Below are 108965 nucleotides of genomic sequence, written 5' to 3' on the forward strand. Positions count from 1 at the left end.
AACGCTTCAGACCAAATGGGATTCGGAGCCATTCATGGAGTCCCCATGGACTGATGAAGGCCGTAAGGTGTCTTGAGTTTGGGTCAATAAACCCCTGGTGGTAGGCCTTACTCTGATCCATCATACTGAACCATTTATTGCCTCCCAAATTGTCTAAAATGTCTTGTACCCGCGGTATGGGATGTCTGTCGGAAATTGTTTTCTTGTTGATGCCACGAAAATCAATACATAGCCGAAGATCACCGTCTTTTTTGCGGACACAAACGAGAGAGGACGAATATGGAGAATGGGAAGGCTGTATCCAACCTCTGTTCAGTAAATCTTCTATGTAGGCTTTAACCTCCGCGTAAAGCGGTTTGGGTATTTGTGAATAGTTCCTTTGTACAGGCTCTTCATCTGTCAAATTTATTTTCATTTGAATGTTTGGTACACAACCAATGTCTGAGTCATCTTTACAGAAAGAATCTATTTCTTCCGCCAGCATTTGAGTGGCCATAGCGCGTTGATTTGCATCCAAGCCACTCAAGTCAATATCAGCCATAGAACCCTTTAATGTACATACTTCAACTTGGTTTGAATAATTAGTTCCTCGCTGGATTTGTTGTTCTTTGCGATCAACTTCCGGTGTCTCTTTAAGATCAATATTCCATGACGTCACCGACCGCACGAGATTCAACGTACCGAGCACAGTTCTCCCCTTTAAGACAATATCATGCTTTGTGTTGTTGGTCACCTCTACGCCGACCCTACTCGCCGTGCTCTTTCAAAGCGTTACTAGGGTCTCAGTAATCTCTAGTCCAGACGGTACTCTTCCGTTCACTTCAGGTTCAAATAGAGCTGGTGAATCAACATTCAAAAATCCTGTATTTGCCCGACACGTCACTAGTACTGTGTCCGATTTAAGAATTAAAACATCCTTCTTGACAGTTTTTAAACAACACAGTTCTTCTGATTCGTTCGCCGATTGTACAAAATCAACTAACGCCAAAACGTTCTCACTAGCCCCCCCGTTGAAACTAGAAGTTAAAACAGAGTTCAACGTGCCTATAAGTCTATTATTGTCTGGACAATTTTTCACAGTTTCCTCAATAACATTATACCCGATTATAGGTAGTTCAAGCGGTTGCGACGAGACCAGAAACGGAACAGTTATTTGGTGATGTTGACAGAGTCAGAGAGCTTGAATTCTATTTCGACCCATCCCTCGAAGGGAAGTTTTGTACCATTCGCTGCCTTCAAACCCAATGACTGCTCTCCCATTAACTCTGCAATGTTCCTAATTTCCGCAGAGGGAAAGTGCTTACACACATATTCTTTCGAGACCAGAGACACTTGAGCGCCCAACTTCATTTGTCGCTCGCTCTCTACGGGCACAATCTTATTTAGAACTGCCATCAATTCTTCGTCAGTCGCTTCAGTTTTGTGCAAAACCGGTCGAACTTTGTTGCGGATTACTTCCTCTCGCAGTCCGGTCTCGACTGTGTGGACAAATAAACATTGAACTAGTTGAGTGTCGTATTTCATATCATCCTCCTCGGCTTTTGACGCAAAGATTATTCTCTCTCTCAAGGACAGGGCCCTTAGGAGAAAATCCTGGGGTGTCTCTTTTGTGCTTTGGACTAGAGTTGTTAACTCCTGAAAGAGTTCAGTCGCAGATTTCTCCTGATAGTGTACTCTTACTATCTGTCTGAGTTTTTATAGCTCTAATTACACCGTCGATTATTTCGGCTTCTGAGTACCCCTTGTCCACTCCGCCGTCTATCTGCCGCATCAAACCTACAAATGTGAGCCTGTCCTTCTCTTTCTCGCCTCCGATTGACCCAGAAATCTTAAATTCCTTCCGAAATGGCATCGAAGCCGGGAGTTTAGGGGCCGTATCTTTCGCAATCGAGGAATTTCCTGTGGCGTTTTCAATAGTAGCATCGGCCTTCACCTTAGACTCTGCCTCTTGGTAAAGTTTGTCGTAATTTGCTCAGCATCTCAAGCATCTTAGACTGTAGGACCTCGAGCTCTTCTCTCGCTTTTCCTACTTCATTCGGCTCGTTTGCATCTTTTTCCTTGCCACAAACAAAATCCCACGCGTTCTTTACAAATCGCTCTCGTCAATCAACTTTTCAAATTCCCATCGAAGCTTTCTCAAAGCCTGTAGGCGACCCTTATCCGCTTGCGCCATGATATCCACCTTTAGGAACTCGGAACATTCTACCCGCATATCTCTGCTTCTATTTCCAGGACAAGATCATCCACAGTTCCTGTTGCCAGCGCCATCACTCACAATGCAGCCCCTTTTGCCGCCGCTTTCCTCTCAAAAGCTCTCAAGACAAGTTGAATAGTTCGACTCTTTTACTTACAGTTGCTGTTCGCTTTCATTCCCCCAGTCGTCGACCCTTGTAAAGTTTAACAGTTCCGGCTCCATACAACCAAATTGGCTTCTCTTGAACCGATCGCGTCGGGGTCAGCAAAATGTTACACACGGCGACTGGTACAAATGACAGGACACGATGTAGCCCCAAGGACAACCAATATATTTAGACTTTCAATCAACGATATCTGACTCCATACAATAACTGACTTCAATCAATCCACTGGTTACAATCCCAGGATAGCAATCCGAACGCGATGCGCTTTACAATCCGTCTTTCTCAATCACTACTCTCCGTTAATCCCTTACCACGCGTACTATATAATCAACTATCACGTGACAACAACTGGTGTCAAATTACGCTTGTCACACATTCGCTCTTAATTATCAATCACATCCGCAAAGAAACTTTCAATAAACACACTGCTTTTAATATTTTGAAATATTTTTCACGTTTTCCGTTAAAAATCATCGGAGATTATTACGTAATCGACCGGAAGTAAACTGGTGACAATGCGGCTTTAAATGTAAATAATATCGCACTCTCGAGCGCCAGGCGTTCCTCGTGGATTCAGGAACCCTGAAGGGCACATTTGCTATTATTTCAGGGCCTTGTTTTACCCTGTTACCAGAGCGATCATTATTTTTCTTATTCAATATGATCATCTGTATAATTAAAAATAAAATATTTCCGACATAGGAGTAAAAATTTTTGTTTTTAATTACGGCATTTCCTATTTGTTCTAAGGGAAAATGTGCTTATGAAAAAAATTGTCGATAGAATTTTTTTAAACATTAGTTTTTGTCAGTATTTGAGTTATCAAAAGCAGGGACGCAGTTCTAATTGGATTGAATCATTATAAGAACTCAATGAAAAGCCTGAAACTCGTGAAATTGCTTGAAAATTATTACAGAGTTCCTGAAGTCTTAGCTTAACTTGTCCTGTTGTTATTTGTTGATTTTGAAGCCTAGAAGTTGGTCAAAAAGATCTCCCTCTTAGAGGGAGATCTTCTTAGAGGGAGATCTCTTAGAGGGAGATCTCTTCGACCAATTTTTAGACTTCCAAATCGACAAAAAACAACAGGACAAGTAATTCATAAGATACTCGGTTAGAAAATTTCTAGCAAATTTTAGCTTGATGCAAGCACCCACTGTTTACGGGGTCAACTTGTAAAAAAAGAGCGGTTTTTAAACGATTGTGTCTTTGCCCGTGGTGAAATTTTAAGATTTTTTTCTGATATCATATGAAAACTTAGCTTTTCCAGCCGACTTAGGCTCAGTGAGGCTCAGAGACTGCTAGCGTGGCAGTGTTCTGATTAATTGCAAATTTGAGCCCGGGGTGGGAGGAGCTTTCCCTTTTATAGCGGAACCTCGTGTTTAAAAACTGTTCGCTAGGTCATTTTCTTATTAGGCATTACATGCCATATTTGGGAGTCCGCTTCATTCATTTTTTCGCTTTTTTATCGCTCAGAATGTGCGCAGGCGCCGGTCACCTATTTCAGAGCTCCGTTAATTATTCTATTTGAGCTTCTTTGCAGCCGGAGGGAGACCCAGACTCGTACCCAGTCGTTATTTGCTGTTGCGCGGACATCCACAGGAATCCTGAAGCGAAGACGGAAAAAAAATAACGGCTGGCAGATTACAGATCCAAAATGGCGGACGAAATCGGCGAGCAAAAATGTTACGAATTTTCACAGACGAAGAAGGACCTATCCATACTGCATTTCTTGCCTGTAAAATTCCATGTGCACATGACAACTGCAGAAATAGCCTAAATACTTTCCTGGAGTTTGGAATTCGGCGTAAGATCATGTGCGAATAGTGCCTTCCCTAGCTTCTTCTAGGGAACATAAAGACAGTATGTGCATAAGTGTATATTTTTGATAAATACAATCCAACCAGAGTAGTATGAGTTCAAATGAGTGCCAGAACATTCAGACCATCCAAATTCATTTCATGGAATGATGTATCGAGCTCACCAGTGTCGTCCGCCGTCTTGGATTTTACGAAACGAAAATATCATCTAATTGGACAGGGAACCACCGAAAATAAAACTAAATGGTTTACAACGAGTCTGTGTAGGTAGGCCCTTGGACTTGTGCACAAAAAAAGTAAAAAAAAAAACGGTCAAAAAAACGCTGCTTGCAAGATATTTGAAAAACTTGCAATATATTTCCTGAGTTCTGCCAGACGTCAAGCGAATTCCGGCCCCAAACCGCATCCTAACCGTCATGCATCGCGCGGCGTCTGGGTCTGGGTCTCTGACTGAGGAAGACCACTAAGAAATCAAAAACCCAAAATCTAAACAAGTGACGACTATAGAGAAATTTACAAGAGCCAAAACTCTACCAAGACCGGAAATCGAGAAAAAAACCATCATCAGGGAAAGTGCACAGGGTAGAAAGCACCCAAAATATGAGGCTCGAGAAGCAACGACAAACAATAACTTTTTAACGAAGGACCCGCTTAGCTCTACGCCACCATCAACAAACCACAGGGAGCCCACACAACATTTATCTAACAGTAGCTTTGAACTATATTTATGCATATCAATAATGCCACTAAGTCTTCAATACAGCTCCTTCAAAATACACATATCTTACCCTTCATTGCGTTTATTTTAGAAGTGCAAACACGAATACACGCATTTAAGAGTAAGACATATGTAATTGGAATACCCTGCTAGCAGTGGTTTCCTCTTACTCATAGGCCAGCTCGCCAATAGCCTAAGAGTAAGAGGAACCTACTATTCACGCTGAATACATTAGAGCAGAGTGTATAAGATTACTGAATATGAATAAATTATCGAATTGCTCAACTGCAGTGAGGTGAACGGTAAATGCTTGGTCTGCTCTAAATTTATATCTTTGTTGTACCGTTTCGATTAATTTTGTTTTAACTCGTCTACCATTATCATTTTCTTGTTTCTATGAATACTGTTTCATTTAGATGGCTGAAGTCTAATATCTAGTAGCGACAGCTTGATGTTGTTCCGGGCGAGGATCCGGTAGCCCATGTGCTAGGACAGGAGAAGAAACAAGACCACCCGCAAGGCGGCCAAAGGCATAGGTCGTAAGAATAACCGAAGGATTTGGGGGTGATATAAGTTAGTTTCTCTTCTCTTCGTTCTGCGTGTTTTAGAAATTTTCAAACACGGTTATCTTATGGACTCAGTCGCCGTGTGTACTTAATCGTGCCTCCTTCGATATTAATTTTCTCCTGTAAACGTTTTATATGACTAGTGTATTACGAGCATCAATATTTCTTTCTTTTTGTGTCTGAGGGCTAGTTTAGTTTTCGTATTATACTTTATTATTAGACTAGTTGCACGGTAACCATGGACGACAGCTCGTGTTGCAAGCCTTTGTGAACACATCAATGTGGAGACAAGAATTTTGCTACGTAAATCTATGTATTGTATGGCAGGGACGGGAGTTCGTCACGTAAGCCTATGTACAGGCGGGGACGAGAGTTCGTCACGCGAGTCTATGCACATGCGGGGACACGAGTTCGTCACGCGAGTCTATGCACATGCGGGGACGAGAGTTCGTCACGCGAGTTTATGTACAGGCGGGGACGAGAGTTCGTCACGCGAGTTTATGTACAGGCGGGGACGAGAGTTCGTCACGCGAGTCTATGTACAGGCGGGGACGAGAGTTCGTCACGCGAGTCTGTGTACAGGCGGGGACGAGTGTTTGCACGCGAGTCTATGTACAGGCGGGGACGAGTGTTTGCACGCAAGGCTATATATAATGATGCAGAGGCAAGAGTTTATGTATAGTGTGATCGGAACAAAAGTTTGACACGCGAGTCTTTATAGTACGGCGGAACGAGAGTTTGTAATGTGAATTACGTGTAACGAGTTGAGGATTCATAACTATTAAAGCGGAACGGGGGATCGTCGGAAAATTTAATTATTTTATATGCATCAAAGCCGGCGCAAGAGTTTGTCATGGGAATTTATGAACAAGTGTGTGTCAAGCAGACTCTTTGTATGAAGCATGTAACCGACCAACATGGAGATGGGACAGGACAGGAGCAGAACTTTTAAAATGCAAACTATTTCATGTACGGAAAAATGAGAATCCGTACTGAGCTCCTTCTCAGCTGCGATGGAAGCCATAGGGATCCCATGTTTGTGCGAAAGTAATATCATTATGTGCAACTCGACGCTGACCAGTTGATTGCTTTTTTGACGAATTAAGAGCCGGTAAGGCCAAGGGCGGCAAAGTGTCATAAATAGTTTTAATGAGCAGATTACACCCAAGGCAAAAAGGATAACACTAAATGAGTGGAATTGATAATACATGGCATGTTATCAACATAATTAAGCATGAGCTCAAGCCTTATTATCTTGTTTTAGTCTATGTCTATGTACTTGTGTACTACCTCCAGGTCACAGAGGGGGGCGACAGTTTTGAAACAGGCTACCTTAACAGCCCCTCAGTTGTACTGGGTCAAAACTGTCATCCTCTGTGGGTCCGTACGGGGTTTCACAGGTAGTGAGGTATTGTTCTTTCTTTGTTTATTCCGCTTTAGAAGAGGTTGTAGTTTTTGAAGAAGGATACTGTTTTTGATATGGCAGTATATTCCGGGAAATTTAAGGCGAATAAGACTAGTTGGGTGAATGTCAAGGAAACCCTGTACCGACCCGCAGGGGGGTGACAGGAAACGACCAGTTGGCTGACCTGGCGACACGAGTAGAATAAAGGGGAAGTGATGGGTGATGTCAATAAATTGAATTTTCGAGACTATGGCAGCTTTGTTGTAGGGCAACTCAAAAGGAGATCCTAAGAACGAGATTGCTCACTGGTTGTTTTGAAGGAATTTGATACTTCTCTACCCCGGCGCGAGGAGACACTCGTTTTGGGATAAGAAGATGCGCGCAGACGTATCTCTCCTGCTCGCGGAGTTGAGCATTATATGGAGGTTGCTCTTGCAAATGTCAATAAAGGACCTATCCAAGAGTGGCAGGATATTAACTCAAACTTTTTTTGTATGCGTTCCCTGAAGGCAATTCTGGAAAACGTCTTCCCGAGTAACGACGACCCGATCGGGTAATTTAGGTTTGGGGAGAAAAGATTAGAATATTAAAGAGGTTGGATGAGTATGATAAAGTGTTGTCATGAATGCGCGCAATGCACTTTCTGGCGTCGATGGATTCCTTGTTAAAGATATTAAGGTTTGGGAAGTAGGGAACCCATCGACATGTGTTAAGTCAGTGGGAGTGCACATAGTGCACGGTTGCTGGGAGCCAAATTTATCCCCAATCTTAATACGATGCGTCAATGGATGCAGTGTAGAATAGATTACTGCTCGCAGGGTAAATTTGGAAGGGACATTTTTGAAGACTTCCTGACCTAATTGATACGCGTGGATAAAATTCAAATCATGTTAGATAAAAATCATTCATTGATACTGATTATATGTAATGTACTTGGTAGTGAAAGTAGTTTTCCTGAGTCCTTGTTAACCGACACACCCAGGTGTTATGTAAAATAGGTCAAACAGGTCATACAGGAAAGACAGGTTGTGCAATTCTAGATAAACTGCAAAACAACAGGGCCCTTAAACCAATTGGAGCTGCTTAAGACTGTTGCTTTTCAAAGTAAAAACGCAGATTCAAGTTCAAATTCATCAACGATTTTTATATAGCAAATTACATATTGTAGAATTACATTAGTTCTGGATGAGAATGCACTATACATTTATCAAATCTTGCGCGTTGCTGACTCATTCTCATCTGTACGCAGGCGTTTCTACCGCTGACCTCCGTTTAAGTGTGTGTGGGCGTCGAGGTGATTTGAAGCAGAGGCGGCTGAATTCCAAGAACCGGCCTTAGGAACCTAGACAAACAAAAACGGTAAAAGATATGCATTCCTTGCAAGAATAAATACAAAAAAACACCAAATAGTCATGTACGTGAACCAGAAGAATAAATACAATACACCAAAAACTGGTATTTTCGTCTTAATTAAGAATTCTTCAGGGCAAGAAATATAGGATCTTTGATCCCAGGGGTTATGTACCTTCTCTTTCAATGCGGATTTCTCTAAATAATTGGACTTGACGTCGGTCTCCATTCTCATCTTCTTGCCGACTTTACTCGCTGGTGAAAAAGACAGACCATGCTAGATTCCATGGTATAACAAGAAAGAATACAGAAATGCTGTAGAAAAACTAGATGGTCTGCGTGGGCGTGCTGTAGACAAGGTATAAATCAACACAAGGTTGACAAGGTATGTTGAACGCCTCCCTGAAACAGGGTAGTGGCGCCATGGTCATGGTCAAAACCCTTTGCGCGCATTGACGGCCAAAGACACATTTTATAGGGATAACCTTCAGCTCAACTCCTAAGCGTAGCATGCATAAGTTAATGAGAAAATTCTTCAAATTAGTGCGAAAAAATGTCACCCAGAGATAGATCAACCGTCCAGCTTTCAAAGGTAAAGAACATTGAACAAAAAATGTGTAAACTTCAATTTGTCTTGCTTACTATGTATAAAGTCGGGTTCGGCTCGCTTTCTGCTCGGCAAGCCGCTCAAATACGAGGCTGGGACGTCTGTAATAATAAAAGGCAATAAAGGGAGTAAACATTTTCGAAGGGGTCACCTAAGCCTCCCTCCCCATCCCTCCCCGAAATCTTAAGCTTGCTGTCGGCAACCCATCATGCGATTAGCCTTAAAAGTGGCCAATCACGCTGCCATTTTACGCTCCCGCGTAACCGAGTAACTCAAAGAATCCATTTCCATCGGCTTATTCAAGCAAGTAGCTGAGATACGTTTAAACAAATATCATTAATAAAGTATCAGACTGCAATGTATATAGTTTTAGAGTTTTCTTGCAAGTGGACCGTTGTTTTTTTCAATTGTAGACCAATAACAAAAGAGTGGTTGATCGACATTCTTTAAAATATCCTTCATAAAGGAGGCTTAACATTTTTTTTTTTCAGTCAAAGACAATGGAGAGAAAAAAGGAGAAAAAGAAAAAAAGCTGACGCCAATTACTTCCTTCTAAACTAACAGGGTGTGGGTAAGACAGGTTTTAGCCTCTAGACCCAAGGGCAATCGAAGCCGGTGAGCGCTTCTAGCAAATTATAGTGGACTGTGAAGGAAAAAAAAAAACATGATTCTATAGTTATTGTTATTTGTAAATAAAAAAATGCACAAACTTTAAAAAAAATTGTATGAATGACCTTCGCCTGTGATCTCTTTGTAGGCTTCAAACAAGCGCTTCTTGTCTTGTGGGTCCCGTATGTAATTAGAGAATCCTAGAAAAGATATAATCAATTCGAGTCTAGTACAATACACACTGGTTGATAACACTAGATGACATCATAGTTACCATGATAGTTAGAGCTGCATTGGACATTAGAGACCCTTACGCAACGACGATACGGCAACGCGAACAACAACGGCAGAAAACAAGTGAGAATTCAACAACCAGACGTGAAATGTACATACTCTGTCTGACACATTTCAGTCGTTTTTCTACAAACGACAACGTGAAAACTCCAAGTTTCACGGTCTAGTGAGAACGGGAACGTGTGCGCTGAAAACTAGACTATCCTTGTTCGCTATGTTAGAATTAAGGTTCTAGGCTCGTTCTCTCTGGTGTCGCTATCGTTGTTGCGTAAGGTCCCTACTATCGCCGGGATTTCAAGATGTGTCAACGGCGACGGTAGGACGGCGTGAACGACAAAAACACTTTCGCATTTGCAAGATCCCTCATTAGTTTCATGAAGCGTCAACATCGTCCAGGCGCTGTTTTCACGGCCTTCAACCCGCAACAATCTGTATTCACTCTATAAATAACAAGGCCCTTCTTTTCATATTGTTTGAAATTATGAAGGCTAGTCGATTCTAACAATGCTTTGTTCGAAATCAGCGTGAAGAAGCATTTAATGTGCTCGTCCTGGTCATCGCAATACTTACTAAAGCCCTCTTGTACAAGTCGCAACGCATATATGGTAAAGCTCACCTAGAAACAGAGGGTAGAGCGACCGATTTTGAGTGAACAGAAGGGTGAGACCACTGATTAGCTGGTCGAGATCGTTGCACTGAAACGACAAAAAGACCACACTTTTAGAATATAATGATATGGTTGTAGAGATCGCTTAGTGATAATAAAGATCTTTGGGACGATGATCAAGTCATAAACTGGTATGATAATGGAAGGCGATACAGGGATGATAGTGATGGTGACGTGGTAACGGTGACGATAATGGTGATGCCGTCAAAAAATACCTGCTTGTAGTTAGCAAGAACCCGAGAGAACGCCTTGTAATTCTCTCCGCTTAGCGACTGCTTCACCTGGAACAAACAAAGACTTCTGATTGCAGTAATCCACAGGGCCAAAAAATCACCTTGAATCACCTTAGTCGAAATAGTAACCTACCTTAACTATGTACATTTTCGCTGCCTCCAGTTTCTGGGCTTTTGAATTCTCCTATTTAAAAAATAACGATAAGGGTCAATTAAAAATGAAGAAAAGAATGAAAGACAGGCAAACAGTTAACATGCAATGCAGGCGTTTGACCGGTGTTTTTATAACGAAAAACCGGCCTTGATGGATTCGTAGCCGCCATTTTTGCTCAAAATGCAAGATGGCGGCTAAAAAAAACCGAGTAAAAGCCTGCATGGAAGGCTAGCAAACAGTGGGCTTCTTCGGCTTTTCACCTCTGCACTTTCACTCTTTGTTTTGACAATCTGCAAAAAATGGCAAAAAGTGTAATCCATTATGAATTCGAAGTATGTTAAACGGCATTTAAAAAGCACTTTCGCAATTGCCAATGTCGACGTCGTAAACAAGAGTGTAGAATATAGATAAAAGGGGAGAGGGTTAACTCACTTTGAAGACTTTCTTTGGTTTGTGCGAGGTGTTCGTTGTGCCCTTTGTCCTCATAATGGCATCAGAAAGAGAAGGCGAAGAGTGCTGGTTAAAAGAAATAGAAAATAGTGACAAGGCACCATGACTGAGGACAAGTCGACATGCGGTTTACCTTGCGGAGGGGCGAGTCGTTAGATGTTGACTCCATTGAACCCTACAAAAGACAGGCCATCAGTGAAGAAGGAGAAGGAGAAGGAGAAGGAGAAGAAGGAGAAGATGAGAAGAGAAAAATAGTCTGAACATAACGTACCTCTGACGATTTCAACGACTCTAGTAGGTTTCCCTGCGGTCGAGGTGGCGGGGCAGATAAGGTTGGAGTTCGGAGAGTTGGGGTCTCGTACTCTACCGTCATACGCGCCTGACCACTTGCGGAAGATGCTAAAAAGTGTGTATCACAGTTTTAATTGATGCGGGTCATCAAAGCAATTTACGCCTAATCGCTAATATACAACTACATATGGAAGAAAAGATAAATACCGCTCCCCTCCCCAGACACCCGTAATGTCTACTCCCTGGAAGTGGTGCCTGGAAATTGGTAGGAAAAGCCCCTAACCCCTAGAATTTCCAATTGGATAGGAGATGACGATGGTAAGTAGGATAATACTGATGACGACAATGATGATAACCAGGTCGTCATGGAGAATTAAGAAGAAATGATGAAGACAATTATGGTAGAGAAAATTCAATGTCATAACACTGTAAATATTTTTAACTGGGGGGTATTTTTATCGTTTTGATATATTTTATTGGTAATTGATGTTGGTAATTTCGGTTGTGCGTAACCGAATCAAGTATCTCCTGATGCGCAAGGACACACAACATACCTTGAGATCGAACAGCCCTAGCAGGGGGAGATAACCGATGACTTGGTTTCTTGGGCTTCTCTCTAAACATTGCGGGTACGAAAACGTCTATTCGGGACTCCTCGGGCTCAGTCGTACGCACTGCTGAAGTCGGACTGGGATCGGATTTCTCGAGATCTCTCGGCTGTCTTACCTTCATGGCTGATTTGTCAACCTTCAGTTCCACAAAAAGTTGCAAGTCAATTCGTTTTTTTCTTAGTTCAGTGCAGTTTGAAAATACCTTATATATATAAGGTACATATACACCTAGACAATATGCCATTCCAGCTATAAGCATGCGCGCGCAATCGACATGGAACCGTCCTCAACTACCGTCATGCAGCATGCGCTTCGTTTGGTGCAAGCTCAAAAAAAGGGCGCTGCATTCTGGTAGTTAAGGTAGGTTTCTACGGTAATGCACGCGCAAGCTTATAACTGGAATAGCCTATTTGCAGCAGCAGTTACCCACCAAAAATACTATATATAAACATATATTTACCTACTAAAATCCTATCTTATTGCGCGGTGTCAATTGAGCGACATTTTTCCTTCCAGTGAATTCTGTTGTTATTCAGCCGTTGTCTCTGCGGCTTACAAAGCAGGTAAGAATATCCGAAAAAGCCACGAATGAATACCGAGTTGTTGGGAGGTTGTCGCACCTTACCGCTAGGCCCATTGTCACAAGTCTGGTCGCGACTATAGCCTCTAGCACACAGGGTACAGAGAGAATATCATCGCAAAAGAAAACATAGCTTTCCTGAACAAATCCATACAATAAAACGATTCTATAAACATGGCCTTTACCATGATGTCGGCTTTCCTGAAAAACTGAATCAGTTCCCTCTGCACATGACCAAACTCCTTGAAAATCTTGACCTGTGGTTTCACCCATGACGGCAGTTCTCTCAGAGCATCCGGGTAAGTAAACCTGACGTCACACAACAAAATGGCGCCAAAATCTTGTCTATGACGTATCACCCTTCCAACAGCTTGATTGACTGCACGGGAAGCTTGCTGTCTGTACCACTCTCGGCCAGTCAAGCCCTACACGATAACACCATATCTCAGCATATACTTAGGCTAAGTTCAAATTTCGTATTATCCATGAGCCGTATCCAATGCAAACTAATGTAAATGAACCAGGTGCATTGATTTATTTTCATTTACATGCATTTGCATTGAATACGGCTCGTGGAAAATACGACGTTTGTGCATAGCCTTAATGACCCAGCGTGTTCGTGGGCGCTCAAAGCCAACCCGTAAGCCTCGGAATTTTATTACAACGAAAAATACGGACGCGGAGGAATTTGGGGGCAAATGGGACTATTGTCGTCCCACTCCTACTCCTCCGCCTCCAAAATGGTGGCCAAGATCGCGAGCTGCAGGTTTTCTTGCCGAATAAAATTCTACGCCTTCAGATAGGCTACAGCCCTCAAAGACTTCGCGGTAGATGAGCCATTGCAAAACAGCCCCAGAGCTAAGGCATGCAATCCTTGGATCCATGAGCATAGGTCTTAGTACTAAGAGGACATGGAGTGTCCTTTTAGAAATACAGAAACAGAAAAACACGGGCGGCCTAGTGCGTAGCGTGCCCCCAGTTCATTTCTAGACTCGAGTTTGTGTCACAAGTGAGTTGAAGTTATTTCTACTGTGTTTCCAGTCGAATAAGGAGGTCCCGTCTCTTCAAGGTGCACTACACTAACTTGAATCGAAGGGACGTTAAGAACCGCTAGGGACGCATTGAACAGTGACAATGTTCACTAACAATACACACAAGGGGGCACATGGTGTGGAGCCTAGCTCTTTTGTGCCTTCCGCACCAGTATAACTGGTGGAAGTTGGTACAATACATCAGATTCTGATTCTCAAAAACATGACAGATGTCCACTCTGAGATCTTCGCATTTTTTGTTCCATGACAAAAAACACGTGTCAAACGTCGTTTAAAAAGATGTTCATCTGAACTCAAAGTGTGTACAAAGACCTAATGTTCAAGTGTGTACGTGAAAACGATAGGGGGGGAAGCAGGTCGGTCTTTTTGCTAAATGAAACACACAAACCTTGATAGCACTTTTATCTTTTCTGCTCATTTCGTCTAGAAAACTCATTTTGAGCTTGACCTGGAGACGAAACACATGAATAAAAAATTATCCTATTAAAATAAATAGCAAAATTGGTACAAGGCAATGGAGCCTTCGCAGCCGGCTTGTTTTGTAGTTGAGAAGATTATGAAATGGCATTCCGCCAACTGATAGATGTTTGTCTTTGTTCCTGTCCGTCAATCCGTCAGTCTATCTGTCTACGTATTTGTCTGTGCGCCCGTCAGTCTATCTTGTCTGTCCGTCGGTCCGTCTGACCGTGTGTCCATCCGCCCGCCTGACTGCCACACTAACTTTTGCATCCATCATTGGAGGGAATGGTAAACCCGTGATGACTACAGCACGCCCGTTGATGTCCGAGAAGTCGAGACCCTCGCTGACCTGTGCAGTAAACAGAAGATAACGATCCGATATGATGTTAAGGTGTTCCGACATAACACTGTGGCCACGCGTTATGGAGTAATTCGTAAGAGGCTCAAGCCCCGTATAGAGAGCGTCAAAATCATTCAGAACTACTGGAGACGTCACGCTCGGTTGATCATCATTTAAGTTTTCCCTTTCGCAAAGGTTCTTATTGCAAAATCATCTGCGAGAAGCCCCAGGCAATTGATGTGTGATCGGGTCTCTTCCTGCGACCACTGCTCCCTCCCCCTGTTGAGACCCCCATACAATATGCGCCCCAACCATTTCTGGACGCATCTGTCTCTATTACCAAGCATCCAGGTTGACCACAAGACAAAAGAAGTATTGGCGAACTATTCACAGCACCTCTAAACATAGTGTGCGAATGTTGGAACTGTTTACACAGGGGTTTAAATGAGATGTTGTGCTGTGATTAAAAAGACCACTACTTCACTACTGCTATTCTAGAAGAATTAGAAAACAATACCTTGACAGCAACACGCAAGTTGTGAAAACGCAACCATACTCCTAGAATATACACTAAGGCTTGTCTTACCTTTCCGCGGCAAACAGCAAAGAAAGTTGCGCCATTCAGTGAAGGGTCGTTTATTTTCGCATAAAAATCCTCCATGGTCTGTTAAGGACATAAACGAACGCTATTCCAACATAATTATGCCTTCATAAATATTAGGGTAGGTGACTATTACTAAGCAGACTATATTAGAATTCCATCCATTGGCCGCGCAGCATATATCAGTTGAGGGGGCTTAGAAGATGAAAAAGGAGCTGAATTACAAAAAATGTATGAAATAGTCTGTTATGTAGGGAGGAGGGGGGCTGGGGCTAAACCCCTATCTGCACGTCCAATGTAATCGGGTTAAATCGAGAAGAAATTGGGTAGGATTTGGCACAGTGCGTTACGCTCATTAGGAAACACAGAGGAGGTGAGTTTGGGTAAGTCTACAAGTGGAAGAAAAAACCTTTTTAGCTATACTGGCTATTGGCTAAAGAACTTATACCCTAAGTGCATTGTTAATCAGGCATACCGTTAAATCACAGAAAGACCCGGAGCGGGGTGTTTGACTGTTATTGGAATATCACAGGCTTCACTACAGGGGTGCATGTCGGAAGTGTGCAACAGTAAATCTATGGCTGACCTGTACGAAGTCACCTTTTCCTCTTGGCTCCGCGAACATTGGCTTGTACTGAGAGAGACGTGCCCAGATCCCTGTGTTCTGAAAAAGGGAGAAGTTTAGCTTGCCGCGAAAAGTTGTGCATAAAGCAGTTTGTATACAGAACGCAATCTAGCGTTCGTGGAAGTCAAAGAGGGAAATAAGAATGCCTTCTGACCAGTGCAAAGCAAAAGAAAAAATCGAGTTAGGGTAGAGTAGAAACTATATGTAGACGAAACCACGCTACTTGTAGATGAAACGACGCTACTTGTAGATGAAACGACGCTACTTGTGGACGAAAGGACGATACTTGTGGACGAAACGACGCTACTTGTGGACGAAAGGACGATACTTGTAGACAAAACGACTATACTTGTGGACGAACAGGGTGTGGGCGAACCGGCTTGTGGACGAAACGACACAGCCATTACAGTTAAAAATAAAACAAGTAGCTGTGTCTGGTTCAGCCTCTTTCTACACCACAGGTAATAGAAGAAACACAGAATTCATGTGAATTCACCCTGGTTTTAGAGTCTGTAACGTTACTTGCTTGGGTGTAGGAAAAATTTACGTCTATCAACACACTAGGCCCTTGCTTGCTCACCTGCCAATGTTCCAGGCACTTGTTCATCACGGGGTAGGATGGGAAGAAAACTAGTAGTCCGTTGGGTATGGTGCGCGCAAAGTTAGCTAAACACAATAAGTAGTTCATAATTAGCAACACCCGTACAGTCAACTCTCAAGTAATGACACGGGTATACCAAGCTCAAATTATACATGACTTCAAAGATTTTTAAAAAATGAGCTCCCTGTGGTAATGGGCACTTGTAGGATGTTCATATGAAAAACAGAAAATAAAAAACCTCCTCCTTGTGGCTGTTCTGGCTTTGCATCGCGATCAATAAGATACGATTGCATGTAGGATTAAAACTCACTAAACTACGAACAACTTTTACTGTCCTCTTACGGCAACTCTTACTTACCTATGGTATTCCCAAGGCCCGTCATGTACCCTGGGGTAGACCTATGGAAAACAAAAGTAATCCTTTCGCTATAATATGCCCAACTTGACAGTTTTTTTAAAGGATACCTTAAACGTACTGATTGGCATGAGCTTTACTAGCCAACCAGCGTGGCAAAGGAATGCGCCAGTACGGCATCAGAACATGACAGGATCTTCCTAGTCGTGAACGTCATCAGAACATGGCAGAATCTTCCTAGTCTTGTCCATGGTAATAAGGGACAGAGATTCGCGTGAGCAAATCGAAAAGAAGCTCACAGTCACACTCTGAATGTAAACACAAATTAACTTAAATTTACTGTTTCCAAAACCATAAAAAATTAATATCTTCATCACAAGAAAGAAATTTCTAAAGACCTGAATTACGTTTCTCCTCACCCAAGTTCATTATTCTTCAGTTTACTTCCAGTTCAAGCAACTGGCGCTTGTTTTGTTTGTTTTTTTTTTTTTGCTTCAAATAAAGCCGATGATTGAAATCTTACCGGAATTCATAAGAAGAGTTTAAGGTTGCACCATCAGGAGCTTTGGTTACCACGGCAACCATCATCTGATGCTTCTCGATGACGTGTGGGTTCTCAAGGCGGATGGGGAACGGTCTTTTAAGCATATAAAAACAGTAAAAAATTACAAACATTAAATCACAATGTATGGTGTGATTTAAAGAGACATCCATACAACATAAGAAACTTTCTCAGAGAGCCCTACCTCTCCCCCTTATTTCCAGTGCTCAATTTTTTAAAATGCAAAGAGACATTAGTTCTGTGACAATTTGAGCAATTGGGTACTCACATCTGCATTTCTGCTGTGAAGGAGTTTAGAGGAGACAAGGTGCCACTGGTCAGGATTACTGAGGACACGCCCTGTGACATCAGATCCTTCATGGCGTGACCAGGGCTGAAGCACCAGTAGCTCAACGTGCGACCTAATAAGGACAAAGAATGCGTGACAAATTCTACAGAGCGTGACTAAGGCTGAAGTACCAGTAGCTCAATGTGCGACCTAATAAGGACAAAGGATGCGTGACAAATTCTACAGAGCGTGACCAGGGCTGAAGCACCGGTAGCTCAATGTGTGACCTAATAAGGACAAAGATTGTGAGACAAATTCTACAGAGCGTGACCAGGGCTAAAGCACCAATAGCTCAACGTGCGACCTAATAAGGACAAAGATCGTGAGACGAATTCTACAGAGCGTGACCAGGGCTGAAGCACCAGTAGCCCAAAGTGCGACCTAATAAGGACAAAGAATGTGTGACAAATTCTACAGAGCGTGACCAGGGCTGAAGCAACAATAGTCCAACGTGCAACCTAATAAAGACAAAGGAATGTTTCAGAAATCCTTAATAATAAGGATACAGAATGCATGAAAGGCCCAATATAATATGATCAGGAATGTTACGACAAATCTCGACCAGAGTGAAGTTAGTTCCTTATTCGCAGTTCCTTTTTCGTCTGTTTCCTTATTCGCTCAGTTCCCTTTTCAAATCCGGGGGGGTACTTAAATGATACCTTTTAATTCGAGTTGAAACAGTATTTAGGCATAACAGTTTATTCAGAACAAGTCCAACAGCATTTTCGTCGGGTAAATTTCGATGCTTTAACGTGCTCGCTGCTAAGAGGAGCTGTGAACATGAGACTCTATCTGCTACAAAAGGTCAAATTACGAAATGCGTGCAATCGCTTTCACAAATGAATCTAGCAAAAGAGAGGAAATCTACCTCTCATCTAATAAATGTATTTGTATCTTGGGCTTTATTTCCAAACGCATTAATATATTTAGAGGGGAAATATTCACGCTTTACTTGACTACGTACGTATGTCGTGTGAATTTGACCTTGCTAACAAAACCACAATTTGACAGATAGCGCTTGTTGTCAATTAACACCTTGGCTACTACATAAGGCTCTGACAAAACAAATAGATTAGTGCAGTGACACGAATAGGGGACTGCTCCTTATTCAAGTTAGTTTTCGCGGATAAGGAAATGGAATCTCCCAACGTCCGATTTCGTTTTACCACTTTATCCGAATAAGGAATAGACTATGAAGAGGATTGTCAGTGTTTGCTTATCATTTCTCAATAAAGGAAAGGAAATTTCATAACTCCCGATTCGCTTTTACGACTCCTTTCTAAAGAGTTCTCGAAAAAGGAAATGGTATTTCATAACTCCCTATCTCGTTTTAACTACTTATCCGAATAAGGAATAGACTAAAAAGAGGGTCGTTAGTGTTTTTTAAACATTTCTCGAAAAAGGAAATGGTATTTCATAACGCCTGATTTCGTTTTACATACTTATCCGAATAAGGAATAGACTAAAGAGAGGGTTCTTTAGTATTTTCTAAACATTTCTCGAAAAATGAAATGGTATTTCATAACGCCTGATTTCGTTTTAACTACTTATCCGAATAAGGAATAGACTAAAGAGAGGGTTCTTTAGTATTTTCTAAACATTTCTCGAAAAATGAAATGGTATTTCATAACGCCTGATTTCGTTTTAACTACTTATCCGAATAAGGAATAGACTAAAGAGAGGGTTCTTTAGTATTTTCTTAACATTTCTCGAATAAGGAAATGGTATTTCATAACGCCTGATTTCGTTTTACCTACTTATCCGAATAAGCAATAGACTAAAGAGAGGGTTCTTTAGTATTTTTTTAACATTTCTCGAAAAAGGAAATGGTATTTCATAACGCCTGATTTCTTTTTAAAAATCTATTCGAATAAGGAATCTACTTTAAAGAGGATTGTTAGTATTTTCTCACAATTTGTTTAGAGGAGTATATTCGCGCTTTACTTGACTACGTACGTATGTCGTGTGAATTTGACCTTGCTAACAAAACCACAATTTGACAGATAGCGCTTGTTGTCAATTAACACCTTGGCTACTACATAAGGCTCTGACAAAACAAATAGATTAGTGCAGTGACACGAATAGGCAACTGCTCCTTATTCAAGTTAGTTTTCGCGGATAAGGAAATGGAATCTCCCAACGTCCCATTTCGTTTTACGACTTTATCCGAATAAGGAATAGACTATGAGGACACATGAGGACACATTCCATTCCATCTCTACAGTCAATTGAAATTTTGAATCTAGGAGAAACATCTCCATTCGAAATGTGTACTGCGTCAACTGCGTTGTTTACCAGCACCCTGGCGTCGGAAAGTAGCTTTTCTGCAACGTTTCGATTGATATGGACGTTAATACCCATTTTGCGCGCTTAACGACATAGCTTCCCTGTCTCTTAGCCTTCCATTGCTAGCAAGCTAGCTACAAGGGGACAACGTTCAAATGATGGACTTGAATATTACAATGACACCATGAGGTAATGACGTGGGAACCATCCTTATCGAACATTTATATATGAGTGTCAGGGTGTAACCTAAACTGTGAAACTGGTACTGTTGTAAAACGCATTGGTACAATGAGGAGTATAAATCTTCATCCACAGGCTGCATAGCTGTCTTAATCCAGTGGCCTTCTATTGGGGTGGGGTATCTGAGTTGCGCTTTTCAGCCTTATATTTATTTTCATATTTATTTTTATATTTATGTTATCTGTTTAATGTTCTTCGGGCCTAGCCCTAACCCACACACGAAGCGTTAAAATTCAAGGCAGGGGAGCCGCTAGAGTATCTAGTTACAAGGCCGATACACCTAAACAACAAACTATTTACCATAAGTAGTGTTTATTTACTTGTTGAGAAAGAAAGAACAGGGAGCCTTCCTATCACCGGCTTTGCTACATCTTCTGATATAACCAGAGACCATTCAAATTAAAAGCATAGAATATGTATAAATTACCTTACTGACAGCGTTAACAAGAGCACGATGATAAAGATAAGCTGGACTACATGTCCTTGCGGCTTGGACATAGGACAATTTACTTGCTTGTATCGTGTATCATTTGCCAAAGTTCGTTAGAAAGTGTTGATCTTGGGCAACACACTGTACAGTGTTTTTATTGCAATAACATAGAATTAAACAAGACTTCAAATAATGGTCCAAACTCTGTATTTTAATATATTTATAAATACATTTATAGCACACACTAGAGCTGGGCCAGAACCGTAGCATGCCATATAAGATTGCGGATTGCGGGGGGGGGGGGGGGGGGTTGGCACAAAATTGCGGGTGGGGGGTGCACAATACAAGAAATATTAGGAAACCCAAACAAGCCGATGTTGAAAAAAAAAACACGCTAACAATCTTCTTTTTACTCCATTCCTTTTTCGGTAAAAAAAAAAAAGTAGTAAAAACGAAATCAGGCGTTATGTAATGCCATTTCCTTTTTCAAGAGATGTTGAAAAAACACTGACAATCTTCTTTTTGAGTTTATTCCTTATTCGGCATAGGTAAGTTAAAACGAGATCGGGAGTTATGAAATACCATTTCCTTTTTCGAGAACTCTTTCCAAAGGCGTCGTTTAAGCGAAATCAGGCGTTATGAAATTCCATTTCCTTTATTGAGAAATGATGAGCAAACACTGACAATCCAGTTTTTAGTCTATTCCTTATTGGGATAGGTAGTTGTTGCGTTAGGTTCCCGTGAGGATTTCGCCACAAACCGTATAACAATCCAACGATGTGTAAAGATATATTTATTCGATCTAGAATGAATGAAAGTTATTTGATTTACATTGATTGCATGGAATCAAAGCTTATTTACAGTTATTCAAACTCACAAATTAACTTACTTCAATGGCGTATCCTATCGTGTTTTCTGATTCTCAAACTCCTGGTTGGCTGTAGGTTTTGTAATCGTACTGGTTAGCTGTATTTCAGAGTTCCGATCTCGGTTACTGTTGATCTGACTGATTTACAATGGATTATAATCACGTGGTTGAAATCGATATTAACGAAACTGTCACTTGTCACTTATGTAATAGATTTATGCCGAAACAGTAGTTAAAACGAAATCAGGCGTTATGAAATACCATTTCCTTATACGAGAAATGTTTAGAAAGTACTAAAGAACCCTCTCTTTAGACTATTGCTTATTCGGATAAGTAGGTAAAACGAAATCAGGCGTTATGAAATACCATTTCCTTATTCGAGAAATGTTAAGAAAATACTAAAAAACCCTCTCTTTAGTCTATTGCTTATTCGGATAAGTAGGTAAAACGAAATCAGGCGTTATGAAATACCATTTCCTTTTTCGAGAAATGTTTAGAAAGTACTAAAGAACCCTCTCTTTAGTCTATTGCTTATTCGGATAAGTAGGAAAAACGAAATCAGGCGTTATGAAATACCATTTCCTTATTCGAGAAATGTTAAGAAAATACTAAAGAACCCTCTCTTTAGTCTATTGCTTATTCGGATAAGTAGGTAAAACGAAATCAGGCGTTATGAAATACCATTTCCTTATTCGAGAAATGTTAAGAAAATACTAAAGAACCCTCTCTTTAGTCTATTGCTTATTCGGATAAGTAGGTAAAACGAAATCAGGCGTTATGAAATACCATTTCCTTATTCGAGAAATTTTAAGAAAATACTAAAGAACCCTCTCTTTAGTCTATTCCTTATTCGGATAAGTAGTTAAAACGAAATCAGGCGTTATGAAATACCATTTCCTTTTTCGAGAAATGTTTAAAAAACACTAACGACCCTCTTTTTAGTCTATTCCTTATTCGGATAAGTAGTTAAAACGAGATCGGGAGTTATAAAATACCATTTCCTTTTTCGAGAACTCTTTAGAAAGGAGTCTTAAAAGCGAATCGGGAGTTATGAAATTTCATGTCCTTTATTGAGAAATGATGAGCAAACACTGACAACCCTCTTCATAGTCTATTCCTTATTCGGATAAAGTCGTAAAACGAAATCGGACGTTGGGAGATTCCATTTCCTTATTCGCGAAAACTAACTTGAATAAGGAGCAGTCCCCTATTCGTGTCACTGCACTAATCTATTTGTTTTGTCAGAGCCATATCTAGTAGCCAAGGTGTTAATTGACAACAACACTATCTGTCAAATTGTGGTTTTGTTAGCAAGGTCAAATTCACACGACATACGTACGTAGTCAAGTAAAGCGTGAATATTTCCCCTCTAAATATATTAATGCGTTTGGAAATAAAGCCCAAGATACAAATACATTTATTAGATGAGAGGTAGATTTCCTCTCTTTTGCTAGATTCATTTGTGAAAGCGATTGCACGCATTTCGTAATTTGACCTTTTGTAGCAGATAGAGTCTCATGTTCACAGCTCCTCTTAGCAGCGAGCACGTTAAAGCATCGAAATTTACCCGACGAAAATGCTGTTGGACTTGTTCTGAATAAACTGTTATGCCTAAATACTGTTTCAACTCGAATTAAAAGGTATCATTTAAGTACCCCCCCCCGGATTTGAAAAGGGAACTGAGCGAATAAGGAAACAGACGAAAAAGGAACTGCGAATAAGGAACTAACTTTACTCTGGTCAAATCTCGCATAATAATATTATATGCATGACATGGAATAGAACGTTACGTATTTCATGGCATACAACTTGGTTTGAGGCTACAGCACTGTAGGAGAAAAATCGGAGGAAGGCGTGGAACAACAGATAAGCAGCAAAGGGCACTTACACTAAGATAACATAAAGGAACTGGATCATGATCATTGTTCTCATAAAAAAAGAATAAAAATATAACGAAGACGTACCTTTTTTGGAAAGTTTTGAACCAGAAGTCCAGATGTCAAGGCCTTTTTGCTTCTTCTTGGAATCTGGCTCAACTTGGACATGGACCTATCCAAAAACAAAGGTATTGTAGGGGGGAACAAATTTATTTACATTTTGTTGTGGATAGGGAATAGTACATTACCTGTATACTTGGGATAAAACGAGCACAGTAAGAGTAACGTTCATATGCCTGTTTACACTAGCAACTTTTGTCCTGCAACTCATGTTGCGGTTCTTTGTGTTTATCTATCGCACAGCATGTGTGAAGAGCCTTTAAATTTGTGGGTATTTCACAGCGACAGATTGCAAACATATCGCAGGAAACTTGAGCGTCTCTACATGAAATTTGATCAAAATTTTTGGAGCAGAATAAGCAAAACAAAATGACACGACCTTTAACGTTATGTTTTCGAAGCAACACAGCACAGCTTGTGATGCCTGAAGAGATGTAGTGTAACTGGTCGAATAATAGAAAATTAATGAGGTCTGCTGCAGATATTACCAGCACAATGATCCAATCTTACCGAAAGGAACAGAAATACCTAACGATAAATGAACAACTAGCAAACACCCTAGGGTGAACTGCTTTAGATAAGCTGACAATGTTGTAGCAAGGATCGAAATATAAAGCAGCGGAAGTGGGAGGGGGTGGGGGGGTGGTATATGATACAGCACTGGAGGTATACAGTCCAGCCCTAGCTGGCCATTTCCTTATATTCTTTTAGTATTATTTTTTGCAGGAGTGGGACGCATATGCTTTACCCACTGCTGCAGCCCTATAAAGCATCTTTTTCCAAACTTCTTCCTCGCCTTAGGCAAATAGGAGCTATTTCTAGGACAATAAACTTCTTCGTCGTTTACCTTAAAGGAGTTGCCTGACTTGGGCCCCTTGTCAGTTTTGTTGAATACAATTTGCAGGGCGTCAGTGAACTTTTGAAGAGCAAAGTGCTTTCCCCGCAAACCTTTGGTATCTGAAATAAAATTTATCAAAAGACTTCAGCAAAACAAATTGACAGTAAAACCATATAAATAGACATACAACCGGGCACCGGGGTGGGCTTTTGGAGCGGATTTTGAATATTTCAGAGTATTCATTGAGCCTTATTGGATCTGGACTTGGGAACTGTCCTACATAGATAATGAATCCTTATTTAGATGGTGCTGTGTATTGGGGCAGACGTCACCTACCATTTGCTAGTAAAGTGTTGATCTTTTCCAAAGTTTCCAGGACTCTATCTTTGGTGTTGGGTTTTATTCCAACATTTCCCAGCAATTCAAACATGAAACTGTAAAAAATAGAAGAACTTAGCATAGTTCATGATGGGATTAGTGAAAAAGCTTTACTTACTCTCCGGGGAATGACTTGCTCCCATCACTTGGCAGTTGGATTTGATCAATCTCCTCCTCAAGCTTGCTGAACAAAGCTGAATAATGATCAACAGATCAAAGTTAGCCATTTGTGTACATTTGTTTGTTTTGTAAGAATATCTAATTTTTAGTTGAAGCCAAGACATTCTCATTTTTGGAGCATTTTTTGGCTTAAAATGTTCTTATGGATGGTCTTGTGACCTTAACCAACATAGTATATCGACTGCTCCAGACAATTCATGTGTGTAAATGCTTGTTTTAGCATTTTTTTTAGTTTTTGAGTCACCAAGGCAGTGCTAATTCCAAATAATTTGCTTATTACAATGATTAGACCTCAGATCTATGTGATTCACAGTCCATGTTTTTATTTCAATTCCTAATATTTAATTTGAAAAAGGGCTCTTATTTAAAGCTGGTCGCTTAAACATGCATTAATGGTAAGTACTGTCACTGTAGATGGTACCACAGGCCAGCATTTCCAGCAGTTCTTTTATCTCCTCTAACACAGGTTAATGAAATACAACCAGAGAGAGACCTTCTGGCTTACAACATCCTTATCTGAGAAGATGAGGGATTACAGTAACAGTCAATGTAAAGTCTTCTAAGAATAAGGTTTTTACACCCAGCGCTAAGCCATTGCACAATTCTCCATCATAGCATTTTTTGACAGAACAGAGGATTTACTTTGCAGATTCCCAATTATTGTTCACTGTACATACTTCAGTCCTAGCCAAGAACACAAAATAGTCGCAAAAACATGTACCTTTTAATACTTTGAGGTCTTCAGGATCTATGTCTGTACCACCTGAATGACAAACAAATATAAAGGATAAAAATGCCAATTGATCTTTATGTCATTACATTAATACAGCACTTAAATCAGCTAGCTATATAGGCATGCAAGCCTTATAAGGCTTATTAAAATACAGTAAAACTTAAATATGAGGTATGAACAAGGAGAATTTCCTTGTCCTACGCAGATTCTAGAATTAAAAGCCAGACATTGACATCAATGCACCAAGCTCTGTTGCAACAGGAAATGATTTTCTTACTCGCACCCTCCCCTATATCCGGATCATCCTCTGCATTCGCCACATACTCCATGCACAAAAGAACATCTTCAACACAGGAAGCGATGTCAAATGATGTCAAATCAAATGAGACTGTCTCTTCGCATACTTTCTCCTATGAAGAAATAGAGGGTCAAAATTAGAAAACAATTGGTAAACATAATGGTTTCTGAGGATGTACTGTAGAAACTCCTACTTTTAAAATTAGTCAAAGGCAGAAACCCAAGGTTTGTTTTTAAATGAGAGTATAAAATGGCATGGATATATGGTATAACAGGAAAAAAATATCTTGTTTTAATATCTTTATATAAATCAATTGCTTATTTACTTATGTTGGTCTTTACCAGATTATGTGCCTCATCGAACACCACGATGCTACCACTGATGTCCAGATTGTGAGCTTTCCTGGACTGGAAGGAATTGCATGTAAAACAAGCTTAGTTTTGGAAAGTTGCAAAGAAACTATATGAATTTGGTCTAGCTCAAGCTCAAAGGTCTTTTCTACAAAATAAAGTCAGACAAAAAAATAAATCAGAATTAACCATATATGAGGCCCTATTTCACAATTACTGGATGTTCCTTAAATACTTGCCACTGTATTAAGATGGGGGAGATGGAGTGTGACTCCATCATGTGAATAAAAACAGATGGACAGATGGGGGAAATTGTCAGCAAAATCAATTTTAACGCTAAGGGATAGCACTTAGAGTGTGGTCAACAGAAATTCTTACCCCCTCCCCCCCACCCCCACCCCGGATTAAAGCATTCTTTCATGTAGCAGTGTTGGATAATTCATTTGCTAATTTAATAAGCATTTGTTTACTGTACACTCCAACCATTCAGAATTCACTACACTGTCCAAGCAAACTAACACAAGACCATTCTTCATTTTCACCTTCCATAGCAAACACTTTATAACTGAAAGCAATATTACCTTTGGATCCAGTAAGTAGTTATAGGGCATGAAGATAATATCAGCAGATGTCTTTAACTCCCTGGCCATGTAGTATGGGCAAACCCTAGATAATAGCAACAATCCATTATTATGAGGTGCTGTACAACTAGAAGTTACTCTTGAATCCGTTGAATTGTGACCCACAATTTCCAAAACACGATTTGTTTTGGTTTTCTGTTCTGTCAGTAAAACCATTCTAAGCAAATCAGAGTCTCACTGTGTAAACTTCCCTGGCAATCATCTGGACGGAAACCAGACAGTGTCGCGACAGAAAGCCAGGCAACTGCACTAGGTGAGAGATGGCAAGAATCTGATAGGCTTAGAATAATTTGACTGGTGGAACAGAAAATGCCAAAAGACAAAAACAAATCAATGTTTTGAAAATGCGGTGTCGCAATACAACAGATTCAACAGTAAATGGCACAGTCAACATACTTGTGTTTTTGTCCGAGTCTTACAAGATCCTCAATGTCTAGAATTTCTGTAGTAAATGCTGGGTTGGATTTATTTCCTGGAAAAAAAATATCAGTAATTCACATGCTTTAATAATTTAGTTCAGTTCAAAAGATGTATTCCACAAATCCAAGTACCTTCCAAGTTATTGTAGAAATGGCAAGTTCTAGCTGTCACCTTAGCTCTACACATGTGCACCTAAAAAAAAAAAAACAGAGATAAAAGTATTTGTCAGAGAAAAGCTAGCAGATAGGACAAATAGACAAATATAAGATTTGTTTTTCATAATTATATTGCAAGTTCTGTAAGTTCAAGCTCATAAAGTATTGAGTACATATTATCAGTGTGCTGTTCACTAAGAAACTACAAAACTTACTTTGGCTGAGTTTGAATCCTGTTTCAAGACATCACTATTAATACAAAGCTGCTCACGTGAACCAATGATACTCACTCTAGGTCTGTAATAAAATATGTTTAGTCAAGTTTAGTTTATTTTTCAAAAGTCATCACTAAGCTTAGGGTGTAAAATGACAGGATGAAAGAATGTTGAAAAGGGCATAAAGTTACCTGCTCCCCTCTTTATTTTCAATTGCACTATTTCATTTTTCACTTTAATCATTCATTTTTTTTTTGGGGGGGGAGGGGCAGGTGGGGGTAGGAACTTAGGAAATGTTGGTAGAGTAGAGTATTGGCTGGATGTTCAAAGGTAATTTGGAAAGCCAGCTGTGGCTTAGTAACATCGTTGTGAATAGAGACCTACCTATAGACGGTTGCTTTCAATTCTTGGACAGCCTGAGAAAGCTGTGAATGAGTTCTTGATGCATAAATGATTTTAGGTATCTCAAAGTTCGATCCTATAACAAAACAAGAATGCTATAAGGCAGATACAAAAGACCTACAGTATAAAAACTCTTGAATAGTGTGAGTGAATATATACCGTAATGTAAGTTCTTCGAAAACTCTTGTTAACATTTTTCAAATGACTGTACTACAGTTATATTCATATCTTATTAATGAAAGCGTTGAAACGCTGTTACGCTTTGAGGTCCTGGGATGGATTTAAACAAACAAGAGAACGTGGCATGTGATTTTTGTACCTTTATTGCTGCAGCTGTCATCCCAAGTTCCGCTCGCAGCCTCAGCCAGTTTGTTACCCAAGGACTTCTGAAACCCATCTTCCTCCTCCTTCGCCGCACACAGCCCTCTCTGCTGCAGCTGAAGGTTGGCCACATAAGACTGGCGCCAGGCTAGGGTGGCACATAGCAAGCAAAGGGTTTTGCCAGTTCCTGTTGGGCTTTCCAGCACAGCATTTTTCCTCTAAATAAAAGATGATATGACTCAAACACATTACAAAGCATAATCATTACCTCATCAATAATGTACCTGAGCAGATCAAAATCTAAAGTTTTTCAAGTAGTCAATCCTCACAATTTTTGTTTGATAGTATCACAATTAGAAAAAATTTGGATGTAAAGTATCCTTCTCATGTGCTACTCAAATTGCAAATGAATGAAGACAGTTTGGATTCATTTGGATGCATTTTGAGTGGCACAAGCAAAGAACAGCCTCTAGCCTAGGCCTTAGATTGAAAGGAATGGTTCCAAACACATACTTATATGATCAGGTAAGGGTTCCAACAAAACGCAAGTACAAACAATTTTTTTTTCTTTGAACCAAACTGTGAACAAAAAAAACATTGTTTTCCTAACTGTATATACTCTTTATAGTCTCCGTGTTATCCTTCTTGTTATGGCACAGTGGATGAATGTCCTTGATTGGAACAATTTTTCACTTATCATCTTGGGGGGGGGGGGGGGGGGTAGGGGGGCCTAACTACAATGAGGTGTTGGGAGATAAACATGAAAATTACAGAAAATTACAGTAATAGATGTAATAGGATCTGGGGCAATCCGATCCTTTGAAAAGTGTGGAAATATTGGAGGCCCTGTGTCCCCAGGCATAAAAACCTATTGTCACAAAGAGGCGTAGGCAAACTTTGAGACAGCTCAATAAAGTTAATCAAAACGATTATAGTTGATATTGAAAATATGACAGATTTGTGGCTGACAATGACTATTTCACTCATTTACAAGTCCATCTGTTTGCGCGCACTCGACTTACCGTCTGCAAACACTCGATCACTTTCTCCATATACGCGACTTGACAATCGTATGGTTTAAAAGGAAAATCCACGTCTACCTTACGAACAACCACCATATTGATTATGTGAATGCTTAATCAGCAAACACCTCAAGATTCCCTAATAAAAGAAACACTCTCCCTCATCTTCCTTAGAAATTTCGCGCCATCCGCCATGTTGACAACTAGTAACCAGGCCTTATTCCCTCGTACTGCATCATGGGTATATTTGGTATGGCATCTATTTTTTGTCTTCAAGGGCGGCGGAGTGGTCCCAAAAGTAGGGGGGCGAAAGTTTGTGTGAGGGGTGGGTGAATTCAGGGAAGGGGTGGGTGTTGGTTTCAGGGGGGAGGGGTGGGTGCCCATCCCCTCCCGTCGCCACCCCTGGTCTTTACAATTTTCTTCCCAAGATGCATACTCGAAGGCCATAAAAAGAGAGGTACCAGGGTTAACAATTGTTTTATAATCTTTCATAATTTTTGCAACAAAATACCAGTCGCAATATGCCAAACATAGAAATAAATTTACACTGGCCCTTATAGTTTTAATTATAGACAGTTTTTTTAGACGCTGTTCATTCCGTGTACACTTCCGAATGCAAATAGCTGCAAATAAACGAAGTTGATTGTTTCATCTTTATTTTAATGCATTTATAACTGGAACTGAACATGAAAAGAATCGAGTCAAAACAAATAATATTGCTATTTAGGTTTAAATAGGTCTTTTGGGGTGGCGAACTAGCGCATGCGTAGTATTTAAAGGCCAAGTAACAACAGCAAAAAGGAAATTATTAAGTTCTTACAAATAAGCCAGAATTTTTTCAGTAAGGGTTTAGTTTCATTTAATTTTTTTTTGGTGGTATTGGAAGTGATGGGTGCATTTATGCCTGTTCACATGATCTCTTAGCATAAGTCCCCTATTCAGGTCTTTTAAAAAGGGATTCTAATTTGATAATTTCAGCACCCTTTCAACAACTTGTAAATGGTATTAGGTGCCCTCACCCTCTCCACCCAGCCCCAGGGGGTACTTGGAAATTTTTTAAATATATAGCAAGCAAAAGGATGTTGCTTCAAATGCCAAATTGTTAATAAACCCACAATGATAGTTATATTTTTTGTAGCACTTTGGAGAGTGATAGGGTATTATCTGTTAAGGTGGAGTGAGGGTGTTAAGTTTCTATTATAACAATTTAGTATTTCTTGGTGAATAAAATTTGTTTAAAAAATATAAAAAAATGAAGTCAAAATTTTGTGGGTTTTTTTTGTGCATTTATTAGAAAATACAAAAGCACAGAATCATGCAAGTATTTTATGGTTCTCAAAGTACTCATTATAATTTGATTGTTATTGATAAGATTTTTTCTTGCAAAAGCATGTATGCATTAGCTTGAGAAATAGCAGATAGCATTGTTATGTTTCTAAATTAGAAAGTTTTTATAAGAAGATCTGAAAACTCCAATAAATTTCATAAATAGATAAATGATAAATATATTCACTTCACACATTGATTTAAGCTCAAATTATCAGAGCGTGGTAACACCTTGGTACAAATACAGCACCTTGGCAGGGGGATTTCTGTGTCAATAAGAACAGAATTCACAGTTCATCGTCTCATCAACCATGCTTTGACCTGAGCTTTCTCTCCATTGCTTTTGAGCGAACTTGCTCATGGTGTTGCTTATGTGCATCAAGTTGATCTTGCTTGGCCTTCATTTGTGCCTTCCTGTTGTCCTCGTACTTCTGCATTTTATGCTGCAGCTTTTCTTCAAGAATTTTGCGCTGGAACATTTGAATCTCCTCCATAGTTTGCCGTTTCTGCTCAACATCAAGGCTTTTCTCATGCAGTCTGGTCTTAAGAGCCTCCATGTAGCTATCCCTCTTCTCTTTCGTCATCTCCATTTTCTGCATTATTTTCTCCTCTATCAGCTTTGACTGCTGCTCTATCTGTTCTTGTGCGATCGACTGTGCTACTCTAACACGTCTCTCATGGGCTTGTAGCTTTTCTTCCTTTGCACTTCGCAGCTCCTCAATTATCTCCTTGCTTGCAGCAAATTTTTGTTGCAACTTTTCCTCTGTTACCTTTGAGTGCTCCTCTGCCATAACCTGTGCCTGTGCTTGAACTGTTTTTACATGTTCATCTTTGGCTAGCAGTTTCTCCTGGGTCTCCTTCTCTATAGCCTCCTTGTTTTCTCGATATGCTTCCATCTTTTGCTTGATTTTCTCCTCCGTCTGTCGAATCTGTTGGTTTGCAAGGTCTTGTACATGTTTGATATGAGCTGCTTTTGCCGCCTGTCTTGCTTTGATATTTTCCTCTTGTTTCTGAAATGAAGAAACCAGAAAAAAAAATGCCGGTAAATCTAATTGAATTTTCTCAAAATTGTATCATTCCCGTTGCAATGATTTCAAAATATTTTCTTACAATCATGTTCTGTTTGAGAGGCTACCTGGCATAATGAAGCAATACATTCCTTGTTACAAAGAATAATTGATACAATCCTTTTTCAATCAATCAAATAATACAAATAAATGGGTGACTCCTTGCTAAAATAACTTATTCATCAGTGAAGTTAATATGTCAAAATAAGGTAAATAGGTTACTGCACCTTTTTTCGCTCCGCTGCTCTTTCAATCTTAACTTTCAGGTCGTCTTTGCTGATGTTTTTGTTGCCCTTCATTGGTGAAACATTTGGCTTGCGTGCGTTTACAACAGGCATGAACCAAACCTCGTAGGCAATCGACTTAGAGCCCTTCGAGGAAGAAATGTCTACATAGAAAAAAAACTTCGATTACATGCAATGCAATATATAAGGAATGATTGAAAAATATTTCCTGGCAGAAAGAGGGTAGAGACAATTACCTGAATGCATTTGACCGTTTGCGTTTGATTCCATGGACATCATCTTGAATTTTAGCACGAGTTCCTGGCCAATATTCACAATAACTGTGGATAAATATACAACGAAATTAATTTCGAAGGGTTGCAGACTCCCGATTCAGATGTTAAAGCGGCTGACCTTATCTTTTTCACTTAGGTTTCGGGTAAAACAAAACGTTGTTTTATACTACTGCACACGGCATTGAAGAAAGTCACTTTACCCGCGAAACACGACAGCACGCATGGCGAGGCCTTCAAATACCAACAGTCTCACCACGTGATCATAAATTCGGGTTTGTGATTGGCTCACCCCGAAGCAGTGTTTGACTTGAAGTATCTTGTTGGAAAGTAAAGGTTGGTTTTTACTTGGACGTAAGCGCAAGCGGAACGCACGTAGTTTTCCGGTTCTTACTAGAACATAAGAGCAAGAAAACGCAACTGCTTGATTTTCTTGGGCTTGCGTTTGACCGATTCTCACTTGTGTTGCCATTCCGTTTGCGCTTGCGTCCTAGAGAGAACCAAAAACTTTGGCAGAGTCGAATACCAGTTTTTGGTGTATTGTATTTATTCTTCTGGTTCACGAACACGACTATTATTTGTTGGAAAGTGAGATATAGAAATTGCCCAACGGCTCCATCAAAATAAAAACTGATTCACAAAAGTATTTTTCATTTTTACAAAGAGCATAGTGAGGCAATAAATTATGAAACAGATAAATATTATTCGATCCTAGAAACTTTACCCTGGGAACCAGAGGCTCCGAGTTTCACTATAACCACGAAGCGGCGTCAACGACTGAGCTTCGCGGCTCGAGATGCGCGGCTCTAGTGAAGCTCGGAGCCTCTGGTACCCAGGGTATAAACTTGGAAGTGATGTGCCAATTTGTCCGGGGTTGTAATTTTTTAGAATAGTGTCTTGATTCTAAATGCTACTCAAAAACCTCAGGATATATGTTTTCGCCACTTTTATTATCAGACACAGTAGATGCGGGATGGAGAAGCGCGATCCGTGCTCTAAATAGAGTAGACAAAGGGTTGTGTGACAAATCGTGATAGGCAAGAGCAGCATCTCATTTTCCCCTTTTTTGATTAAAACTTACCCTCTATAAAACCCTCTAAAGGCTAACGTTTTCTTTACTAGAACCCTTTATAATATTATCATGATGAAATTAAATTTTCTCCAATCTCTAATAATTTACAAAGGAATGACTAGCTATGACAACTATCCCACAACATGTCGTCATTTGTCACAACATTTCGCGCTACCTACGAGGAAAGAATCCAATTTGTGCCGTTATTTATGCGCCAGATTGAGAGAACTTTTTCTTTAACCTAAAGATAAAACTTCAGCCCCTTTATTCGCTGACAACTAAATATAACAAACCTTTTCTTTCTGGCAAAAATGTATTTATTCATACAAAATGTGAACGCTGGTTTTGCCTGCGAAGCCAAGGTTCGTTTCTATAACAACTATTTATAATAAATATTCCACGCCAGCCAATCAGAATCTAGGATTCCATCAATGCTGCTTTTAAAACCACAATAGCGAAACGCCGTAGATCAGTCCGGCAATATAACATCAAAATACTGTCCTGTATCTGAGCATTTTTATCAAAATGAGTGCCGATATAGACAGCCATATAACGAAGAAATATGAAATCAAGAAACGGCTTGGCAAAGGAGTACGTGTGATTTTATTTCTGGTGGTGGTTGTTTGATACGCAAGTTTTACCGCCATATTGATTTAGGAACGAAAGTATCTACGATTTCTTATGTAATGGATCTCATCTTTTTAGGCCTACGGGATTGTCTGGAAAGCGATTGATCGAAGGACTGGAGAAGTTGTTGCCGTCAAGAAAATTTTCGACGCGTTTAGGAATCAAACAGATGCCCAGGTGAAGTTCGAAATCAGTGAATCTATTAATTTTCGAGTCGCGTCTTCCATCGCTTTGTGTTTATTTTGTGGTTGATTCTGAATCATGGATTAACTTTCGTTCTACAGAGAACTTTCAGGGAGATTTGCTTTTTACAGGTATGGTCATTTCAAATAATTTATATCAGACCTTTTCTTTCTTTGCGATGCCGACGTTTTTAATTTCCGCTACGCTACGTGTCTCACTCAAAGTTTCTCTCACTCATTTGCAGGAGTTTGGGGACCATGAAAATGTTGTCAAACTCATGAATGTCATTAAAGCTGACAACGATAAAGATATCTACCTAGTCTTCGAGTATATGGGTAAGTTTCTCACTCTCTTTATCGTGATTCTCTGAGGGCCGGAAGAATCGTCGAACCTTATTATAACTCAAAATCCCTATCCTACTACAGAGCGCGCCATTTCTATTCCGAGGAAACTTCAACAAATTATTTGGGATTATAATTAACCTTGGCAGTCCGTTTGATACCTGTTTAGATACCTAAATGTTAGAACAACTTGTATGATATTTGGCTCAGGCAGAGGGGTAATGTATAACAGACATGAATCTTTCATACTTAAACGTGATAATTTCTCTCCATTTCTCGCGATTGTTGGCGCTAACATAAAAAAAAAACTCGTTTTGAGTTAATTTGTCAAAATTTAATTTTAGATCTGTCTCGAGAGACTTTAGCAAATAAATTTTATTTCAATTATAATTTATTCTTCCCGTGAAACGAGACAGATAGCAAGATTTCGTAATCACGTATCTCTTATGTAACGCGGGAAATTGTGGTTCCCGGAACTCATTACACGCGCGTATCTAAATTTTAAGTTTCAGGAAATCCAAAAAAATCAAGATTGCATTTTATCAGGGATTTTGCTATTTTACTTGATAAAGTTTCGTGTTGATTTTGCATAGATTTGCATGCCTGCACATGAATATGATATTGTCCTGCAACTCTCACGTAATCACTGTTTTGGGATACCTCTATCTACCCGAAAATATAAAAATCAGGAGTGTTTTCTTATAGGGTAAAAACCCAAGGACTTTTAAGCAAAATTATAACTATTTATACCCAATAAAAAAGACTTAAAGCGAATTCAGCATTCTTTGTCAAAACAAGGAGCTAATGGTAGGGGGTATTTTACAATAACATTGTCTTCTTCCAACAGATACTGACCTCCACAATGTCATTAAGAGGGGAAATATACTCAAAGACATTCACAAACGCTATATCATGTACCAGGTAAGAACATTTGACAGCTTTCAAATAAAACTTCTGTCATTCATATCTTGATAAGTTTAAGTGTCTGTTGCTACCTTAACTACCAACCATTAGAAAAAAATAATACTTAATGGACTTTTCCCTTATGTTGCAGCTATTAAAAGCAACTAAATTTATTCACTCTGGAAATGTAATCCATAGGGATTTGAAGGTGAGTGTTGAGATTATAGTAATTCTTTTTACAAAATTCTTTGTGACATGCGTTATTTATATTCAAATGCATGTTAATATTAATTTCACTGTGTTTTTTTTTTCACTATTATTTCCAGCCTAGTAACCTGCTATTAGACTCAGAATGTTTTGCCAAGGTAGGCACTTTTATGATTTTGATCTCTCGCAAGTTCTAAACAAGCTATAACCCTGGGGGGAAGGGGGTACTATGAAATTACTGTGAAGCAGGAGCCAGGATTCACCTTGATTGTTGGCCAGAAAACATGGTTTGGGTCACAGGAAACAGCTTCTAGGAACAAAAACAGATTTGTAATTAATAAGAATAGGGTGATGGACTCCTTTTTTTTGGGGGGGGGGTTATTTTGCATCCCTATATTCTGGTTCTTTTTGGTGTTTCTGTTTCTTCACTAGCAAATTCAAATTTAAGACATGTTAAGCTAATTCACAAAATGATGATCTTATTACAAACCTTCCCACTAAATCGTCTTACTTCTTTTACTTCCCAGATATGTGATTTTGGTTTAGCTCGCTCTGTTTCCAATATCACACAAGAAGCAGGTGATCCAAGCCTAACTGATTATGTCGCAACAAGATGGTACAGAGCTCCGGAAATCCTCTTAGCTTCACCCAGGTTTGTAGATCTTCTGCTCAAAAGAAGATGCTCCATACTGTACTTTGTGGCTTGAAATAAACAATGAGCATATTTTTTGTCCAATCTGACTCAGGTTGCATTGAAAACAATGTAAGTGAATCAAATTTTAGATTCTTAGTTCCATGGGCCAGAGAGATTGAAGGGCTGCTTGGGGCACTAAGTGATCTAGAATCCCTTTCTTGGTTTGGAAGATTACAGTATAGCCCCCTCCTCTCTTAGGGTGGTAGGGGCCCAAAAGCAAGGAAGATCCTTATAGACCACCTTAAGTACAATACAGAGTACATCCATAAACTTTCAACTCTGAATTGTAGTGACTTAGTAAACAGTGCTGAACATCAGGTTTGGATAGTTAATCTCATTTCTTGTTTATAGATACACAAAAGGTGTAGACATGTGGTCCATTGGATGCATACTTGGAGAGCTATTATTAGGTATGTACAACAGAAATGAATAGTTAATTATGAGAAAGATAGGGTTATGAGAATTAATTATACACAAACCACTTTGGCAGCATAAACAGCTTTACACTGCTTTTTAGAATTTTACATGTACGTTACTTCTACATTAATTGTTTGTTCGTGCGTTTTTTATGTTTCTTTTCTTATAGGAAAGCCACTTTTTCCTGGATCTTCTACATTGAACCAGATAGAGAAGATAATGACGTCTATCGCACCACCCAGCCGACAAGGTACACTTGAGTTATTGCTGAATAGGACGTTAAAAGCTGCATTGTCACCAGTTTACTTCCAGAGCGACAACCTCAACCAACAAAAGATAAAAGAATTTATTAGAATCCACACTTAAACAGGCCATCTGCTCTTAATTATCAGTCACATCCTCTTAAAATTTTCAATAGACACACTGCTTTAACAATTTTTAAAGTAAACTGGTGTCATTTGTTTGCATTAAAGCCATTTTTTAGTTGTTCCTGCTATGATATACAATTTTAATCAGGGACTTACATGTGCATAAAGGCTTTCTCTCTGCTTCCCAAAGAAGTCAAACATTTCTTTTAAAAGTGTGCTACACTGTATTTGGTCCTCTCTCATGGCATCCTTCTTACCTCTTGTTATTTGGTTAAACTTCAGATGTAGACAGCATCAAGTCTCATTATAGCACCTCAGTACTTGACAGAATGGCCTGCAAGCCCAAGCGAAGCTTGGCAGATGTCCTGAACACTGCTCCTTCTGATGCTATAGATCTATTAAACAAACTGCTACAGTTCAATCCAGACAAGAGGCTGACGGCTGAGGAGGCCTTGTCACATCCTTATGTCGCAAGATTCCATAATCCAGAGGAGGAACCTGCATTAGACTGTGACATAGTTCCACCCTTAGATGACGACGTACAGCTTAGTGTTGAGGAATACAGGGTCAAGTTATATGAGGTGTGTTTAAGTGACAGTAATATAGTATTATGGTGCTCATGTTGGTGTTGTTGCTGATTACTTTAGTAGTGATCTTGAAGACAGCTGATGATGGTTACTATGATGATGATGATGATGATGATGATGATGATGATGATGATGATGATGATGATGATGATGATGATGATGATGATGATGATGATGGTGATGGTGATGGTGATGATGATGGTGATGATGGTGATGATGGTGATGATGGTGGTGATGATGGTGGTGATGGTGGTGATGATGGTGATGATGGTGATGATGATGATGGTGATGATGGTGATGATGATGATGATGATGTCAATTGAAGCAGTCATATTTACCAAATTACTGCTAATTTGCTATTCCAGAGTATCATCCAAAAGAAAACAAACATCAGAAGACAAAGAAGAGAAATCTTGAAGCAGGAACTTCGAGAGAAACGACAAGTGCAACAACTTCCTCCAGCACCACAACCAACGGCTAATCCTGAAAAGGCAGAGGAACCCCAGCCATTGAAACCATTAGACAATTATACTAGTGCAGCTGCTGCTGTCCCAAGTACACCCCCCAAACAAGACCCTAGGAGTACTGTAGCATTTGGAAGGACAACTAAGTCTTCCCCTGTCCAAAAGTCACCATCAAGAGTTGGTCATGTCAGACGGTACAGCTTGGAGAATGACCAGGTAATGAGGATTAATTGTAGTTTGGATAAAAAAACATAAGTTTTATAATGGGTGCCAGAGAAACTTACCGCAGGGCAAAAGATGAGGAGATGGGCTTTTGAGGTCTAAGAAATAGTGAAAACAAAAAAGCACTGGTCCACCTCATGCTATCAAAGTGATCACAGATCTCTGGAGTGGCATGATGGCTTTAGAAACTTCATCTTGGCTCACTACAATATGAAAATGTGTTGATGTTGGGAATTCGGAATTCGCGACTTGCGGCATTCCCTAGAGGCCTATATATTTAGCTTTGTCTTTCACTTGTCCTTACCAGTTTGCATAACGCGTCGTTTTTTCCGGGGTTTTTCCCGAGTTTTCTGCTAGTTGATACATGAACATGTTTGTATATTTTTACATTAACTTGTTATATCATCTCCAATAAACTGGAATGTGTCACTTCTCACACCTTGTGTGTTGTTTATGTAGAATATACACATTTTCTGTCAAAGGATCACAGAGACTAAGCACAGAAGAAAGTTTTTTAGCTGTCACTTTTAGATAAGACTTCCTTGAACTGCCTGATCTTAGGTTATACTTTGGGTTGACTTGTATTTTTCTTTTATTTACCAGATTTTCAACTGGATTATCTTTAATTATGATTTTTTTTCCATTAGGTTATCTGCAGCACTAAACAAGTTGCTGGTAGAGCCAGACCCATCTCCACGCAAATCAAACCTCGTAACACTGTCATTACCCGGACAAACAGTGCAGACAGACTGCACGTGACGAGTGCACGCATGGTACCAGCTCAAAGACCATCGTCGGCCAAACCACCTTATAGACCAGGCAGAAAACCTATTGCCAGCACTGTCGCAAGCCGCCCACCTTTTAATAGTTACACCCAAACGCATGGGACGATTTCAAAGAGCTCACTTAATGCACTTCACAATGAAATTTTCTAGACTTTGAAAGTATCAAGAATAATTTATAGATCTCTATTGAAATTCCTGCTTTATTGTCCCTGATTATAACTTACATAGTAAATTTATCCACGTATTGTACATAGCATGCAATTTGTTTAGGATAGAATACTTGACAGCCTTATAAAAATCCATGTAAGCCTGGCCAATATAAGGCCCATGATAAGCCTGAATTCACATGTTAGCCCAAGTTTCACCTACGTGTTGTGTAGAAATTACAAATCGGGCTAAATGTCATGTAAAATATCTTTTTACGAAGAATATTTAAAGTTTTTCTAACAACTAGAACGGTAACAGGGAGCTCTTCGCACACGTTATCGTTAGATGTTTTATGATCGTATTTTATTGTTTTGCTAGAATAGCATACATGCGCATCTTTTTCGATCAGTGGTAATTTTTTACCAATAAGAAATCATTATCAATAGTATTTTACCATTCTTTTCGTGACACAAGATTCTTATGGGAATAATTAGAATATAACGACAAAATTCGTTTTTTACATCACACCTCCTAGTTTAGTGATATCGTCATATTTTCTGACAACATTTCTCTCACTTAGAAAAACTGAGATTGAAAGTAGAAGTATTGAATAAACCAAACATTATTTCTCTTGACATTTGTGCAGACTGCAAACAATGACACAAAACTATTACTTTGAAATAAATTGAATATTTTAACTACTGACTCGTCGTTATTTTGATTTTGAATTCTCTGTGTCAAGGGATTCAGAAAAAAGCTGACATCTTTTAGCATTTCTATCCAACCATAGGAGGCGAGTCAACCTACCGTACCATACTTCTTTTTTTATTTATTATTATTTTTTTACTAAAGAGAGAGCGCAATAAGTAATGTATTAACCTTTTCCCTGCTAAGCATCTCCCCGAGCATCCCTCGGCTCCCAGTTTCCATTCTCCCCTTCGCATTTGACTAGTACCTGGCCTTACCTCCTTGATGATAAACCTTACTTGAACATATTTATAAGGTTTACATTTCAAATAGATCTATGAAATATCCCACATCTCTTTAATTTGTCATTTATTTTTGTCATTCTATACCATTATGTAGCCTCCGCAGGCATCGCTTTGCCCAGAAAGCAGCAGAAAAGAAACACAGGCGCTCGGGATTCCTGTGATGATGCGTCGAGCGCGTCCCCCCCCCCCCCCCCCCTTAACAAAGGAATTTGTCGACCACAGGAATCAGAGACGCCTGCGGAGGAGGCTAACCTTTATGCATAATTCACCTCATTGACCCTTCCTTTTATCCCCTATGCACATTTTCCACACTAACCCCCCACCCCTCCCCTGTTTTCACTTCCCACCCAAGGAACGATGGTCTGGTGGTACGAATACCCGTCTTTAACCAGAACCGGGCCTTTAAAAAAAGCTGACTCTCCAGATTTGCCATCCGAATCTGATAAAAACCAGCAATCAGAGCTGGAGCAGGCACCATAAAGAAACGTTTATCTTTAAATACTGGGGGTAGGGGCTAATGCCTAGGTGCCCTAACCCCCTGCTACCGTCCTGACAATACAAAACGTCGACATTTGCTGATTGGTGTAGCTGGCTGTATCCAAGTAGCTCAGTTTGTTTACATTGCTGACAAAGTAGATACAACAGAGAGCCGGTTTATCATTCTTATTCCGTTTTGGGCATTCTATAAACGTTTTCCGCAAAGGGTTGAAAGTCACAAGGATGTCTCACTCTTATATTGCAAAGCTATGGGCTTTCCTTTTAACAGCCACGACGGTAGCGTCAAGCACTGAAGTGTGCGAGTCAGGTTTAAAAAGATCTCCAACCATAAAGACTTTTTCCTTGGGTCGTTTTAAAGAACACAAAGGGTCCTATCTAAATGTTCCTGCATTCTCTACGAGTTTGGTGAAGAAGAAGACCATGTGCCAGGTTAAATGCCTGAAGGAAAAATCGTGTGTGGCTATGAACGTCGCCTCAAGCGCTAATCATGTGGGGGAGTTCTGGTGCGAGCTTCTATCTGACGACAAGTACAACTCTTTTGTCAAATTTGGTCCCAACTCCACAGCCGACCACTATAGCATCTATGTAAGTCACTTTAATGTGATTTTCCGATAATTGTCACCATTAGAAGGTTGAATTGAAATATATACACACAAGTAAAGACCAAATTTTACCATTATCGGAATTAGGTGCTCCCAATACTACAAAATTACCTCTTTAGTTTTACGTTTTATATATTGGTGGTCCCCCATTCCCCTCCCTCGAGAAAATGTATCAAAATCATAAAAAAGAAGGAAAAATGAGTAAAAATGTTTATAGTCCAATCAAGAGAGCATATCGTTTGATCCAATAGAGTATGTATTCATTCTCTCTTGATATGATATTGGTAACACTAATTTCTTTGATACAAAATTGATGTTGGATTACCGAAGAAGTTTTATTTTCTCACTTTACTTAAAATATAAATAAAAATAAATAATATATGGAAGCAAACTAAAATCGATCCATAAATAATATATTCTTTGTACCATTAACACTCGGCTGAAAATTTATTTCACTGTACCAGACCAACGTATAACTGTTGAATTTACGCTCGCAAAAGCGGGAAATAATTGATAAAAACCGTGTTATCTTTGATAATACCAATACAAATAATAAGCAAAAGGAGGCCATCAAAATGGAATTATTTTCATTCTTCATTCTGATAGTCCTTTTTCTTATTTCTTTTTTGCATAAGCAATATTCTTATTTTCGCTTTTTTAATTAAAAAATATAAACGAACTAAACGTCGTCAGGAATCCATTTTTCTTTTTTTATATTCAGAGTGAGGGTTTAAGCAGCACCCATAGTGTGTATCGTTTTTCACGGTCCTGCTGAGAACTCACAAAGGCTTTTACAATAAATACGAAAAGTCGAAAATTTTCTAATTAATAAAACTTCGAAACTTTAAAATTCTGACCGAGATCTGTGAGATTTGGCTATTTTTAAATCTTTATACTTTACCAGGTAATGTATAGGAAAAAAAATCCAAGACGATGCTTAATTTTAGCTTTCCGTGTCGATGATCGGGAAATAGCAGCTGGTCAAATGGCATACTTGGAATGTAATTTGCATTAGTCCCAGGCGTTCTTATCGGGTTTCCTGTGGATGGTAAGAGTTGTGACGTCACAGGAAACCATCTCCCCGAACGCCTAGTGAAATTCGCCAAATCCAAAATGGCGACCAGAGAATAGCGAATATGCTGCAGGAAAATCAACCTTATGTTGTGTAAAAGTAGCAAACGGAGGAATACGTTCAAAGACGCTTGTATTTTATGGGTTGGCTTGGCTGTTTTGCCTCGAAGATTCGATGAGATGTTTGGAGGAGTTTGTTCGCATAACCGCACACATGCTCATCTTTGATAATTTCTCAGCGGTGTGCAGAACGAACTGACACTCTTGGTAATGACTTATTTTAGCTGTTTCATTGTCAAATTTAGTTTCAGATTTTATACTTAAACTTTTTGTTTGTTGGCGATGATAAATAGAAACACTGCAGCTTTTGTTGTTTTGTTTTTAACTGTAATTGTTTTTCGGAATGTTCAGTTCCAACTTGTCCTCATGTTCCACCTTTGTCCTCAATAGCTAGTTGATAATCTTATCCGGGTGTTGTTTTAGCAATGAAGTGTTAGTATTTAAAGCCTTTTCAAATGGCAGCCCAGCTTCTTTCAAAGGGAACAACCTTTGGTCTGAAAAAAATAAAACTATTTGATATTTTTTACTCAAAAAGTTTGGAAAAGTCTTCTGAAGGGGACACAAAAAGTCCAAGTTCTTGATCTGGAAATTTAAACCATTTTGCTTTTGATATAAACCAATGTTTGAGCTTATGACTGTTCTCAAGTCTGGCACATAGCTAGGGGTGAGGGTAGGGGGCGGATGCTTCCCACTCAACCAACACCTGGCTATGCAAGGGTGATCAATGCATGATGCACTACATGAGGCTAACATCAACTAATCACTGAATTTGTATTTTATTTTCATTGTTGCCACTAAATTTACCCTTATAAATCACCCCAGTATATCCCAAGTTGCCCTTGTCTTTGCCCTTAGCTTTAACAGATCAGGTGATTGTATAAAGGCTTTTATCAGACCATTTTGTGTCACTCCTATAATCTCACAGAGGTCTGCATGTGCTGGTAGCGATAGAAAAAAAATAGTTAATGGCCAAAATATTAGACTGTAGTTTCTGGTAGGAATAGATGGGACACGATAATGACATTTCAATTAGTTTATGTTATGCGAGAGTTGAAAGCTCTACTAAAGAATAATGTTATCAAGCAAGTAAGCAGGCCTGTAGCTAGGTGAAGAAGAGGAATTTGGTCAAACTAACCCACTTTACTGGGAGTTGTGTTCAAATAAAAGATAAATTAGTATCACTGTAGGCTAAGGGGAACTGGGATACCTAGGTAGTACCACTGCAACAGAAGAAACCTGAGAGAAAAATGGTTTGCTGAAAAGCAAAACTAAACAAAATTCTGGCTATAATGGCCCATGATTTTCAAAATACATCCCACCATGCTAATGTTTTTTAACCGCTACTCTTGTAAAACAAATAAAAAATCATGCAAATGTCACTGTAGTGAATAAAATACTGCTCAAGTGGCTTCGGAGACCTAACAAAAAACTCAGACGCATTCGTTTAATATTCTACAGGATTGACCAAAGGATTCTATAACAAACAACCAAGATATTCAAAAATATGAACATGAAACTTTATTCAATAACACATATATTGTATAGCACAGATAGCAGGGTTATTCCGATTTATAGCTAAGAGAAAAACTATTGCCATCAAGAATTTAATCACAAAATATTTTTTTGCTGGCTGCATAAAATCAAAACACGATGGATTTCGATTTTTGACTTCTCCACATTTATTAAAATAACTTTAGTTATACATGAAAACATAACTCGCGGAAGAAATAAAAAGAAATACAAATGAGAATAACTTAGCTGTAACAAGAGGAAAGTGACATGGGGAAGATTTTTACAAATGCGGAGTAGATTCCAGCGACGATCAAAACAAGTCTCGAGTCAATTTTCTCCAAAATTCGGAGCTTCGTGCAAGCTTTTACGATGAAAATAGAAGCAAACAAGCCTCCAAATGTGTAGAGGATGCTTTCCTTTCTCGGGAAACAAGCATTAAGTCGTGAAATGACAAATATCTAAGCCGTGAGGTCGATGCGTAGGCAAGGTAAAATCAGGGACCGTTTTGAGAAATCAGGGACTTTTTTGGCGAATTTCACTAGGCGTTTTGTGGGTGAGCTCGTCCCAGCCCCCATGCTACCTCACGGTTTATCTCTGAGCACAGGAAACCCGGTAAGAACGCCTGGGACTAGGCTGATTTTCATAGACAGCGTAGCGGGTGGGAAAGGACGACGAACGACGACGACGGCTAGGACAACGCGATCAAAAAAAATGTTTTCGCGCGTGGCTACCAAAAATAATTTAATTGCAATGAAATAAGCAAAACATTTATAGTCAGAAACAGATAAAAATAAACTAAAGACATTATTTCTACAGTAGCGAACGTAGTAATAGTCCAGTCGATCTATTATATTTTTATGGCCCAGGTGGAACTAATTGCAATAGATTTTCTCTCACCGTTATAAAATGCAACTGTTTTTTTTCTGCTTGCGATATGGCAAAAGTTGCGCAATAACGCCATAGTCGATCCCTTCTGCATTTTGAAATTCCAGCACTCAGATCCATGTTATTTGTGCAGTTGAAGGCCAGATTCGCGATTTCATTACTGTATATATTACCATAGTCTAAATTTCTTCCAAGTAATTGTGCAAAATCATCTCAAGCTGGATACATCGCGACACTTGTCCGGCTACCCATACCGTAAATGACCTAATAAACGCCCCCTATCCCCGTAAGGTTACACGTTTGCAATGAACCCCCCTCTCTAATAAACGCCCTCCCCCCTCTATTAAACGCCCCTCTCCCCTCACCCGCTCCCTTCCCTGCCAGCTTAAAAACAAACGACATAGGAATTCCGGAAATATAAATGGTAATTCAATTGCCATCTTGCTTAATCAACACTGGTAAGCGAGTAGTGTCTTGTTCAATGTCAAGTTCAAACTGAGGGTACCGCTCTCTAACGTTCCTGATCTCATTGCTTAGAAAGTCTGCAATTTCTTTTGTTTTGTCCTCGCAGTGTAGTGTATCCAGGAATAAATCATTGCATTCGTGGCACAGTAAACGCTTGCTACGCAGGCTATAATTTAAAACGATCCTGGCTGAGACTAGAACCCCACTGCACTTGGGCAGGGCCGTATCCAGCATATGCAAATGATGCACTCGCCTTGGTAAAATTTTGATGTTTAGTGTTTCACAATTAAAAAGTATGAGATAAAACACCTGCTTTTGTTGGATTTATCATCCAGTGGCTAACTTTGCTCCGGTAAAATTTTGTTTCTGGTTACAGGCCTGTTGGATTTGTTATATTTTCATAGTTTGTAAAGAACGCCCCTTTCTAATAAACGCCTATCTAATGAACGCCCCCCCCCCCTCCCCTGATAAATCAAAATTTAATAAACGCCCCGGGCGTTTACTTTTTGTTATTTTCGTACTTCCTTTAGATAATTTTTGTTTTCTTCGTAAAATAACTTTATCCCTCATTGAAAGTCATTTAAATTTTATGGAACATTTTAAATGAAATCTAGAGCATTGAGTTGTCTTTCTAGTGCTGTTAATGATATGTATATGCTATAATTTCTTGATATTCTATAGCCCTCTCATTTACTTCAAAATAAAAATGTTTAAACAATATGATAGCATAAATAGATATTGTTGTTTACTTTGTACTTACATAAATGAAATAATAAATTAAATCTAAATTATATTGTTAATAAAATATGGCTAACTTTTTGGGTGTTAAAATAAATTTACCACTAAGTGATAGCACATTGAGGGCAGTGAACCAAAAAAATCTTTAAGAAATATTTAACAATTTTTAAACACATTCTCATTTTTCCTGAATTTTATTTCGGTGCTATCTCTGCTGCGGGGATAGTATTTGTAAGACTTTTACACTGCAAAAGATAGGACAATTAGCCCCATCTACTTAAATGGCAGAATGGAGCACACCTCGGTGTTGTGATATGGCATTTACAATAAAAAACAAGATTATACATATATTTTTTATTATATTCAAAGGTTGTGGGCAGTAAAATCTTTGCCATACATGTCACAACACAGGGCCCAAACAAATTGCAGATCTCAGGTATCCCAGTCAACCCTGCGCGCAGGGTCTAGTTAAGACATAACATACCATATTTGGAAATCCGCTTCAATCATTTTTTTTTTTTTGCTTTTCATATTAATCAATGGCAGTCGTTTTTCTAAATAATCTAAAAAAAGCCTGGGGCGAGCTCGCGGGAGACCTGTGATGTTCTAAAAAGCTGGGCCTGGGTCTACCTTATTACACTTAGTTATCGCGATGTCAAAATTTCGCGATGGCGATATTTCGCGACTTTTTATTTTCGCTATTTTCCTATTTTCTTAAAAAAAAAAACAGATTGATTTATTTCAAAGATTTTGGAATAATAATATCAAGCAAAACAAGTGGAATTAAAATGTGCTGTAATCATCAAAACTGAAACAATATATAACAAAAAGATGCGAGGGCTAAATTTAGTTTAATAAAAGTCTATATATACAAGTCCAAATCAACCCCTTACCGTACTATATGTACATTTAGACACACAAGGTGTTTCCACAAAGCTTATTAAACTGCCAATATTCCCCCAAAGGCTTCTTGTGTACTCACTTAATTTTCGCGCATCCTAATTTTCCCGGCACTTAATTTTCGCGTCACTACATTTTCGTGGACTTTAGAAGCACACTAGCATACACACATTGGCACCAGTCGGGCCAAGACCTTGCCATGCCATGGCTATGCCATGCTGACGAGTCCTAATAAGGACGAAACAGCTGTCCATGGTTGCCGAACTGCACGGGTAATAGACTGTGCTAGCGTCCCGTCTTGGCCCGACTGGTGCCAATGTGTGTATGCTAGTGTGCTTCTAAAGTCCACATTTATGTATACATACTGGCAAGGATAGTTTGGCTATCCGACGGAGTTTTAGACTAGCAAAGGTCGCATGCGTGATCCGCACAATTGGCATCACGCTAGCCCGGTCGCAGCTCTAGATCCCACATGGATCTAAGCTGTGGTTTAAAGCACTTCGTTCGAGTCGAAGTCGCCCTGCAGTTTTTTGCCGATGAAGTTTAACTGAGGCAAACCGGCTATGCCATGCTGACGAGTCCTAATAAGGACGAAACAGCTGTCCATGGTTGCCGAACTGCACGGGTAATAGACTGTGCTAGCGTCCCGTCTTGGCCCGACTGGTGCCAATGTGTTTATGCTAGTGTGCTTTTAAAGACTACATTTTCGCGAATCTTTTTAAATCGCAAAATTCGCGCCAAAATTGTTAGTTCAAAATAAGGTATTTCAAAATGCAAACTCGCAGTAAACACCAATTCCGGCAGGTTTACGTGGAAATTTTCGATGATGGAAGCGGACTTCCAAATATGGTATGTAATGTCCTAATGTGGAATGACCGAGAAAAAAACAAGATTGGTAAGTTATTTGATATCTTTGTCGCCCTTGAACTGTGTACAGTGTACGTCGAAAATTTCCACGTAACCTTGTAGGGATTCGTGTTTACTAGGATTTTGCAGACCGCCATTATAGACCTAGCGTTTTTAGAACGTCTGAACGTCACAGGTTTCCCGCCCCAGGCTCATTTGGACCATCAAAAACGACTGACTGCGAAAAGTTGAGGCTCACCTCTTGAAGGTATCATTTTAATTACCTCTGTGAAGTATCGTAAAAATTCGGCAACCTTTGCTTCACAAAGGGGATTCTACAAAACCCACAGCCCAAAACCACAAAAGTGTGAGGTTGGGCTGCCTGTGGTTCAGCTTGGTTCTTTTGGCCAAACCGCGCGCGCTCAGGCCAACCCAGCAAGTCTAGTGATTCATCTGCTCATTTTCCTTTAAGGTAATTCCCTTGAATTGCACTGCGCACCCCTTCTGCGCATAGTTGCGCGCGCTGTTTGTTCGAATTTTCCGGTATTAAGTGCGCGCGCGCGCCACAGTTGTACAAGAAAACACAGCAAAAGGCGCACGTTTTTTACTTAAAATCGCTATGACAGAAGTCGGTTACCCCCATTTTTTATTTGCTCAAATAGTTGCTCAAATATATACGGAAAAATGATATACTGAAACAAGTTGGGTTGTAGAAGTTTTGTTATTTCTCTTAAAAGCCGTAAAAATACTTCAAAATGGCGTTTTATATCGTATGAATAGTGGCGAAAACAATGTCTTTTAGTGCGATCTCTTAAAATGTGATTTGTTTTGAACATTAGCTACCACGGGTTATTGTTTAGGAGATCGGATTTTGGCAGCTCGACAAACAGAACTTAATTTTCTAAAGACTATAGGCACTCGTTTTGAAAACTAAGAGTTGGGATCGTGACGTCACACGATCGTAGCCTATAAAAGGCAAATCATTCAGCGCCCCCTGGAGTTGGGCACAGCAATTTCTGTGTTTATTTTGGCTTGAATTTTAACTTTAATTAACCGTTTTTAATTTCTCTTAGCTAAACTTCGATAATCAATCTAAAAGCTAAAATTCTTAAATGTCTTGCGCTAACTCATGATGAAGTGGCAAGGCGAAACGCAAGTTTTGATGCCAGCTGGCTGTTTTGAGCTCTTGCACGCGCCCGTTTACGACACGTTCATTAGTATGCGGCACTGCTCATGAACCCAGTTAAGAACAGGCCAACCCATTCATAACTAGGATCTTTTATTTTCTAGTCTCCTTGCCAGTCCAACCCTTGTCTTCATGGAAGCCGTTGCCAAGCAACGTACACTGATGACACGTATACATGCGCTTGTTTACAAGGATATACTGGAAGGCACTGCGAGACGGGTAATATTCGATGAAAAAAACGTTCGAAAGCTGATAAATAGTAGGCAATTAGCAAAAGAAAACATGAGAGTTTTTTTCTTGTTGATACCGCCTTTTGTTATTGACTACATTTCGTGGAGAAGTCACCTACAGCTGTTTTTTTTTCTAGACATAAATGAATGCCAAAGCAATCCCTGCCTAAATGGAGCCAAGTGCAATGATCACGTGAATGGATACACGTGCAAGTGTGCGCCGGGATATACTGGCATCGTATGCCAACAAGGTAAACACATTTTGTTATGACACGTACTCATGCTGTCCTTGTTTACTGGAATATGGAAAGCACGGTGGGACGTGTAAGAAAAGAGCATTATGCCCTCTTTTGTGTAAGTTAATACTTTGTTACATCGGACGCATTAGCCCGTCGTATGCGGATAGCTCAGAATTCATTTAAAGTTCGTATTCTTTATCTCAACGGCGATAGAAGCATGTGAGTTCGTTTGCGACAAATCCGAAATGTGCGTCTGAACGTGTTTGCGCTTATTGTCTCAACTCCTCTACTGTCTCAACCTCTTCTACTGTCTCAATCTCCTTAACTTCTCAACCTCCTCTTCTGTCTGGCATCGTATGCCAACAAGGTAAACACATTTGTTATGACACAATCTCCTTAACTCTCTCAACCTCCTCTACTGTCTCAATCTCCTCTACTGTCTCAATCTCCTTTACTGTCTCAACCTCAACCTCTCAACCTCTGTCTCAATCTCCTCCTTGTCTCAATCTCCTCTACTATATCCTCTACTGTCTCAATCTCCTCTACTGTCTCAATATCCTTTACTGTCTCAATCTCCTTTACTGTCTCAATCTCCTTACTGTCTCAATCTGCTCTTTGTCTCAATCTCCTTTACTGTCTTAATCTCCTCTTTGTCGCAATCTCCTCTAATGTCTCAATCTCCTCTACTATCTCCTCTACTGTCTCAATCTCCTCTACTGTCTCAATCTCCTTTACTGTCTCAATCTCCTTTACTGTCTCAATCTCCTCTACCGTCTCAATCCCCTCTACTGTCTCAATCCCCTCTACTGCTGTGCTCTGTTTCTCGATGTTCTTATCTGCACCAGTGTTATTGACCTTTTCTGCCTTATCTACTAGTGAAATAACCTCTCACTCTTTTTTAGCCGGAAAATGTGAAGGCTTCTGAAACTTTTTTATTGACTACATCCTGCCCTTTTTTTTCTAGACATAAATGAATGCCAAAGTAATCCTTGCCTAAATGGAGCCACGTGCAATGATCACGTGAATGGATACACGTGCAAGTGTGCGCCGGGATATACTGGCATCGTATGCCAACAAGGTAAATGCATTTTGTTATGACACGTACTCATGCTGTCCTTGTTTACTGGAATATACGGAAAGCACGGTGGGACGTGTAAGTTAGTTAGTATTTTGTTACCTTGGACGCATTGGCCCGTCGTATCTGGGCATCTCAGAATACATATGAACTGCGTAAATATATATTTTAAAAAGAGTTTTAGGGCATATATTAAGCCTTTTCCAACACGATAGCAAGAGAATATGTGTCGTTTTCGAAGCCTTACGCCCTCAATCGACCAAATCCATTTAAGAAGACCAATCAGGCCCCTAATTTACGCTCCCGCAAAGTTCTATTACAATGTTGTCTTCCTTTTGGTACAGACTGTTTGATTTTTGAGGGAGTGGGGGGGAGCTGGTTGAAAGAAATAATCGAGCAAGGTTCAGGCCCATAAAAAATGATACAAGCAAAGCCTACTAGAACAATTCCAATAAGCCATTCTTCTACAATTTCCTCTACTATCCTCCACAATCTCCTCTACTGTCTCAATCTTCTCCCTTATCTCAATCTCTTCTACTGTCTCAATTTTCTCTACTGTCTCCATCTCTTCTACTGTCTCAATCTCCTCTACTGTCACAATGTCCTTTACTGTCTCAATCTCCTCTACTGTCTCAATCTCCTCTACTGTTTCAATCTCCTTTACTGTCTCAATCTCCTTTACTGTCTCAATCTCCTCTACTGTCTCAATCCCCTCTACTGTCTCAATCCCCTCTACTGCTGTGCTCTGTTTCTCGATGTTCTTATCCCCACCAGTGTTATTGACCTTTTCTGCCTTATCTACTAGTGATATAACCTCTTACTCTTTTTTAGCCGGAAAATGTGAAGGCTTCTGAAACTTTTTTATTGACTACATCCTGCCCTTTTTTTTCTAGACATAAATGAATGCCAAAGTAATCCTTGCCTAAATGGAGCCACGTGCAATGATCACGTGAATGGATACACGTGCAAGTGTGCGCCGGGATATACTGGCATCGTATGCCAACAAGGTAAACACATTTTGTTATGACACGTACTCATGCTGTCCTTGTTTACTGGAATATGGAAAGCACGGTGGTACGTGTAAGCAAAGAGCATTATGCCCTCTTTTGTGTAAGTTAATACTTTGTTACATCGGACGCATTAGCCCGTCGTATGCGGATAGCTCAGAATTCATTTAAAATTCGTATTCTTTATCTCAACGGCGATAGACGCATGTGGGTTCGTTTGCGACAAATCCGAAATGTGCGTCTGAACGTGTTTGCGCTTATTGTCTCAACTCCTCTACTGTCTCAATCTCTTCTACTGTCTCAATCTCCTTAACTTCTCAACCTCCTCTTCTGTCTGGCATCGTATGCCAACAAGGTAAACACATTTGTTATGACACAATCTCCTTAACTCTCTCAACCTCCTCTACTGTCTCAATCTCCTCTACTGTCTCAATCTCCTTTACTGTCTCAACCTCAACCTCTCAACCTCTGTCTCAATCTCCTCTTTGTCTCAATCTCCTCTACTATATCCTCTACTGTCTCAATCTCCTCTACTGTCTCAATATCCTTTACTGTCTCAATATCCTTTACTGTCTCAATCTCCTTTACTGTCTCAATCTCCTTACTGTCTCAATCTGCTCTTTGTCTCAATCTCCTTTACTGTCTTAATCTCCTCTTTGTCGCAATCTCCTCTACTATCTCCTCTACTGTCTCAATCTCCTCTACTGTTTCAATCTCCTTTACTGTCTCAATCTCCTTTACTGTCTCAATCTCCTCTACTGTCTCAATCCCCTCTACTGTCTCAATCCCCTCTACTGCTGTGCTCTGTTTCTCGATGTTCTTATCCCCACCAGTGTTATTGACCTTTTCTGCCTTATCTACTAGTGAAATAACCTCTCACTCTTTTTTAGCCGGAAAATGTGAAGGCTTCTGAAACTTTTTTATTGACTACATCCTGCCCTTTTTTTTCTAGACATAAATGAATGCCAAAGTAATCCTTGCCTAAATGGAGCCACGTGCAATGATCACGTGAATGGATACACGTGCAAGTGTGCGCCGGGATATACTGGCATCGTATGCCAACAAGGTAAATGCATTTTGTTATGACACGTACTCATGCTGTCCTTGTTTACTGGAATATACGGAAAGCACGGTGGGACGTGTAAGTTAGTTAGTATTTTGTTACCTTGGACGCATTGGCCCGTCGTATCTGGGCATCTCAGAATACATATGAACTGCGTAAATATATATTTTAAAAAGAGTTTTAGGGCATATATTAAGCCTTTTCCAACACGATAGCAAGAGAATATGTGTCGTTTTCGAAGCCTTACGCCCTCAATCGACCAAATCCATTTAAGAAGACCAATCAGGCCCCTAATTTACGCTCCCGCAAAGTTCTATTAGAATGTTGTCTTCCTTTTGGTACAGACTGTTTGATTTTTGAGGGAGTGGGGGGGAGCTGGTTGAATGAAATAATCGAGCAAGGTTCAGGCCCATAAAAAATGATACAAGCAAAGCCTACTAGAACAATTCCAATAAGCCATTCTTCTACAATTTCCTCTACTATCCTCCACAATCTCCTCTACTGTCTCAATCTTCTCCCTTATCTCAATCTCTTCTACTGTCTCAATTTTCTCTACTGTCTCCATCTCTTCTACTGTCTCAATCTCCTCTACTGTCACAATGTCCTTTACTGTCTCAATCTCCTCTACTGTCTCATTCTCCTCTATGTCAAGAATTCACGCACAAGATGGCGGACAAAAAAAACACGCTTTATTGGGCCAAACCTTATGCCAATTGCGGGCGCGCATGTTTGAAAAAATATCAAAAAAAAAAATTGAGCTGCAAAACGTTTATTACTATTGCTAGAGGAGATCTTGTGCTTTAAGTTTGTTCCCAGGCCCTTGGAGTGCAGTATCGATCCATCATTCCAGACGCCCGAATGACCGCATCAAGCTACTGGGATTTTGCGCATGCACCTTGGAATGGACGCCTTTATAACGTGTACGTCAGCGACTCAGTGAATCGGGGAATGTGGACGGCAGGACATACCTCGGTCGGGCAATATCTCCAGGTCGATATTGGGCGATTAGCTGGCGTAACAAAGGTAGCAACTCAAGGTCGACCATGGCAAGATACTCAGTTTGTGACGAGCTACAAGATAGGCTACAGCACTGATCTTATCAACTGGGCTATCTACCGAGAAGGAGGAATCGAAAAGGTCATTAGATAGATACGCATGTGAAACGTGATGACCACCGCTAGATAATGGGGGTCCTGTGGTATTTGCACGCATGGTCTTGTTAGGTGGGAGTTTGTTCACATCATCTGAACATTTCAAGCCCTTCTCGCCTGGAAGTTAAGTTTCAAGCCTTATCGTTAAAGAAAAAAGTTTCAAAACGATTTAAAAGCTTTCGCCCTTCTATTATCAGATATTAAACGCCCCTGCCCTTGTGAATAGAAAAGCAAAGGCTGGTGAGGAAGATTGAGCTGATAAAGCCGTCCTCCAAAATCAGAAACATTTTTGCGCGATTCACAGCACTACAAGGCAAGAGCCCGATGTAGCTTTAGCCGCGTTAATTGTGTAGTTCCAGAAAATACCCATACCTACCCATAAAGGGGATTGGAAATTCCGGGGGGTGGGGGTGGGGGTGGAGGGTTTAAACGGCCAGCGGGCTGGAAATTCCAGAGGGGTGGAGCTCATACCTCCGACACCTCCATGGGGGGTATGGATATTTTCTGGAACTACACATTGAAATTAAAGATATATTTGAATGTCAATGCTTATTCGCAGGTTTTCGATCTTAACTTTTATTTCATACAATTTTTATCCTGCTAGGTTTCAGGTCTAGCTATAATTTGTCATTTTTATTTCACAGGTTTTTCCAGGCAACACAGACGCAAGTAGCACGGTCTTTAACTATTTTACTGCACCATTTCCAGCTCGTGGTGTCCGGTTCATCGCTCAATCCTGGTATCGTTATATTTCAATGCGTGTGGAAATCTATGGATGTGGCTGAAAAGATTATGCGAAGAAACACTCTAGACACTTAACAGAGATTTCACCCTCCACCAAAAAATACATGCGGCAGCATGTAACAAATTAACAAAAACCTTTTAACAAATACGCCAGCTTCCAATGGACTAAAAGTATTTTTTTGATGAAGCCAAGGGTGGTAGGAACAGTGATTGTCAGGCTAAATTCTGATATTGAACAACTTAAAACTCTTGAATTTGGTTGAAATGTACCTTGTTTGCGACGCGCTCGGGTTCTTTAATCAAACACAGGGAGCGCGTCTCAACAAGGCATATTTCAGCCAAATTAGAGGGAAATTCTTACAAACACTGTTCCTACCGCCCTTGTAAAGCTTGCTAGCCGGTTCTTATTGTATTCGGGATTAATGGTATAACTAGAAAAACTACAGGCAAGCTGTAGAAAAACTGGATGGTCTGCGTAGGCGTGGTGTAGACAAGGTATAAATCAACACAAGGTTAAATGTTAAACGCCTCTGTGAAACGACGGATTAGTTGGGCTGACGTTTCGAGCGTTAGCCCTTCGTCGGAGCTCCTTGCATTCGGGATTAGTCGGAAATGTTTGCGAATATTAAATCCCACTTGCCCCAGTCCACCTCGACCTTCGCGCGCACCACAGGGTTCCCGAAAATAAACATATTTGAATGTCTTCCGAATAAGTGCTGGTTAGCAGGCTATTATGGACGTTTGTTTTGTTAGCTACGAGATATAGCTTGTTATCACACAGTTAGCGTTGATTCTACTTCGCCATTGCGAAGTCACGTGTGAGATAGCGCGCGCGAAAGAAAACAGGCAGGCAGTTTTTGCGTTCGGATTCGAGCAGGCCGGTCAACGACTCGTTGACCACATCCGAAAAGCATAAACAATGGCGAAAGACGAGGAATTCAACGACGAAATACTACAAGCAGACCCAGAGCGAGATAAAAATAGGCTTCTTCGCCAGTTATTGACAACTATGAACGCCAATATGTGCGAAATGAGCGGATCACTCAGAGCTCTCAAACGTGGCGCAAATGGCGACCATGAGGCAGACCCTGCCATAAAAGCCGCAAAGACGGCAAATACTGCTTCGAATGCGAAGTCAGAGGGGATTTCTGACACTGCTAAAGATCTCCTAGACTTCAACAAAAATGAGAGCAAGGCTGCAGAGCCGGAAGAACAGCATTCCATTCACGAATCGCTGTTAGATGACCTTGCTAAACCGATCGACACGAAGGAGCGAACGGCAGAGCCGGTGAATCAAAAATTGGCTGACGGGGCCAACAAAAGCTGGCTTAAGAAGCTAAGCGAAGAACATTCAAGGGACACAGCAGACAAATACCTGCGTCCTAATATGTAGCCATGTTGTGGTCCCCAAAGTAAACGAAGAAATCTGGGGAAAATTAACACGACAAGTGAAACAAAGGATGTCAAATTTTCCCGCCTTCAAAACAACATAACCCAGGCTGGCCATATGGCAGTGAAAACTGCGGACTCTTTGCTTAAATTGTCAGCCAAAGCTGACAAAGAGTTTCTCGCAGAGTTGGGAAACCTTTTAACTCTTTCGACGGATGCTCTGACAATTTTAGGGCATGCCAGTTTTTAGCTATCTTAGCTAGATGACATAAAGCCTCACCTTAACAAGGAATATGGCGACCTGTGTGCCGCAAGTGTACCGGTGACAGAGTGGTTGTTTGGGGATGATTTACAAACCAAACTAACTCACATTCAAGCTGCTAACAAAACTGGAAATACTGCCAGTGTTTCTACATTCAACAGACCCAACAGCAGGTCTAACAACAGACCTAATAACAGGAATTTGTTCAGCCCGAGCACCGCCGGCTCAGGGTCGGCAGAACTGGCAGAACAACAAAGGCAAGTCGCCATTCATCCCTCGCGCGAACAGCGCACGGATCAACAACAAAGGAAGTAGATTCCGTAGATGTTGTTTTACAGCCGGCTAAGATGAGCGAATTTGAGTCCCTTGTACCGTCACTTGTCGAGGTATACAGGCTTAAAGCCAAAAATTTTCTAGCGGGCCAACTTCCATTTTATATTAATGTGTGGAAAACACTTACCTCTGACCCAGAAATTTTGGAAACTATGGCGGGACAGCACATCGATTTTACCACAATTCCTGAACAAACTAATCCTCCTTTTCAGCTAACATGGCATGTAGTGGTGTGTGAGTTCTCTAAATCAACGTCCGCAAGAGTTTCTAATAGTACGACAACTCGTTCACGTGCAATCCAGCTCGGCACCTTTCGCCGCTTTTATTCTTTGTGATACGCGTTCGCACGTAATATTAAAACTAAACGTAAACAAAGTACATAATTACAATCAATAGCTCAATATAAAAAATCTAACGGGAAATGAACTTACTACTCTTGAGCCTTCATTCTTGGCGACACACATTCATTGGTGACTCTTCGCCATTCTCATAGCCTGCTTGCAGGCGATACTCGGTGTTATCATCGCGGAAAACCTCGCCCCCAGGAACCGTGCGGCTTAGAATACAATATGGCGCCCGATCATCGAACGGAAAGGGTTTTCCGCGATGATAACACCGAGTACCGCCTGCAAGCAGGCTACCATTCTCATTCACACACACTCAACAACAACAACACGTGACACTTTTGGCGGCATTTGGGCCGCCTGTGGTGTATCGACGCTACATGGCATGACAGTGAGGCAGAGTTAATAGACACAGAGGTGCACAACCTTGTCGCATCAGGTGTCATAGTAGAGACTAGTCACGAACAGGGCGAATTTATCTCCCCTATCTTTTTGCAACGCATGATACTCAATCTAAAACAATTAAACAAATTTGTGACTTACCACCATTTTAAAATGGACACTATCTCTACAGCAGTTGACATGATGAAACCTGACTGTTACATGTGCTCAGTGGACTTAAAATCCGCCTATTATTCAGTTGCAATTGCACCAGAACATCAAAAATTTCTTAAGTTTTCTTGGCGTGGTAAACTTTACCAGTACACATGTTTTCCAAATGGCCTGGCTTTTTGCCCTAGAAAATTTACCAAGCTACTTAAGCCTGTATACTCGACACTTCGACAATCTGGTCACCTTTCTGTGGCCTATATCGATGATTCCTACCTGCAGGCAGACAGCTATGAACTTTGTGTTGAGAATGTCATTGATACTCTTACACTATTTAACAAATTTGGCTTTGTTGTACATCCAGAAAAGTCAGTTCTAGTGCCCACTCAGAAATTGGTTTTCCTTGGGTTTATACTAGACTCTACATCTATGACAGTGTCTCTAACACCTGATAAAGCTACCAAACTTAAAGAAACCTGTCAGTTACTCTTGCTTAAAAAACGGCCATCAATCAGAGAAGTGGCTAAAGTTCTGGGGCTGATGACTTCTAGCTTTCCAGGCATACTTTATGGCCCATTACACTACCGATATCTTGAGATGGACAAAACACAGACCCTTAAAACTAACAAGGGTAATTTTGACAGCCATATGAGCTTATCACCAGAGGCAATAGAAGACCTTAATTGGTGGATATGTTCAGTTGAGAACGAATGTAAACCAGTCCGCCATGGGAAGATACAACTTACTTTGGCTACTGATGCTTCAAAAAAGGGGTAGGGTTGCACAGTGCAGGATACTCCCTCGGGGGGTAACTGGACCCCATCTGAGGCAGAATACCACATAAACTACCTTGAGATCAAGGCAGTCTTTTTGGCTTTACAAGCATTCTCACATATTGTCTCTCACAAATGTGTAAAAATTTTTGTTGATAATACAACTGCTGTAGCATGTATCAACCAAATGGGAACCTACCATTCTAGAGAGATAAATGCACTTGTAATACAAATTTGGAATTGGTGCATTGAACATGATACCTGGATAACTGTCGCTCATATTCCCGGGAAAGAAAATATCACTGCAGATAGCGAGTCTAGAAAGCAAAGAAGGGAAACAGAGTTGGCTTTAGACACTGACATATATACAGCCACAGTGGCTAAACTTCAGATAAAGCCTGACATTGATCTATTTGCATCAAGGCTTAATTTTAAATGCAGAGTCTATATCTCATATCAACCTGACCCAGGGGCATATGCTGTTAATGCATTTCATACCTCCTGGAAAAACCGGTGTTTTTATGCATTGTCCCCCATGCAGCATTATTCAGAAAGTTCTGAGTAAAATTTCTGAGGACCCAGGCAACTGGTATCCTAGTTGCCCCTCATTGGCCGACCCAACCATGGTGGCCATTTCTTGCAAGTTTACGTATAGAACCACCTCTTATTTTACCCAGAAAGAAGAACACCCTGTACTTACCATCCAGTTCTGAGCTGAGACATCAACTCCACAAGACCCTACAGTTGTTGGCTTGCCCCCTGTCAGGGAACTGCACACAAGTCAAGGCCTTTCAGCATCAGCTTCCGAAGTTATCCTCCAGTGATGGAGGTTAGGAACACAGAAACAGTATCACTCATATCTCAAACAGTGGAATGTTTACTGTAGTCAACGGGAGATTAATCCACTTTTGGCATCTGTGATTGATGGAATAAACTTCCTGGGTGTCTTGTACGAGGAACAGCTTCAATACAGTGCTATCAATACAGCTCGTTCAGCATTATCTTCAGTTATATTCCCACCTGGAGGTGGTACGTTTGGGACACACCCATTGGTCACAAGATTTGTCAGAGGAGTATATAATGCACGCCCAACATTCCCAAGATATCAGGAAATATGGGATGTTGCTGTTGTTCTCAGTTACCTGAAGACCCTACACCCTCCAGACAAATTATCCGTTATGGAACTGACAATGAAGACTACAATGTTAATTGCCTTATTGTCGGGCCAGCGTTGCCAAACTCTACATGCATTGAATATATCCACAATGGACTTAACAGATAAACATTGTATATTTTACATACAGGAACTTTTGAAATTCTCAAGGCCTTCCAAACACTTCGGACGCCTGGAACTTAAAGCGTATGAGAATGACAAGCGATTATGTGTTGTTACTATCATCAAAGAATATGTTGAAAGAACAAAGTTGTTGAGGGGCAACGACCCTCGTTTCCTTATAAGCTTTCAAAAGCCCCATAAGCCAATTTCCACTGACACTATCGGTCGATGGCTTAAGAAAGTTCTTGCAAAGTCTGGTATCAACATCAATAAGTACAGTGCCCACAGTACACGTTCTGCATCAATGTCAGCTGGGAAAACTGCAAACATATCCATTAAGACCATAATGGATGCCGCAGGATGGTCTAATGTAGGAACTTTCAGAACATACTATGACAAACCAATAACCCAAGAGCCAGATAATTTTGGTGTTAACCTGTTACATGCAGTGGACTCTGATGTTTAATGTGATAATAAAAACCTTACTGAGAATTGCTCATGACCATTTGCTTTAAAATCTCACACGTGACTTCGCAGCGACTATTGACCAATGGCGAAGTAGAATTTGGAAATTAAACTTCCCTTTTTTATTTATACAAATATTGTACCCTACCCTATCTATTATAATCAAAAATGGCCATTCGCAACTTTAAATACTGCCTGCTTGCTTTCGCGCGCGCTATCTCACACGTGACTTCTCGCTCCTGCCCAATAGCTCGTAGAATTACAATCAAACTTCACCTTGCAGGTAAGTCCCGTTTAATTTCTAAATTTTAAGGAAACAATTGCCGTAGTGGAACCTCGCTGTAGGGTCACTGCTCAATAAGGGAGCGACCTAGACCTAACTAGAGACCTAGTTTTCAATAGTGTTGACGGGGTCACAATGAAAGAATTAATTGATAAGATAAGATAACTCTGCACATTTCCTAATTGGCTAGGTGGCCACGGTAGATCGCGTCGTATCAGATAACACGATTCTCGCATCCTTATTGGCTACTCATCAAAAATCTCAACGGAGAGTCTCTTGGCGGTATTCTCCACCATATTACCGTATTCAATTACCACACGACGTTTGATACATTCCTCATTATCCGGCACCGGAGATAATTTTTCACGCATTTTAATGCATGTAGAAATTTATGGTTGTGACTAGTGGTAGAAAGTTGTAATTTATGGTTGCATGAAACAACCACAACAGTGCCCTTGCATTACGACAGCCCAGCCAATAAAAACAAGTATTGAAAAGGAGTGCCTATCCCTGACAAAAACAACACAAGTTTGGCGGTAATATTTGTGGCGGCCTATGAGGATGGACGATAATATGATAACGGTGTTTATTCATAGAGGATAATGTTGTTGATGATGACAGTAAAAATGATTTATGATCATATTGATGATGCAGGGCCGTAGCATGGGGTGGGGCACGTGCTCCCTACAATATTTAAAAGAATATATATAAAGAAAAGGCCAGTAGAGGAGTGGCTGTGCACCCCATTGTTTTCTTAATGTTTCAGTATCGTGCCCCCCCCCCCCCCCAATAATTCGAGGCTATGCGATGAAAGTAGCAGACGCTTCTCTGTATAACACGAACATAGCCAGTGTGGTTGTAACTAAAATTTAAAAAATGTTATTGTTTATTGCTTGTGGTTTTCTCATATGCATGTCAGCCCTTTGTCCATACAATGGGTGTCCTCTTTGCTGCACACACGGATCCACTTATTCGTCGCCGGGGATGGCTGCAAAAGCCGCTTCTTTACCCGAAATCGAATATTGACAGGGAGATACTTAGCCCCTACAATTCCATGCCTAGAAAGGTAAAATAAGAACTTGTTTCCCAACAGGGTCGTAGTGCTGGGTTGGCACTGGGGGCACATACCCCCCCCCCCCCCCCTCCCTCCCCAATATTCCGAGGTCTGTTACAGCTCTGTTGAAATGTCCTTATACAGCTGGAAATGTAAAGCTAAAATGTCCGGCCAAAACAGCTGCATGTGTAACTAAATGCGTATAACCGAAAGTCTTATTTCACAACCGCCGAGAGAAACGCCAGAGAGAACCATCAGGATGTGATAAATGGGGGGGGGGGTGCTCCAGGCTGGAATTTTATTATTGCATCCAACTGTTTTATATATTACCGACACAAATGAAACACTAAACCTAAAACTATAAATGTCATGTTTTCACGGAAAATGACAAGTCGGTATGTGTGAGATTTACTTGAACTAGGCGCCAGCTTTACGAATTAGGTTGTTGTAGAAAATGCCGTTTGCCCACAGGTAGCCCAGGCAACGGTTGCTTGTTCGTAGCTCGGAATTCGGCTGTTCTGCTGAGAGGGGACGAGTAAAGCGTTTTTTGTAGAATTTTGTCAATAAAATTGCCTTAAAACTTAGAACATGCCTTAATTTTATTAATTTTATTATTGAATTTCGACGACATTTGAGCGCTACCGAAAATGGCGCCTCCAACCTTGTTTCTTTCCTTAGGAGGGGGAGAGAAGTCATAAATCCCGTTAAGAAAACCCCCCCAATTCGTGAATTTGACAACCACAAGGCATGTTTTAAGTTCTAAGGCAATTTTATTGACAACATTTCACACAAAAAAAAACGCTTTACACGTCCCCTCTCAGAACAGCCGAATTCCGAGCTACGAACAAGCAACCATTGCCTGGGCTACCTGTGGTTTGCCACGAATGGCTTTTACGAATTGTTGTCACAATTGGCTCACCCCTTAGATAAAAAAATGTTTCGAGTCTATTAGCGGTATTCCCAGGCGATATATTGATTTCTTATTATTGGAAGTCACGAAAAAAAATTCTGGAAAGTCGACCACCGGGCTAGGACTTTGTCAATGTAAAAAATATACTGTACTTACTTATTGACGCTCAATCGAAGAATCATCGATTCTGTCGTTGGATTTCTTATCGTTTGGACGTTTTTTTCAAAGTTCTTTTCAATAATATGCCATTTTGTACGCTTCTTTTGAGTACATTTAGGTTTCAATGCCCAGTTAAATATCTGGAAAAGGGCAAACAATGTCTTGTGTTAATTATATCATGACATGTCGCGAGAAACAGCGCAAGCATTTATGAAGATGAACATGAAATTGTGAATAATTCATGATCTCGCTGGCATTTTTTTCTAACGGCCCCTGAAACCAAAGTTGGCTTCCGTTGGCTTAGTTGCCAGGATTTGTTTTGAGCCCGCAGTGGTTGAGCGATGGAAGGACATTGAGCCTCAGGGGCGTGGCAGGACATAGAGTCTCAGGGGCGTGGCAGGACATAGAGGCTCAGGGGCGTGGCAGGGGAATATATTTGCCCCCCTCGGTTGACCCTTACCTTTCACTCTGCTAACCTTTGCCGGCAGCGCCAGTTAATTTCACCTTTTCAACCAGAGTACATCATCCCATCATGAAAAAAAATACATACACATAACTGCTAACCTCGTGATTGCCATCGCCTGGATAAGGAGGAAAAAGAAAGTTCCCGAGGCCATACGCTATTAGTGTGTTGCCATGGAAACAGTGCTTTACAATCCTGTGCGAATGCGACCCTATCACCATAGATACGTTAAGTGCAGCAAGTTCCCGGGCTGTTTGTCTTTGGTTCGCTGAGGGTAACACTTCGTACTCTTCTCCCCAGTGAAGGAAGACCACAATGACATCAGGGGATTCTGACTTAAAAGTAATGCATTTAAATTGAATAAGATTGCAATTTATTAATAATAATGTATTGCATTTATATTTCGCAATTATCAATATATAAATTTTTAGCTGCGCATAATCAGGGGATTCTGATTGTTATAAATGGTGACTGGTAAATGATAATCTTGTTAAGAGCGAGAATAGTGATTTTAATAATGCAGGATGATAACGATGGTGATGAAGAATTATGAACATAATTAACGAAAATAGGAAAAGTATAATGTGGTGGCTGAGAAAATTGTTGTCAGCGTTTAAATCACGACTCAACTAGCATATCACTTTACACCTTTCTTCCCTCACAGCTTTAGTCACTATTACTTCGTTCTTATATTTTCTATTTTGTCTCTTTAGTTAATCATATTTTCCTTTTGAACTTAAGAAACGTACAGAAGACGCCCATTAATTGTGACCCTTGCAAGGTAACCCAGTTTCGCCATCACTTAAAGTGATCTGTGTTGGAGGTGGCGAATGGTCAATACAAGAAATTCCGAGACTGCGAGGAGAAGGCGGTTTTGAAAATCCAGGAAAACGAGACCGATAATAAGACGTCGAACCTCTAAAATCCGAAATCTCGATGCCTTAGAATTTGCCGAGAAAATCAATATTTATAGGGTTTTCTGTGGTGTGTGATACCGTGTCCCGTTTGCCTTGCTCGCGGTACACCAACGAGCATAGGAAATCCGATACGGACGCTAGTGTCTACGTCACTTATTACTTACTTGTTTAAGTGCGCGAACATCGCGCTTGGTGGCGTATTTGGTGTAGTAAGCAGGGCCTGATGAAAACTCTTTTCTTGACTGACATAATGCATCCCGAGTGCAGTAAGCGAGAAACGCGATCTTCACGCCGCGGATGACCTTGATAACCGGAACCTTGCGAACAATTTGAGATACGTATGAACACCGAGGATAGATATAGAAAGAAAACAGAGCACGCACAAACGCTTATGAGGAAGCAAACAAAAGCATTTCCCAGACTATATTGGTTTGCCTGTGGTGCGTTAAGGATTTCATAGACTATAACTGGTTTACCTGTGGTCCGTCAAGGACTTATTCCTAGACTATGTTTGGTTTACCTTTGATGCGTCAAGGATTTCATAGACACTATAATTGGTTTACCTGTGGTGCGTCAAGGGAATGGTTTACCTGTGGTTTATCAAGGACTAATTCCTAGACTATAATTGGTTTCCCTGTGGTGCGTCAAGGATTTCATAGACCTGGTTTACCTGTGGTGCGTCAAGGATTTCATAAACTATCATATCAATATTTTGGTGACCTTAAAACCCGCTCGGTCAATCTCTTGGAGGCCTGGGTCTAAGAAGTTTATAGGATTAGTAAGAAAAAGATTTGACCAAGCAAGCAAGTTTTGCTTAATAATTTTTGCCGCGAGTCTCAAATTAACAGGAATCAGTATTTTTCACCATGTTTTCTGGAGATCGGGGAGCGGGAAAACTTAAGCTCTTCTAAATATGGGCATCTATGCCCATATAAGGCCATACATACGAAGGACACTATCCATGGGGAATATGTTTGATATGGATTGGTTTACCTGTGGTTCGTCAAGGACTTATTCCTAGACTATAATTAGTTTACTTCCAGTGCGTCAAGGATTTTATAGACTATGATTGGTTTACCTGTGGTGCGTCAAATCGACCATAGCTATATCCCATTGGAATCAATCCCAGGCTCCTGAGAGTCTTCACGGTCGTGTTAGCCGAGATCTCGTTGAAATCATTGAGATGGTTATTGGCTACAGATATTATATCGTAGCCAGCGAATCTGTTGTGAAAAATAATATGTGTCTAAGGGTGGGTTGAAACTGCTGGCGGAAAACTCTTATATAACAGAGCTTTATAATGCTCGACATGTCGCCTAGTTAAGCCAGGCCATAAATGTATCTCAATCCATACCTTAGTGCTAATCCGCTATCCAATGTTGATCTCAATGAAACACCCGATATGACCTTCAAACGATTTTTTACTGTTTCGTCCTTTTTTTGTATAAACGGTGACTCATAGTTCCCAATGGCTATGTCAGCTTGTCGGAGATATGGGGCGACCTTGGCGAGAGCCTCGTTATATTTATAGTAGCCCTTTTCGGCGTAGTATCGAACAGCGCCGCCAAAACTCACATCTCCAGTGAAGACCAACGATACTGTTCCACTACTGGCAACAAAAAATGTGTTAGAAGAGTGAATAAAGGAATGGAAAGATAGAAAAAAGATAGACGTAAGAAAAGGCCCAAAAGCAAGATCAAACACCTCACTCTAAAACACTGGTCCTTACCAGTGGAAAATGTCATCACAATTTTACGGTTGGCTATTATAAGATTAAGATGTCTTTTAGTAAGGTTTTGATAGAAAACACCCTGTTACGGAAATTAAATTTCAATGAAATCCCTCTCAGTTTGGTTTGGCTTACCGGGCAAGGGTTTGGAAAATGTTAATGGTTGTGTGCTCACAAATCGGTGTTAAGGTGGCAACGCCACGACCACGTAATGGTCGTCTTTCATAATCGCCGAAAAGCGTTCATTTTTGACATCTAAATCATCGGACATTTAAACCGTCTATTATTTCTCGTTTACGCTGGCCAATGTTGTTAAAATAAACCGTAATTCACAATGCTATATAAACGATAAAAGAAACACAATAATTTAATTGCTACACACTTTTGTTGACATTTAAAAGATTTTCATTTGAGAAACAAGCGAACAATTTTTTTTTTTTAACGGATGGTCAAATGATTACCTTTTTAAGGCGGTACGCGTCAGTGTCGAGCAAACCGAAGTCACCAAGCTCGCAAATACTACCATTACAGCCGATTTCATCTTCGCCAATACAGCACGATAAACACGAGTTGGAAAAACTGTTCACAGGTGTTAAGTACCATAAAGAAAAAAAACAGGTGTCAAAAGGGCACAAAAAGGGATCAGTTCCGCAAAATATCTCTTCCGCAGCCCGTTTTTTTTCTGGCTAGGAAGATGTTAGACCACTCGCAAATTTGTGTAGTCGAACTAGTTGGGCTTGGAATGTTTTGGTGCACTGGAGCGGTTATACGGGCAACTATTCATGTGCTAAGAATCCTAACCACTTATGGCTAGGAAAAAAAGAAATGGTCTCCTGGGAAAAAGAGAACAGATAATCTTCTCCTAGCAACTTTTTAAATGAACATATTTGGCATCAGAAAATATTCAAACGACGAAATATGCCATTTTAACGTGTTTCGGGAATGGGGGGGCACGAGTTGGACAAACGAATTTAAAGAGAAAGATTTGTTCACAGGTGTTAAATACCCGCAAAGCATCTTTTAATTGAGCTACAATCATATGAAGGTAGAGAAAAAGACATGGTGATGTAAACTATTTTCGTGATTCTTGAAAAGCCTAAAAACAAATTTATGATTCGTGATCAAGTACTCTATATTGATCCGTGATAGGGGATATGTTTACTTTCGTGATCCGTGATAACGCTTGACAAAATTCGTTAGAATACCGTAGACGAGAATAAATGCCACAAAATGATTGACTAGAAAAACCTTTGCAGTTGTTAAAAAAATGCAATTCTAGGCTGTCTAGAATTTACTTCGTAAATTCTTACTTTCGGATCATAAGTTAACTTTTAAGCATCTTGAGAATACGTCATGTAGCGAAGGTAATCAATCCTCTTAGGAGATATTCAATTGTAGTGTCATTTATCTTGCTTTTTAATTATTCAAATTGGTTTTCCGGACTAGCTCTGTGTTATTATATCGATGTGGGGGTAAAGACGGGGTGAAGCGATAAAAATTTTAGAGTATAAAAAACTTCGTAACTCAATGGCATACAACGAGCACCCCTTCCAAAAACACGTTAAAATGGTATATTTCGTCGTTTCAATATGTTCTGATGCCAAAATATCCATTTTAAAAGTTGGTGGGGGAAAATTACCGCTTCCTTTTCCCCAGGAGGGGCCATTCCTTTTTCAAGCCAGCAGTGGTTAGGAATTTTAGCACATAAATAATTGCCTCTTATAACCGATCGAGAAGACTTTTCCCTAAGCATTCACTCCAGCTCCCCAAAAAATATTCCCAGCACAACTAGTTCGACTCCAAATATTTCAGATCCGTTTTGTATCCTGGTATCGTGAATCTTCCACTGGTACACATTAGATCATTTCATAAACAGGGTTAACCACCTATTTTGAATATCAATCTTTCGCAAACTGTTTCTGTATACGGTTCCGGTTTCCTTGGGGCCCCTCCTGCCGGGATACACTCCTTTTGTATTATCAGAACCTTTTTTTATAAGAACGTCTAGCCGTAAATTTCACCAAATTTTATTATTAATTTTTTAGCTTCGACGTTAGTCCACACTGTCGTACAACCTGCCCTTGACCTGCTTAAGAAACGCCTAGGAGGAGGCTACCCGCTAAAGGCTTTGCAGTAGCGACAAAGAAATGTTTCTGGGATAGTTGAGAAACATTTTCGTGTCGCGTTCTACAAAATTTGTCGAGCACTTGTTTCTGGTCGGTAGTACCTGAACTAGGAAACATTTGAGAGACATGTCGCACGAAGGCGGACACAGGGGGGGAGGGGGAGGGGTGCGCAGGGAGCGAAATTGGGTAATTTCTTATTAAAGATGGACCTGCGGTATAAAATACCCATGTTGTGCGGGGGTGCGCAGGGGCTGCACCTGCGGTATAAAAGGCCGTGCCCAGGGGCAGATGGCGACTCACTCAAACCGTCAAGTAGTGCAGAGCTTTACCACTTTTCTTTCCCATGTGTCATAAACACTAAAATTTCCGAAGAAATAATAGAAACATAATAAATTGAATACCTTACACACATCCTACAAACCATCTTGTTGTGTTATAAAAAGAAACATATCTATGATATAAATGAATTTATTTTGAATTTTTGCGCGCAAAAAAATCCGGCGTGTTGCAGGTTTTTGACAATGCCTTAGTCACCTTGACCTAAACAATGCGCATGATGTCTGCGCAGTTGGGAGATTTGAAATTTGATTTGAGCCAAAAACCTATCAAAGTGAATTCATCTTTTGACGAAGTACTCTGGTAAACACAGGCAGCTCAAGCTCATTATATGTAATTTGACGGTCAACATTCAAAATCTTCGAAATTGTGTATTTATAAATAAAATGACTTGCAATGACTCACTTGTTGTGTCGTTTATTACTCGACCGAGTTTGAAGCCATTCGGCAGGGATATCACAGAGTTTTCTCCCCCACTATAAATATAATTATTATATATACATATTATATTATATACGGATTTTCCCGCCAAAACTTGGAATTATCACTCCCCTTTCGTGGGGCCTGGAAAATTTTCAAATATCTGTAGGAGATTAAAATTTAAATCAAATTCAATTCTCTTTTGAGAATTATATATGCTTCCTTTTGGCTAGATTGATATAAGTGAAATGTTTTAAGAACTTTATAGAAAAGCTAAATAGCTTCAGCGAGACTGGCCGAGGCCGAGTCCGCCATTTTCCGAGCATGCGCTGTGATCACCTTGCTGCAAGATTTCAGCAGCCACGATGTGGAGTTTTCCAGAGCCCTTCGTTTGGCGACGCATGCGCAGAAATAAGAAGGGCTCTGAGGACGAGATTGGGAAATCTTCAAATAATATGCTTTTTTCATTTGATACCTATGACTGCGCACCCCCCCCCCCCCCCCCCCCCACCACCACCACACACACACACAAACCCCAATCCTGGAAACGATACAAGTCGCCTTATTCGCCTTAAATTTCCCGGAAGATACTGCCATATCAAAAGCAGTCTCCTTCTTCTTCTACAACCTCTTCTAAAGCGGAATATACAAAGGAAGAACAATGCGTCACTACCTATGAAACCCCGTACGGACCCACAGAGGAGGACAGTTTTGGCCCAGTACAACTGAGGGGCTGTTAAGGTAGCCTGTTTAAAACTGTCGCCCCCCTCCCCCCCCCCCCCCCCCCCCTGGGACCTGGAGGTAGTACACAAGTGCATAGACATAGACTGAAACGAGACAATCAGGCTTAAGCTCATTTTATTAATTACATGGCATAATGTATTATCGATTCCACTCAATTCGTGCTATCCTTAATTGCTTTGGGTGTAATCTATAACACCTTCCGCCCTGGTTCGTTAAGAACGAATTAAAATTCGTCAAAAGAGCAATCAACTGGCCAGCGTCCAGTCTTACATAATAACATTACTTTTTCCACAAATATGAGATCCCTATGGCTAGCATCATAGCTGAGAAGAAGGAGCTCAGTACTGGCCCGTACCCAGGATTTTTCTTGGGGGGGGGGGGGGGGGGGTTGGGGTGGTGGGTGGGGTGCGAAATCCGAAGTGGACCTAATTTTTCCGGGGGGGGGGGGGGGGGGAGAGAGTGAGTTCTCTGATAAAAATCTGACCACCCCCGAAAAAAACAAAAAGGAAAATTTTTTTTATGCCTTTGCAGTATCTCCACGGGACGTTTATTGGACGTTTATCGGATTCGGCAACATACCAAAGTGATCTAGCTTATGCTTTATAGTTTCATCTACAAATAGCATGTTTATTGAGAACCGAAAGTAGACCTTCGGCAATTGTGTGCGTGCGCACCCCCTGCATCCCCCCCCCCTCCCGCTGGGTACGGGCCTGCAGTACAGATTCTCATTTTTCCGGACATGAAAAAGCTTGCAATAAGTTCGACTCTTGTCCCATCTCCATGTTGCTCGGTTACGTGCTTCATACAAAAATTTGCGTGATACACACTTGTCCCCGCCCTGGTATACCAGGCTTCACATGACAAATTCTTGCCCCACCTTTGATGTATATACAATAAATTACGCGATAATCCCTCGTTTCGCTTAAATAATTATGACTAAATCTTCAACTCGATACACGTAATTCGCATGACAAACTTTTGTTCCGCCGTACTATACACAGACTCGCGTGACAAACTTCTGACCCTATCATACTATACGTGGTCTATACATAAAATCTTGCCCATACCTCATTATATATAAACTCGCGTGACGAACTCTCGCCCCCCATCATACTATCCATAAACTCGCGTGACGAACTCTTGCTCCCCCCCCCCCCCCCCCACACACACATACTATACATAAACTCGCGTGGCGAACTCTCGCCCCCCATCATACTATCCATAAACTCGCGTGGCGAACTCTCGCCCCCCATCATACTATCCATAAACTCGCGTGACGAACTCTCGCTCCCCCCCCCCCCCCCCCAACACACACACACATCATACTATACGTAAACTCGCGTGGCGAACTCTCGTCGCCGGCCGCCTGTTCATAGACTCGCGTGACGAACTCTCGTCCCCGCCTGTACATAGACTTGCGTGACGAACTTTCGTCCCGTACATAAACTCGCGTGACGAACTCTCGCTCCCCCCCCCCCCCCCCCCCAACACACACACACACACACATCATACTATACGTAAACTCGCGTGGCGAACTCTCGTCGCCGGCCGCCTGTTCATAGACTCGCGTGACGAACTCTCGTCCCCGCCTGTACATAGACTTGCGTGACGAACTTTCGTCCCGTACATAGACTCGCGTGAAGAACTCTCGCCCCCTTCTGTACATAGACTTACGTGACGAATTCTTGTCCCTGCAAAGTAAGGTAGTAATACATAAATTTGCGTAGCACAATTCTTGTCTTCGCAAAGATGTACACATAAGCTTGCAACACGAGCTGTCGTCCATGACTCGGTTCCCGTGCACATGGTCTAATAATAATGGAATCAAAAAGCCCAAACTGTCGCGATCTCGTACCAGAACAATAAATACAATACACAAAAACTGGAAATCGACTCTGCCAAATTTCCGTCTTTAATAAGACTTCTTCAGGAAGAAGAAGAAGAAGAAGAAGAAGTCTTATTAAAGACGAAAATTTGGCAGAGTCGATTTCCAGTTTTTGTGTATGGTCTAATAATAAAGTATAATACGACAATTACACTTACCCTCAGACACTAAAATGAGAGAATAATTGATGCTAGTAATGCACTTGTCATATCAGAAAACGTTTAGAGGAGAAATAAAAATTGAAGGAGGCACGATTAACTAAACACGGCGATTGATTCCATAATATCATAACTATTGATTCCCGGGTTTGAAAATTTCTTAAACGCAAAACAAAGAAAAGAAAAACCAACTTATATTACCTGCAGATCCTTCGGTTATTCTTGCGACCTAAGCCTTGGGCCGCCTTGCGGGTGGTCTTGTTTGTTCTCCTGTCTGAGCATATGACTACCGGCTCCTCGCCCGGAACAGCATCAACATCAGCTAGCTACCCCCGGGGGGGGGGGACTCTCCAGAAAAATAGACGGGGTTGCTCTGCCTATCTTTAAGGGTATACAATTCTTACAAACTGCTATCTCTTAGGGTTTGTTTTAGAATTTTTTTTCCGATTCTGCCATCTTTTAGGGGTTTTCACGCCGGGTGAGGAGGATTTTTCCGATTCTGCTATCTTTTAGGGTGTCTCACGCTAAATGGTGGGCAAATCGCTCTAAACGTATTTTACAATAAACCACAAGTCAACTGATCGGTTAATACTTTCGACTATATTGTCGGTAACATAACAATATAGGATCCCTCAGCCAATTAAAACGAGCATTGTTTTTTAATGCTATCTCTCAGGGTTAAAAATTCCTTCGACCACACCCAATGTGCTATCTCTTAGGGGTAAGAATTGTTGTCAATTTTAACCCTTAGGGTTAGGGTTAAAATAATTTTAACCCTTAGGGTTAAAATTGACTTTGCTGTCGAGCACCCCCGTCTGTTTTTCTCGAAGTCCCGCCTGTTTTTCTCGAAGTAGAACCTGAGTACTCATGTTCTCCTGACTCTGCTCTAATTTTTTTTTTTTTTTTTTTTTTTTTTTTTTTCAATAAAAGGCCCAAAACACTCGAGACGCCTACGGAGGAGGCTACTACCCCTACCGATTATGCTCTCCGCTGATAAGAGAGGACTGCGGGCCTTGTCTCCTTTCCAGTCCCTCTCCTACACCACCAAAACACGAAAGCAAAAGCAAGCAATGGCGGACGGTACTTTCAGTCCAACTGACTCAGGAGTTAGCAGGTCTTCCTCTATGAACCGACAGAGAACTTCACACGTTAGATCAGCTTCTTGGTCTTACACGACAGGCAATGGTCAAATCAACTTGTCGAATCTCAACCCGATAACATCTGTTATACGTGAATTTGTGCCCAGTTTCGGAGCAAGTCGTTCTTCTAATTCCCGTACAAGCGTTTCTTCTCCAAGATCACCAATGTCACCTTCTACATTTGTGGATTTGTCTCAAGTTATGCCTTCAATGGAAGCGGGGATGACTAGAAATTCAGCTCGTATGAGAAATGAGTCGGGAAGATTTTCAAATCCAAACACAAACTCTGGAAATTCTTCGGACACCGAAGAACCGATACCGGAACAACAAGGAAGTACTGAGAACCAGACATCAAACAACGGGCGAAATCCAGCGGATAGAATGGAATTCCAAGGCACAATATCGTATTTAGAAAGAAGTGTCCCCTTCGTGTTGTTGTTACTGAGCAGGATAATGTGGGACCATAGGCTAGGTAGGTACGGTATCTTTTCATAAGTTACTTCCGTGCATTCTTTTTTTATTCGCACATCTGGTTTCATCATGTATCGATATTACGGGAAGATGATCATCACATAGTGCAAAACGTTCTCTCCATTATCTGGGTGGTAGTGACAGTGACAATGTTGTGGGTTGTGTGTTGATGTACAATGCAGTATTGCTTTTATAAAACTTGAGCACCGTTTTGAAAACATCGGGATAATTAAGGACATGGCCTATGGTTTGTTAGACATACAACCTAGCTATACAAGCCAAGGGTTATAAAACCTGCATACAAATTTAATTTTCATCTTAAAGAAGGCCAATCAGCCATAACTGAGTCACTCAAAGAATCAATTTTATCAGGTAACTCAAACAAGTACCTGAGATACGCTCAATCAAATATTGTTAATAATGTATATTAGACTTCAAACGATTTTTTAGGTTTCTTTCTGATGAAATGTTTTTATTTTCAATTATAAAAAATAACAAAGGAGTGGTTGGTTGACTTTTTTAAAGAAACTACTGAGACACTACTTTATCCCATGGATGGGTTGGGTGGGGGGCATGTGAAGGTTTGGGTGGCTATCTCATCCCCCATTTGTCCATCTGCCACTTTCATAGAGTCTCAATCTGCCATTTAATCAGACAGCAGCCACTGAACCCTGAAGACTGAAAGGGGGATTCTGGACTTGAGAAAAGTAAAAAGAGAAGAAAAAAAAACAAGAAAGAAACAATAAATATAGAGTTACCCCCCTATGCTTTACACGTTTTCCTGTGTGGTATATGGTAAATGATATATTTCTAAGCTAACTAGTTGTTATCAACAGGAATACTCGTGTTTATTGGATTATGTGGAACATTTCTTCATGCAAATAATACAATCAAAAGACAAGTGTCTTTGAAGGTATATAGTACTACATGTTATATATAATCATTATGGGCATTCTTTCATAGGGCTAAAAAAGGGATTGGTTTTCTAATAGTTTAGTTCAGTAGTGCTTTAAATATCTGAAGGCATAGAAAATTGAAAGGCTTATGCCTGGCAGGCTAAAATGTGAAAAAACAGACTTGGCTATATCTCTTTGTAAAATGAATCTTAGTTGTAAAAATGAGTTACACAAGACGTTGTTATATATGATATGTATTATTACCAGCCCTGTTAATAGACCTTCTTTAGATTACAGTATATCTGGGAATCCTTAAAGACAATTCTTCATTTGTTTTTATCTTTTAGGACAGAAGACTTTACAGAATTTCAATGTGGACATTTTTGTTTTTATCAGGAAATGTGTTTTTTATTTATTATGTTTTCTATAACCAGCAATTAGAAAACTGGTAAGTTTAGCCTTGCATTTCTCATGGTCTTCTTATATCTACTTATCAAAAATAAAACAATTCTTAGAGTTTTCAAGATTTTCTTTTGCCCGCCATCCTGGTTGTAGATCAAATCCTCCACAGTTTTTAGTCTATTGAAAAAGTACTTTGTGAGATTGTGTATGTCATCTGAATGGAATCCCACCCTTTTCCAAATATCCCTTATCAGAAAAACGGGGTTGTTGTCCTATGCGAGCTCCTTTGGTGTGGCTCTTGGTGTTCCAAGATAATGATGCTCAGCTGATAAAAGATGATGATGTTCAGCTGATAAAAATGTATGAACTATTCTATTTCCAGCCTCATATTCAGAAGGCCTAACTTTGTATGAACTATCTATTCCCAGCCTTATATTCAGAAGGCCTAACTTCCACCGAATGGAGGTTTGGATGGTGTTCTGGTGTGTGGGAATCACAGACTTTGTCATACGCTTTATCACAATGGCGCTCAAGTCAGTTGTGATTGTAATGCATAGAAAGGTTATACCTTTCAGGAAAAGGGTAAGACACCCAACATATAGTTAATTGATTTTCTAAACACTTCAAAACACTCTGCTACTGATCACACCTGATAGTGGCCCATTAGCTTAGTTATGTTTAGTTGAGCGTTAGGCCAAAAAAGGAAAGGAAGCTGGGCTGACTTTATTCAGAATTGCAGCCAAAGGCTGAATTACTCTGGATTTACATGTGCTGCCACGCAGTTTAAATGAATGAGAGAGTGTTAGTATGTTAATGCCACGGCAGTAATGTTTCCCAAGTATGGATGTGTCCCTAAAGCTTAACTGATTCGTTAATATTAAGGCATAACAGGGCACTTGTCTTCAGAAAAGTATGTGATAAAATTCTGTATATTTCTATATAGATAATCAATGAGATGTGTAGTGCCAAGTTGACTATTTGAAAACTCGAACTTGTGGCCTAATTGTTTTAGTATAAATCCACTCTTATACTACCTTCAAATAAATGAAGATTTTAATAATTCTCAGTAATAAATAACTGCTTTTGTCACGACTTATTCGCTACTCACTATCTATGGCTTAATAGATAGTAAGGGAGCCATTCAAATTGTGAGATTCGTGATAGTATACGAGTGGATATTTGTGCATTACCATTATTGTTCTGTTACAGTACATTCAATCTCATGGCAAAGTCATTTGTCCAAACAGCTATTCAATACATACTGTACACAAATTCAATACATACTGTACACAAATAGCTGCCTCCTGCCCCTTTTATTTTGAAATATCGCTTTGAGATTTATTATTTCTTTGACTCAATGTTGTTCTTGTTATCAGGGCAAATACTACATGTTGCTTGAGCATCTTTCTCAATTCTATCGTATGCTGGTCCCCATCGCGTTATGGTTTGGCTACTTCACTGATTATAACTATGGAGGAGAGTACTTTGCATTTGTTGCAACGTCCATTTATATTATTCTCAAGGTGAGCTCAAAATTATTTCTTTACTGTTGTAAACTCCCAAAGTCCTAAACCTAGAGTGGTCTGTAGACTTTTAATCCATTGAGCCCTAAACAGGCCTGTACCGGCTTGTAGAAGTATACCCAACAACCCAAAAATTCATAAATGCAAAAAAAAAACACACACAGTCTAAGGGATAAATGGTCTTGAAGATATGCATCCCACAGATCCAAAGGTTATAGCATCTACTGTTCAGTCAAAGAATAGCTAATTTCAAATTGAATAAGGGAAAAACCGCAACCCTCTTCCCCTCTCACCTGGCATTGTTTGAGAAAGCTAGCAACACTAAAGTAGATTTAGATGTGTAAGAAAGAAGTATGGAAGATGTTGCTCTTATCTCCATAAAGGTCGTATTAGGAATCAGGATTTGTGACAAAATCGGAGTGGTAAGACACCCTTCAGCTTCAGCCGCTAATGTTGATAATTTTGATTACTAGAAATGATGTTTCTGTTATTTATTTGTCAACAATATTTCTCCTCAGGCAAGGATGTTATTTGGCAAGATCAAGGAAGTTCATAGTGCATACCAGACGTTTCGACGTGATGTGGTATGTGCCAAAGTGCTAAACATTACTTGATAAGTAATGGGTTTTCATAATTACCTACTTATGCTCTCCATCCCCACGGCAGCATTTTCCCCCTTTTCTTACTAACTACGCATTCCTTATCGTTGTTTCATTAGTTTATGTTTTCGTTTACTTTTGGTAGCAATATGGTTCAGTGCCATCCAAGGAGCAAATAATGGAGGCTGGTAACTCATGTCCGATCTGCCAAGAAGAACTTGCAGAACCAATCATGCTACGCACTTGTAAGGTATGCTTTGTAATGCCCACCTGCCAAGTAAAACTTGCTAAACAAATTATGCTACGCACTTGTAAGGTATGCTTTGTAATGTCCAATCTGCCAAGAAGAACTTCTAAACCAATCATACTCGACACTTGTAAGGTATGCTTTGTAGTGTCCAATCTGTCAAGTAGAACTTGCTGAACCAATCATTCTCGACACCTGTAAGGTATGCTTTGTGATGTCCAATCTTCTAAGTAGAACTTGCTGAACCAATCATTCCCGACACCTGTAAGGTATGCTTTGTAATGTCCAATCTTATAAGTAGGACTTGCTGAACCAATCATACTCGACACTTGTAAGGTATGCTTGGTAATGTCCAATCTGTCAAGTAGAACTTGCTGAACTAATAATATTCGACACTTGTAAGGTATGTATGGTATTTTATCTTCTCGGAAAGTCTTCCAGTCACCCAGTCCTTTTTCATTTTCCCTGGTTCAACAACGCCTACGCAGACCTTTTTGCTGTTTGCAAACAACTTTAGTAGGTACGAAAATATAGTATATTGCACAATCCATGCAGTTTACACTGGACATTTTTTTTTACAGCACATCTTCTGTGAGGATTGCATCTCGCTGTGGTTCGACCGGGAGCAGACCTGCCCAATGTGCAGGGCACGCGTTGCCGGCGACCCCATGTGGAGAGATGGAACCACTGCAGCATATGTGCAGGTCTTCTGATGACAAAATAACTATTAATGGAGTATGTTGATAGAATAGGCAAAGCCGACCCGAATGCGACATATGTGCAGGTCTTCTGATGACAAAATAACTATTAATGGAATATATTGCTTGGAGAGGCAAAGCCAACCCCAATGTGACATATGTGCAGGTGTTTTGATGACCTAATAACTTTTAATGGAGCATATTCATAGAAGAGGCAAAGCCGACCCCAATGCGACATATGTGCAGGTCTTCTGATGACAAAATAACTATTAATGGAGCATATTGCTAGAAGAGGCAAAGCCAACCCCAATGTGACATATGTGCAGGTGTTTTGATGACCTAATAACTTTTAATGGAGCATATTCATAGAAGAGGCAAAGCCAACCCCAATGTGACATATGTGCAGGTGTTTTGATGACCTAATAACTTTTAATGGAGCATATTCATAGAAGAGGCAAAGCCGACCCCAATGCGACATATGTGCAGGTCTTCTGATGACAAAATAACTATTAATGGAGCATATTGCTAGAAGAGGCAAAGCCGACCCCAATGTGACATATGTGCAGGTCTTCTGATGACAAAATAACTTTTAATGGAGCATATTCATAGAAGAGGCAAAGCCAGCCCCAATGCGACATATGTGCAGGTGTTTTGATGACCTAATAACTTTTAATGGAGCATATTGCTAGAAGAGGCAAAGCCAGCCCCAATGCGACATATGTGCAGGTGTTTTGATGACCTAATAACTTTTAATGGAGCATATTGCTAGAAGAGGCAAAGCCAGCCCCAATGCGACATATGTGCAGGTGTTTTGATGACCTAATAACTTTTAATGGAGCATATTGCTAGAAGAGGCAAAGCCAGCCCCAATGCGACATATGTGCAGGTGTTTTGATGACCTAATAACTTTTAATGGAGCATATTGCTAGAAGAGGCAAAGCCGACCCGAATGCGACATATGTGCAGGTATTTTGATGACCTAATAACTTTTAATGGAGCATATTGCTAGAAGAGGCAAAGCCTACCCCAATGTGACATATGTGCAGGTATTTTGATGACCTAATAACTTTTAATGGAGCATATTGCTAGAAGAGGCAAAGCCGACCCCAATGTGACATATGTGCAGGTGTTTTGATGACCTAATAACTTTTAATGGAGCATATTCATAGAAGAGGCAAAGCCGACCCGAATGCGACATATGTGCAGGTATTTTGATGACACAGTAGTTGGCGAAATCGCACCACGGCGGCATACAATATGTCCAAGGATTTCATGCGGATATTGAATAGAAACAAAAGCCGCAATGGATAACATAGAAGAAAAAATCCATATTGGCAGAGAGCAGATTTTCTATCCTGCGGTATTTGCCTGAAAGGAAGTGAAAGTTGTGATTTACCCTTTTTACCAAGTATTCATCGCCTGTCTGCATGGTTGACTACAGCTCTTTAATAAAATGGGGATGAACGTAAAAAGATTAGCGGGTTTTATTTGTTGAAATATTAATGAAATAGAGAGGCAGCAATTGGCCAACTCATGCGTGAGAATGATCAACTTAATTATTTGTTTTTATTTGTGTGATGAACTAATAAACAGGAGTTTTAAGAGCCTATTTATTGTTTCCTTGACTAACCTGAATTGTGTGCTCATGTTCTATGTTATTTGGGTTCAGAACTTTAAAGTACCGAACATCAAATATTTATTTTAGAGAAAAAAAAACTACTGGACTTTTGTGATCTAAGATCTTAGAATTTTTATTTGTTTTTGTTAATAATTTTTCAATTTTTAAACGTCAGTACAAATGATGAATGACTGCTCTACGACCAAAGGTGCTTATCGTTACGTTTGGTAAAAATAATGTCGATAAATAAACTCGAGCGATTTCAGAACCCTATCCATATACGTTTTTCTTTCTACAGGAGACCTTTGGCTCCTTTCCGTCGAATAACTGCCATTTTCCAATCGCAAACGTGTGACAATGATTTGGTTTTTGTTTGAATATTGAAATCGTTTTGGAATACCTCATTATACATAGAACATTCTATGCTTTAGCAATACAGTAATTCTGTTTTAGGGGGGTGGGTCACTAAGCTGTAATTATTTCGCTACCGAAAGGTGCATCTCATTAACATTGAGTTTTTCTTGCACTAAAATATCGTCACAGCTTTTCCCTCACAACCGAGAGACTTTGCTGTCGAATTCGTATCGCGACTCCGCATTTTCAAAACATCGATTTGTTTTTGTCTTTTGGGATTTTCTGTTCCGCCAGTCAAATTGTTCTAAGCCAATCAGATTCTTGCCATCTCTCGCCTAGTGCAGTTGCCCGGCTTTCTGTCGCGACACTGTCTGGTTTTCGTCAAGAGGATAGCCAGTAAAGTGCACAAAGCGAGACTTTGATTGGCTCAGAATTGTTTTACTGACAGAACAGAAAACCAAAACAAATCGTGTTTTGAAAACGCGGGTCGCGATACAACGGATTCGACAGTAAACACGGTGGAACCTGGGAGATCATCGTTATATCAGAAAAATCACATGGAATAAAACCGCAAGAGATCTTCATTTTTTTTGGTAATGCTAAAGATCTGAGTTTGTTTACATTGATTCCCTGAAACCAGCAGTAGCTCCCAAGACAACGTCAGAGATGGTCTGCGAACGTACCGAATTGTGGCGTAATTGACTTTTCTACGCGGCACTTCATTCTTTCGACGCCCTCAAAGGAGGGAGCCATGATTTTATCTTTTCTTTATTTCTTTTGTTCCTTAAGATTTTGCAGCAATCTGATAAGTGCTTAACACTAATGTAATGTGGTCTACTTTTGCGAGAAAGACTGCATATAATCGCATACACCCTTTTTTTATAAGAACCTTTTTTTGTAAGAACGTCCAGTCTGAGAGTTCACAAAATTTTAAGGACATGCTAAGAACATCCCGTGGCTGAGATAGCAGAAAATTGCGTTCTAAAATGCAGAATCAAAACTGTGCTCATAGTAACAACCTTATTATTGCTATTGACCATTCGTGTAATTCTCTTCCTAATAATTCATTGAGTATTATATTCTTATATACACTAAAATTTAAGAACATCGTTAAGAACATGTTCAGCCTTAAAATGTACAAAAAATAAGAACGGCCCAGCCTCAACTGAAAATTAACGTTCTTATAAAAAAAGAGAGTGTATTGCTTTCTTTGTTCAATATCTACCTCAGAATACCATATGCTCCTCACTTTTCACTAGCCTCATTTTGTTGTCCTGTGTCCATTCTACGCATGCGCGGTTCCCTCCCTTAGGCGCCCTTTATTTCTGAAGAAAGAGCAATCTTCAAAAAACACCTGCGGTTATATTGTTCTAACGCGAATCAAATATTCTAATTAAAGAAACTTCGTGCTGCTGTTGCAAACTGAGAGAACCACCGCCGCATTCACAGATCCACGAAAATACAACGTTGAATACACAGAATAAAATTATTTGTGTATGTATTAAGAAGTAACCGGTAGAATTAAAATATTAGTGCTTCAATTTATGCGTACATCAAAAACCGGGTATTATATTCGTCCGAGTTATCCTCAAGATCACTCAAGTTTCCGATTGGATGATACAAGGCTCGTAAACACAGCGAGGGAGATATTCTACAGTTCTTGTATTGGGTATTAATTCATCGTGCGCTGCAACCTGTTTAGCGGCGGCGACACTGTATTAGTTCGGTGGTGGCAACTTTGAAACTCCGAGCAAAGCCAGTAATGATTTGGCTGCGGCAAAACTTGGATAACCCCTCGGATACGCCACCCGCGTTGACTTAAACTCTCTTGGTCGAAGTCGAGCCGCGGTGTTGCGACTGTGGATTTGAGCATTTTGCGCGAGGTGAACGAGTATCTTTGTCTTGATTGTTGCGTGAACTATGAATCCTATTACTTCTACCGTTGCGGCATCATGTTCAAGGCTTAGTCCCCGAGGTTCTCTCACTCCTTCCATGCCTGGTTCCAGCCCGTGGCAGTCTCCTCTCATGGCTTATAAGTTCGGGCAAAATTTGACCGTGACTGGGCAAGACAAGCGACGAGGGAGCCACGACAAGAGGGAGCTGTTCGCTTATAGCAATTCCAAGCCGGCTAAGAAACAGCTCAATACAAAAACAACCGCTCAAAAACGGGACGGAAAACCTGCGACTGCTGGTGCTAAAAATAAGGATACGGGAAAACCTAAAAAACGGCTTAAAGACGTTGCAAAAGATGTCAAGAAAAAGGACGAAACTTGCAAAGTTATCAGCAAAACAACTGTTGCGAACTCAGCCGAAAAGAGAACTGGAAGGACGGAAAGTAAGAAATCGAAAAATAAGAAATGTAATTTAATGTAATTTCTTGAAGATTAATTATTCTGTGTTGAAAATACGAGGACACAAGATATCCATTTGACAATTGGTTCCTAGCCGACATACAGAAAGTGCAGAAAATGTCCAATGAAGTGAATTATACCAATAACTATTTTTAACTCCAAAACTGCCTATTGAAATGAGAATATAAGAATCACAATCTCTTCAAAGTGGAACTTTAAAAGTTTCGCTAAACGGGCTTTTAATGTAGCTGTTATTATTTTTTTTTTTTCCTGGGCGCGATTTAGTCTAGAGATGTTTTCTAAGACCATCAAGACTTTTGAATGATATGTGCGGGGACGCGACAAAAATAGCGCTATCAGAACATCATTTTGACATCCAAAAGTAATTCTCGTTAAAAAACCCGTGAACCACAAAATTTGATAGGATAAGCAGAAAAAAAAAACACTAATTTTAATTGAGCGATATGATATGAACATATCGCTTGAAATCCAACTATTGCGACCATAGCTAAAAGCGTGGTCTTCGAGATAAGTAACTGCTATAAATTAGTCTGAGGCATTACGGCGGGCGACCAAAGCGAAGACCGACAACTTCTGAAGAACTATTGAATATTTGCTTTCGACGAATTCATATGCAAATCCCCCTACGAGCATCTTTAACTAAAGTTGACTTTTGGAAGTCTGTGTGTGTAGGTTTGGCAGCTGGTTTGAGCAGACGTTCGTCGCGAACACAGGTTCAGCAAAGGGTTTTGGGCACTTAAAAGAGACACAGTAATTTAGAAAATGGAAATATCTACCGGATACGTACAAGGAGAAGAAACGAGCGATGTTACTCAGCATGTTATTATAGTGAGCGCGTTAAATTTGCCTGCAGTTGTCATGGAAACGTCTGCATTTAGTACTTTCGTATACTCTTCACTTTGTTCGTAGCCGCAAGTATTTTTCTTTCGTAAAACAACAATGGCACTCTGGTAGGCGTTTTAAACTGAGGCCATTGTAAACGAGCTTTTAAAAGTCCAATAACAGGGTTTTTAATATGACCAGAGCGTAAGATATATGCAAAATAAAAAAAGAAACAGAATTAATTTCCGATAAAAAAGACTTCTCGTCACGGGCCCTCAATTAACTACTAGCAATTGTTTAAATATTTTTTTTTATTGTTTATTTTACTTTAACCCTTACATAACTCCCCTCCATTCACCACAAGCCATAAAAGATTAGGGACCATGAGACCAAGCGTAGATATATTCAAGGCAGACAACAGATTAACAAACGACGTAATATATATTGGCAAAGTGTTTGCCTTGTCTTTTTCCACTGCGTTTATTAAGACAGTCCGCCTTAAAAACGATTTGTTCTATTGTGGGAAATTGTCAACAATAAACTGGAGGGCAAAACAACCACACGCGACGCGAGGGCTGGAAAAAATAAATTTGCTGTTACTAAATGTAGAATATAGGATGGCAATTAATTTGCTCTCTCGCCAAGAGTGAAAGTATCATCTCTGAGTTTTGCTCGAGGAAAGAGTATCAATGCCCCAAGGGATGCTTCACAGAGGCTCAAAAGAAATCTAAAACTACATACCTGCTATCCAGGCAATTAGGGAATTCAGCAAAATTTGCATGATGTAGATATTATGGTACAGTCCCCTGGGTAACAACTTGATATAGGCACCACGTCGAATACGTATAGTTTCCTGGGTGACCGCTTTATATAGGTACCACTTTAGGTGGTATGGCAAAGTCATCTGGGTGGCCACTTGATATAGGTACCACTGTAGGTGGTATGGCACGGTCTCCTGGGTGACCGCTATATATAGGTGCACTGTAGGTGGTATGGCGATCTTGCGAGTGACCGCTTTATATAGGAACAAGAGACCATGGTCTCTTGATAGGAACCAGTGTAGGTGGTATGGCAGTCTCCTGTTTGGGTTCCAATGTCGAACTGATAGGGATGCTCGTCGTATTTTTTAGGGGTCAAAATTGTGCCTCAGGTATTTTTTGGGAGGTATCCGAGAAAAAAATAGGCTGTTCTCTTAGAAATGGTGTTTTTTTTAATACTTCTGAGGTATATTTAGGGTATTTTTGGTGTGCAGGTGTTTTTAGGGGTATTTTTTCATCCCCATCACTTTTACCCCTTAAGGTAGGTACCACTTTAGGTAGAATACGTACAGTCTCCTGGGTGACCGCTTGATATAGGTACCACTGTAAGTGGTATGGCAAAGTCATCTGGGTGGCCACTTGATATAGGTACCACTTCAGGTGGTAAGGCAGTCTCCTGGGTGACCGCTTGATATAGGTACCACTGCAGATGTTATGGTACAGTCCCCTGGGTGACAACTTGATATAGGTACCGATGTAGGTGGTATGGAAGTCTCCTGGGTGACCGCTTGATGTAGGTACCAATTTAGGTGGTATGGCACAGTCTTGTGACCGACAGCTTGATATAGGTACCACTCTAGGCGGTATGTCAGTCTCGCGGGTGACCACTTGATATAGGTACCACTGTGGGCGGTATGGCAGTCTCCTGTGTGACCGCTTGATATAGGTACCACTGTAGGTGGTATGACACAGTCTCGTTTATGACTGATCTGTTAATTTCTTTTTCATATTGAAACATCATGGTCCTAGAATTATACGCCAGGCCCTATTGAGAGAAGGCAACCCAGTTCTAGAAAACCGAGACCCCAACAACCTAGGCCAACATCTAGCAAACACTCAACATGACACTCAGAGTCGTATAGGAAACATTGTCTTTTATTTTTTTTTTATACAAACTTTTGTAATCATAAAATGGAAAATAGTGTTTTTATCCAACCGTACACCAGTGAAAAACACAGGGTATTGTGTTATAGTTATTGGCAAGCGCTTCAGGGTACAGTAGTTGGGCCATGTGCACCCTTAACTCGTTTTTTTTTTACACACACACCCCTCCCTTAAATGTTCGCCTGAAGGTCGCCTCTTGTTTATATATCAGTATATTTTGTGATACACCAAAACCCCTTTACACCTCTCCGTCCCCCCCTCCTCCACCCCTTCCCCGCCATCTTTTATTTCAGAAGCTTCTAAACTTTCTTGGTTGCCCAGAGATTAACATGATGACTACAAAGTCCAGCCAAGCTAGATAAGAGACCAACATGGACTTGGTCAGGCAGACCATCATGCTAAATACTTACTTAAACATAGATTAAACATAGACTCCACGGTTGGTTTACTGAGAAGTCCACTAAGTAACTTCACCAGGACCTATACAAAGAGACAGATTACATAGACTGGTTAGCATGCTACGAGTGTTGACTTGGCCACAGACCACCTGGCTAGTCTACTTTGTGGCCTTGCTACACAGGCGAGCCAGCAGCCCTGAGAGCTGGAGAAGTGAGTTGACACCTTCCACTATACGCATGTGGGTGTAACCAATTTCCTGGGAATAATAAAGCAGAAGTATGGTCAGACTGGTCATGCCTCCATACAGTATACCGAAATGTGTAGTTCCAGATAATATCCATACCCCCCCCTCCCTTGAAGGGGGTCGGAGGTATGACCCCCCACACTTCTGGGATTTCCGACCACCTGGAAAAAAAAAATACAGTAACTGTTAAGAAAAAAGGGCATTTCACTCCCCTTTGGAAATTCCTGCTTGTTTGAGCCCCCCACCCCCTGAATTTCCAATCCCCTCCATGGAGGGGGGGGAGATATGGATATATTCTGGAACTACACAATTGTAAACAATCATAAATGAACTGGCATACATTGGAAGGCCTTCAGCAAATAAGAATGCTGCTAAACAAAACAAAAGGTAGCTTTAAATAGGCCAGTGCCCCTCCCGAAGATTCATCAGTTTGGTAATCTGAGGCATTTTTTTGCAACCAAAACTTGTTTTGCACTAGACTATGCAGTACTGAGTTGTAAGAGAGCATAGGAGATGATAACAGAGTCCTCCAAAGCAAGGCCATAACAGGCCTCTGAAGACTGGGGGGGGGGGGGGGAATATACAGAGGCACCCTTTACTGGTCATTTCATTATTATTTCAGAAAAAACTTTGGCGCATACCTCCTCCCCAATCCTCCCTGCTCCTAAAGCACGGCACTGCACAATAAAAGGTGAATTTATGCATACAAAATATATCTTTCATAAGGTGCTCATCTGTTTGTACCTTGATAAATTCGAGTTTTAAAAACTCTGCTATTGGTGCAGTTTTGCACACACGGAATATATTTGTGATTATGTCCTCTGGGGAGTATCCCATGTTCCATAGATGAGAAAGAACTTTGTATGCCTCATCTATATCCCCAACTGAGCAAGACTTAAGCATCTCCTTGATGAGTAGCGGGTGGGGCTCGTCGCACACCTATAAGCCCAAAATGTGAGAAACTGTTACAATCTTTGTTAAGTGTTATTCTAATCAGGGCTGTAGCCAGTATAAGTCAGAGCCTGTGATTTGAGCCTGTAAACTCTTTGAATTTCAGATTTTTTTATTTTTCTGATAACGATGGGTGAGTGTTTGAAGGGTGTCTATAAGGCAAGGGTTGGGTTTATTTTGGTCTAATTTGGGATTGCATTTCTGCCCATGATAACAAGCTGTCTGTGATAGAGCGGTGTCTGTAATGTGAAAGTTGACTGTATATTTTAGTATATTTTAGACAATACCTTAAAAACATTTTCACTGTTGACCATGCCAAATCCATAGTATGTTGATTGCAGGTTGTTTATAGCCTGTGAAAATAACAAATAAATGGTATCACTTACTATAAGTAATATCCGTTTTAGCATCATAGGCCCTTATTTTTTTTTAACTTTTTAACCATTGGAGCTATTATGTCCAAATTTTCAAAGAATCATTATCTGATAATGAGGAACAAAGTGGTGTATCGTGTTGCCATAACAACACAATACAACGTCATCATGACATCATTTAAGAACATATGGTTATAAATAGCCATTCGTTTGAAACCTTTGCAAAGAACATCCAAAATCCAAATAAGTTATCATAATCAGTTCCTATTCAATAAGCGACAGATATTCTTAAAAAAAATTGTCTTTGTGACGTCACTTAAGTGAGCAGAAATGGGCAATATTTCTGTTTTTTTAGATGTGTATTTCTGTATGTCTTTTTTGGATAATCTTATTATCTTGCAGTTGACATATTATTAGTGACACTGTTTCTATAACAACAATATCTGACATCTGTGACATCATTGATTGGCATGGTACCTTTAATATAGCATAAGTTTGCAAATAGACTCTAAATTAAAGTAATAATTCAAATATCTTTTCCAAGATTTTTTTTCTACTTTCTTTTACAATAGAGGAATATAAAAAGGATTTTTATATTGCTAATTGTGTGCAACCTCGTCCCCAGGGTCTTCTGGGTAATTTTCAATATGGCGTCTATGGTGTTTTGCCTAATTTTCATTTAACCTTTGTCTCAAAACTTGGTTGCTATGGTTACCAGGGTAAACATATCGAAATTTTGTTCACACCAAACTGATCCCAGATAAATCAAGACCTGATGCATGGTTTGAGTGCCTTAAAATTATTATTAAATAACTCATTATTAAACATAACTATTATTAAAAATCAATACATCAATAAAAATCATAACTATTATTAAAAATCAATACGTCAATGAATCAGAACATCAATGAAGGACTAATTTAAAAGTGCTTCGATCTAAGTAAAGAACTTGTTCTTGCTATGTACACTTTTTTATAATTTCTATTTACTTTTGGACTCCAACAAGCTTTGTTTGCTATCTTAGAAAAATCATTAAAATTGGACTTTGAATCTTTATTGATTAGAATATTGTAGTCACTTATCTAGGTCACTTAGCAATTTGATCACGACAAGAGTAAAAAAAGCATGAAATCTGGCACAAAAATTCCAAATTTCATAAAAATAAAATGAAATGCTAAATACCTGCCGCATATCTCCCTCTGCTGTAAATATTATAGCTTCCAGTCCATCATCTACTTTCGGCACCTGTCGAGAATTATCATAAGTAAAGGGGGATAAAGGGATAAACTTGATGCATGGAAAGTTACGGAAAAAGTATTATCTAATTGAAAGGTTCTAGATAAAATAAAAATAGCTTGTTGCAAAGCAAGTGAGGGGCTGGGTTGGCCATAACAATGCTAACCTGCTCCTTATCACATATTTCCAGTAGTCTTGTCAACACCTGGGCATCTGTTAGCCGTGTGTAACGTAGTATTGCACATCTTGACTGAATAGCCTCTGAGACAAAAATACAAGAACATCCATCAGCATTAGAATAATGCTGCTGGATCAGAAGTGTTAATTGCAGCATTCCACTTAGAAGGAGATTATAATGGGCCATGGTTCTGCCTTGACATGCTTGAAGACAAGGTTCCACTATAAAAAGGAAAGCTCTTCACACCTCGGGCTTGAATTTGCAATTATTATCAGAACACCATGACCCTAGCAGTCATAAATGATATGTTTCCTGTAAAAATGCTCATTTCTGAGCAACAGTTTGTTGGAATAATACCATTTTTGCACAAGTAACAAGACATTTGTGCTAATGGATTGATAAATTAGTTGTTTGCTTCCCACTCCATTTTTGGAGCAAAATTTCAAATTTTGTGCTATCCATAGTCTAGTGAATCTGCACAAATTTTTATCACTGTGATGAAGAAGCTTAGTTTGGTATCAGATTATTTTATGATAAATAGACATTTTTTTGGTCGACAAGTCTACTGTAGGAATGAAATTTAATTTGGTTCAGAATATATTTTAATTTTGTACTCAGAGCAATTGTTCTTGCATTCTGACTCATTGATGACTGCTTAATAACTGATTGTTCTTGAGCCAGTGGGTAGGAGGAATTTTTCTCTATTAAAGTGGAACCTGGTTTTAAAACAAAATTCAGATGAAATTTTGGAACTGAAGATCATTTGTTAACTGGAAGCCTAGGGGCATACTCTTCCAGTACCCAATCTTTTTAACTAGTAATATTTTCCATATTGCATTATATAAGTATTTTATACAAAAAAGGTGTAAATGGATAAATGTATAAGTTATAGCATTACCAATTATCTTGTCAGATGTGTTACAAGCTAAGGCAAATCTTGTGGTCTTGGAGTAGATTTCCATCGTTCTTCTCAAAGCTTGCTGAGCACCATCAGTCATACTACATATGGATAAAAAAAAATGTTTAATATTTTTCAGGCTCTTAACCTACAGGGGCTTGCAATAATGCACAAGCATCATTAGGTACCTGTCTGCTTCATCAAGAATAATAATTTTGTGCCGCCCCTTGGGAAGAGTTACTTTTTGCTGGGCAAACATCTTGATTTTGTTGCGGACAACATCTATACCCCTGAGGAAAAGAGAATGCTTTTTATTATAGTTTTTGTTTATTGAGTGGACTCTCATCATACAGACACCCTAGTATGATAAAAGCTAAATACAATGGACAGAAATACAATCCGAACAAGCCATAAATAAAAAGTAAAGACTAAAGAATATATCCTTTCATTATGGACTCTCTGCATCACAATAGTTAATTGTGATCCTATTGGGATTTGTTATACCAATAGTTGACCAGTAATTTGTATACAATAGGTGTTATTCGGTCTTCCACTGTGTAATCACTTGGTTTTATATGTTACACTACTACTATACCTGTCATTAGATGCATTAAGCTCAAGTACGGCATCTTTAAGGGAGACGCCTAGCAGAGCGCGTGCCAAGCACAGGATACTGGTGGTTTTGCCAGTGCCAGGGGGACCCTGGACACAAGGACAATTTGTATTTAGTGAGTAAATTGGTATTTCATCCTGATCTGCCTAAGACATACTGTATTATTATTATACAGGGGAGTTAGGTAAAAAGAGCATATTAACTGCTTTTTTTAATATTCTGTGAGCTTTTGCCAACAGTTTATAACTGCCTTCCTGCTTCAGTCATATAAACAAACACAATAACATTTGATTGGTCAGGGCCTAACGGAAAGGTGGCATTGGTAAACTTCAGAATGCCTATCCACTTATTTGCATTTTCTTTGTATTTACTGGTTGGTTCTATAAAACTCAAGGTGCGAAACACATTCAGAACTCTTTGTGTACGGGTAGTCTGAAGTTGCTCTGGTAGCGTGATTAGAAACCACTTCAGTGATTGCGAAAGAAAATGCTTTTGAATGACGGAAGCCAGATGGTGATTGAGTAGTTCAGAGAATATTGGCAACTGCAGTTAACACATTACTTACAGCAATAATAATATTTGGTACATTTCCTTGCTGGGCGAATACCTGATGAAAAAACATACACAACTTAGTTGCTATAAAGTTAACATTTCCTTATTTGTTCAATTAATATCAATCGATAAAAAAAAGACAATCAAGCTATCAAGCTTAGTGTTGTAATTTGACAAAAAGGCGGCTGGATTTATGTAATTAAGGAGGCTCGTAAGTGATTCTTTATAGCATTTTTTTTTTAAAATTGGGAGACATTTGCATGTGCAGAGTGCTAATGTTGATTGTGTTACCAGTTTGCTACATAACAATAGAGAAATGTCTCTATGCAGGTGCAAATGTCTCCCAGGTCCACAACATGAATAATTAGAGGGTCCATGGAGCATGCAAGTTTTTTTGGCTCTCTATATTGTATTTCGGGATAGGGACAGAACTTGGAGAGTGACTGTATTGTAGGGTCCCCTAAGCTCCACTAAAACAAGGAAGCACGGAATTGCTTATTTGTCAATTTGTCTTTAAGTGAAGACATTGAATTTTCAAGAGGATTCGAAATCTAAATAATAATTGTATGAATTCGCTCTTTGGTCATGTCTAATAGAAATAATCTATACCCATGTCCCTTACGTACATATGAAGACAACTACTAAGCTTTAATTTGCTGAAAACAACAAAGGTGTATCTGCTTTCTCTAAAACAAATTGAAAAATAACGCAATGTTGCCATTTACGCCTAAGTAGAAGTTGTGTCTCTCCGCAAATTTAAAGAAAAATCATCTGTTATTTTTGGTAATACATTGGAAAGTTCATAAAATACTGGTCTGTTCATATGTTAAAAACTCGGTTAAATCGGTTACCGATAAATAAAATAAAACAGCAGCCCATCAAATACGGATGTATAATCATCCTCCGAAAACATGAATGAAATTGGACGAGATTTGAGACTACTAGACGTCAATTTTATAACGAGTAAATTGAAAAAAAATGCTTTAAAGAATTACTGACGAGCCTCCTTAAAATTTCACCTCCAATCGACTGACAGTCTCTTCATTGCCTACAATTTCATGTAGTTTGGTCGGTCGGTATTTCTCTACCCTAGAAGATACAAACAAATCTAGCTAAACCACAAAAAGAGGAAACATTTCCATGACTGTGAAAATTTCTAAATATAAAACAATATTTACCATGGAAGTTCGAATCCTTTTTTGGTTTTCTTTTCACTCACTGTCTTGTTATCCTTTCCTTTAGAATGCCGTTCAGTGTCGGTTTGCATTTCACTTTCATTCGCGGACATCTTACACTTTTTCTCGGGCACGCTATCCGTCTCCATTGCTTCTACGTCCGCCATTTTGAAAACTTGGTCACGTGGAAGATTTCCCGCCAAAACTTTGTTCAGTAATACGCTACACAGGGTGACCACTATCGCCATCATAGTATTTATTTGCCTTTGCTCTTCACAAAAATATAACAATATAGTTGATGTTCGCGGGCGTAAATATGTTTTGGGTCCGACTCGAGCGCTGAGAAGGGCCCAAAATATATTTACGCCCAAGAACATCAACTACATTACTATTATTACAACTTTGGCGAGCATTAAGCGCAAAAACAAAAACAAGACCGGAAAACGCGGATGACTCGCGTGATATTTATTCATTAAAAGTTGTTATAACATAATAAATGCAGCTTCAATTCACTTTACAAACGTTGCTAAATATACACGTGTTTAAGGTTCTTTTTGTAAACGAAACAACTGTTTCAAAATATAGAAAGTTTAATGGGATGTCACTTGTAGGAATTAAAATTTATTGTGCAATTGGAAAAGTGACAATTTGGTATGACAGCCTGTGCAGAAGTATTTGTTTCGGTCGATGATGAAAAACTTACATTCACTTCCCCGCCTGCCCTAGATAAACTGCCTTGTTTGCAATCATTAATGTTTTCCATCTCAATGGTTTCACTAGAAGCAAAAGGAAGGCATAGAAACGGCGTAAAATGCCTCCAAGATCCGAGGAGCTGATACTGTGAAAATCACATTCAACACTTCGTTTCGTGCACCACTCGGTGAACTTTTTCATCGCCCAGGATGTTTGTTTTTTAGTATTTTTGAGGACAGAATCTTCTTCCATTTTTTTAAGCTCCTCTTCATCGAGCTGAGAAAATTGTGAGTCGTGTTCAGCCATGTTTTCCTGTTTGTTTTTTGGTAGTTGTCAAAACACAACCAAACACGGCAAGCGATGTGACGAGCGGTTTGAACTGCGGGAATCCCTGCTTCCTTCTGATTGGCTCGCTGCAATTTCCCCGCCCTCTCATTGGATTAGAGCAGCGGGCTTTAATATATTAGAGCCCGCCAAAACTTTCATTAGATCCCGTATAATACGCCACAATGCTCGCCAAAGTTATAATAATATGAAATAGAGTATTCAGCACTCGGAATTTAAAATTGCTAATATCATAAAACGTTACGGTGAATAAACTCCGCAACAAAGGTCCTTGACAGAACGCCTTTCATAGGTAAAAAGAAAAGTCAATCATTTCATTTTCGACGTCATCTAGTTGTAAAGACGACACAAAAGGGAGTTCAATTGTTTTGGCCATTAGTGTAAGGAGTCACTTGAGAATTGCAACAAAACAAGTAAGAAAAAGACGATAATTCTTCGCTAGAGCAAAAACAAAAAAGGGTATATCTTAGCAAGAAATAAAGGTTATAAATTTCGGGCAATTAAAGAAAGGATATTATGTAGCCTTGTGTGCACAATTCATCTCAAGCAAAGCAAACATAGCGGTGTCCTTACAACACTCATTTTCTAAGGTTAATGAGTATTCTGTTCTCGGAGACTGGACGGAAAGAAAACAAAGGCGTTTCAAATTAGACAAATGTAAATGATGGTTTCTCATACAAATGTCAGGTTATGTGACCAAGGGACATATCGTTTAGCATTCAAAACAAGCTGGTCTCGAGATGAATGGACACCTTAAAATGCTTCTAAGCTTCAGCGCCGTGAAAAACATGAACAAGTTGTGCGCACTGTGTAAGAAAAACCTTCAAACAACCTGATGTTACCAAGGACTGGCTTTTCCATTGAAATATATTGTCCATATGAAGATTTGATAAAGTACAGTATTTTAAGGCCATAAACTTAACACAGTTTTGAGTTAACAGTTGGCAGTAGCTTCACGCCGTGCGAGAAAAAAAATCCAAGGAATGCATTTAGAAGATTTCGCGAATTTGCGAACACAGCAAAAAGGCTCAACAACTATTCGCTAAGAATAGCCACCAGGATTAGTAAAACAACGCAAGGGTGAAAATAACAATAATGGAAAGCAAGCGATCAACAAAGAAGGCCGTTCAAAAGCAAGCCAAAATATGCGAGACTTTACCAATTTGCGGAGACAACGAAACTTTTGACGAGGATGGCCTTTTGGAGTTAGGCAATAATGACGCCGAAATACCGTTTCTCGAAGGTCGAAAAATCAATTTGAAGGAAAAAAAAATTTCTCCGAGACTCCCAAAATGCATGGGCAAAAAGAAAAAGCTTCATTTGGATGCTGTTTATTCTGGTTTGTGGCGGCGAGGTAGTGAAAAGATAATCGAGGGCCTTACCGGAAACAGTGTAAATAATGTAGCAGGTGATTTCGCAAACATGGGCAGAAAAACGCGTCCAAGTTCTGTCATATCAAGAGATAATCGCACAATCTCAACGAAGGATGAAAGACCCGTCTTTGCCATTCCTAAAGTTGAAAGCTATGATATCTTAACATCACGATCAATTATCGATTCTTCTTTATGCTACATATTTACAGAAAACAGAAAACATTCGCCGAGAAGAAAAGCAAAGATGCGACCAGTATTGTTACGAAATGACAGCGCGGGTTCCCTGTGGAAGGGGTCACTCTTTAGTCAACTGCCTCAGTATCGTGTGGAATGGCGCCAGCCCTCTCCTGTAGAGGGGGTATCATTTCAATCCAAAGAGATGGAATGGCTGGAGGACACACTGAGGGAAGTGGAGGCTTGCAACACAGCCACGAACACACCGCCACCAAGTGTAGCTAGCTCACCTAGGATGGTGAGAAAGTTTGTAGTTCGACTTCCGCCGATTTAGCTTTTGTAGGGCCGTAGGTAATTACGATGGGTAGTAAATAGAAAAAGTCTCATAAAAAATAATACAAATGACATATTGGAGAAAATCGCGTCTCCAGCAGAAAGAGAATGACTTCGGCTTGCCCCATAACACAAGATTTTCTAACTTAAATTTTTGAATGCGCTCGCTAGCAAAACTAATCAGTGCCTAGCGATCATCGTAATATTTACAAAAACGTACAAGCTACACATTTCTATTTAACGATGAGCCATTATCAATAAAGACTATCAACTGTGAAAATATATGCATTTTTTCATTTCTTTGCAAAGCGCCTCTGAAATAAATTGGTTGGCAGATGGCGTTGCGCGTGCATTCAGGATTGGCATGAAAGCGAGGCTGCCATAAAAGAGCGAATCAAAGCGCTGGTACAAAAGTTTCCAATGCGACGTTGGAAAAGCTGCTGCGCTTGTAGTTTCTCCTGGGTATTCCTTGGTGTTACCGAGAGCTTTGTTTTTGGTGCTCAAGGCTTTTGTACTCTATTTCATTGTCTCGTTCTAAGGTCTTTGTTTTTGGCTTTTGTTCCATTGTGTTTTTGGTGCTGGTGCTCCGAAACACCAAGAAACTACCGTTCTTCTAGTCGAGCTAGGACAATATGAACTTTGTGGCCATTAAGATGCGTGCAATATTTCGAAAACCGCCAATTAAGGTGGATTTTGGCTAAGGTCAAGGTCGCAGGTCAGTGTAACAAAGCGCTAGAACGAGGTGGTGGAGGGGGAAAGGGCTTCCTTTCTCGTTTCTCCCGCTCCCTCCCCCCTCCACTACGCGTGAGCCTTTTTTACTCACCAAGAATTTTTGAACAAGAACGAGGGATGTTACTAAAACGGGGAACGGGGAGCGGGGAACAGGGAGCGGGGAACAGGGATCTGGGAACGAGTGATCAGCGGTAGGGCACAGCGATGTAGCAACCTCACGTGCGTCTCTTCTCTCGTTAAAATGGATGGTAAGTGAAATCTCTGACTCTGTTTCTAAGAATTATGAATAATTCATGCGCCAGTTGAATCGAATCTAATACGTTTCTCTTATTTTAGATGTGATAGAGATCAAGTCAAGTGAAAGGTATGTTGAAAGGGATAATATGATAACAGTTTGCTTGGGTAGTTTAGTGCGAGCTAAAATCGCAAGCTGCTGTTTTCCTTTTACAAGTTCAACAATGTCTGAGCTTGAGTCCAAGTCTGAGCTTGAGCTGTAATAAAGTGTACAGAGGAACAAATTAGATGGGGCCAGAAAAGTAATAACATTTTGCAATAGTCTAATTTAGTAAACAGTCAACTTGGTGTTAGAGGAAAGAAGGGTCATGGTCACGGAAAACAGCAGCTTTCAACATCGATAATCATAAAAATACTGAAAATAGCACCTCAAACCTTTAAAGAGTGCTTTTCATCACTATGGGATGAGAATTTGAAGTCATGGCAATGTAGGATTGCAAAAATATCCACGGATTCAAAATATGTTTCCATAAATCTCTTTTCAAGTTTACAGATCCCTGTTCCCCGCTCCCCGTTTTAGTAACATTCCAAGAACCAGTCTATCCTTTCTGCGACAAAAGTTTGTTCGCCTGTATTAAAACGCGCAACATCGCCTTCGAAATAATTTTTGCATATGTTGCCATACGCGATAATTGACATGATTTCTATCGAGTTGACAAAACAACAAGACTTACCCGCGGGAGAGTAGGACAAAATAAATGAGGCAAATCCTCACGCGCAGTGGTTACTAAAAATTGCTTGGATGGGAATCGACATGGCGCGCGGCTAGTACCAAAAGAGCCCCTCTCTTATCTTATGCTCTCTTGCCTAAATTAATAATTAATAATTTAATACAGGCGCGTATCTAGGGGTGGGGCAGGGGGGCCAAAGAAGGAAAGCGGGTTGTGGGGGGGAGGGGGGTGCGTCTAGACTAGCGGCCAACGATTCGTGTGCTCTATGTAAACTCTCTGTGTAAACTAGTCCTAGTAACCCATATTTATTATTGATCTGATATAAATATTTTTTAGACAGAACAATTACATCAAAAGCGTGCGGCACGACTCAAATGTATCAGCCTACGTGTAGCCGCTGACTCGCGCATTAAATCCTCTAGTCAGCGGTTACATTAGGCTACGGTTGCATGCGCGTTATCAATGGGGTATAATGGAGTATACATAAACATTAGTACTGTATTGTAACTAGAGGCCATACATCTTCCCTTTAATTGTCTGTTTATACAAAGCTTCACAAACTGTTTGTTCCAGATCTGACAATGACAGCACGTTCCCAGCCTCCTTTGCGCGCACATGTCATTCGTATTTCACGCCCTTGAGAAGTTGTTACATCTTGGCTTGATGAGTTTAATATTGCAACTTCGTTTAGCGATGGACTACACTTTTCTTATCGTTCTGTGCCTTGGTGCAACACTTCATGCCACGGAAACAAATGGTAATTCCTCAAGATCCAGCACTCACCTATACTTTCAGTTCATTTTTTCTTTTGTTTTTTACTTTTTAACTCGCTTACAGTTTTAAAATTTAACCTTTTGCCCTAATCGGCTGATAATGATCGGGTAATGAGAATCAGAAAGTAGTGATATAGAAAAAAAATATTTTGTCATCTAAACGTGCACGACTGATATTTTTTTTACCGCAAAATGTATGTAATATTTTGTTGAGATCCAGGAATGAAATTATCATTGATATAACTTGGGAACTGTTTTTCAGAAGAGGTGCGTAAGGGTTCGCGGTGATGCTTTTTTACCTTAAATCTGGCGCGGTTTTTCGTATTTTATTCCGCGGTATTGCGGTTTCTCTAGGCTGCGCGGTTTACGTTTATTGATTTTTCTGTTTTCTGTGCGATCAAAACCGTTGTAACAGGGAAAAAGGCCTTCAGGTTCGGGTTTGTGTCTTAACAACTTATCAGCAGTCAATATTCGGCGCATCTTTGTACACGTGTTTTTGGCCGTTGGTTACTCTAAGTCTTCAGAACTTTTAAAGGAATTATCTCTGTAAAAAGACCAATATGAAAATGTTTGAAGGAAAACGCTAAATAAAGTTTTCGAGTCATAGAAATCTCGAGCTTTTCGAGAGACGTGCGCCTGAAAACAACGCTCCAGCGCACAGAATCGAAAATGCACTCGCCGGCTTCCCCTATGCTTGCTAAAACACAATCTAATATCCGTACACTCACTGGGTTCGTGTGTCTTTCTTGCTAAACACAGTCTGATATCTTTAATGACCCGCCGTCGCCTGTTAACGCGCTTTGCTTTTCAACAGCTAAATCAACCTTCTTAAAGATTGGCTGTTTCAAAGACAACAAAGAATTGAGGACGCTACCTCAGGAGCTATCTAACTTGAGAGGTCAGATTGTGTGGACCGATATGGCTGCTACCGTGAGGCAGTGCGCTGAGCAGGCAAAGGCTGCTGGGTAAGTCACACGATGTTCAATGATAGCAAAGGTTGCTGAGTAAGTCACACGATGTTCGAAGCTGGCAAAGGTTGCTGAGTCAGTTACACGATGTTCAAAACTTGCAAAGGTTTCTGGGTAAGTGACAGGATGCTCAAAACTTGCAAAGGTTTCTGGGTAAGTGACACGATGTTCAAAGCTTGCAAAGGTTTTTGGGTAAGTGACACGATGTTCAAAGCTTGCAAAGGTTTTTGGGTAAGTGACACGATGTTCAAAACTTGCAAAGGTTTCTGGGTAAGTGACACGATGTTCAAAGCTTGCAAAGGTTTCTGGGTGAGTGACACGATGTTCAAAGCTTGCAAAGGTTTTTGGTAAGTCACACAATGCTCAAAGCTTGTAAGGGCTGATGGTTAAGTTATTAGTTCACAAAGCATAATTGACAGACAGTTAAGTCATGTAGTGCGATAAGCAAGCATAGACTTTTGGGGACATAGTTAAGAGCATCACAAGTGGGCAATGGCTGACGGGTAAGAAAAGCCTCTAGGGAAAGGGAGGAGCAAAACATTTACTCCAAAAATGACATACTTGACTTATTGCTTGAGAGATCTTTTTAGGTCTACATAGACGTTCAGTGTTGCAAGGGTTTTCTGAGACACTGTGATTTTTCTAGGTTCCAGTACTTCGCGATACAGTATTACGGAGAGTGCTGGAGTGGGACTGGGGAGAACAAGTCTTTCTCTCGTTACGGCCCATCGAATAACTGCTGGAGTGGAGTCGGGGGAGAATGGACCAACGCCGTCTACCGGCTGCAAAATATGCCAGGTGGGGTATCAAACGGCATAGGGGTAAGACTGGGCGGGGCGTAGATTAGGGGTACGCAACCTGGAAATGCTATGGTGTATTTGCACACATAGATACATTTCGAGTACATGAGCAACCAAGCAGTTTGTAACCATAACCGTTTGGTAACCATGAGCTATTGGATAATCGTTTCCAGCCTGCTCAAGCCAGCTTCCTTACACGGTCAGGTCTAGCAGCGCGACAAGCTCTAGGGTTGGAACCTGGTGCTCAGCTAAAAGTGATATGGCTCCGTGGCTGGAGATAAATTTTGACAAACCTACAAGAATAACAGGTACTAGATATCCCGCTCTACATCTTTCAACAGCATCCAAAAAAAGCATAATAGCGATTACTAGAAATAACCGATATCTAGAAGCATGTAGGCGCGTGTCCAGAGGTGGTGGTTGTGGGGGTGGGGGGGGGGGGGGGGTTGGGTCCGAGGGATCCTGATCCCCACCTGCTCATGTAACGAGTTGAGTTCGTCTCCGGGTGACACCTTCATTGGTTGTTAGAAAGACTTGGATATAAAAAGACTTTAGAATGATATAGTGACCTATCACCAAAGATAAAGATGTCGATTTGAACTTTTAAATTGATCCGTGGTCAGTGAAATACTACCCTGGGCCCCACCCTGCGTTTTTCTCTAGACACGCCTCTGCTTTGTTACAATATACGTCGTGATATAGCGCCTTTTGATTTGTTGAGCCACATATATTATTTGTTAGAAGACAATCGCAAAAACGCGGTGTGTTTCACTTCTTCAGTGAAATTGTGCGTATTATGCGACCATCTATTTAAATAAGTCGCAGACTTATAGAAAATTAACGAATATAACCTAGACATTTTGAAGATAATCTGACACTTTGTTACTGGGATACCTGTGGTAGCCCAGTTATAAAATGCAATTGGCCATTTTTTGTTAAAACACCCACCGTTGATCGCTGTTGATCTTAGGGATAGGAATCCAGGGCAAGTACCCGAATAACTTCGTGACCGAATTCACCATGGAATTCAATGAAGGAGAAGGAGAATGGACTCCGTACAGGGAATACCGGACAGTGCGGGTGAGTTGATGTGAATAGTCTCCCTAAAGGGAATACAGGACAATGCGGGTGAGTTGATGGGGATAGTCTCCGTAAAGGGAATACCTATCAGTGCGGGTGAGTTGATGTGGATAGTCTCCGTAAAGGGAATACCTATCAGTGCGGGTGAGTTGATGTGGATAGTATTCGTAAAGGGAATACTTATCAGTGCGGGTGAGTTGATGTGGATAGTCTCCGTAAAGGGAATACCTATCAGTGCGGGTGAGTTGATGTGGATAGTCTCCGTAAAGGGAATACCTATCAGTGCGGGTGAGTTGATGTGAATGGACTCCGTAAAGGGAATACCTATCAGTGCGGGTGAGTTGATGTGGATAGTCTCCGTAAAGGAAATACCTATCAGTGCGGGTGAGTTGATGTGGATAGTCTCCGTAAAGGGAATACCTATCAGTGCGGGTGTGTTGATGTGGATAGACTCCGTGCAGGAAATACCTATCAGTGCGGGTGAGCTGATGTGGATATACTCCGTACAGGAAATACCTATCAGTGTGAGTGAGTTGATGTCAATGGCTTCCATACTTGGAATACCTATCAGTGCAGGTGAGTTAATGTAAATGGATTTCAAACAGGGAATACCGTGAAAGACGAACAGCTAGCAGTCCTGGATGCGGTTTTATCAGAAAGTGTAAGTTGTGAATGACCAGTCATTTGTCAAAATACACAATAATATATAATAGATGGTTCAACAAAAACTGGTAGTCGACCTTTTCTTCTTCAACTGCCCTAAGTATTCTTATTAAAGACGAAAATTTGAAGAGTCGAGTATCAGTTTTTGATGAACCATATTAATAGTCTGTTTAACGAACACAGCTATTTGGGTATGTTGATTGATTTGTTTCCTGGCGCAGGTATTGATTGGGAACTCAGAGTGGTCGGACGTGCAGATCCAATGGCTCGTTAACCCAACCGAAGGACGATCATTCCGCATCAAGCCAAAGACATGGAAACCCTCAGCTGGTTCGGCATGCATGAGTGTGAGGCTGTTCGGCTGCGCATGAGAGTGAGGCTGTTCGACTGCGCATGTGTGAGTCAATGTTTAAATTGGCGGGAAAACAACTTACATGCGCGAGCGACATCTTCCCAAAATATTATTTTTTATAAGAACGTCTAATTTTTAGTTAAGGCCTGGCCGTTCATATTTTTTAGCATTTCGAGGCCGAAAATGATTTGAACAATGTTCTTAAATTTAAATGTATATAAATACATAATGCCCAATTGAATTATTAGAACATAATTACACAAATGATCAATAACAATAATATTTGAGGTTTTTTTATGAACGCAATTTGATTCTGCATTTTAAAACACATCAAACTATCAAAGTAATAGTTTGCTTCCATCTGAGCCACGGCATGTTCTTAAAATTTGGTGAAATCTCAGGTTCGACGTTCTTATAAAAAGGTTCTTATAAAAAAAGTGTAAAGTAATAATGGTCATTTTTGGTTTATTTTATCATAAGATAATTACTAATACTTAAAGCAAACTGAGATTCTTGTGCGCGTAATATTTCGGGCACCGCCGTCGATTTTTTTGCTTCTCAAAAACTTTTGAGTTTTACTGTTATATCTAAACAGTGACCAAGTCTTGAATTGTATTGCTTTATTTCAAAACGTTGAAGCAACATAAAGGCGTACTTAAATATGAGTATAGAATACGAAAAACGGCATACTACAAATAATCATGATTCTTTAATTGCAGATGATATCCAGTGACGAAATGAGGAATTTTATTAGAAAATGAATGAATATATTTAACAATGATTATCAATATATGAATAAAAAAACATTGAGCATACTGACAATTACCTTAATTCTTTTTTGGCTACCTCTCCTGTTATTTACGTCTATTTTTATAGATAAATCTATTTATAAAGTCCCTAGTATTTTTTTCTTCTATAGAATGTTCGCCTTTGGCTAATCGACACGTCTGTCTGATCATCATCATTACTACAACCCTGTCTCTTCATGGCTCAGTTTGGGTTTATTGTTTACCAGCTGTAATTGAGGGGCTGGTTTTGGTACCAAAGATGGGGCTAGTTTGCTAACTACCATTATAGAAATTGGGTTAGTTTAGTTTCCCACATTAGGGTTTATTTGTTTGCTTACATTGGGGTTATCTTGCTCAGCTGTATTTGTTACCAAAGCCTTACAGCCATCAGGCAATGGGGTTTGGTCAGTTTGCAGCCCTTCCACCTTGGCTACAGGCGAGGGCTGGTTTGATTACCCGCCGTAATAGGTATTGGGCTGGTTTGATTACCCGCCGTAATAGGTATTGGATTGGTTTGATTACCCGCCGTAATAGGTATTGGGTTGGTTTGATTACCAGCCGTAATAGGTCTTGGGTTGGTTTGTTTACCCGCCGTAATAGGTATTGGGTTGGTTTGATTACCCGCCGTAATAGGTATTGGGTTGGTTTGATTACCCGCTGTAATAGGTATTGGGTTGGTTTGATTACCCGCCGTAATAGGTATTGGGTTGGTTTGATTACCCGCCGTAATAGGTAATGGGTTGGTTTGTTTACCCGCCGTAATAGGTATTGGGTTGGTTTGATTACCCGCCGTAATAGGTTTTGGGTTGGTTATATTACCCGCCGTAATAGGTATTGGGTTGTTGATTACCCGCCGTAATAGGTATTGGGTTGGTTTGATTACCCGCCGTAATAGGTATTGGGTTGGTTTGATTACCCGCCGTAATAGGTATTGGGTTGGTTTGATTACCCGCCGTAATAGGTATTGGGTTGGTTTGTTTATCCGCCGTAATAGGTATTGGGTTGGTTTGATTACCCGCCGTAATAGGTATTGGGTTGGTTTGTTTACCCGCCGTAATAGGTATTGGGTTGGTTTGTTTACCCGCCGTAATAGGTATTGGGTTGGTTTGATTACCCGCCGTAATAGGTATTGGGTTGGTTTGATTACTCGCCGTAATAGGTATTGGGTTAGTTTGATTACCCGCCGTAATAGGTATTGGGTTGGTTTGTTTACCCGCCGTAATAGGTATTGGGTTGGTTTGATTACCCGCCGTAATAGGTATTGGGTTGGTTTGATTACCCGCCGTAATAGGTATTGGGCTGGTTTGATTACCCGCCGTAATAGGTATTGGGTTGGTTTGATTACCCGCCGTAATAGGTATTGGGTTGGTTTGATTACCCGCCGTAATAGGTATTGGGTTGGTTTGATTACCCGCCGTAATAGGTACTGGGTTGGTTTGTTTACCCGCCGTAATAGGTATTGGGTTGGTTTGATTACCCGCCGTAATAGGTATTGGGTTGGTTTGATTACCCGCCGTAATAGGTATTGGGTTGGTTTGATTACCCGCCGTAATAGGTATTGGGTTGGTTTGATTACCCGCCGTAATAGGTATTGGGTTGGTTTGATTACCCGCCGTAATAGGTATTGGGTTGGTTTGATTACCCGCCGTAATAGGTATTGGGTTGGTTTGATTACCCGCCGTAATAGGTATTGGGTTGGTTTGATTACCCGCCGTAATAGGTATTGGGTTGGTTTGATTACCCGCCGTAATAGGTATTGGGTTGGTTTGATTACCCGCCGTAATAGGTATTGGGTTGGTTTGATTACCCGCCGTAATAGGTATTGGGTTGGTTTGATTACCCGCCGTAATAGGTATTGGGTTGGTTTGATTACCCGCCGTAATAGGTATTGGGTTGGTTTGATTACCCGCCGTAATAAGTATTGGGTTGGTTTGATTACCCGCCGTAATAGGTATTGGGTTGGTTTGATTACCCGCCGTAATAGGTATTGGGTTGGTTTGTTTACACCAAATTGGGATTTATCGGTGAAGCCACAAGTGCTGGCGCGGCTTAACTACACGTGTTCGTCATTGGACATCGATAATTTGGCCGCTTCTCAGTTTGCTAGGGAGCGTGGCATTTTGAAATAAGGAGGCCACAATGCATGTTGGGGACTAGTCGTCAATGGAAGCCCAGCTCTTCAATTTCCATACAGCCGCACCCAAACAGAGGTCTACCAATTTATTTTCTCTTATCTAATCCTCACGACACGAGAAGATCACATGTGCTGTTGTCTGAAGAAGAATATTTTTATCATTATAGTCTAATGGATTATTTTCATTTTTCATTTTTATTACCCTTTTTTTTATATATTAGTCCAGCAGCAAATGTACCGAAATAGAGTCCCGTGGGAATTTCAGGCTGGCAGTCTACCCATCCTAACGGGTTAAGGGGGCCTTAGAGGGGTACAAAATATTTGGTGGCACTTTCACATCCTGCACCGGGCGCCGCAAGGATGGGATAAGTGATGGACGTCATTTTTCTGCATGGAAACGAGACCCTTATACTAAAAAGGCCACAACAACCTTATTTTTAATCGAAATGGCACCAAATTCACAGACTTTTTAAAGCTCGATGTGCTGATTGTTATGATACCATGCACAGGCCATACGCTAGTCACTTGACCTTTAACACGAAAACGAGGCTCTCACACCCAAATGGCCATAACTATCTCGTTTTTAATCGAAATGGCACTAAATTCACGGAGATAACATAGCTCTATAAGCTGGTCATTATGATAACGTTTACACAGCCCACACCTAGTCACGTGACCTTTTACACGAAAACAAGGCTCTCATGTTAAAGTGTGGCAATAACTTAATCATTTTAAATCAAAATTGCATTAAATTCACAGAAATGACATAGCTCACAATTGTTACGAGTTTTTCTATTCCTCCAGGATGAAGATGTAGACTGTGTCTTAGCTGAGAGACAGACTGGGAGGGGAGTTAATATTGGGAGAGCCGAAGATTGCTACACTCTTCGGAAGATATCTTCCCGTCACGTGCAGAAGTTTAACACTACGTCGACGGATTATCTTCTCAAGGTAACCGCACCTGCAGATCTGTATCTCTTAGAACAGCTAGGTCAGATCTTCGATACGCTAGTTAGTGAGATGACCATTGGTATGTTGGGAAATGATTTAGTTCGGTTCGTGTTACGAAGTCATTCCCTCGACTATCCGATTTCATTGCCATTTATGCCAATGCGGGAATTAAATGCTAACCGTATTATGGCAGAAGTAGTCCAGTCAAATGAAACTATTAAGATAGAGGATTGTATGAATATTAATATCATACATATAAGTATGCCAATGGGGGGTGTTTCTGTAAGAAAGAGGAAGCATTATGCTTTTAAGTTAGATAAGTTTTTGAAGAAAAAGGGCTGTGTAATTAGGATTTTAAATTCAGACACATGCCTCAGTAGAGCTATTGTCACTGATATTGCGCGCCAGAAGTGGGACCGATATCACTCTATAAGGCAGGGTCGGGCTATTCAGGGAGTTCTCGCTACTGATTTACACCAGAGAGCTGGTGTACCTTTGCGAATGTGTGGCCTACCAGAAGTTAAAATGTTTCAAAGGGTTATAGACCAATATCAGTTAGTTGTTCTTTCTGCTGAGTATTTCAATGCAATTGTCTATGAAGGTCCTAAGCGAGATGAGAAGATCTTTCTATTTTATCACAACAATCATTTTTATATTATTACTGCCCTTAGTACATTTTTAGAAAGAAGTTATTATGGTTTTGAGTGTAAGATAGGCTATAATAGCGCTGATGCTCACCATTGCGAGGGAACATGCAAATGTTGTTTTTCAACTGAGTGTAACGGCAAAGTTAACAAGGCACCGTGGCGCGAATGTGGTTCTTGTAATAGAATATTTGCCGGGGATGAATGTTATGAGAGGCATTGCGTTCCAAACAAGGAGGGTAACTATTTGTTCAAAATATTATAGGTGTAAAGCATGCAAAAAAGTTTTGGCTTACAGCAAACGGCATCCTAGGGATCATAAGTGTGGGGAGGTTTACTGTTTTAATTGTAAGGACTTTTTCCGTGCCGGGCATTTATGTTATATGCAGAAGCTTGAGACTGAGGAAGAGAAAAGGGAAAGGAAACGTGAGAAAAAAAGGAGAAAACGCGCAGAAAAAAGGGCGAAAAGGCGTAGGAACGTAGGAACGGGGAGGAGGTAGATAGTGACAGTGATAGCATAGATGATGAGGGGGAGTAGGGGGAGGGGGAAATAAAGTATATATTTTTAGATATTGAGTCTAGGCAGGATTAGGGTAAGCATAAAGCAAACCTATTAATCGTTCAGACAGAGGAGGGCAAGGAGACTGTTTTTAGAGGGGATGATTGTGTCGACAAGTTTGGGGATTGGCTTCTCGAAGAGGAGCCTCACAACTCAATTGTTATCGCTCACAATCTTCGAGGTTATGATGGTTTTTTTTCTTTGCGAGTATTTTTATAAGAAATTTATGCTTCCTAAACTAATTTTGAGCGGTGCAAAGATTATGTCAATAGAGCTGTAGCAAACATCATCTTTCGAGATTCTCTCAACTTCTTGCCTATGGCGCTTAAATCTCTACCTAAAACATTTGGTCTAACAGAATTGAAAAAAGGTTATTTCCCACACCATTTCAATAGGGTGTGATTTTTCCAAGGAGTTAGTGGAGTACTGTAGAAGCGATGTGGATATTCTTCGTAGGTGTTGTTTAGAGTTCAAAAAACTATTGTTGCAAACGTGTGATCTCGATCCTTTTAAAGACTGCATCACAATAGCCTCCGCCTGCAACAGAGTTTTCAGACAACAGTTTCTAAAGGAAAACACAATAGGGTTTATTCCATCACAGGGATACCAACCTTGTAGAAAGTATTCCATAATGGCTCTTTTGAGAGCCAAAAGTGGCCACTTAAAAGCCACTTAAAAGTGGCTTTCTTGGGTTCAGCTTCAAACCGGAAGTAGAATTCTCCATGCTTTAAACGGGGGGGAGCAGCGAGTACTTGGTAATCATGTAGATGGTTATGATCCGGAGCGTCGTATTATATATGAATACATGGGATGTATTTGGCACGGTTGTTCCAATTGTTATTTACCTGATACTGTCAATCCTGTAAACAATACAACTATGGCTGACCTTAGAGAGGATACATTGTGTAGGATAGAGAGGTTTAGGAAGCATGGTTACGAAGTTGTCCTCAAGTGGGAGTGTGAGTTCAAAGATGACCTAGATGAGAGTGTTGAGATGAGAGAATATGTTGATGGTTTGGCGTTTGATACACCTATAGATCCTAGAGATAGTTTCTTCGGGGGTCGTACTAATAGCACGTGTCTTTTCAAGGAAGTAGAGGATGGGGAAAGGATAGACTATGTCGACTTTACAAGTTTATATCCGAGCGTGAACAAGGGGGGTGAATATCCGATTGCTCATCCTTCCATATATTCCGCAGAGGCTCTTAAGGGTAAGACTTCACCAGCGGAATTTTTCCGAATTATTAAGTGTTATTTTTTACCCCCTAGATCCTTGTTCCATCCCGTTCTCCCCTATCGTGCCCAGGGTAAGCTTATGTTTCCTTTATGCCGTACCTGCGCAGAGACTCTTCAACAGTCTCCTTCCAATCATAGTAATGCTGAGCGTATGCTATCCGGGACATGGTGCTCTATAGAATTAGAAAAAGCATGTCAACTAGGCTATGCTATAAAGAGAATGAGTGAGGTGTGGCATTTTGAGCAGCGATCATCGGAATTATTTACATGTTACTTTGATACTTTTCTGAAGTTAAAACAACAGGCGAGCGGTTGGCCTGTTTGGTGTGAGACAGAAAGTGATAAGGACCAGTATATAAGGGACTACGAGGAAAAGGAGGGGATTAAGTTAGAATGGGGCGAAATTAAGAAGAATCCTGGGCTTCGTTCTTTGGCGAAATTAATGCTGAATTCCTTTTGGGGAAAATTTGGTCAAAGAAATAAGTTAACGAAAGTAGAGTTAGTGACTGAAAGCAAGCGTTTCTTTAAACTACTAGGATGTAGGTCAAATGTCGTGAAAAACGTGCAAATGGTCAACGAAGAGAGTTTAGAGGTGTATTATGCACATGGGGAGGAATTCATAGAATCAGCGAAGAATACCAATGTCGTGATCGCTAGCTTTACAACAGCAATCGCTAGACTAAAGCTATATTCTGTTCTAGAGTCTCTCCAGGAGAGAGTTTTGTACTTTGATACGGACAGTATCATCTATAGTAGCAAACCCGGGGATTGGCATCCTCCTAGAGGAGATTATCTTGGGGATCTAACCAACGACTTAGATGAGGGGGAATACATAACGATCTTCGTTTCTGGGGGTCCGAAGAATTACGGTTATAATGGAAGACCGTTTGCAAAGTGCGAGGGTTTACCCTTAACTATAGGGGATCGCAACAACTGAATTTCCAGACCATTTGTAACGAGGTGTGTAATCCTAACGGTGAACCCATCTATTTATATAATCCTTATTTCATTAAGCGGGATGGGAAAACTAAGACGATAAGCACTGTGAGCTTGCGCAAACGCTATCGTTTAGTTTATGATAAGAGGGTGGTACATGGGTATGTAACATTTCCTTACGGATATCAAATGTAAGAAGGGTAGATTTTCATTGTACAGACTCTTAATACTCATGTATAGTGTAAACAGGAAGACTATTGTATATAGTTATATAATAAGAATATTAATTGTATCCATAGTTTTATGATAATTTTGTAAATAAAATCCTTATAAACCAAAATACCTTTGCGTCTGTCATTTCTTCTCAAGCTTTAGACATGAATGGATTAGACTTTTTTCTAGTGAGACACTGTGCACGTTGTTGCTTTCATGATCTTCATTTTAATACTCTACCCCATTCGAATTGGGAGGAAATAGTAAAACATCTGGAACCAATGAATTACGGGAGACTTTGTACGCCTATATGGGGAGTGGTAGGGAGCCTTGGGAAATCCAATATAAGTTCCACTGTTCCCTCCTCAACACTTATGAATCACACTACCCTAGAGCTTCGTGGATGATTTGGCAGATACTTAAATCCTGGACCACTACATGTCTTGTCATTTGTAACTCAACCATGGGCTCTTGCATGTCTACTATATCTCTTTCAAGTTTCTCTTTGAGTGCCATCTGTCAGAAGATTCGGTGTTTTGTTGTCTGTTGTGAAAGCAGAACATCAACTATAGAGATGCCTCTAAAAAAGAAAATTGTGAAAAAGAAAGTAGAAAAACAACGGATACTTAAGAAACTGCATTATGGTGTGAATCATCCCTCTGCTTTGGGTGGTGTAGAGAAATTATACAGAGCTGCTAAAAAACATAGGATATCCCGTAAAGAAGTTCTAACATTTTTACAACAACCTGGCTATACCCTTCACAGAAAAGCTAGAAAGAGATTTCGTAGAAATGTTGTATTTGTCAACGGTATGGATGAACAGTGGCAAGCGGATTATATCATTATCGATAGTTTAAGTCGGGTGAACAGAGGATATAAATATTTACTTTCGGTAATAGATATCTTATCAAACTTTGCCTGGGTGGAGCCTTTAAAATCGAAAACGGGGAAAGCCCTAGTAGAAGCCTTTACATCAATATTAAAAAAGGGAGAGTATGCGAACGTCTACAAACTGATGCAGGGACAGAGTTTAAAAACAAAGTTTTCCAAGAGTTTCTAACACGCAATAATGTAAGACATTTTGTAACTTACAACGAAACCAAGGCTCAAGTAGTAGAACCATTTAATAGGACTCTGAAGGAAACGATGTGGCGTATGTTTACAACCTCGAACAACTATAATTACATTGATCATTTGGATAAATTGGTTGACGGTAATTATAATAGATCTTTTCACAGAAGTATCAAAATGCGCTCTATAGATGTTAATGTATTCAATGCACAAGAGGTTTGGAGAACTTTGTATCAAGAGAAGAAACGGGTTATAAAGTATAAATTCAAAGTCGGAAACAAGTTAAAATCAGTAAATACAAACGTACGTTCGAGAAAGGTTATA

General features: G+C 40.1%; 10 protein-coding genes across 13 annotated transcripts; 6 read left to right on the forward strand and 4 right to left on the reverse strand.

The window, feature by feature from the left end:
- Positions 1 to 7989: 7989 nt before the first annotated feature.
- LOC5511028 (regulator of telomere elongation helicase 1) lies at positions 7990 to 29637 on the reverse strand. 2 transcript variants are annotated; one of them, XM_032380314.2, is made up of 35 exons: positions 29410 to 29637; positions 28386 to 28605; positions 28049 to 28142; positions 27665 to 27746; positions 27426 to 27486; positions 27271 to 27346; positions 26815 to 26899; positions 26225 to 26290; positions 25869 to 25995; positions 25574 to 25615; positions 24791 to 24866; positions 24631 to 24728; positions 24304 to 24413; positions 23424 to 23508; positions 17576 to 17708; positions 17269 to 17382; positions 16749 to 16789; positions 16370 to 16455; positions 15751 to 15828; positions 15150 to 15227; positions 14486 to 14572; positions 14153 to 14212; positions 12898 to 13137; positions 12076 to 12268; positions 11502 to 11629; positions 11364 to 11405; positions 11213 to 11296; positions 11041 to 11070; positions 10760 to 10810; positions 10609 to 10674; positions 10343 to 10421; positions 9558 to 9632; positions 8859 to 8924; positions 8392 to 8471; positions 7990 to 8208 (listed from the first exon to the last, which is right to left on the reverse strand). In XM_032380314.2, exons 1-35 carry the CDS (start codon positions 29503 to 29505, stop codon positions 8122 to 8124), a joined length of 3216 nt encoding a protein of 1071 aa, XP_032236205.1. In that variant the 5' UTR covers positions 29506 to 29637; the 3' UTR covers positions 7990 to 8121. The 2 variants fall into 2 exon arrangements, with proteins under 2 accessions (XP_032236205.1, XP_032236204.1); XM_032380313.2 differs by having other exon boundaries at positions 25863 to 25995.
- Positions 29638 to 30673: 1036 nt separating this feature from the next.
- Positions 30674 to 32577, reverse strand: LOC5511025 (golgin subfamily A member 6-like protein 22). Its single transcript, XM_001631400.3, has 4 exons — positions 32441 to 32577; positions 32284 to 32367; positions 32030 to 32190; positions 30674 to 31745 (listed from the first exon to the last, which is right to left on the reverse strand). The coding sequence occupies exons 2-4, from the start codon at positions 32324 to 32326 to the stop codon at positions 31041 to 31043; spliced, it is 909 nt and encodes a 302-aa protein (XP_001631450.1). The 5' UTR covers positions 32327 to 32367; positions 32441 to 32577; the 3' UTR covers positions 30674 to 31040.
- A 1244-nt stretch (positions 32578 to 33821) lies between these two features.
- Positions 33822 to 40034, forward strand: LOC5511023 (extracellular signal-regulated kinase 2). Its single transcript, XM_048726561.1, has 13 exons — positions 33822 to 33982; positions 34097 to 34195; positions 34303 to 34332; positions 34446 to 34536; positions 35390 to 35463; positions 35597 to 35653; positions 35772 to 35810; positions 36180 to 36304; positions 36698 to 36756; positions 36933 to 37013; positions 37414 to 37712; positions 38084 to 38398; positions 39052 to 40034. Exons 1-13 carry the CDS (start codon positions 33917 to 33919, stop codon positions 39337 to 39339), a joined length of 1623 nt encoding a protein of 540 aa, XP_048582518.1. The 5' UTR covers positions 33822 to 33916; the 3' UTR covers positions 39340 to 40034.
- Positions 40035 to 40940: 906 nt separating this feature from the next.
- Positions 40941 to 60018, forward strand: LOC5511031 (fibropellin-1). Its single transcript, XM_048726562.1, has 8 exons — positions 40941 to 41411; positions 49196 to 49310; positions 49459 to 49572; positions 50525 to 50638; positions 51529 to 51642; positions 52595 to 52708; positions 53511 to 53842; positions 54501 to 60018. The coding sequence occupies exons 1-8, from the start codon at positions 41049 to 41051 to the stop codon at positions 54639 to 54641; spliced, it is 1407 nt and encodes a 468-aa protein (XP_048582519.1). The 5' UTR covers positions 40941 to 41048; the 3' UTR covers positions 54642 to 60018.
- An 828-nt stretch (positions 60019 to 60846) lies between these two features.
- On the reverse strand, positions 60847 to 67525 carry LOC5511039 (capsule biosynthesis protein CapA). Of its 2 annotated transcripts, XM_032380317.2 has the most exons (8): positions 67393 to 67525; positions 65968 to 66085; positions 65132 to 65386; positions 64856 to 65000; positions 63942 to 64094; positions 62962 to 63195; positions 62395 to 62537; positions 60847 to 61332 (listed from the first exon to the last, which is right to left on the reverse strand). In XM_032380317.2, the coding sequence occupies exons 2-8, from the start codon at positions 66045 to 66047 to the stop codon at positions 61179 to 61181; spliced, it is 1164 nt and encodes a 387-aa protein (XP_032236208.2). In that variant the 5' UTR covers positions 66048 to 66085; positions 67393 to 67525; the 3' UTR covers positions 60847 to 61178. The 2 variants fall into 2 exon arrangements, with proteins under 2 accessions (XP_032236208.2, XP_032236209.2); XM_032380318.2 differs by lacking the exon at positions 67393 to 67525 and having other exon boundaries at positions 65132 to 65383; positions 65968 to 66726.
- A 4615-nt stretch (positions 67526 to 72140) lies between these two features.
- On the forward strand, positions 72141 to 78759 carry LOC5511040 (RING finger and transmembrane domain-containing protein 2). The gene is made up of 8 exons (XM_001631431.3): positions 72141 to 72786; positions 73622 to 73698; positions 74029 to 74129; positions 74512 to 74665; positions 75460 to 75606; positions 76125 to 76190; positions 76351 to 76455; positions 77034 to 78759. Exons 1-8 carry the CDS (start codon positions 72156 to 72158, stop codon positions 77163 to 77165), a joined length of 1413 nt encoding a protein of 470 aa, XP_001631481.3. The 5' UTR covers positions 72141 to 72155; the 3' UTR covers positions 77166 to 78759.
- Positions 78760 to 84208: 5449 nt separating this feature from the next.
- On the reverse strand, positions 84209 to 91078 carry LOC5511026 (replication factor C subunit 2). Its single transcript, XM_048726685.1, has 11 exons — positions 90862 to 91078; positions 90703 to 90772; positions 89697 to 89738; positions 89114 to 89220; positions 88707 to 88808; positions 88519 to 88619; positions 87609 to 87703; positions 87389 to 87451; positions 86120 to 86185; positions 85626 to 85820; positions 84209 to 84893 (listed from the first exon to the last, which is right to left on the reverse strand). The coding sequence occupies exons 1-11, from the start codon at positions 91023 to 91025 to the stop codon at positions 84795 to 84797; spliced, it is 1104 nt and encodes a 367-aa protein (XP_048582642.1). The 5' UTR covers positions 91026 to 91078; the 3' UTR covers positions 84209 to 84794.
- A 948-nt stretch (positions 91079 to 92026) lies between these two features.
- Positions 92027 to 94050, forward strand: LOC125561895. Its single transcript, XM_048726686.1, has one exon. It carries the CDS (start codon positions 92992 to 92994, stop codon positions 93775 to 93777), a length of 786 nt encoding a protein of 261 aa, XP_048582643.1. The 5' UTR covers positions 92027 to 92991; the 3' UTR covers positions 93778 to 94050.
- A 689-nt stretch (positions 94051 to 94739) lies between these two features.
- Positions 94740 to 100921, forward strand: LOC5510904 (inactive carboxypeptidase-like protein X2). Of its 2 annotated transcripts, none has more exons than XM_032380166.2 (7): positions 94740 to 94872; positions 97061 to 97211; positions 97861 to 98012; positions 98188 to 98322; positions 98985 to 99094; positions 99979 to 100154; positions 100829 to 100921. In XM_032380166.2, exons 2-6 carry the CDS (start codon positions 97165 to 97167, stop codon positions 100126 to 100128), a joined length of 594 nt encoding a protein of 197 aa, XP_032236057.2. In that variant the 5' UTR covers positions 94740 to 94872; positions 97061 to 97164; the 3' UTR covers positions 100129 to 100154; positions 100829 to 100921. The 2 variants fall into 2 exon arrangements, with proteins under 2 accessions (XP_032236057.2, XP_032236056.2); XM_032380165.2 differs by lacking the exon at positions 94740 to 94872 and adding an exon at positions 96101 to 96230.
- Positions 100922 to 106031: 5110 nt separating this feature from the next.
- On the forward strand, positions 106032 to 107697 carry LOC5510896. Its single transcript, XM_032380164.2, has one exon. The coding sequence runs from the start codon at positions 106063 to 106065 to the stop codon at positions 107356 to 107358; it is 1296 nt and encodes a 431-aa protein (XP_032236055.2). The 5' UTR covers positions 106032 to 106062; the 3' UTR covers positions 107359 to 107697.
- The last annotated feature ends 1268 nt before the right edge of the window (positions 107698 to 108965 follow it).

The sequence above is a fragment of the Nematostella vectensis genome, chromosome 4 (assembly GCF_932526225.1).
Source record: "Nematostella vectensis chromosome 4, jaNemVect1.1, whole genome shotgun sequence".
Taxonomy (NCBI): domain Eukaryota; kingdom Metazoa; phylum Cnidaria; class Anthozoa; order Actiniaria; family Edwardsiidae; genus Nematostella; species Nematostella vectensis.

Excerpts from the sequence above, each read along its gene's own strand:
- LOC5511028 (XM_032380313.2), bottom strand. The coding sequence starts at position 29,505 with ATGGTGGTTGTTCGTAAGGTAGACGTGGATTTTCCTTTTAAACCATAC. Across the intron at positions 25,996-26,224 it reads TCGATGAGGCACATAATCTG|GAGAAAGTATGCGAAGAGAC; the intron begins GTAAAGACCAAC and ends ATTTCTTCATAG. Across the intron at positions 12,269-12,897 it reads TCAGGAAAGCCGACATCATG|GTTGACAAATCAGCCATGAA; the intron begins GTAAAGGCCATG and ends GTGGAACTGAAG.
- LOC5511025 (XM_001631400.3), bottom strand. The coding sequence starts at position 32,326 with ATGATGTCCATGGAATCAAACGCAAACGGTCAAATGCATTCAG. Across the intron at positions 32,191-32,283 it reads AAACGGTCAAATGCATTCAG|ACATTTCTTCCTCGAAGGGC; the intron begins GTAATTGTCTCT and ends TTTTCTATGTAG. Across the intron at positions 31,746-32,029 it reads GAGCAGCGGAGCGAAAAAAG|AAACAAGAGGAAAATATCAA; the intron begins GTGCAGTAACCT and ends TCTTCATTTCAG.
- LOC5511023 (XM_048726561.1), top strand. The coding sequence starts at position 33,917 with ATGAGTGCCGATATAGACAGCCATATAACGAAGAAATATGAAATCAAG. Across the intron at positions 34,333-34,445 it reads GGGAGATTTGCTTTTTACAG|GAGTTTGGGGACCATGAAAA; the intron begins GTATGGTCATTT and ends ACTCATTTGCAG. Across the intron at positions 38,399-39,051 it reads ACAGCTTGGAGAATGACCAG|GTTATCTGCAGCACTAAACA; the intron begins GTAATGAGGATT and ends TTTTTCCATTAG.
- LOC5511031 (XM_048726562.1), top strand. The coding sequence starts at position 41,049 with ATGTCTCACTCTTATATTGCAAAGCTATGGGCTTTCCTTTTAACAGCC. Across the intron at positions 50,639-51,528 it reads TGGCATCGTATGCCAACAAG|ACATAAATGAATGCCAAAGT; the intron begins GTAAATGCATTT and ends TTTTTTTTCTAG. Across the intron at positions 51,643-52,594 it reads TGGCATCGTATGCCAACAAG|ACATAAATGAATGCCAAAGT; the intron begins GTAAACACATTT and ends TTTTTTTTCTAG.
- LOC5511039 (XM_032380317.2), bottom strand. The coding sequence starts at position 66,047 with ATGAAATCGGCTGTAATGGTAGTATTTGCGAGCTTGGTGACTTCGGTT. Across the intron at positions 63,196-63,941 it reads ATGTTCGCGCACTTAAACAA|TCAGAATCCCCTGATGTCAT; the intron begins GTAAGTAATAAG and ends ATTACTTTTAAG. Across the intron at positions 61,333-62,394 it reads CTTCGATTGAGCGTCAATAA|GCATGGAATTGTAGGGGCTA; the intron begins GTAAGTACAGTA and ends TTACCTTTCTAG.
- LOC5511040 (XM_001631431.3), top strand. The coding sequence starts at position 72,156 with ATGCTCTCCGCTGATAAGAGAGGACTGCGGGCCTTGTCTCCTTTCCAG. Across the intron at positions 74,130-74,511 it reads AACCAGCAATTAGAAAACTG|CCTTATATTCAGAAGGCCTA; the intron begins GTAAGTTTAGCC and ends ATCTATTCCCAG. Across the intron at positions 74,666-75,459 it reads TTATACCTTTCAGGAAAAGG|GGCAAATACTACATGTTGCT; the intron begins GTAAGACACCCA and ends TCTTGTTATCAG.
- LOC5511026 (XM_048726685.1), bottom strand. The coding sequence starts at position 91,025 with ATGGCGGACGTAGAAGCAATGGAGACGGATAGCGTGCCCGAGAAAAAG. Across the intron at positions 89,739-90,702 it reads AGACTGTCAGTCGATTGGAG|GTATTCGCCCAGCAAGGAAA; the intron begins GTGAAATTTTAA and ends TTTTTTCATCAG. Across the intron at positions 85,821-86,119 it reads ACAGTGAAAATGTTTTTAAG|GTGTGCGACGAGCCCCACCC; the intron begins GTATTGTCTAAA and ends TTGGGCTTATAG.
- LOC125561895 (XM_048726686.1), top strand. The coding sequence starts at position 92,992 with ATGGAAAGCAAGCGATCAACAAAGAAGGCCGTTCAAAAGCAAGCCAAA.
- LOC5510904 (XM_032380165.2), top strand. The coding sequence starts at position 96,137 with ATGAGTTTAATATTGCAACTTCGTTTAGCGATGGACTACACTTTTCTT. Across the intron at positions 98,323-98,984 it reads CAAACCTACAAGAATAACAG|GGATAGGAATCCAGGGCAAG; the intron begins GTACTAGATATC and ends TGTTGATCTTAG. Across the intron at positions 99,095-99,978 it reads GGGAATACCGGACAGTGCGG|GTATTGATTGGGAACTCAGA; the intron begins GTGAGTTGATGT and ends TTCCTGGCGCAG.
- LOC5510896 (XM_032380164.2), top strand. The coding sequence starts at position 106,063 with ATGGCTGACCTTAGAGAGGATACATTGTGTAGGATAGAGAGGTTTAGG.